Source organism: Hypanus sabinus, chromosome 8 (genome assembly GCF_030144855.1).
Source record: "Hypanus sabinus isolate sHypSab1 chromosome 8, sHypSab1.hap1, whole genome shotgun sequence".
NCBI lineage: Eukaryota > Metazoa > Chordata > Chondrichthyes > Myliobatiformes > Dasyatidae > Hypanus > Hypanus sabinus.
In genome coordinates, this window is record NC_082713.1 from 146,313,316 (window position 1) to 146,457,494 (window position 144,179).

The following is a 144,179-nucleotide window of genomic DNA, read 5'->3' on the forward strand; positions in this document are numbered from 1 at the left end:
CCAACAACACCAGGAGTTAAGGGCGCGCGCGCGCACACACACACACACACACACACACACAGAGTCAATCTGCGATTCTGCTATGAAAGAAATATTATCAAGTAAGCTGGCAATTGAAAAAAAACACAAAATTGAGCAAAACAGAGAAAATTGTTTCAGTATGTGCTTTCAACATTTTTGCACTGACAAGATACTTTGGTCTGGGAATCCGTTTTTGATATGTGTACTTGCATTTTCCCCTCTAAATCTAGTTAATGAGTTACTTATAATTAGAATTGAAGGTAACTCACAGCACAGGTTTAAACAGATTTGTTATACTCTAAATCTCCCTTTGACTGGGGGTCTTTCCCTGAAATGAATATTCACGACAGTCCTATTTTTCAACTTGTTGGTGACTACTGTCCCGAGAAGAAAGAGCGCAACTTTTTGTATCACTGCAGTTCTTGCTAGTAGCTGTCAATAACTCATTGGTCAGCAGTGATTTTGACATCAAGACTGATCTAACCAATTGTAGGTAGTTGTTGCAGTTCTAGAAGACTGCTGTGTGTTCACATATATAATTGGCACACGAGTAATAATCAAGCTGAATGAAGAACGAATCTCAGTGGACAGTTCGTGTGTTGTGTCAATAAATTAAAAGTAGTTTGCAATTAAATTTACTTTTTTTTAAATTTCAGCCAACAGAAGAAGTACTTTTCTGACGTGAGACTAAGGATGATTTCGCTGATCACTGTTCTACTTTCCATTGATGCTGCAGGTCAGTTTTAGTGAAGCAACTTGATAGTGCTCTTTACCAAACGTAGCGAAAGTTCAAGTTATGGTATCTTTAATTATAAGTTACAACCTGACTATTAAACAAGAAAGCTAATGACATTTGGTACTCAAATTCATTTAAAACCAAGCAGTCCACAATGTTAAAGATCTGACTCTGGTGATCTCAACTTGAGTTCTATCTCTTAGCTGAATAGCTTTGCTTGAAGCTGTTAGCCCCAGCATGAGTTACAGGTGGACTACCAATCAGAAAAAAAAAGAGAAAGAACTCATCACCAGACAGAAACTAACCCCACCTCTGAAATGTAGTTGCATTGAAATCAATAGAATGTAAAAAAAAAGCTACTGTAGATATTTAGCACTCATTGAATTTATACCAAATGAGTTCTGCTTTTCTATAATACCTTCCACATCCTTATGATGTTCCAAAACAGATTCGATTAAAAACAAGCACTTAGTAATATCACTGTTGTTATTTAGGAAGAGTGACAGTTTCCACAAATAGGTTTAATTGTTGGCCAGGACATCAGTTAAAAATCACCCTGCTGTTCTTTTGGTATTCTGGGATTGTTTACATGCACCTGAAAGGCTAGGTGCAGCTTCACTTTAAGGCAGCACTACTAACATTAGAGCATGTTCTTGAGACTGCATGGACCTGTTAACTTTGATATTCTCCTTAAGTATATGACATGGGACTTGAATCTGACATAGAGGGAAGAAACTCACTGTCAAAACATAGGTGTCATTGATGATTTGTGTGATAAACTTGGATTTTTTAAGTGGACAGTTTCCAGCAATTTTCAGAAGCAAAGTGTAGTATCTCAAATATATATGGTGCTTGGGGCTTGCTGACTGCTACAAAGGACCTTGGAGTTGGTGATCTTCACTGTATTAAATAAAATAAATATAGAATTGGGTTGTATGGGTAATAGCAACTATTATGAGTTGGAAATAAATGTTTAATTTAAAGGCTAATAGTATAATACCCTGCAACTTACTTAAGGAAGTGCTTCTTCAAAAAAAAAGATTTCTTTGCTGCATAACATTTTATCTCAAAATAAAATTTATTTTCTTGTGAATTTCTGCTAGTCACCTGCAATCTTCCATCACCTAAATCTTGTTCATACAAATATATATTTCTTTTTCTTCACCTCAAGCTGATTCCATTATTTTGATTTCTGATTCTACTATTGCAATATGCCAGAGGTAGTAAGCAAAGATAAATTAGATATAGCTCAAGAACTAAGTTATTAGATTGCTGAGAGTAAACAAACTTGGCAGATTTCATTTAGGATATGGATTAAGACAATTAAAGAAAATGTTAAGATAGTTAGAATGTCCTTTCTCTTCTTTCAAAGAATAGCAGTTGTTTGGAAGTGTCTTCCACTGGGAAACAATTCAGACAAAGCCATTGAGTTTGCGTACTTAAACAAGAGAATATCAGCAGATGCTGGACATCTGAGCAACACATACAAAAATGCTGGAGGAACGCAGCAGGGCAGGCAGCATTTTGTGTGTGCTGCTCAAGTTTGGGAACTCAAATGGCTGGCTCAATATGGGAATTGCCACAGTTGGGGCAGGAGGGGGCAAGGGGGCTGTTGGGTGGCAGTTTATGAGGTGGAGGTCCACTCCTGAGCTTGCAGTGCTTTCTGTCACTACATGATGCATTCAGGAACAATGATATGTCCCATTACCTTTCCATTTGAAATGTAAATGTAAAGGGAAAAGCCTTGAAATATCTCCGCTCTGTTCATATTCCCGGTGATGTTCAAATCGGAACATCTCTTGCCATAATAAATTTCTAATAGTGATTCACATGCATGATAAGCAGCTTCTCATTATTACTTTCTGCTCATTAATAATCCCATTTATGGAACATACAGACATTATTAAATTGCTTAATATTTTAAAGTATATTTTGTTTTTAAATTATATTAAATAAAAAGTGTATTATATTACTATTATTTGATTTGATACTAGTTTACTCAGTATTTACAAATGATTCATATAATTACTATTTTAACATCTTTTTTCTTCCAATTTAAACTATATAACTGTGTAATTTTTGAAGCATTCTGAAATGGAATATTGACATTAGCTTGAATTTAGCTTAAGTACAAAGACTGTTGCTTTTAGTAACAAAATGCTTCTGGGATTTCTGGTGATTTTTTTCAATTTGTTTATTTTATTTAACAGCAACTGTCAGTATTCACAATATAGCAAGTCAATTGAACGAGAAACAAGTGCCAAGTCGTCGTCCCCAATTACCCGACAACAAAGCTCAAGTGAAGTTGCGTCCTCGTGCTTCTCCTTTCCGTGAGAAATACAGCTTAATGAAACCTTATGCCTCTCCTGTCCTTCCACCTCAAAACAAGGCATTAGGGTCTTACTCCTATCCCACAGCTCTTTCCCACCGCCTTCACCCTTTTTATTCTCAGAACAAGCCAACCCTCAATGGAGATTTTGCCCATCCTCTGTTCGTACCATCAACTCAAAATCATCCAATGATCAGCAATCTACTCCCACCAGACACCAATCCACACCAGATCCCTTACTCTTTTCCTTTCCCTGCTTTCATTCCCAAGAACCACAAAAAGGCATCTTATCTTTTTCCTGAAGTGGAACTTTATCCCCCTTCAGAACACAAATCGGAAACGGAATTCTCTCATTCTTCAGATCATGTGACAGAAATGGATGTTTATCCTTCTCTAGAGGACGAGATAGAGAAAGAATTTGATTGTTCCGCAGGGGATGAAACAGAAAAAGCGAATTCTTCAGAGAACAAGACACCAAAGAAGTCTTCACATGATGCCCAGATCTTCCAAACACCTTGTTTAGTAGGGTGGGTTTATAACCGTGACTTATCTACCTGTTACAGATACTACCATACCAAAAAGAACTGGATTCAAGCTGAGGTAAGAGCCACGACTGCTCATTTGCTTCCTCTTTAAAAGAAAAGGCTCATCCGTTCACTCTAACGGGAAAATCGTATTTATGTCTGTATAGATAGCTCATGTCAAAAACACATGCAATATTATCTTGCCATTATGCTGATTATTAGAAACAAGGAAAATTTTGGAATTTGTATGGGCCTGAAACCCAACCCAATCCCCACACCCATAGAGAATAGAGACTGCAAGTCTAGTGGTAGGCTTTTCCACCAAGGGAAAGTAAAAAGACTGAACATGCTGTTAATACAAGGCTAAATAATGCTGATTGGCAAAGTTGAAGATTCAGTTCCCATTTTTAGGATGGGGTCCCCACAGTGGGGACAAGGGAGCGATGAGTCCAGTGGTAAATGTTGCTTGGGTCCATTGCAAAGAATAATTAGTGAAATTGGTGTACAGTGGACCATGAGGGAGATGCTTCCACCTACAGGAGAGGAAGGAACAGACAGGAGTGGCCACTGATAGAACAAATTAGCCATTGGTAAGGTCAGAGTTTGGGATCATTTAAAACAACAAAGAGTTTTGTTTTTGAAGTGGATTACACAATTCCTAAAAGCAAAGAAGTTATTCTTGAAAGGTATTATTAGCTGTTAACATGTTGAGGAACTTTTTTAATGAAGGGGCAGTGGATACTTGGAGACCGATATTACATGCAGTTAAAATACTGGTACTAAGTAAATTCATCTGAAAATTTAAGAAATACGCATCTACATGGAGAGAGATTATGTGGAAATTAGAACTTGGAATATGTTAAGACATGGCAAGCACCACAGATGCTTTCAAGAAAGGTTTTAGGTTAACCCCTGGGAGCAAAACAATGGCAGATGAACTCATAAGGGTGGAAGGAGACTTGAGTAAAGCATAGAGCACTACAACTCTTTGGCCTGGTATCTTGTCTTAATTTTTGTCCAGTAAGAAATTAAATATCAGGTCGTTGAACCAGAGGCACCTGCTGGCTGTCCCGGGAAGCTCTCTATCACAGAAGCTTGACAACACCAGGAAAAGGGCAGCAGCTGGTAGGGGACAGTGATCCATGAAAGCAGGAGCAGAATGAGGGGTCAGTGATGGCAGAGGGAGGGGGAGGGGAGTGCTTTAGGGTCATTCAGACAATTTCACTGTAATCCCAGTCACAGCCATCAATCCCTTCTGATGCTGAAGGGGAAATAAGGGGCAAGGTTAGTACAAAGTTTTCAGCAGCAAGACTAGTTGAAGGACAGAATGAAGGGTATAGTTGCCATCCATACGTACATTTCCATTAAGCAATTTTATTCCCGTGATTTTACTTTCATGAGAAGCCCTTTTTAAAGAAGTTATCTTTCTTGTATTACTGGTTTTGTCTTAGGTAGCACAAAGCACAGTAAATAATTGACGTTGCTTAACATAATGGAAAGGAAAGTTCTGAAACTATTTTCTTTTGACTTGAAGATATATTGTCAAAAGTATGCACCGGGTGGTCACCTTGCCTCCATACACTGGGAAGAACACAATCAGTTCATCCAAGATTTGATAAAACGTAACAACCCAGCACAGACCAGCACTTGGATTGGTCTAAGCGATTGCCACAAGGTAAAGGTGATTGTGTTATTGTAGCAAAATGGTCTCGTTTCAGTAGTAGTTCAGCGAATGTACTTTATTATCTAGAACATAGAACCTAGAAAACTACCACACATTACAGGCTCCTTAGCCCACAATGTTGTGCTGACCATGTAACCTACTCTAGAAACTGCCTAGAATTACCCTTTCGCATAGATCTCTATTTTTCTAAGTTCCATGTACCTATCTAAGAGTCTGTTAAAAGGCACTATTGCATCTGCCTCTTCCACTGTTGTTGGCAGTGCACTCCACACACCCACCACTCTCTGTGTGAAAACTTTCCCTGACTTTCCCCCCCTCCCGTACCTGCTTCCAAGCACGTTAAAACTATGCCCCCATTGTGTTTGCCATTTCAGCCCTGGGTAAAAGCCTCAGGCTATCCACTCAATCAATGCCTCTCAACATCTTGTACACCTCTATCAGGTCATGTCACATCTTCCTTTGCTCCAAGGAGAAAAGGCCGAGTTCACTCAACCTACTCTCATAAGGGAAATACTATCTTTGATGTTCAGTGAGCAAGGAAATGTTGAATGAAACAACTGAATTAATGATCTGAAATTTCACGTACTCACCCATCAAAAACCTCACCTGCCTGTCTCCATCTTGAAAGGACTTCCCATTCTTGCTGGCATAGAATAGGTCAAGGAGGAATAACGGGGGTAGGTCATAGAACAAAATGACAACTTGATAGGTGTGGAAGGACATTAATTCAAAAGTGATAACACAAGACAGTATACTCAAATCAAATAAGCGTTTTTCTTAAACTGGAATTCTGTTTGACAAAGTTATAGGCTTCTTTATCAATATAACTAGCAGAATAGAGAAGAGGAAAGCAGTAGATATTATATCTATATGTTCAAAAGACATTTGATCGGATACCATGTAAAACTTTCCTAGGTAAAATGCAGGATCACCGGATACTATCAAGCATAGAACTTTAGTTCAAAAACAGAAAACAGAATGGGAACAAATGGGCAATTTTCAAGTTGTCAGGATACTGCTTGCAATGCCATAGGGCTGGGATTTGTCCTTTGGTAGGACAACACCAACAGTAATCTGTATGATCTTGCCTTTGAATCTGTGTGGCAGAATTTCATTACTGTACTGAGGAGCCATTAAAGATTGGAATTTAGAATAAATGGGATCACTTTGAGACAAAGAAGACAGAGAGGTTGACAGGGAACATGCCAGGAGCCTCTGCTATTTAGCTGGAGCATGTAGAATCAGGGGTTCTCAACTTCAGGTGAAGATCAGCCATTTAGGATTGACTAAAAGAATTGGGTTCAAGGGTTGGGTTATCTCCCACTGGGAACTTTCAAGATTAAGCAATTTAGGCACGATTTGGAAAACGTGTAGGGAATGGGGATTCAAGGTTTAGGATCAGTCTTTATTGTAGCATGTGGCCAAGCTAGCTTGAGAGAATTTAAGATTTACTCCCTTAGTTTCTTATATGAATCATACCCAAATAATTTATGGCAACAGCTTATTTTCCCATCCAGTTGCTGCTGGACTTCTCATTCATCCATCCTTTGCCCTCTCATCTTCCTCTTCTGACTGGCCCGCTTGCTGATTCTCCCCAAATGTTTACTGACAGTGTCCAGTTGTACTGTACTCAACCACTGTACTGATCAATTGCTTGCCTGCAATCAGACCAGGGTGAGTCACAGTTGCTTTCTTTGAACTATCACCAATGAATGTAAATGTGACATAAGCTTTATCTAATAGCATGCACTTTGACTCTATGTTGACTCAGTTTTAGTTTGAACTTGTGGTTTTAAATGACACAAGATAGAAATGTACATGTGTTAGGATCTGTTCTACAATTCTATCTTCTCTACCAGAAAGATTATGCTCACGATCTTTCCTAAAACTATGCCCAATCTCACAGTATGTTCTTCAACCTCTGTCTAGCACCTTTAGCTCTGTCTACTTTGCCTCAAAATTGTCCTTCGCCCAGTTAAAATCCACACCTTGGGATTCCCTCCTTAAATACCTCCACCTCGGTCTTATAATAGTCACTGTAGGAGGATTCTCTACCCCTCCAAGTGGCTGACTGCCATCAATGATGCTGAGCATCCCACTTTAAATTCGACACAAATGGTATGCTAATGAAAATTTACATTATAATGATCCTTCTGTTTAATGAAGGAGGGTGTTTATCTCTGGACTGATGGATCGGCAACTGATTTCACAAAGTGGAAGCATGACCAACCTGAGGGTAAAGAAGAGAGGGAAAACTGTGTAATCACTAATTCTGAAGGTACGTTGCAGTCGTGATTTTTGTTGATGTGTGTATGGATACGCGAGTCCATACTGTTTTCCTCTGGATCAGTGAAGCACAGTCAACCAAAATGATATATTCTTTAGAATTTTCCCTGCAATGTCTTCGCAACTTCCAATTATTTATCCAGGACAAATGAGTATTGTTAGGGAGTTAGAATGCAAAATAATTATGTAATAGAATCTAGTAAAGATGACTCGTTGAACTTGGTAGAAAGTACATTCCATTCACCTATCAGAAACCTAGTATCAAATATCCTAATTTAGTATTTACTTACAACAGAAGACATCTGTATATGTAAATGGGAGATTGAAAAGCAACACATACACAAAGGAGTATCTGAGCCATGTTTGTGACAAAATGTTAAATTATTCTTTCAGGCATTGGAGGCACATGGGATGACAGAGTCTGTTCAGATGAACTCCCATTTGTTTGTGGCTACAAATTCCTTTGAAGTCAAAATACTCAGTGCATCATGAATCAGACTGATTTACCGCAATGCTCATAACGTAATTTGTAGCAATTAGAATTCACTTTCTCAGCACCAATTTAATAAAGAGAAATGCAAAATAAGTTGTTTTGTTTTAGTTTAATTTTCTGGCATACAGCTGCACCCAATTCCCTTTAAGCATTGAATCAGCAACAAAATGCCAGGCATACATTCAGACCTATTTGACACTTCCTATAAATTTGTAAAATAACGTAATTTTGATGTGCATGATTTTACAGGAAAACAGGAAAGGTGATTAAAACATCTTTGGTGTCATTTGTCCCATTAAAGGTAAATAGTTCAGGGCCCTGCCTGAGAAGTTGTTGCAAAGGCCGAACTCATGATGTTGCGAAAGCTCCAACTTTTCTGTACTATAAACAAGAAAAGGCAAGAACAAGCTTTAAAAATGGAGTTTATTTTTAAAGAAAATAATTAAGTCATTGGGTAAGAATGAATTGGATAATCAATTGACTGAAAGACCTCCTTCCTTGCAAGATTCTGTGAAGTCATGCCCAGAAAAGACTGGTGCAGTGGAGTGATTATAAATTTAGTTAAGTAAGATGACGTGGGAAATACTGTATTCATTATTTTGTATTGTTATACAAAGGTTGGATTGTATAGGTTGAACTAAACTTGATTGTAACAGTTTCCAATGTATGCTCACTATGAAACAAAAGAGCTGAACAATTAATTGCTGGTCTTGTCTTCTCAGAGCTTGCTGCTTGAGAGATTGAAGAAAAACATTTCAAACAGAAATACTTAATGCTGTAAATACCTGGCAGATCAGGCCATAATGGTGGAAAGAAAATGTTCGGGATCAGAGTCCTTGCAAAATGGAAATGGAGAAAAGGAAGCTTATAAACCTAGTAGGTCAAGTCTAATTATCAATCAGTTATCATACATGAATACAGCCAAAGAGAACAGCGTTCCCCTGGGGCTAAGGTGCAAAACACAGAGCCAACAGTCATACACAGCACAAGACACAAATAGCACATATAAGATAGCAAGTAAACATAGTCACACGAAGAAAATACTAAGTCCCTGAGTGATATGTCCATGTAAATGGATATTACATGAGTGTTATCGACAAGAATAAATAGTCCTCAGCAGTCTGCAGATGAATGTTCACATGTACGCAATCCAACTTATCTTCCACCAAGCAAACACTGGGTGGCAGCACTGATGTGAGGGGCCTACCCCCAACCTGGTACGGATCTGGGCCGTACCTTCCAAATGTGCGGGCCTGACTTGCACTACCTTACGTTCCCTTTTCTATTCTCTAATTATGATTTATAATTTAATTTTTTATTATATTTACTTCGATTTGTACTTCAGGGAGTGCGAAGCGCAGAATCAAATATCGCCGTGATGATTGTACGCTCTAGTATCAATTGTTTGGTGACAATAAAGTAAATGCCACGCCACACCACCTCAGGCATCACCTCTCCTGGGCGGCTGCAACAGGCAAGCCCACAGTTTGGGGCCTAGTCCGTGCTACAACTGAGGACACACGGTTCTCTCACCACCAGTCATTCCAATAAACAAGGGAAACAAACTTGCTGTATTTTGCATTACTAATGTCCAGGAAGGTCTTGTGATGGCAGAAGAAATGTCCAAGTGGCTGTTAGACTGCATACACCTTCGCACACTGACTCCAACGCCTTCCTGTAGCAGACAATGACACGGTCCACACCGAGTCCTGCTCCTCCGCCAACAAGCAGCTCACTGATGATCTAGACCTGCAGTATCTAAGTTCTTAATGTCCAGCATTATCTTGCAATCGTAAAAAAAAGGCAAAAGCACCTTTGGTTGAACCCTGAGAGGCTGTGCGTCTGAATGCTCGACCATCTTACTGGAAGTTTATGTGGTGGGGAGAGGGGGGTGTGTGGGGCTGGTGGGATGTAGCTGATAGGTTAACTCTGGGAATATGCTGTAAACAGGTTATCTGTTCGCTCAGTGAATGCAGAGGGTGAGAACTCAGACAAAAAGTGGGAATTGCAAAATGCAGGTCAGTTCCGGCTGGGCATCTCCTTTGCTCCTAGAGAAAGAAACAAAAAGGAAATACAGAACACATGGTGTGCTAACATTACAGATGGCTGACCAATACAGACAAAGTTATCTGAAGCTATAAAATTCTGTGCTGAGTCCAGAGGGCTGACCTGGTACACTCTGCTGTTGCCTCCAAGCAACACTGCCCCTCTTACGGCAATTTCCCTTGCAACGACAGTACATGGCTACCAGGAGAAACGAAGAATTTTGGAGTTGTTTACTCTGATAATAAATGAACCCTTGAACCTTTGGTGTTGTGCTAATCTGTTCACTGCTTCCCCTCCCACCATTCAGGGACTAAAATAATCTTTCCAGTTGAAACAGCAATTCACTTGCACTTCTAACCCACTGCACTTTACTCGTGTCCACAATGTACTGTCCTCTGTACTGGAGAAACCCAACACAGATCGGGTGATCACTTTGCAGACCACCTGTGGTAAGTCCACAGGGGTGACTCCCACTGACTTGCAATTTAATTCTCTAATCCACTCTCTCTCTCTCTCTCAGACATATTGGTCTGTCAACTCTCGTACAGCCACCTCATTTTCTGCCAAGTGAGTACCTCTCGGACTCATTGTCGAATTCTACTTTTTCAGGTAGTGTGATTTCTTGTTCGGTATCAGTCAGTAGTCTGTAATATTAGTTTTCTTCCCCCCACTCTGTGGGAGTAGGAGATGATCTGCACCTTGCAACTCCCACATTCCTTTGTCTATGTTCTCACCCTCTAACTACTCCCTTTCATTCAGTGACCAGATACTTTGCTTACAGCTTCCTCCCACAGTCACCCCATCCTTTTCTCAGCTTCACAAGCTTCTAGTGTCTCACTTTCATTTTTGACCGGGGTCTCTGACCTCAAGCATTGAGTCTGTTCCCCTTCTCATGGATGTGGTTTAACCACTAAGTATCTGCAGCATTTTCTCTTTTTCTTTTGTAGTAACACAGACCATGCAGATATTGTTACAATCCTAAGTCACAAACCGCATGGTAAACTGGTTTGCACCATTGCAACCAAAGGCACCTGAATCAAGACCCGAAGGAGGAACTGTGAATTGCAACATAATTATTTAGTCAAGCAGCTTACAATTACCAATTCATATTTTATGCCTGTAAACCTTATGCATTGAAAGATTAACTCCATAATATACAAGAACGTCGTACCCTGTTGATAATCAGTCAAATCAGCTGATGGTAATCCAAGAACGTTTTCCATTTTTTTTAATACTTTAATAAAGTAACAAATATTCAGAACCAAATTGAACTCTTTAAAAATATTTCACCAAGATGCGGTAAATGCACAGAACTCCACAGGTGACAGTAAAATCATAATGTCAAAATGTAAAATTGATACAAATACAGTCTCTTTATCAGCACCTTGACCCCATCAGATGGAGGAGAATATTTAGTACATTTTCACAGCCAGAAATACCAGTCAAATAATTTTCATTCCAAGACTTGTGAAGGAAATGATAATTGTGTTATAAAATAAAACCACTCCAATACACTGAACATGGTTACACATCAGTAAAAATTTCCAACAGCAAATATAAGCAATAAATCAAACAAACAAATGGGAAGTCACCTATGCCAATTTAAAAGTCATCCATAGTATTAAAGATTCTTTCTCCCCGAATCAAAACCAAACTGTCACCAAAGATAAATTATTCAACTTAATAACTCTTCGTTGCTCCCCAAAATAAGTTTTATCCTGTGAGAAAGATCAAAAGGTTTGACACTAATTAAAGGCACATTGCAGATAACAGAGTAAATCCAGCTACACAGGACATTGATGAACTTTAGTGCTCATGCACTTTACTAAAGGAAGTTTGGCTAAGAACAAAGTTGGACTTGAGTAAAACAAATGTGGGGCTGCCTTTTCTAGCTGGTGAGCCGTTCATTTGGTGAATGGTGGTGGAGAAAGGGGGTCGGGGAGGGGGCAGGTGGCATGGGTAGGAAATCAGAAAAGGGATTCATCTTTAGTTGCCAATAATAAACATGTAGGAATTTTGTTCAGATTCACTCACCCTCTGTTCAATTGTAGTCAGTGAAAGAGTATGTGAATAAGTATAATCACCAGCCATTACCCCAGCATTTGGAAGCTTTGGAACAGGTAGTTTCGGTAGTTTCTGATTTATGGCAGCAGTAACACAGGTTAATAAATAAGGTGCACAACAGTGCCAATTAACTACAACTGTGAAAATTAGAAAGCTTTGAATTCCTGTGATGAGAATGCCGGTCGCATCACATTTTTGAGAATTACCCTCTACTTCAGTCAGTTTGCAGAAACATTTGACTTTTACGTTAAATTACTATCAAATTCTATGACATATTCGGGATAAATCTGATATTTCTCAAATATAACAAAGATCGAGGGATCACTAATGTTATCAACACAACTGTCATAAAGGTTGAGCCTCGTACCATCCTTAGACGGCAGCTGATTACAAGCTCTGTGCCCTTGAGCAGACTCTCCTACCAGCACGCGTGCCAAAAACATGACGCTGTGCTCTGTCACAGATCCCGAGTACATGTCAAAGAAACAGCGAGATGCCTTCTCAGCAAAATGTATTCCTGCAGGTGAAAATAAATTAATAAATTTGTTGTTGAAGTCAAAGAACAGAAAGAAATGGATTTCCAAAGGGCTTTTGATGAGGTACTACAAAATGCCTGTAAGTAAATAAAGACTAATGAGGTTGGGAGATATGCATGATAACAAATTGGTTATACAACAGAATTACTTAAGGACACCATTCATCTTTCTGACTCTGTACCATCTCATAGTAGAGCAATCTAATCAATCTTTATTTTCCCTGTAGCCCTGCAACTTATTCTCTCTTGCGTGCCCATTTACTGTAATTGTTTTAACAAAAAACAGAGGAATGGAATATAAGCTTGTAACTTTCAAGTTGGCAGATGGTTACTTGTGGTATCCCAGTTATTCACGTCACATGACATATATGAAAAGACTGATGCCTTCATATCCAAGTTAGCTTGGTGTTCAAGTGAACCTCAAGTAAGAATTTGCAAAAGAAATATACACAGGTAGAAGTGAATGAATAAGGTGACAGAATACATAGTGGCAAAAATACAATTATTCACTTTGTATGGGGAATATTTATTTAAAAAGAATACATCTAGGTGCTGAGAATGTAGTGAGTGTGTGTGTATAGATGAAATTCTGCACACTGGATCAGAGACTGCAGAAAATAATCATAGGTATGTGACGAACTGTTAGGAAAGAACATGGTTTGTTGGCCTTTATCTCTGAGGGCTATGGGTGAGCAGTGATGTGGGATTACAGAAGGATTACAGAATCGTGCTGAAATTGTATGGGATTTTGGTTCGATCATACCATGAAGTTGTTGGCACAAGTGTACTTATCTTGAAGTAAGCACCAGGGACAGTGTGAGAACTTGAAAATGACTCATCTATTGCTTTTCTCAATATTCTGTTCTTTTACCAATCTCTTATCACACTTATCACACTTATCACACTGTAACAACCCAGACTCATTTGTCACTCACACTTTTATTTACAAACGTTTGTACTTGTGCACAAAGATAACAGTCCCACCTCTGTCACTAAGGTGTCTGATGTCTGAACAGGTCTGTCGTTTTACAAAGAAATTGACTTAGTAGATACAGATATTGACTGAATAGCAACTTTGTGCACTTCTGAATCCCATCATTTGCATATTTAAATAATAATCATAATACATATTTCAGGTTTTAATAACCAATTAACTCTACATGTTAAAGGCCAGTAATACTTGAGAATTAGTAAGATAACTAACTGTCCACTAGTAAGTGTTGCCCTAGGATCCTTCATTTGCAACTTTATCTTGTCTTGGTATGCTTGGTGACCCTGGTTCCCAGGTTTGGACGGAAAGGCTGTACAAAGGAGAGTTGGGCTTTCAAGTGCTGTGTTCAGCTGGGGCAGCTGTACTATTCTGCATACTGTCTCAGTCAGCTCATCACACAGAGAAGGTTGATCAAAGGGAAGTCCAGCTCTCAAAGGTTTGCTTCAGCTTGAGAGTGTACAGTGTCTGCACTCTGTTCTATCAGCACACCTTGCCTTGCTGCAACTTCCGCTACACAGGCTCCAGATCTGTTTGTTAATTTCCTGTGTTAAAGGACTGTGCTATCACGCTTGTTGGAGGTTTCCCAGTATACACGAGTTTGGAAGAGTGAAAGTTTGTTTCCTTGATATGTACACAATTCCAAGGGAATTTGGCAGGATTGTTGTTTTTTTGGGTGCTTAGAACTAAGGGAAAGAGGGTTGGCCACTGGGAGATGGGCTGACATTTCTGCGGAACCTAGTGAATATTTGTAATATTTTATTTCAGAGGGAAGTTGATGCTCAGTCACTGAAGTTCATTCCCCTTGCCCCACCCACCCAACTTCCTCCCAAACTGGTTTCACCTATTACCTGCCAGCTTCCCATCTCCGCCTTCTCACTCTTGCTTCTTGAGCCACCTTTTACAGTCCTGTTGAAGGGTTTTGGACCTCAAGTTTAGCTGCTTATACCTCTCCCCAGATGCTGCCTGACCTGCTGAGTTCCTCCAGCACTGTGTGTGTGTGCCCACCTGTAGTATCCCTTGTGGTTAGTCACTGAACTTATGTAGGATTGGGTGAAGACTTGAGAAGAAATGTAGCCTGCTACTGGAGTGAAAATAAATTAAATTTCCATGCTCCTACTCCCTTGAAGATTTTATTGTTCACATTTAATTCCTAAACCAATATTTAATTTCCTGAAAGGAAATCTGGCATAGCCACTTAAGATTACTGCAGGCAATAAAATGAAACTCCAGAATATGTCTATATGTCTATATATTATAGAAACACCAATAAAGAGTCTTTCTACCCTTCTATATCCGAGTGGCCAAGGACAGATAGAGATGGAGGACCTTCATTGCTGCCCTAAATACAAATGGCAGGATGGGTGAGGGGAGAGAGGAGAGAGAGGAGAGAGAGGAGAGAGAGGAGAGAGAGGAGAGAGAGGAGAGAGAGAGAGAGAGAGAGAGAGAGAGAGAGAGAGAGAGAGAGAGAGAGAGAGAGAGAGAGAGAGAGAGAGAGATTATATATATATATAAGATTATAATTATATTTTCTATAAAAGAATAGCTTCCAGCACAATTGAATCTGTCAAACACAGGGGCATTTGGAACCAGCATCATTTCATATCTGGAGTACTGCAGGAGATGCCAGATTCCTACTTCCTGCACCCTTGGTCACAGCTATGTTACAGTGTGGAGAGAGGTCAGCTCAGTACATTGGGATGGCTTCACTCTTCCTGCTCACAATTGTGTGATGACATCACTAAATACCCTTTCTGCTCACCTAGGAGTAAACGGTGGAGAATAGAGGTGTGGTGAACTGCATACCCCGGTATAAAGGCAATTGGAGGCACAGCCCCATCCTCAGTCTCCAGGATGTTGTGTGATGGTCGCTTGCTGCTTGTGCTTTCTTCCAGCCAATAAAAGCCTATATCTCGCCTCACGTCTCCGAGAGTTATTGATGGTGCATCAAGAGGGCATCATGCTTCTGGCACTGATTTCTCCCAGGTTAAGCAAAGCAGAAATAAATGCAAGCCATTCTAAAATTGCCTTGAGAAGAGCGCTTCCTATATAAACTGCCACATGATTGGAGGGCTTTGGCACCAGCTTGGAACTGTTTTGTCCGAAGACCCATGTTTGCAGTGATCTGGGTTGAGACACCCCATGTAATTTTATTCTAGATTTGACAGCAATATTATTAAATGGTGTCTGTGAATCATTGTCAAATCATGCAATTCTTCTAAAAGATACAGATTGTTATCAAAAACATTATCTAATGCTTTGCTTTATTTTGGACCTATCACATGGAAGCAGGCTCACTCCCAGTTATTTAGGTATGATATCATACCTAAATATTATTTAGATATGATCTTAACAGTAAGTGCCAATCAGAAATTTAAGCCTGGAAACACTGGAAATTAAAATTACTCCATCATTATTCTAGCTTCCATTAGTGACGTGGGGTGAGAATCAAGATTAAACTTTCCTTTCCTCAAGTCCTACAATGGCAATTGTAATTACAGTAGGGATTAACGAACCTATTGAAACTGATCAAGATCTAATCATATGTTCATTGGGAATGAGCATTGTCTTATGTCATTTATTATTAGCTTTGTGCAGTATCCTCTGCCTTTACTCTAAGATGATTCAAGAAAATCACAATGGTGAAGGTTAAATTACAATTTAGCCAGATCTATATATCTGACATATCCAGTATTATTTTGTAGGTTTAATTGTGAAATGTAACAATAAAGGAATGCTACAGTACCAACCTTTGCCATATAGAGATCCATCTTCTGCCATGGTTCCCCAATCAAAGTTCTGGGAGCAAATGGCATCAACAATTGCAGGAGTTGTGATCCCATGAAAAAGAAGGCGTTCGTTCACATTCCGAGCTCCATTCATTTTCCTCATCTGCTCCTTTTTCCTAAGAAGTCAAATACAAATTCAATGCAATAAAGTTCCTGAAGTTATTTCCAAGAAATTCATTTTGAGACTCTTAGTAAGAAGTATCAGATCTTTTGCAATCACACTGAACTTGACTTTCTCAGTGTTGGATTTGGAGTTGTTTTGATTACCACTGTGATATTAGGTTTTATAAAAACAAAGAAAAGCTAAGAAAGAAGGAGAAAACAAAAGTTGTGGTTGTCTTATACAAGTTAGACAGATAAAGCACATTCCATTGACAAGAGATAGACCATGAAATAGTCAAGTTCAGCGGAATGATACAGGCTACAGGGAAACTTCTAGCAAAATATGAAATCAGCTATACTACAATTACTGAAAGTTCTCTTTAAAATATACAATAAATGCACACATACAGATGATATAGATTAAATATAAGCAAGCACAGAAAAATGTAAAGTACAAGAAAAATGATGTTACACTAGTCTAACACCGAAGGCATGCTTGTATGTCTGCTGTAAATCACCCCATTATGAAGGAGAAATGGTAAGAGAAGAGGCATGTGAGAAAAAATTAATTATAGAGGGTTGCTCTGCTGGGAGCTAGCTTAGATCTGATGGGCTGAGTGGTCTCCTTCTTTGTGATAATTCTTTGTGGTAAGCAAGCACATTGGATATTATAGTGTAGAAATAGCAGGGGCTCTGACAGACATATTTCAAATGTCTTTAGAAACGGGGATGGTGCCGGAGGATTGGCGTATTGCTCATGTGGTTCCATTGTTTAAAAAGGGTTCTAAGAGTAAACCTAGCAATTATTGGCCTGTAAGTTTGACGTTGGTGGTGGGTAAATTAATGGAAAGTATTCTTGGAGATGCTATATATAATTATCTGGATAGACAAGGTCTGATTAGAAACAGTCAACATGGAAATGTGTGTGGAAGGTCACATTTGACAAATCTTATTGAATTTTTTGAAGAGGTTACTAGGAAATTTGACGAGGGTAAAGCAGTGGATGTTGTCTATATGGACTTCAGTAAGGCCTTTGACAAGGCTCCACATGGAAGGTTAGTTAGGAAGGTTCAATCGTCAGGAATTAATATTGAAGTAGTAAAACGGATTCAAAAGTGGCTGGATGGCAGATGCCAGAGAGTAGTGGTGGATAACTGTTTGTCAGGTTGGAGGCCGGTGACTAGTGCTGTGCCTCAGGTATCTGTACTGGGTCCAATGTTGTTTGTCAGTTACATTAATGATCTGGATGATGGGCTGGTGAATTGGATTAGTAAGTATGCAGATGATACTAAGATAGGTGGCATTGTGGATAATGAAGTAGGTTTTCAAAGCTTGCAGAGAGATTTAGGCCAGTTAGAAGAGTGGGTTGAAGGATGGCAGAAGGAGTTTAATGCTGATAAGTGTGAGGTGCTACATTTTGGTAGGACTAATCAAAATAGGACATACATGGTAAATGGTAGGGCATTGAGGAATGCAGTAGAACAGAGTGATCTAGGAAAAATGGTGCATAGTTCCCCGAAGGTGGAATCTCATGTGGATAGGGTGGTGAAGAAAGCTTTTGGTATGCTGGCCTTTATAAATCAGAGCACTGAGTATAGGAGTTGGGATGTAATGTTAAAATTGTATAAGGCATTGGTGAGGCTAAATTTGGAGTATTGTGTACAGTTCTGGTCACCGAATTATAGGAAAGATGTCAACAAAATAGAGAGAGAATAGAGGAGATTTACTAGAATGTTACCTGGGTTTCAGCACCTAAGTTACAGAGAAAGGTTGAACAAGTTAGATCTTTATTCTTTGGAGTGTAGAAGGTTGAGGGGGGACTTGATAGAGGTATTTAAAATTATGAGGGGGATAGATAGAGTTGACATGGATAGGCTTTTCCCATCGAGAGTAGCAGAGATTCAAACAAGAGGACATGAGTTGAGAGTTAAGGGGCAAAAGTTTAGGGGTAACACGAGGGGGAACTTCTTTACCAGAGAGTGGTAGCTGTGTGGAATGAGCTTCCGGTAGAAGTGGTAGAGGCAGGTTTGATTTTGTCACTTAAAGTAAAATTGGATAAGTATATGGACAGGAAAGGAATGGAGGGTTATGGGCTGAGTGCAGGCCAGTGGGGCTAGGTGAGAGTAAGCATTTGGCATGGACTAGAAGGGCCGAGATGGCCAGTTTCCATGCTGTAATTGTTATATAGTTATAAACAGAGGAACTATTGATCAGCAAATGAGCTACACAAGAATACTGGGCATAAGCTGCATCACAATGTTGCTTTCCTCAATGCAATTTGAAATCACAGCAAAATGTCAACAATTCTTGTTGTTTGGAAATCTCGCCGGTTCAGCATTTGGCTTGCTGTAACCTGTGTTCCTTTTTAACTTACTAGACCTACATTTCCCATGCTGCCTTTAGATTTACTAGGGCACTGCTTCCTGTGCTCCCTTGAAACTAACCGGTTCCTGTTTCCCACCGTCCCATTAGACCCACCAGGACCATTTCCCATGCTCTCCCATGGACATTCAGCAACTTGGAATTTCCAAATCTGTACTGTTTATTCTATTTAGCGTGATTGTAGTGCCCCACAACATGATGGAGAGTGTCCTCAGTGGACAGGCAGGTCTTTGCAACCATGAGAACTAATGATCACTTCCTCTGGAACTGTAGCACTACATTCTGTATGTAAAAGTGGTTGCTGTGACGTGTCTAGTGTGGTGATTAGTGCTTGCCGCTCACAGTTTCAGTTTCCATTGCTGGCTAGCAGTCTTGCAAAAAGGAGAGCTGAATGTGTAAGACTCTTCCTGTTGGTACATAGCCTCTCCAGCAGGAAGCCTCATGCCGTGCCTCCTCACAGAAACTGAACTCCTTTCAGATTCAGACTAAACTACAGAGGATGAGGAGGAGGTTTGGCTCCTACACACCGCCTAGCACGCAGGCCCAGCAGTGCGTGAACATGCCTTGCTGCTTGTGAACCAGATCTCCAGCTGTAGGTGAATAGCCCCACTGCCTAGTGGGCAGCCTCAGGAGAAACGAAGGCTGCGGGAGTAAACCCAGACAACAACTCCAGAGTGGAGCCCCCAAGGCAGCTGGACATCATCGAACATCCTTCCGGCAGCTCCTGCAGCCAAGCTGGTGCCAAACGTACTGCTTCATAAGCTTTTCTTTGGACTACACCGATGAGGCCAAGAGGGGAATCTTGACGACTGGGCATCTCAGGATCTCCATACTTTCCACCCAGGCTCATGATGATGGTCACCATTATCTATTATTCTTCGAGACAGACAGATGCCAACCACCATATTCTGTATTCTGTTATTGTTTTCCTTTTGCTCTACCTGGATGTGCTGATCTATGAAATCATCTATCGGGGTGGCAATCAAACAAAAGCTTGTCTCTTTGTCTCAGTCCATGTGACGATAATAAACCAGTGACTAATTAATGCTAGCATGATCAGATTCATTTGCTTGGGTAGATTGTAGATGAGAACGTCAAGTAGGTTTATCTACTTGCATTGGTTCACTTACTATTGAATCTGCAGAGCCCACCCAATTTAGTCAGTGGTAGTGCAACATTTTGTATCCTTATTACTTTCAGTCCCTTATCCAAGGGTTGTTCAGTCTGGAGGAGCACTGCTTCCTCAGCTGGGGGAGGCATTAATCAGATACATTGCCCATATACGACCTGGTGTATTCATTGCTGATGACACTGTGGGTTACATTCTCCCTATAGTGCTGCCACTTCCCAATTACACACGTGTGAACAATTAACCTACTAACCTGTACACCTTTTGAACGTGGGAGGTAACCAGAGCACTGAGAGGAAACCTACCTGTTCACTCGGAGAATCCTTATGAACAGTGTCAGAACTGAACCCAGGTTGGCGCTGCAATAGCACTATGTAATCGCTACACTCATATTTGTATGAGATTGGCTGAGGGTTTGTCAGGAATCATGCAGATCTTATTTTATTGTTTGTTTGTGGCTGCAAATGACCCTGAAGCTGTCAATTTTGCAGTTTCTGGTAGTGGCTCACCTAACTGGCTACCAGTACTAAAAACAGCTACGTTTCTACACACCAAAAATTGATAGGTTATATTAAAGATAAATTTAATAAGATCACACTTTGCAAAGAAAAGCATAATAAATAAAAAGCATTCAGGATAAATATATTCCAAAAGCTAACATGCAGGTGCTAAGCAACTGGGACTCTAGCGAATTCAGGAACAAAATTAAATTAAAAGGACATTTGACAAGTGGACATAGTGCACGGAGAAAGGAGGAAAGGTTCTCCGAGACACTTGAGAAAATGCAAACTAGCTTAAAATGTTAAGAGCAGAATAAGGTTGTAAGAAGATGAGGTAAAGAGTCACAGAAATAATATCACAGGAGCCATACTAGGTGATTCTTTGATTAAAACTGCTTAGATCAGAATAAAATCAGGCAAAGGTAGAAGGTAGTAGAGAGCTATCACTTAGCCAGTTGTTCCAAATACTGCAATGAAGCTAAAAAGGGTCATTTACCATTGCCCCACTTAATCTGGATGCAACTTATGCCTCTTTGATGAGTTCATTTTTTAATTATATGGCAGTGCAGAAACCTAATTATCGATATTGAAATCTGAAAATCATAATTGGATTAGATTTCAAACTGGGGATAAGCACAAAATAGGGAAAATTTTGGACAGCTACTTCCCAGAACTGAAATGGGAAGTCACAAACAACTCCAAGGGCCTCCAGCACAAGTTCATAAAAACTTAGTCATAGAAGTTTACATAAATATGAATGCAAGTTTATCATCTAGTTTGTAACTTGCTGAAATAGCCTTTTCCTATTCCAGATGTAAGCCACCCTGTGCTTTCCCAAAAATGATAGTTACAACCTACATATAGTTTGTATAGCAGCTCCAATGCTGAAACATTGGGCATTACAATTTATGTTAACATACTTAGTACAATTTTCTTTTCACACTTGCAATGATTTCTCTTCCACACAATGTGCTGATTTTTCCATTTACTCTGATCTTTAAAATCAGTAAAAATTTGATAAATATTTACCTTCATCACTGTGCTATGCTCAAGATATTTGTGAAAGCTTATGTTATTTCTGTCTTTCAACTCCTTTTATACCACATTTAAATATCTAATTCCCATTTTGCTACACTCTGTACTGTACATTTCTTATAAGAAATATATACTGTATAGGCAGACAGACACCACTGGGTAACATGACAACAATATACTAACCATTGAAATATTTCCCAAAGTCCAACGTTTTGGATTCTGTACATTTTCTGGATGTTGCTGGCTTGCATACTGCTCCGGAAGAGGGCCTGGATTTTCTTATACTCTTCAGATGTTGGTAAGAGTTGAATACGCTGCAAAAAGGAATCCGGATCATCAGAGAACATGTAATAACACCAAACTTAACAGTAAACTTCACTCTGCAATCTCACATCACCAGGAGGATTGACTGCAGACATACTGACAGCCTGTTAATTACAGTCAGTAAAGCCATGCCACTCCAGTAATACTGCATTTCTACTCCAGTCAGCCCGCCCATTGAGTCTACGCCAGTGATTCCCAAAGTGGGCAATTTCAGCCCCTCCTGGGGGTGGTGGGTGTTTCTAAGGGGGCAGTGAAAATAAATAGGGTGATGGGGGGCACTTGGTTGCAAATGGAGCAGCTGAAGGATTACAGGGTTAATTTAAGAAATGAGTTACTAATAATATGCATTTTATCCTTAGTGCCTCTTAATTGATTACAATGATCACATATTTACCTCATATGTTGCTAACCCACTGTTCTCATAGATTTGGTCAAACCACATTATAGTTGTTAAAATGCAATGTGACACTTTGGTGCTTGGCATGTAATGAGAAATCTGAGCTGAAGAGGTTGTGTTAATTCCACATAATTGCCATTCACTACTATAGTACAGTGTCAGCTAGTATGATTCCCACACTCTAATCACGCAGTGATGTAATTCCAGTGAATTAACATTCAATGGAGTAAAGTCTTGACCACATTTCTTTAACCAATTATCCAACTGAGATATCGCTGCCCCACTTCATGTCCTTCAGGCAGAGGGTCCAGTTTTACCTGAGCTATGATGGCATCATAACTTTTCTCTTTATTGATTGCAGTGCTTAAGTTGGATTTAACCAACAGGCAGTTGACCGTGGTTGTTAATCCATAACAAAAATGGCAGAAGCGAACCAAACAAAAAAGTATAGACAGTATAGTGTCGAGTATCTGAAATATGGATTTATAGCAGCGCCAGGCTACAAAGAGCAGCCATTCTGTTGGTTGTGTGAAAAAGTTATTTCAAATGAAGCAATGAAACCATCCAGGTTCCTTGAACATTTGAAGAGAATACAGTCTGATAAAGCAATAAAAACTTGGCTTAATTTCAGCCGATTTGTGAAAACCTTCAGAAACAGAAAACATTTCTTTGCACTTCATAACAGAACAGTGATGGTTTGTGCGCTTCATACAACATTTCATTGCTCATTGCTAAATCTGGAAAGCCCCATACAAGTAGAGAAGATCTGACACTGCCAGGAGTAAGGGAGGTTCTGAGTATGGTTTTGAATAACCCACCAGGCCAAATGATTAAATAAACTCCACTCAGCCACAAATAGATGAAATGTCTGAGAATGTGGAAGACACATTGTACAATGTACTTAGAACAGCAGAATCTGTTCTGCAGTTGGATGAGTCAATTTTGCCAAGCAATAAATCTTTGCTTCTTGCTTATGTACACTTCATAAAAGATGAAAGCATGGTTGAAGAGTTGTTAGTTGGAAACAGATTTGAAGGAAAAGTCAATATTTTGGGTTGCTGAACAATTTTTTTAAGAGAAGGACATCCCACTCACCAGCATTCTTGCTTGTGTAACCGATGGAGGACCATCAATGACAGGACACTACCTGTCATTGTTATTACTTTCTTGAAAGAAGTTGTAACTACCATTGATTGCATCACAATTAACATCTTGTTTCAAGAAACTTAAATGATCAGGACAATCATTAAATACTGTTATCACAGCAGCAAATAAAATCTAGTCCCATGCTTTCAATTCTCAACTATTGAAACTGTGATGAAATTCATTTAAGACTCAAGTACTTCATTGAGTAATCAACTCAAGAATATTATGCATGACAGAACTGTCAGAAATGTTTGCAAAGTTTAATCAAATCAATTTTCAATTACAAGGAAATGACGTGAACCTTATTAAAGTCAAATCAATCATCTCCACATTTCTGTCTAAGTTAACCTATTTAAGTGCAGCTTTGGCCATTGCAACCTTTTTCAATTTCTGCCACTTGGAAGAGGAAGAAAGAATACTAAATGATGATCTTCAAGTTTACTGTACCTACCTAGGTGAGCTGCATAAGGACACGCCAAAGTGATTTCAGGATCTTTTCCTGATCCAAATTTCAGATTAGGCAATAAAACCATTCCTGAACACTTGTAATGAGGAATTGACAGGAAGGATGGAGGAAGAACTGATCTTGCTACAAAATGACTTTGACCTGAAGCCGAGGTTCAAAAAATCATATCAAGACTTTTGCAAGCAGAAAGCAATCTCTGAATGATATCCTGCACTGTTGAAAAAGGTAAAGATGTTATTAATTGCCTTTCCAACATCATTTTTAGCGCAGCAGTTTCAGTGTAGTCGGCCAACTTCTAACAAAGCAATGAAACGTGGGGATCTGAGACCCGTTCTGAGTGACATTCAGTCTGATGTTGAGAAGCTGATATCACTGCACCAAGCCCATCCATCTCACTGAAAGGTGAAAAAGCAATGATGTAGTAAATAGTTGGACTACAAATATACACTCTGAAGTTGTAGAAGATAGTTTTTACTATAAGTAAATAATTATATTTGAAGCTTTAAATAGATATGAACAATCTTTGCAATTATTTGCCACTGCTTTGAATTTACAGCTCCTATTTTCTTCCACTGTGCATCATAAATCAAAATTCCTTCCAGTTTTTATGTAATGATCAGAAAAGGAGAGGGGCTGCTGGGGATGTAGTCTTGGAACAAAGGGGGTTCTAATCCAAAAAGGTTTGGAAACCACTGGTCTACATCATCTTTCACAGATTGTCATCCAGTTGTATTTTGCCGATTATTTCCCATGTCACATGCTAGTCAACTCCCGCCTGTTTTCCTGGCACGCATTATGTTCGGAGAGATTGTCTGTAGCTAAATAACCTAATTTTGGTGTGAGAAGAAAATGGAATACCTGGAGGAAACTCACATTGTCATCTGGAGAACTTGCAAAGCTCCACACAAATAGCATCCAAGGTCAGGATTGAACCAGCTCACCAAAACTGGAGAACCAAATCATGTGCTACATGCTGCCCAGCTATCTTACTGTCCATGAACAGGTCAAGCAAGTGACAGATCTGTATATTTCCCAATACTCAGGGAGAAGTTCCTTTACCTAGTGTCAGTAATTAGGAAATATGTTCCTCTGTTTAGATGTATTGAACACTCAAAGTTAGGTACCAGACTATAATGACAAAATAATCTTTGTGCATTTGACAAGGATAAGTGTAAAATAACCAACTGTCTGATAGGCAATACTTTATAATATATACTTATTCTCTGAATCACTGATTATTTAGTAAATAGTGAAATGATTTCACCCATCCCTTCAAATGTACAAACTCTAAATCGGTTACCATATCCTGCAGGGCAGCATCAGGCCTTTTCACTTCCCCACCAAGCATAATGCAGGGAAAGAACTGAAGCTCCAAGTGCACAGTCCTCCTGGTAGACAACCATGTAACAGCACAGCCATCTAATCAATAAATCAGGCAGTAATGCCTGCCTGCCATTTAACTGCAAACTCTGTATTGTCCTGAAGTGTTTCTTGAATTTTTCTCTTGGATATTATTTCTTCCTACTATCCATTTGGACAGAAGAATAAAAATTATATTTATTTTTTAAATAGATCAATAGTTCAAAATGACGTGGAGCAGGGGGATCTGGGGGTCCTTTCTTTCTTTTCTTTCTTTCTTCTTTTTCAATCTTTTTATTAAATTTCATATATAAAAAAAAACAACACATAATAATGAATAGATTACAGATTCAATAAACTTGAGATTACATTAGTAATAGGATAATAATATCCTATTAAAACATCCATCAACAAAAGGTACATAAATCAATCAAGTCTATATAAATATATATGAAAAAAAAACCAAAAATAATCATCGAAAAAAGAAAAAAAAATTGAAATTATATATGAGAAAAAATATATATTGAAAAAAAATACTAAACTAAAACTAACATGGGCAATAATAGCACTTTATAAATATATGAAGGTGTCAAGAAAAGAACTCCGGAACTCCATACCTGAACAAGGATAAGTAGAGAAAAGGATCTGAAATAGGCCAAATTAATTCATATGAAAGTGTCGAATAAATGGTCCCCAGGTTTCTTCAAATTTAATTGAAGAATCAAAGATAGTGCTTCTGATTTTTTCCAAACTCAAATAAGAAATAGTTTGGGAGAACCACTGAAATGTAGTAGGAGGATTTACTTCTTTCCAGTTTTGTAATATAGACCTTCTGGCAATTAATGTTACAAAGGCAATCATTCGTCTGATTGAAGGGGAAAGCTGATTGCCATCTTCATTTGGTATACCGAAAATTGCAGTAATAAAATGGGGTTGTAAATCGATATTCCATACTGAGGAAATGACATCAAAAATGTCCTTCCAATAGTTATGTAAAGTGGGACATGTCCAAAACATGTGAGTCAATGAAGCCACTTCTAAGTGACATCTGTCACATTGAGGATTAATATGCGAATAAAATCGGGCAAGCTTATCTTTAGACATATAAGCTCTATGTACAATTTTAAATTGTATTAAAGCATGTTTAGCACAGATAGAGGAGGAATTAACCATTTGTAAAATTTTTTCCCATTTATCTGTTGATATATTACATCGAAGTTCTTTTTCCCTTTCTTGTCTAATTCTATCCGATATTTCTGGCTGTATCTTCATAATCATGTTATAAATAAAAGCTACTAATCCCTTCTGACAAGGATTAAAAGTAAAAATCAAATCTGAAAAATCCGATGGAGTTGAGTTAGGAAAAGATGGAAGAATTTTATGTAAGAAATTTCTAATTTGTAAGTATCTAAAAAAATTAGATTTAGGTAATTCAAATTTGTTGGATAGTTGATCAAAAGACATCAAAGTACCTTCAAAAAAAAGATCACGAAAACATTTTATACCTTTCCTTTTCCATATACTAAAAGCTTGATCTGTCAATGAAGGTTTTAAAAAAAAATTACATAAAATAGGGCTGTCCAGAGCAAAGTTTTTCAGATTAAAGAATTTGCGAAATTGAAACCAAATTCGTAGTGTATGTTTAACAACAGGGTTAGATATCTGTTTATTGAATTTGGCTAAATCAATAGGAAGAAAAGAACCAAGAACGGAAAATATAGAATATCCCTTAACCTCACTACATTCCAAATTTACCCACTGTGGGCACACAGGTGAATCCAAATCTAGTTTCCGGTACATTAGGTTACGAATATTATTCGCCCAATAATAAAATCTAAAGTTAGGTAAAGCTAGACCACCATCTTTTTTAGACTTTTGTAATTGCCTTTTGCTTAACCTAGGATTTTTATTTTGCCACACAAATGAGGAAATTTTTGAATCAATATTATCAAAAAAAGATTTAGGAATAAAAATTGGTAAAGCTTGGAATAAATATAAAAATTTCGGTAAAATCATCATTTTAATAGCATTAATCCGACCAACTAATGATAAAAATAAGGGAGACCATCTAGTAGTAAGTTGCTGAATTTGATGAAGCATAGGTAAAAAATTCAGTCCAAATAAATCTTTATATTTCTTGGTGATTTTTATACCTAAATAGATAAAGTTATCAGTAACAACTTTAAATGGCATCCTATCACTCAATAAAGTTTGCGCGTTTAAAGGGAATAACTCACTCTTATCTAAGTTTAACTTATAACCAGAAAAGCTACCAAATTGAGCCAACAAGGATAAAATAGCAGGAATAGACCTACTAGGATTAGAAATATATAACAACAAATCATCAGCATAAAGCGATAATTTGTATAACTTCTCATTACAGGTAATACCAAAAATATTAGGAGACTCACGAATAGCAATAGCTAAAGGTTCTAATGCAATATTAAATAATAAAGGACTTAAAGGACAACCTTGTCTCGTACCACGAGATAATTGAAAAAAAGAGGATCTATAATTATTTGTAAGAACAGAAGCAACAGGTTTATAATATATTAATTTAATCCATGATATAAAATTAGGACTAAAATTAAAGTTTCTCAATGCATTAAATAAATATGTCCATTCAACTCTATCAAAGGCTTTTTCAGCATCTAATGAGATAACACATTCTGGGGTTGTAGGTGATGAAGTATAAATTATGTTAATCAATTTTCTAATATTAAAAAAGGAATACCGATTCCTAATAAAACCAGTTTGATCTTCTGAAATAATCTGTGGTAATACCTTTTCTAATCTAATGGCTAAAATTTTTGTAAGAATCTTAGAGTCTACATTTAATAATGATATAGGGCGATAAGATGCACATAAAGTAGGATCTTTATCTTTTTTAAGAATTAGAGAGATAGTAGCTTCATAAAACGATTGAGGTAGTCTCTTCTTAACAAACGCATCATTAAAGATTTCACATAGCCAAGGAGAAAGCAATAAAGAAAAAGTTTTAAAAAATTCTACAATAAAACCATCAGGACCAGGAGCTTTCCCTGAATTCATTGATGAGATAGCCTCTCTTATTTCATCCATAGAAATAGGAGCATCAAGCAAGCTACAATCTTCATCTATCAGTTTAGGAATATTCAAGTTATTAAAAAAATTATCCATCGTAAACCGGTCACCGTCAAATTCTGATTGATATAAAGATTTATAAAAATCTTGAAAAGTGTTATTGATTTCTTTATAATCAGTAGTTAAATTATCGTCTTGTTTACGAATTTTAATAATTTGTCGCTTAGTCGAAATAGCTTTTAATTGATTAGCTAACAATTTACCAGTTCGATCACTATGAATATAAAATTGAGCCCTAGTCTTAATTAATTGATTCTCAATTGAAGAAGATAATAATAAACTATGTTCCATTTGAAGCTCAACTCTCTTCTTATAAAGTTCTTTGGTAGGAGTAACGGAATAAATCTTATCAATTTCTTTAATTTTATCCACCAATAAAGCTATATCTGAATATCTTTGTTTTCTTTTACCAGCGGAATATGAAATAATTTGTCCACGAATAAAAGCCTTGAAAGAGTCCCAAAGTATTCCTTTATCAATCTCTTCATTATAGTTTGTTGAAAAAAATAAGTCAATTTGTTGTTTTATGAAGGTAATAAATTCTGGATCTTGAAGTAAAGTAGCATTAAGTCTCCAAGATCTAGTATTGATAGAAGAGTCCGGAATCTTGATAGATAACTTCAAAGGCGCATGATCCGAAATAGCAATAGAATCGTATTTACAATCAATAACATCTGTTAATAAACGATGATCAATAAGGAAATAATCAATTCTAGAATAACTATGATATACATGTGAAAAAAATGAAAATTCTTTATCTTTAGGGTTCAAAAACCGCCATATTTCAGTAATTCCAGAATCAACCATAAAAGAATTAATAAGTAAAGCTGATCTATTCGGAAGAGTTCGAATAGGTTTAGATCTATCCATCGAAGGATTCAAACAACAATTAAAGTCTCCACCCATAATCAACATATATTCATTCAAATTAGGAAGAGAAGTAAATAAACGTTTAAAAAATTCAGGACAATCAAAGTTTGGAGCATAAATATTAACTAAAACAACTTTCCGATTAAAAAGTGAACCAGTTATCAACAAAAATCTACCCTGTGGATCAGAAATAATTTCATAATGTGTAAACGAAATTGAGGCGTCTATAAAAATAGACACACCCCTAATTTTAGCGGTACAATTTGAGTGAAATTGTTGACCTTTCCAGAACCTAAAAAAACGTTGATTATCCTCCCTCCTAATATGGGTCTCCTGTGCAAAAATAATATTAGCGTTCAATCTATGGAATACTTTAAATATTTTTTTACGTTTAATCGGATGATTTAAACCATTAGTATTCCACGAGATAAAGTTAATAGATTTATCCATCATACCAATATTAATTGTGTGTATCATAAAAGGTTAAAAAGACACATAACCCACAATTTAGGAAGAAGGAAAATTGATTCAGGAGCAACCGGAGATCCTGACACCTCAACAATATTAACAATTTAAAGTCAGCCCATAAACTAAAAGCAAAAAAATAAAAAGCAAAAGCATGAAAAAAGATCCCTCCCCCCTCCCCCCACCCTTTGAAAGAAAGTCAAGCGGCAGGCGCATAAACTAATACTAATATTACCCCCATTTCAAGATGGCAGCTCCATAAGAAAATTTTTTTAAGAAAAAACTATATAACACCCTAATTAAAATATAGAGTTGCAAAAAAAAAAAAAAATATATATATATATATACCTACATATATATATATACATACACATACACACACATATCAGACAAATCAAAAAAAAAACTAAAATAGTAAAACCAGAAAAATCATTAATAAAAAAAAAATGAACATTAAAGTTTAAAAATGTAATACACCTTTAAAAAAGAAATTCCATATTCAGATACAAAGATGACGTTTCACAAGCCAAGACTTATGGGAAGAAGAAACGACATTTTGAGAAAGCCATATTACAAAATATGAATATAAATTCAGCAATCTAATAAGAAAATTTAGTAAAAAAAAAGTTATCAAAATAGAATTTTTTTTTTAAAAAAAAAGATTTAATAGACACTACAACATATATAAAAAAAAGACTAAAAAAAAAGAATTCAAAACCTTTGTTCCATTTCTAAATACAGGCAAGCAAATAAACGCTTATAAAAAGTAAAGACTTATGGGAAGAAGAAACGACATTTTGAAAAAATAATTCATTATTACAAAATACAAACGTGTATAAAAAAGGATATTATAAAAATTAAAACAGCATCTATAAGCAATAATAATAGTAGTAAAAAAAAGACCCAGACCCATAGTTCAAAATAAAAAGTTATAACCCAACTTCCAGGGTTAAAACTTAAAATGAAATGACATCCTCTCTCCAAAAAAAAAATCTTCAATGTAACTCATAGTTCAAGTTGCACTAGAGGATCGATATTCTTCAACAAATTTCTTCGCTTCTTCAGGAGTGTTAAAAAAGTGTAGACTGTTGTCGGGCAGCACAATTCTAAGCTTCGCTGGATACATTAAAGCTTGTTTAAATCCAATCGAATGAATCTCTGCCATCACTGGTTTAAAAGCGATCCTGGCTTTCATTACTTCATAAGAATAATCCTCAACAATTCGAAATGAGTAATTTTTGTAGGAGATCATACCTTTTTTACGAGCTAATCGAATTAGAAGCTCTTTCTCACGAGGATAATGAAGGCGAACAATCACCGCTCGTGGTTTATCAGGCACAGACGAAAGCCTCGCAACTCTATGAGCGCGGTCGATAACAGGTTCATTTTTCAAACCTTCACCACCGAAAATTTCCCACAGTAATTTAGAGAAAAATTCAGTTAAATCACCGGACTCAACTTTTTCGGGAATTCCGATGATGCGCAAATTCTGTCTGCGAGAACGATTTTCAAGATCAGTAATTTTAAACTTATACTGATCTAAAGTTTTAGCAGTCGACTCTATCTTCTTCTCTAACACTTCAATTGTACGTGCTTTTTCACAAATTGATTGTTCAAGAGTCGTGATCTTATTTCCAAGCTGCTGAACCACTAACGCCTGTGACTGAAACTTAGTTTCAAGCGATTTAACAACTCCTTCAAGATCGGATATTTTCGTAGTAATCCTCCTTTCCAAATTTAACAGTTTACTGTCCAATTTACCTTCTAGTCTGCCTTCCAGACCCGCAAATTTAGCATCCAGTTTATTGTCCAATTTACCTTCCATACCCGCAAATTTAACATCCAGTTTAATGTCCAAAAGACCAGAAATTGCGTCGATGGATACAGGATCCTTAGCCGATTTCTTACTTGTAGCCATTTTAGGTTTGACAAGATTAGATCAACTATTATTTTAGGAAAAAAGGGTCAATCAAAGGTAGCAACTCATATGATTAAGTTCGAAAAGATCTAATTAAAGGGTGATTATAGTTAAAAAAATAAAGAGCGCCTAAAAGGCAGATGCTTACGTCGCCATCTTGAAACTCCACCCCCCTGGGGGTCCTACCACATGGAATGCAAGTTAGCATGTTAGTACAAGTAATTGACAAGGCTAATCGATTTTTGCTTTAATTGCAAGAGGTATCAAGTATGGCAGGTTTCATGCAATTTTACAGTAACACCAAACCTGGAAAACTGTGTACAAATTTGGTCTCTATATTTAAGGAGGATATGCAGAGAAGCCTCATAAGCCTAAATCCTGGGAAGAATGAAGAAAAATTGAGGTTAGTTAGGCCTTTATTGATTAGAATTTGGAAGAATAGGAAGCAATCTGATGGAAACATGCAAGAAGCTGAAGATTAACAAGGTAGATGCCAAGAGCATGCTAAGTGAATGTATCTAAAGCATAAGGGCAAAGCTTCAAAACAAAGGGCTGCCCACTGCAGACAGTAAAGATACCTTTTTTTTTAATGTTTCAGAGGATTGTGAATTTTGGAACTTATGGTGATGTGGAAGCAGAATTGTTGAAAAAATTCAAAGAATAATCTGACATTTAAACTGCAAGGGAGTCATTGGATACGAGGAGAAAATTGGCAAGTGGTGCTGAGGCCAAGATGGAAGCAATCATGTTCTCATTTACAGTGCAGCAGACACCAGGGTTTAATAGTCCTACTCCTGTTTGTAGTTCCAATTTTCCCCCATAGGAACCTAAGTGATCTCCTTGAAGCTGAACTGAAGATCTAGACCAAAAGGCATACGAGCAGAATTAGACCATCTAGTCTTCTCCACCATTCCATCATGGCTGGTTTATTTCCCTCTCATCCCCATTCACCTGCATTCTCCCCGTAATCTTTAATTCCCTTACTAATCAAGAACTAACCATCTACCTATTGACTTGGCCTCCAGATCCATCTACGGCAATGAAGTCCACAGATTCACCACCCTCCGGTTAAAGAAATCCCTTGTCATTTCTGTTCTAAAAGAATGTCCTTGTATTCTGAGGCTGTGTCCCCTGGTCCTAGACTCTCCTACTATAAGAACCATCCTCTCCATATCCACTCTATCAAGCCTTTCAATATTCAATTGGCTTCAATGAGATCCTCCTTCATTCTTCTAAATTCCAGCATATACAGGCACGGAGCCATCACACAACTTGACTTTGCCTTCTGTAATTTATTCTTAAATGTGGAATATACTATTTTGTCTGTAACAGTGTGTACTTATGTTTTGTGATCCAACTGGACAGCAAAGTCGCGTATGCTGGTGCAAGCCTCAATCTGTAACATCAACCATCTGCTTGCTTCCCCAGATGCTGCTTGACTCAGTTGTTTCAGGTGTTTGTTGTTTTGTTTCCGATTCCAGCACCTGCAGTCTCTTGTCTCTCCAGGGTTGTATAATGAGCCTGTTTCTCCAACAACATAACAGTTCCTCAGGCATTCAGTAAGCCAAAGGTCTCAAATTGTAAATAGTGTGTTATCTTATAGCCAAAACAATTCCTTTCATGTCAATATTTGCTATGTCTCAATAGATACTGCAGACTTTAAAATTTCGGATTGGCGATATTTAAGGGTTTATAGGATATTGATGGCTCTTATTTGACACATTTTAGTTGAGTTTGCTGTATTGAAACTGAAGGATTTTTTTTGGCAATTTTCAGCAATTATTTACATGGAATTTTAATTGCTAAGTGTCTCACCATGCACTCGTGCACTCACAATAATGGAAAGACAGCATTTCATGATGGAGAGGACAGGGATCATTGCATGAGAGGGTGTAGCACTTCAATGTTGAAGCAGAAGGGGAACATTGCTGTTCTGGCAGATTATGATTGAGAGTAGTTCTATATATCTGAGCCTGAGCACCATTCAACTCTTATCAAAGCAGTGGAAGTATTCTTTAAAACAAAATCCTGGAAGTGAAATGCAAAACTAATAACACAAGACCACAAAAAATGTGAGATGTTAGTGATATTCTGGTTTAAGATGACCTTACTAAAGGTGGGTGACATCTTACTGGCCATTTTCAAAGCAGGAAATATGACTAAATACTCTATTAAAAACATTTCGATGTGGGAAAATTGTGATAAATGATCACTGCAAACAATGAAGAGGGGATCGAAGGTAAGGCTGATCCGAGGGTCGAGGCTTGTGGGTGCGAGACGGAGTTGGAGTATGATCGAAGTACGTTTGAGTTTCTAGTGCGAGGTCGAGACACGTTTGATAAGAAGTCGGAGTTGGACACAGTGCTGGAGAGAGTGGAGCGGAGGAAGATTGAAGCGGAGCTGCTTCGGAGCCCATCCAGCTAAACCAGGAGCAAAGTAGGATCCAACAAGCGTCAGACCAATTTGGAAACATCAAGTACGGGCCAGCCCACAGAGTAGCGCTGCAGTGGGGCCTGCGTCCTAGTGCGGGGGATGACCCAGTGCTGAGACAATTTAAGCGCCGAGCCAGATGGTCTGAAGGGACCCGAGCCAAGGATTGGGGGCCAGTTCTGCTCCACAATGCTTTTACTCCACTCTTCTCAGCTCTGAGACTGGGGTTGTGTCATGCTCCAGTTGCTCTGGGCTTAGTGCCTGCGAGCTTCATGGCAATTTGCCCTGCTGTGTGATGAATGAGGATAGGGGCCTGCTCCAACTGCTTTAGGCTTACAGGCTCTATTTTGTTCTAATTGCTGATGTTTGCTTTATTGTTTGCATGATTTTTTTTCTCTTTCTATGTGCATTGGATGTTGTTTTTTTTAGATTGGGTTCCTTGGGTTTCTTCCCTTGTAACTCCCTGTAAGCAGGCAAATCTCAAGGTTGTATAATTCATACTTACGTTGATATACTTTGAAAAAAATGTGATAATCCTGACAGACAATAGGCCAGAAGCAAATGGCTCACTAAAAAATCGCACTAGCAGCTAAGATGGAAAATGCTTTGTTCAAAGACGTTCTATAGAAACTTGGGAATTACTAAACCTGAAGCCTTTAGAAACAGCTGAAAACTGAATTGAGAAAAGGAGTTGGAAACAGGTGTGAATTTCAGAGTACATTGTTTCACTAAAGATTCATTCTTAAATGAAAAAATTCGTGACATTTTGGATCATAATTAATGTAAAAGGCTTGTGCTTGAAATGGTAAATTACAAATTTTAGTCAATGGTGATGAGCAATCAAAACTGGTCATCTGAATTTGCTATGTTGATGGAAACATCAAATTAAATGTTTGGAGAATTTCACCTGACCACAAAACAGTTGGATAGTTGCAGTCCACAGTCCAAGAACTACTGTAGAGACTAAGGCGGCAAAACTGAGTCCAGAGTACAGGTGAGATCACTTCAGTGAGTTGCAGTTGAAACAATGGCCATCATTCATCGATCTGTCATTAGATGAGGTGACAGCAGGGTTGAATATAGTTGCAAATAACCAACCATGTGTGCGCTTGTTGATGGAAGTAGTCCGCAGTGCCTGACCATCAACATGAAGAAATGACTCTAACAACTCCAAGAATTTCCAAGCCATAATGATTAATGCTTTGCAAAAGATGGACCATTGCTGCGTACACAAGATCATCTGTCAATTGCCAGAAGCACAGAAGGAGAAAATAGTCTCATTTTGGAACAAGTGTTTAGGAGATTCTGTGAGCAGAATGTGAAGTAGAAGAGAAATGTTTTGCAAGGAGAAATATATACAGCTGATGCTAATGTCCCACAGTGACTGAAGGGGAAAAAAAATCATCACTAAACGCTGAAAGCATAGCAGAGGGAAGATTGTTTCTTGGATGCTGGAGGCTTATAGATAATTCCTTCCACATCTTGCAATGGCGTTCAGATCACATTTTGATAGAGGGTGAGAAATGTATGTGGAGCCAGCAGCGACAAAGTGCATTTGCAGGAGAAGATTAGGAGGCAAAGCTTGTTTTGTTCACCTGAAGAACCTGCTGTGTTTATCTTTCACCCTAATAACAGCTCATAAGCTACTACTGGCATTTAAAGATCCCAAATCAATGATACAACTTCTACGTCTTTTTTACAATTGTAAGGCACTGCTGCACATTAAGAACATAACGTTCTGCAGGTCTACCCCACCAATGTGTTGCTCAGTAATGTAGGAGATGGATTTGGTGCACACTGTGTCACTGCTACAGAAAGGCATTGGAGTTTCTGTGCTAAATTGGTACACAGTCTAACGAAAGGAATGAGTGACTGCCTTTGACGTTTTTCTTGTGATCACAAGACCCTGTTAGAGCCTTTGACGTTTTTCTTGTGATCGCAAGACCCTGTTAGACATTGTAATGTCGAATGATATCCATGCTGGCTTGGGGGCAGGCCCCTCCCATCAGTGCTGCCCTTCAGTGTTTGTACAGTGAAAGACAAACTGGCTTTGTTCATCTGCAGCTGCACTAGTATATGATGATCAGAGTGCTGCGAGGTTGTTCTTGCTGACAACATCCCATGCACCATCAATCTACAGGACATAACAATCAGAGACTTGGTCCATATTATTATATTTTTCTGTGGCCGTATGTTTACAGCTATCATAATTAAATGTGTTATATGTGCTGTGTGCTGCTGGTAGTGTGTTTTGCACCTTGGCCCCGGAGGAGACTGTTTTGTTTGGTTGTGTACATGTATGATTGAGCACAATTAAACTTGAACTTGACAGTATTAATGATGCAAAGGTGGGCAATGGGCAATCCTATATCACAGCATTACTGTACAATAGACTATACTACACTGCTCAAACCCCATGGCAGACACTCTGTTGTAACTACTTCAAGAAAACACTGATGCTGGAAGAGAAAGTAAGTCTTATTCATCAAAAGTAGTTAATAACGACATATTGTGTGAAAACACAAAATGGCCCAGTCCTAAAATGACCCAGTGCTGAAAAGGATCTATGAATAGATGTTGAAAAGTTGGACAGAATATGACCAGTATCCATACAAGGAAGTACAATTCATCCAGTGAGACACAACTATTCATCAGACCATATTATTAATCAGAACAGATGTGGCCAGACCTGCTGGATGTTCCCAGCATTTTCTGCATTTAATTCAGATGTCTAGAATCAGCAGTATTTTGGTTTTTGGTTAGCTTTTTTACAGAAATTTCAAATGCAGTAAAGTAATAACCTTCTTCAGAATCAATGAACCCGACTACAATGTAGCAATTGAAAGCTTTTACCCTGAATCCCACGTCCACCAAAGCTGACTTGTCCCAATTTTCTGGAATGCTTCTCGATTTATAGTCATTGGTTTCTCCTTGTGCTGAAGAGGCTCTGCCAGACAAGTTAAAAATAAACAAAGCTCTTTTATATGATACAATAGAGAATAACTCAATATATTGCAACATTTGCATATTTGCCCAACTATGGAACAAATAGGTGAGATGAAGTGGTAAACATCTCATCTTTTTTACCATCACTTTCAATAAAAACTTTAAGGGATAGAGTGGCATTGTAGCATAACAATTAGAGTAATCATTTGACAGTGCCAGCAATCACCAATTGGGGCTCAATTCCTGCTGCTGTCTGTAAGGAATTTATACACTCTCCCAGTGACCACATGTGTTTCCTTCCACGTTCCAAAGGCATACAGTAAAGGTTAGTGATTTGTGGGCATGATACGTTGGCTCTGGATGAGTAGCGATATCACAGACTGCCCATCTCATTCCTTGCCGATTTGATTTGAGGCAAACAATGCATTTCACTGCATGTTTTGATACACGTGACAAATAACGCTAGCCTTTATCTGTCTTTAAAGAGTCAGATCCTCTGGACTGTACTATTACAAATATACAACCTGAAATGCTAACCATCCACAGAAGTTGCTTGATCTACTGAGTTCCTCCAGCAGTTTTGCTTCTTAGCTTATAATTCTATGATTATATTGTCTTTTATATCTCCAAATATCCCTGCTCATTTGCTGGTCACTGAGTGAATTACAGCAGCATTCTCAAAATAAGGATTATTAGATCATGCTAATCTGTGTGTAATCCCACACAGAGACACCATGGTTGAAATCAGCACTAATTCTGGGAAAACTGAGTGGATAGATGGCTTTGCCTGGTTTTATCCCTCCTCTACTCTGCTCTCTCCAAAAAAAAGGAAAGCTAAATATTGGTATTAAGCTGACGTCCTGCAAAATCATAACTTTAAAACTCCTTATGCCTCATTTTTCATAAAACTCATCCTTCCAACAAAAAGATGCCCAGAAAGGTCTTCTGGCCAGACATGTTAGAACATTGCACAATTACCTACCCATGATTTTCCAACAATTCAGTTAGAATAAAAATTGAAAAATCACATACTTTTGATTTTATTAATTGAAGGGTAAAAATGAAATTTACAGAATTATGGCATTTATAGAATTTTTCACGTCAAGCAGAAACAAACCACAACTCTCATCACAAGTAAACCATGTCAGGCAGTCAAAACAACTGACAGGCACAATGACTAAAGTAAAGTGTTTTGACTAGATGGTGTTGATTTTCAGCAGGCCGGTGGTTTATTAACAATGAGCTACCGACTTCCATTCTCTGTTTATTGTTACAATTTGTAACAGTGTTGTAACTTGAAACACTGACAATGTAAATACATTGAAGCAATAAAATGTTTCAAAATAAAGGTTATTTTTTTATTTTTATTATTATTTTATCATTTATTATTTAGAGAATTTATTGGGCGGCAGGGCAAAGATGCATGTCTACCAAAGGAGGTATAAGGCACTTCTTCCCTCCATTAGCCTGCAGGTCACCCTTAAGCAAGGTGTAATGTTTATTTAGTCCCCCAATCAGGATCACATGAAGTGATGGGAGCAGGTGGAGGATGGTTCTATGAGCAGTCGTGCATATCACATGTCCTGGTTATGCGACCACTGATGCCAGACAGAAAACCTCTGAAGAGTATTGATAATGGCTGGGGTCACCCGTCCTGTAAAGACACTGCCCAGAAGAAAGCAATGGAAAAATTTGCCAGGAGCAATCCTGGTAACCGAAAGACCATGATTGAACACGTCATACAACATGACGCATAATGACGACAATGAATTATATTCATTAACACAATTAATTACAGGCTATTTCAAAATTATATTAAGAGAGATTTCAAAATATATTAGCATAATTTAAAAATTATATGAACAGACTTTAAATTATATTAACATTATATGTTTTTAAAAACCCAGCTGTGCAGTGACAAAGGCTATACGCATAGGAGTATTTCAGTTACTGCATAACTGTGCACCCATACAATTTAGATGGAACAGAGTCTGGCACAGATATCACCAAACCAGAAAGAAGATGCAGAAAACTGGAGCATAATTCCCCATTTATTTCTAAAGAATTAGAGGGTACTAAGTCAGATACGTAAACAGAAAGATAAACTATAGATACTATTTTCAAAATTGCGTTGTAGAAATACTTTGTAGAAAATATACCCAAACTTTGAAAGCATGTAGAATCTGGAGAAATTTGGAATAAAATGCCATTTCCTCTACAGTAAAAGTAGCTAGCAGAAGATACAGCAGAAAATTAACAAGAATTTAATTCTCTTGGAGGCAGAAGAGACTGCAGATATGAGATATGTAGCAAAAATAACTAGCAGAGACTCAGTGGGTGGTGCAGCAGCTGTACTGTCAAAGGGATAGTCATCGTTTCAGGTGAGATCCTACATTGACTGAGAGTGTAGAGATATAGCAGGTGCAAAAAGGTGAGGTACAGACATGAGCTTTCCTTTTTGTTTCAAAGTCAAAGTTAAGGTTAAAGTAAATTGATTATCAAAGTACATATACATTACTATATACAACCCTGAGATTCGTATTTTGCAGCCATTCACAAAAACACAATAGAATTAGTGAAAGACTGTACCCAACAGGAAGGACAAACAACCAAAGTGGAAAGGCCAACAAATGGTGCAAACATAAAAGAGAAAAGAAATAAATTAATTAATAAACAAGTAAGCAAATATTATCTAGAACACAAGATGAAGAATTCTTGAAATTGAGTCCACACGTCGTGGGAACATTTCAGCAATGGGGCAAATGAAGTTGAGTGAAGTCATCCCTTTTCGTACAAAAGTCTGATGATTGAGGGGTAATAACCATTCTTGAACCTGGTGGTATGGGTCCTGAGGCTCCTGTACCTTTTCCGGAGGGCAGCAGAATGGCCTGGGTGGTGGGTGTTCTTGATTAATGCTCTGTGTAGTTGTGCTCTATGATTTCTGGGCTATATCCACGACTTTTTATAGGAATTTCCATTCAAGGGCATTGGTGTACTAGGCCATGATGCAACCAGTCAATAAACTCTCCACCACACATCTATAGAAGTTGGTCAAAGTTTTAGATGAAATGCCAAATCTTCACAAACATCTAAGGAAGAATTAGCTATCATCTATAAATTGATTGAAGTGACAAATTTCCTGTGATGAGTTTATCAGTTTATAATTGCTGTTGTTGAGGAAGAACAGGACAAAGTTCTTCCAGCATAGACTGTTAGATCATGAGATGCTTTGCTGATGTAGTGATATCTTTTAAAGGTAAAGAGGATAAGCATTGAGAGGAAATTGGCAATGCAAAGACATGGAAAATTAGAATTAGCTCTGTATTGGTTTAATGAAAGGCCTATGCTATAAATGGTTATTGTTGCATCTAGTCCACTGAAAGAGATCTCTTGTCAATTAATGCATAAGTAGTTAATTATCTTGCTCATGTAATTTAGATGGAGTTTTGCTCACCCTTTCTCATGGTTGGGTTGAAAGTACTTGCAATGAACTGCCTCAATATTAACTCATTAACTTAATGCTTAAGTTAATGAGTTTTGTTTTGTTCATAGGGCAAGCTAATTATTGACCAATTTCCTGTTGGAACTATCTGTTGGTAATTTTGAGAAACTTATCCCAGCAAATGATTTTAAAAGTGACTCTACTTCAGATGTTGCACTAATGAGGTGGGGTGTGGGTTGAGAGGACCATTGACTAAGCTGGAAAGGCTAAGATCATTGCAAAATTCCAGAGATTTCTAGTGATGGTAATGTCCCCATCTTAGAGACTGCTAACAAGACTGATGGTAGAACAGTGAAACTACCCTTAAAATTGGAGCATCGGAGTTAACTTCCCAGATCAAAAACTGTGAAGCCAGAGTTAATCCTATCAAAGCAGCTGAATTGTAGTTCATTTCATTAAATAATCTGGAAATAAAATTTGAAAATTGTAAAAATGAATAATGGGTACTGTGATAGTAGTACTGAATTGTAGCAAAAACCATTTCTGTGAGTCCAGTTCTACAGCATTAATGCACTCCTACCCCCTAATACGGCCTAGCAAAATTATCACTCTGCTAAATCAGAACACCTGCATGGTAGACTGAAGAGTTTCAAAAAATTAATGGTTCACAAGTCCTTTCTCATAGATAATTACTGATGTTTGACTTGTCAGTGACAGCCACATCCTAAAAAAAAATGAAGTCAAAGAGAAGACTAAAGGACACTTAATGGTGAGTGGCAGATGCTCCAGTAGTGAAGGGTTTGCATTTTCCATAAATATTACTCATAGGTAGAGCCTTGCTTCCCAGCACCATGTATGGGTAAAGTTAATTATTTGAGGAGGCACATTCTGCTGTTAGTTGATCTCCCTTGTGTGCCTTCTTGACTAAGATTTTCCTATCATGATTAAACTTCTGGGACCTGTTAAATTATCGGCAGCTGTCACAGGGCTCTATACTTCTAGTTACAGAGTTTATTGTTCCCAAGCCTCTGTTCAGAAAATCCATTTCAAACATGAGTGGGATTACATTGTAAACCGTTGTGATAAGATTATCTATTTCCATTGAGTATCAAATATGGCAATCAAATGAATGGCAAAGGCTTACATAGATGGCTTGCAGAGTATTAAAGGTACCTTAAGTGAGATACATGGGATCCTAGGTTTAGCTATTTGCTGCAAAAATAAAACAAAATACTGAAAATGCTCAGCAGGTCACATATAATCTGTACAGAGAGAAACAGGGTTATCATTTTCTATCAATGATTCTTCTACAGAATATGTTGTACCACTGATCTACAACAAGGTACCAAGCTGCTCATTTCAAGAAGGGATGTGTGTGAGAGACATTTTAGGCTCAAGGATAATAGAAGTGTGGGTTTAGCTCAAAACATTTTCAGTTCATAACTATTGCCCATCTTGGCTCCATTCCTTCAGTCAGTGTGTGTTACCTTTAGAACCTGAAGGCTGCACTTCATGGGTGCAAGCGAAGCTGTCTCTGCTGGATTCCAAAACCCAGAGGGCATCCAAGAAGCAAGAGCGTCTCAGCAATCAGAGTAGGGTTTTAGATCATCTGCCTTGATCACTGATGAAGCCCCAGAGGTAGCAGTGATAGAAGGAAGAATAATAAAGTTTGAAGAAGCATAGTGGGTGACACTACTAAATCTTCATTCATCATCACTATCATCACCATTATGTGGTATGCACCAGCTGCTCATACGACCATCCACCACCTGCTCCCATGGCTTCATGTGACCCTGATCCGGGGCTAAGCAGGTGCTACACCTTGCCCAAGGGTGACCTGCAGGGCAGTGGAAGGAAGGAGCATCTTACACCTCCTTTGGTAGAGTCATATCTCCACCCCTCCACCCAGTATTAAGCTAATAAATTTCAATGTTATTCTTGATCCATGTAAATGTAAATTAATTCCTTCATTTGTTCTTTTAACCCATTTTTGATCAGAGCTAGTAAGTGATTTTTTTAACTACTGATGAGACATAAATTGAACCAGCAATGGAGAGGAGGGCTCAAAAGAGATGTTCAGGTCTTTATAGAGGTGTTCCTAGTTGGGGGAAATGCAAGATTTTTTATAATATGAAAGTCAGAAGGGGACTGATTCAGTAAAAGACAGCCGGATCACTAATGTGCTCCAAGCTCAATGTGCAAAGTTCTGCAGAGGGCAGTTCATCACTACCCTCCTGGGGACCCTGGAGGCTGAAGGGAGCTTCCAAAACCTCTCAATATAATCCTGGGTATATCAGTGACTTAGCTGGTCATCATATGGCATTCAATGCATTGCTTCTGGTATATGCCTGAAGTTAATGACCCTGCAACCCAGGGAAACAATAGACCTCAGCTTAAAATAACAATTCACATACCTGGCAGCTCTGGCAAACACGCCAAAGACTACCCACCTCTTTTCTCGATTTGCAGCCAGTCAACTACAAGATGCTACAAATATCTCTGCAAAACACTGGAACAGATTCAGACACAAATAAGTTGGTTGTGTCTAAGCCTCTGATACACCTGCCTAGAAATTCAATAGTACCTTTAGTTGGTGTGTTAAACCCAGGCTGTGTAGAGCACTAAAGCTCACCAAGGTTCCCTGCAAACCAAGAGAGGCAGGGTGCTGCAGCTCCTCTCATTCTCATTTGTTGTTGAACAAGACCAGCACTGATACAAAGTAGAAATCTGGTATTCAACCTTCCAAAGCTGTCATGAGGCACGAGGACAAAGCCCTTCACATGGCCATTTGGGAAAGCTACTGGGAGGGGTTTGCTACTTAATGCTGCCTATCCCTGTCAGGTCTCAAGCCCCCTCAACTGGCCTTCTCGTCAGTAGCTCACTAACAATTTCTATTATGTCTAGAAAACCATGCAGTCACATTTAAGTTAAAAATAAATTAATCCACCTCCAAATGAATCGCTAATATATTAAAACTGACAACAGCCTCTCCAAAAACACTGCTTATGCACAGCCTAACACATAGCAATTAAAAGGAGAAGACAGTTTGGAATGAACATTTCAATGTGTTTGTGATTTCACAGGATTCAACTCCATTTCACTCTAAGTAATAAAGATCGTCCTTATGAAGTCAGAGCTCCAAATCATGCCTAACTTATGAAAGATGAAAGTGGGTCGATAAGCAACATCTCCAGGACTTGGCCTGGGGTTTACTGGGAAGTTGAAATGGCAAACAGTTTAAGGTAATTGCAGGAAAAGGATTTGTTTTAGTGGCCTGGCTTTCAAAAGAACAGATATGAGGTGGACAATGAGGAAGATAAGGTGAGGTCATCAGGAACTGATCAACTTTGCCGAAGAAATAAAAGAGATACACCAGCACAGTTAATATTATAGAGGATGACTTCTTTAAAAAGTTTTGGAGCCACTGTCATGAGGTGGAAGCCTGTTTCAAGAAATACAAATTTGGCTTAGTTGAAAAAAATGAGAACAACATTCTTTAAGACCCTGGATGCACAGATATACTTTTGAAGAAAGTGATACTGGGAATTGTTGCAAATATTGGACAAAGGCACGCTGTGGGGCAAAATACTCTAGGCTACCTGAAAACTCTCCCTGTAGCAGCTTCCTTGGGCATGTTTATCCCCAACACTAACTGAGTGACCTAGAAAGTGCAACATTTGTCTCTACTGTAATCATGCACCTTCATAAAGACTAATGCAAATTGAGGAAGCAGAAGTTAAATTGCCAGAAGCAGTAGCAAAGAAGAGTTCTTGTTGTTATTTAGGAGATAATTTATACGTCAATACCTCTGTATTATTTTCTCCACATCTTGCTTCGAGGCAAATCTCGGCCTTCTGCGGAAATTGTCTTCACTTTCAAAACGTATAAACTTCTGACACATTTCTGAAAGGAAAAAAGCTTTAGTACTTCAAAAATAATTAACGCATAACAAAGCACAACGTGGAAATTATTTAATGTCCAAAATGCATTGTAAAGAGGATGTAGCAGATAATCTGGGAACTCTTGGTTTCCAAACAAATATTCAGGACTTAAAATAACTTAACCAAGGGATTCTCTTTCCACCTAGCACCAGGCAACTACCAAGTAATTCAAATTTCCTTATCAAACAACATCCAGAGAGGAATATAGATGGCCTTTTATCTCATAGTTCCTTAACTTGGAATATAGGCGAGCAATGCTCAGATATGCACATACTTTTCTTTTAATATCTACTGATCTCCTTCAGGTTATTTTCTTATTGAAGGTATTCAAAGGAAACATTTTTCTCATTCCTTTATTTTCTATTTAAAATTTTTAAATGAACTTCTCGAAAGGTCTACTTGGTACTTAAGGATACGGTCAATAATTTTGGAAATAGAAGATTACCTATTCACCTTTTGCAGCTGGCAGATTTGGATTTTCTCACAAGACTCCTACATTAGAACTACAGTTAAATATTTTGCCCATTCCTAGCAGGAGCCAGCAATATGAGATTCTGGCCTAAAGATGCAGCTGAGGAATGGAGTCCGAGAGAAAATGAAGTGAGATGGGAAGATAAATTGATCTGGGCATGTGTTTCAGATGACGGAATTAGGAGAGACAATATCGGGGTGGAAGGAAACACTGCTGCTCCTCCTGACATGCAAACAACGCTAGAACTGCAAAGTAGAAGCTGGAGGAACTCTTCAGGTCAGGCAGTGTCTATGGAGGGAATTGGGCAGTCAACATTTTGGATCAAGACCTTTCATCTGGACTGATTTCTCTTGTACTTCATTCCCTTTGTTCACCTGAACTAACCCTTCAACTGGAACCAATCTGAATTCGCCTCTCTCTGCCTCAGTTTACCCAAGGCTTGAAAATAGGCGTGTAACAATTCAATGGGAAACAAAATTTTCAGTCACAGCTCTTACCCAGCTTATGTCTGCCCATGTATGTACAACCCATAGATATAAGCATTCATTTGGGAGACTGGTGAATGATTTGCCGGCTGCAGCAGGACTGCAGGCATCTCTTGTCATGTAGGAACTCAGTCTGCAGCTGAATTTCCCACTTGGGGACAGTTCAGGTCACAAATGGCTCACAGGATCAGAACTCTGCCTTAACCTAGGGAGGATCTGTATTAGAATAATTACTCCATTACTGACACACCTCTAGAGGAAAGAAAGGCACTGCTATTAAAACCAAGTGTTGGGAATGTTAGCCATAAGGTTTCTGCTCTCTTCTAATTCTCTTGATTATCAACAAACTTTAATTCTTCCACCTTCTTGTGTAGCACACAACTGACCAGTTCCATTGTGAAATCATCCACCTGTGACATTAATTCAGTTTTTCACTCTCCATAGATGCTACCTGACCTGTTGAATATTTTGTGCATTCTTTTTGTTTTATCTCAGATTCCCAGTAACTGTTGTGTTCTGCATCAAATTGTTCTAGCATTTTGTTCGCTCTCTCTTTTTATCCATCTGCCTCTAATAACACTCCACCTAACAGATCAGTTACAATCAACAAATATTCACCACTTTCACTAGCAGCATTATGTTACCTTCACACTCCTGGTCTCCACCCTATTGCAGTCACCCCCAATATTCTCTCTAACCTCTTCCTTCTCTACATCATAAAAACTTCCCAGTTCTGAAGGTGGATCAGCAACTTGCTACATTACGTCACTTTGTCTCACCTTAGATGCTGACTGTTCTGCTGAGTACCATCGACATTCTCTGTTTCTATTTCCGATTTCCAGCATCGGCTAGTTTTGCTTTTGATTGGTCACTTTTCTTACAGCCATCCAAGCCCTAAGATCTGCAATTATATTCCTAAACTTCCTGCTAAGGTAGTGCTGAAATCTGCCTCTTTGAGCTTCCAGTCTTCTGCCCTGGAAACTTGCTGCATGGCTCAGTATCTAACTAGTACTCATATAAAAGTTCACACAGGGGCACAGCTGGCAAGCTGCAGCCTTCCAGCTCCATTAACTTGGTTCAGTCCTGATGTCTAGTTCTGTCTGTGTCGTGTTTGCACTTTCTCCCTGAGATTACATAGGTTTCCCCCAGGTGCTCAGTTTTCCTGGCATATCCCAAAAATAGGAGAGAGATTTAAAATGTCTTTAGTCATGGATGAGATGCTGGAGGATTGGCGGATAGTTAATGTTGTTCTGTTGTTTAAGAAGAGCTCTAAGAATAAGCCAGGAAGTTATATGCCAGTGAAACTAATATCAGTAGCAGGTAAATTATTGGAAGGTATTCTAAGGGACCAGCTATATAAGTATTTGGATAAACAGGGATAATCAAAATGGTATTGTGTATAGTAGGGGTCATATTTCTAACTAATCTTAGCATCCCCCAAGGAAGTTTCCAGGAAAGTTGAGGAAGGTGAGGTAATGGATGTTGTTTTCAGGGACTTCAGCAAGGCCTTTGACAAAGTCCTGTGTGGGAGGGTGAGGTAGTAAATTGGATTAGACATTGGCTTTGCAGGAGGAGCCAGAGAGTGGTAGTAGATGGTTGTTCATTTGCAGGGATAGAGAAGTATGAACTTGGTGCACATGAACCGATTTCAGCTGAAGTCTGAGAAATTGGTTAAAGAAAGGAGTAAGCAGGAGGAAGGAGCCAATTTAACCAAGAACAAATAGGAGAAATGAAATAAACAATGCAGTGATTTTAAAGCAGCTATGAATGCAAAACAGAAATCTGTTCATGAGAAGGAATGCAATACTAGCATTCATACAAAGTGTTTAAAGCAGGTACAAAAGCTGCAGGACCAGCTTACTGCACAGAGGAATAATGTGTGCTTTTGGATCTGAAAGAGCAGAGGAGTATGAAAATAAAGTTGTGTATAGGCATGATTTTATAGGTAGTGCGATCGGAAATGGTCATAACGTGGAGATTCCACTCAAGGATACCCTGCCAACATCCAACCAGGATATAACGTGGGGAAATGCGGGTCAGGGCGGAAGCCAGCAGAGAAATTGTAGAATGGAAATAAAACAGCAATGTAGTGCACCTTTGCACAATCAGCTCACATCAGCTGTGGTTATATGGGTCATTATGCCTGGAACTATATAGCAAACAGTTCATGTAATTTAAGTCCTAACAAAGATCAGAGATTGGACCTATAGAAGGGCTAGAATATGTTGTAATTTTGGTTAATGGAGATTTCATGCTGTAAACTTGAATGTTGTAAGGGTGCACCTGGATGACAGACTTGAGTGGAGCACCAACACAGAACCTGTATAAATGACGGGCCAGAGTTGCCTCTGCTTCCTGAGGAGATTGAGGTCCTTTGAAGAATGCAGGCCTCTCCTTCACATGTTTTATCAGTCTATTGTCACTAGTACAATCTTCTATGCAGTGGTGTACTGAGGCAATGGCATCAACACAGGTGATGCCAACAGGTTCAATAAACTGAATAGAAAGGCTGGCTCTGTTATAGAAATCAAATTGGACACACTGGAGGCTGTGGACGCTATGGAAAACCCTGGCAATTCTACACAATGTTTCTCACCCTCCGCATGCTACCTTGGCTGAACAGGGGAGCACTTTTAGTAATAGACTATGACAACTGCACTGCCCCAGAGACCACTATATGAGGTAATTCTTACCCTCGGCCATTAGGCTCTATAATGAGTCAACCTACAGTCGGGAAAGTCATAACCAACACCCACCCCACACCCCCCCCCCCCCCCATCAGACTGTTTGTGGTAACTTAATTTTTATTATTTCTTCCTTCTAATATTTGTATATTTCTGCACTTCTAATGCTACTGTGACACTGTAATTTCCTTTGGGATCAACAAAGTGTCTCTATTTGTATGTGATGGATAACTTCCAACATTTCTTTGTTTTAAAGGCTTAAAGTAGAACATTTCCTTAATGTTATCGAATTGTAACTGGATATTTTGGTAATGTTTTAACTCTTAGGAAAAAGAGATTTCTAAAATGGTTTAAGGTGTAAATGGTTTGCATGTTTCAAGTGCGTAAAGTGTGGCTATATCTAAAAGAGATCGTGTGAGAGTGTGACTGAAAGAGAGAGCTGTTTAAAAGACCACACCTTTAAGAGTTTGCATTAATGTATTGATGTCCCTACGCAACAGTTATTTTCAATCTTCCTTGGTTCTTTGAAAAGCTTTTCATGGATGTCCCACAGTCTATGGATTTTTGTTTATCCTGTCTGTGTTTTTGGTTTGTGTTTCTTTATTCATTTTGTGTGGAATTAAATTTAGAGAAACTCAGATTCCACACTGGCCTGGTCAAATGTGGGTTGAGAATGAAATTTGTACAACTCTATTCCGGATATGAGATAATGAAGTTTTTATTCTGGATATGAGATAATAAAGTTTCTACTTTCCTTGCAGATAATTTTTATTGTACTAGAGAACTGTATGGGTGTCAGGATATGATAGCAAATGACCCCAAAGGACCATTTGTATTAAAATAATACAAATTATTAGGTAGAAGGAGATCAGAAAGCAATACCTGAGAAAAAGACACAAACAAAGGAAAAAGCCTATTTAATTTTTTTTTTTGTAGATGACTCCTCATCAGTACAGATGGGCAGGAGGAGAACTGGGCGTGATTATATATATGTAGAGGATGAACATGGCCAGAGAAGGTATGATATAGCTTTAAAGTTTACAGGTGCACAGACAGCAGAAGTGGCAGCTGTGGCATATGTGGTTAGCCACCAAGAATGATGTCTACCCAGGATCGGGCATACATTCTGATAGTATGTATGTTTGCAATAGCCTTACAAAACATATGCCTCTGAGGGAAGCAAGAGGCTTTATTTCTGCTGACGGAAAGCCCCTCCGCTATGCTACTCTATTGTGGTATATACAGTATTTGAAGAAGCCAAGGGGAAAGAATGCGGAGCCATAAAGGTGAAAGCCCAGTCCAAGTTATCCCAACGGGAATAAGAAGCCTGTTGAGTTAGTGAACCAAGGTGCTTTAAATGGGTAGGAGTGGCAGCCACAGATTGGGGAGAAGGGATGACAGAAGGAGCAATAGGTTAAGATTATGGATTTAACTGAGGGGTAGAAGGAAGATAGAGAATTAAAAAGGAATGTAAAGAAAGGAGCCCTCCGACATACCAGAACGGTGGAAGGTCCTTGGACTAATTTGCAGATAAATTATGTTGGCAATTTACCCCAGGAGGGTACAAATATATTCTTGTAGAGGTAGATCTTTTCTACAAGTGGGCGGATAGCTTTCCTAGCTAAGATAAATACAGCCAAAGCCACTGCAAAAATCCGATGGAAAGAGTCCTCATTCACTGGGGATTAACTCAGAATATAGAATTAGATTAAGGCATGTATTTTACAGCCCATAAGACAGAGGAGCAGAATTAGGCCATTCAGCTCATTGAGTCTGCTCTGCCTTTCCATCTTGGCTGATCCCAGATCCCACTCAACCCCATACACCTGCCTTCTCACGATATCCTTTGATGCCTTGACCAATCAGAAAATAATCAACTTCTGCTTTAAAAATACGCATGGACTTGGCCTCCACAGCAGTCTGTGACAGCGCATTCCACAGATTTATTACTCTCTGGCTAAATAAATTCCTCTTTACCTCTGCTCAAAAGGGTTGCCTCTCAATCTTGAGGCTGTGCCCTCTAGTTCTGTATACCCCCAGCATAGGAAACATTCTCTCCACATCCACCCTTTGTGGTCCTTTCAACATTTGGTAAATTTCAATGAAATAACCATGCATTCTTCCAAAATCTGGTGAGTACAGGCCCAAAGCTGCCAAATGCCGCTCAAATGTTAAGCCTTTCATTCCCGGAATCATCCTCGTGAACCTCCTCAGAGAATGCAAGATGACCTGAATCAAGCAGAGATTTCATATGCTCTATAGTCTAGTGGAATTGTGGAAAGAATGAACCCAATGCTAAAGAAAGTATGATTGCCAAAATGGTGGAACAACAGGACAGACGGTTTGGGCCTGTGTACTGATGAATACAAGGTATGCAGCAGCATCATCAACGGGTTACACCCCCTATAAACTCATGACTGGAAGAGACATGAGAAGTTTTGGGGAGTTGTTAGGATTAGACTTGTTAGAACCTGAAATCAATGGGATTGTGTCAATAAAGTGGGGTACAATAATTGAAGGAGGCCCATTATGTGGCAGCTCGTCAACTAAGAAAGAAAAGGAAACAGAGTGAAGCCTACTTTGACTCAAAAGTCAGTCCCATAGAATTAGGTCCAAGACAAAGAGTGATGATTCAAATACACTAACCCACCTCTTTTTTTAAATCCAAGATTTAGAGGGCCCTATGGACAAAGCAAGCCCCTCAGGAGTCAGGGCAGACGAAAGTGGATGGTACCATATCAACCAACTGAAACTGGTGGGGGAAAAACAGGAACGTTATCACCACTAGCATGTACCAATTGATGCACACGATAATCCTGAACTGGAAGATTTGGGGTTGGAAAAGCTGCTCCAAGCAGATATCAACATTTGACTGAGGAGGAATTTGCGTGTTCTCGGAGTGTGAAGGTCAGGGAAGTTTTGTCAAAAAAATTAAGAAAAGGGAAAACTTGTTGGTTTCTGCCTCCCATATCCTGAAATGAAATTGGGTGGAAAAAGATGGATGGTTTGAGTACAAAGACAATTGGGAGCATGGATTGGACAAGCTTGAAAGACAGATAGAAAATATGGACTGACAATGATTTATGATTGAAATTTGAAAGCAGAAATAAGAGCAGAAATTACATTTGTGTGTTACATGTTTAATTCAATATGATGAGAATAATGTAAAATCAACTACCCCATAACTTCAAATAGCCGGAACTACACTAGAACCTAAATGTAGTGAGACTCAATGTAACACAGATAGGGCAGGAATAGTGTCAGAGAATACGGGGGTAGTTTGCAGGTAACTTTTAAATCTAAATAAAATAATAGTGCTTGAATGGTGCTCCTCTACAACAAGAGAGTTATTTACTTATCTTCTTGGGAGACAACTAAGCAGTTTAAGTCAATTAAAAATGGGGAAAAAAGAGAGGACTATTGGAACTATTGGGAGCAGGTTATGCATAGCAGAATTAGGAAGCTAGATACATTCCCTTCAGCAGAAAATGTGGGATATTACTGGAGAAAATTATTGGGATCAGATACAGACTAATCAAATTGGTCAGAGTGTATCACAGGTAACTCTGGACTCACTTAAATTTTCTGAAGCCCCTTCAAGATACAAACAAATCTGAATATTGACCGCACAGACCTCATGTCTAAGGAAATGCATAAAGCTGAGATCTGTGCTACATATGTTAGTTTATTGTCCACCTTGACTGGTATGAATGCACTGCAACTTGATGCACATCTAGTAGCAAACTGGGGATCAGGGGGTTTGGGAAAGGTACCCTTGTCTCATATTAGAAGGCTTACTCTAACCATTAGAATACTGGGTACTGTGATCATGGTAAAGGGAGGTTTTAGTCCCATATTTCAGATTCCCAGACATGGAAATAATTTAACTTACCCTTTGAGAGAGTTCACAAGGTGGGCAAGTATCATAAGAAGACTTGGATATACTTAAGTAAACTGCAAACACAGGTTACGGTTCTGAATGGTATCAGGAAATCGATAGGATTATCAAGATGTCATCGACGGAGAAACCACTGGGCTCATCCAGAAGAGATTGCATGACAGAAACTTCTGAATTGTAGTGTCAGTACTTATGAGAATTCTACATTCTCCATTCTGATTGTATATAATGAGTTTTTAATCACAATATGCACTGGTGGGATAGACATATTATATAGCAACAGCAACAACGAGTTATACCAAGGGACGAAAATAGTGTCCTTGGCAAAGTCATACTGATGTAATTGGGAGCATGATTACTGATTTGATTAATAGAGAACAAGCTTCACCTCAGCTAGCAATAAATATGGTAACAAAAGAGAGCCTCACGATCCAACAAATTGATACAGATCGATGTCTGTAGGACTATGTTGATACCGAATTGCTGCCGATTCCTCATTTGACTACAGACTGGACACGAGTTGTGGCGGAAGCAAAGGAGATAATCCATCAATGGATTAAACATACAAAAGCTACCGAGACACAGTGATAAAGCAAATGAAAAAATGAGTAACTCAGACTCTTGGGTAAGTTCTGGAATTGGGGATCAAATGTACAAATACATCTATGGGTGAGGACAATATCACATGCTGCTGTAATACCAATTTTATGTACCTGGTAATTGTATTGTTTAATGTGTATCACCTTAGAAGGTGGAAGGCTGAACTAATGCAAAAAGAAGATGATGATGATGGTTCTGTAATACTGTGTGAACGTTTGTCTGTATACATAGTATATGAATTCAATAAGTAAATGGTACCTTTATCTTTGTATAAGTGCTGCACACCTGCTTGGGGTTCATGGCAGTCCTACGAACAGTCAACAGAATATAGGAGGATAGTGATCCTAAGATAAATACCTTTGGATCAAGAGGAGGGAGATGTTGGCCAGAAAGAACCTACAGTCTACAGACTAGTGAATTCCGATGAATCAAGGACAATAGAAGAAGACTGACCAATTGTCCTTGTTCTTGCCATAAGGAAGGAGATGAAGACAGCTGTTTTATGAAGAGATTCTTACTCTTCCATTTTGTGAGATTAAGTTGCTTGGCCTAATCAGTGTGATCTGCTGGTCTAGGGATCATTTCCAAATAAGAAGTTGCTTATGAGGTGTTCTTTGACTGTTCATGGAAGGTCAGAAAAACTTAGTAGGTGTGCACACAAGTATTCAGTTGTGCCAATTCACTGTTGAGACAATATAGTTACTGGTTGGTAATTACAGATTCTCTCTGCGCCTCCTGATCATTATTGCAAGGGATGATTCTTGTAACAACTCAATGGGCTAATATGGCTGCGTTTAGGCATTAGGAAGTATTGTCTATATTTAACCATCCCAGTTATCATGGGTATTAATAATACAGATAGCCAGAATGTGTACATTACCCTAACAGCTGAAATGTAGCTACTGCAGACAACATGAAATTAAGATGCAAGCCATACTTGTACACTAATGCACACAAAACGCTGGGGGACCTTAGCAGGTCAGACAGCATTTATGGAGACGAATAAAGAGTCGACACTTCTACCTAAGACCCTTCATCAGCACTCAAATCTGGACAAATTTGTCCTGGCAAAGTGCCTTGGCCCAAAGCATCAACTTTTTATGCCTTTCCTTAGATACTGCCTGACCTGTGGAGCTCCTCCAGCATTTGGTGTGTGTTGCTCTGGATTTGCATCATCGGCCGTATCTCTTGCATTTAGATTTGTATAATAGAAACAAAAAAACATAGAAACATAGAAAACCTACAGCAGAAAGCTGTGCCGAACATGTACTTACCTTAGAAATTACTTAGGGTTACCCTCAGCCCTCTATTTTTCTAAGCTCCATGTACCTATCCAGGAGTCTCTTAAAAGACCATCACCGGCAGCCCATTCCACACTCTCACCACTCATGGAATAAAAAAAACTTAACCCTGACATCTTCTCTGTACCTACTTCCAAGCACCTTAAAACTGTGCCCTCTCATGCTAGCCATATCAGCCCTGGGGAAAAAGCCTCTGACTATTCACACATCAATACCTCTCATCATCTTGTACACCTCTATCAGGTCACCTCTCATCCTCCGTTGCTCCAAGGAGAAAAGGCCGAGTTCACTCAACCTATTCTCATAAGGCATGCTCCCCAATCCAGGCAACATCCTTGTAAATCTTCTCTGCCCCCTTTCTATGGCTTCCACATCCTTCCTGTAGTGAGGCGACCAGAACTGAGCATAGTACTCCAAGTGGGGTCTGACCAGGGTCCTATATAGCTGCAACATTAGCTCTCGGCTCTTGAACTCAATACCACGGTTGAAGAAGGTCCATGCACTGTATGCTTTCTTAACCAAAGAGTCAACCTGCACAACAGCTTTGAGTGTCCTATGAACTTGGACCCCAAGATCCCTCTGATCCTCCACACTGCCAAGAATCTTACCATTAATGATATATTCTGCCATTATATTTGACCTACCAAAATGAACCACTTCACACTTATCTGGGTTGAACTCCATCTGCCACTTCTCAGCCCAGTTTTGCATCCTATCAATGTCCTACTGTAATCTCTGACAGCCCTCCACACTGTCCACAACACCCCCAACCTTTGTGTCATCAGCAAATTTACTAACCCATCCCTCCACTTCCTCATCCAGGTCATTTATAAAAATCACGAACAATAGGGGTCCCAGAACAGATCCCTGAGGTACAACACTGGTCACTGACCTCCATGCAGAATATGTCCCATCTACAACCATTCTTTGCCGTCTGTGGGCAAGACGGTTCTGGATCCACAAAACAATGTCCCCTTGGATCCCATGCCTCTTTACTTTCTCAATAAGCCTTGCATGAGGTACCTTATCAAATGCCTTGCTGAAATCCATATACACTACAACTACTGCTCTACCTTCATTAACATGCTTAAGTCACATCTTCAAAAAATTCAATCAGACTCATAAGGCACAAACTGGCTTTCACAAAGCCATGCTGACTATTCCTATTTGCCTCTCCAAATGTTCATAAATCTTGCCTCGCAGGATCTTCTCCATCAACTTACTAACCATTGAAGTAAGACTCACTGGTCTATAATTTCCTGGGCTATTTCTACTCCCTTTCTTGAATAAGGGAACAACATCTGCAACCCTGCAATCCTCTCCTGTCCTCATTGATGATGCAAAGATCATCGCCAGAGGCTCAGCAATCTCCTCCCTCACCTCCCACAGTAGCCTGGGGTACACCTCGTCTGGTCCCAGTGACTTATCCAACTTGATACTTTCCAAAAGCTCCAGCAAATCCTCTTCTTTAATATCTACAAGCTTTTCCATCTGCAGCAAGTCATCCCTACAATTGCCAAAATCCTTTTCCGTAGTTCTCCGTAATATTGTGTGTGAATTCTCTGGTGATAAAACAATACTAACAGATTTCCGTGAAATAACTATACCTTTGAAACTTTGTTTTGCACTGGATTCTGAAGACACTTCACTGATTTCAGCCAAGTACAGTTTCTCAAGGTCCGCTGAACACACTCGATCCTGTTAAATATATCGATCGGATCATTAGGCTCACTGGTTATTAAAGATTTGCACTACACTAAAAACATTAATTATCAACACATTGGACACCGATTTTAACAGAAATGAGCAAACATGACAACTTTGAAATCTAAGATTTAGATTATAGAAGATTAAAGAAACTTGGTTGGTTCCTTTGAAAAATTATGATCTGATATTTTCAAATGTATAAAGGATAGTCATGAGGATAATCTAAAAAAAAGTTCAATGTGTTCAAGAGTTCAGATACAAGGAATAAAAGTAAAAACTATAAGATATACAGAAACAGAGGCCTTTGTTTCACACAGGGTAGGAAAGGGACGTATTTTTTGGGCAAAGAGACTAAAACACACAGTATAGGAATCAAGCAGCTAGATATACCTCTGGAGGAAACACAAGCTGTGGTACACGTAGGGGTTCTTAAGAAGTAAGATCCATGTAGCTTGTATTTTCAGGTACATTTCCATGTACCAAACCTAACAGTATATACACAAATATACTGTATGCATGGAGATGGGGGGAGTGGGCGAGAGGGAGGGGGAGGGGGAGGGGGGAAATGAATGCTAGTGCATATATAGCCACATGACATGGGATATAATTATATAGAAGTGATTTGCCCCTTGACATTTAAAACATAAAAACTTATTGTCTAAAATTGAGATCAAGAAGTATGACTTAGCCAAAGGAAAATAGATTTCAGGCCAATTGGTTGGAATTCAGGACCAGCATATTCCTGTAAGGATAAAAGATAAGGATGGTAAGGTTTGAGAACCTTGGATGACAGGAGATATCGTAAGATTAGTGAAAGTTAAAAATGAAGCAAATGTAAGTTTAGGAAGCAGAAATTCAACAAGACCACTTAGGAATATATAGGAAAGAACAAACTAGAAATTAAGAGCGCTAGAAGGGGCCATGAAATGCCAGTTTAAGATGGAGCTAAGGAAGTCAAACAATAAGTTCAAAAGGAAAGGAATTCAACTCAACATTATTAACAACATTTTTGAGGTACATTGTGGTGGAATATCACCACAAACAATGAAGAGAGGAGTAAAGGCGAAACTCTCTTGAGCGATGCGCTGTGCTGGTGTGTTGCAAAGTCAGAGCTTAATGTGTTTGAGACGGCGTCGGAGTTGGAGCAATTGGTTCGGAGAGGAGTCAAGGCGGAGTTTTTGATACCTGTCCATCTAAACTGGGAATGAGTTTGGATCAGCACCAAGCCAGTTTGGTAAGGTTGAGAATGGCTTCGGGTTGGGAGGTGAGGTCTAGGCCCAGAGTGTGTCACTGCAGCAGGGTCCGGCTCTTAGTGCACAGCACGATCCAGCGTTTGGACAATTTAAATGCTGGCCCAGATAGACTGGAAAGGCAGAATGTTGGGACAGAGGTAATGGTTGGGCTGATTCCACTCACTCTTACGCTATGTTCACTTGTCTCTCCGCGTCACTAAGGCTTTGAGACTATTCTGGCTGCTATGCACTTTGTGTCTGCGAGCATCATGGCTATTTCCACGATATGATGAACTGAGGCTGAGGCTAACGGCCTACTCCAGCTGTTCTGGGGTATGGGACTATGGACTTAATTTGGTTCAGATTGCTGTTGCTTGCTTGTATAGTATGCATGATTTGTGTTTTTTTCTCTTCCTCAGCACATTGGGCATTTGTTTTTTTTTAAATTGGGTTCTTTTGATTTTCGTGCTTTATTGCTGCCTGTAAGCAGACAAACTTTGAGGCTGCATAAATAAATAAATGTACTTTGACTTGACTTTGAAATGCCCTTGACAAGTACAATGAAGGAGAATCTTAAAGAATTTAACACATATTTTAGAGCAATCAATATTTGTATGGAAGCTAACAATATAAATGGCAAGGGTACCAAAAAATGTAAAAGTTAAGTCAAAAAAGTTTACATTTTATTGTGAATGCAAAATTATTAATCATCAAATGTCATGCTCTTCACTGAAGTTCCAATACCATCATTATGCTCAGGTAGCAAGTTGAAAATCTACTCACAAGTTACAACTTCGATTATGTCTGAGTATACAACATTTTTGAATTGTTTAAACTGATCCAAGATCAAAAAAGTCAAAGGAAAAGGAAACTTACCTGACTCTCATATTCAGTCCATTTTCCAAAAGCATCCTTCGCATACCACAGCCATTCGGTGGTCAGGATGTAGTTCGGGGGTTTAGTTACAGAAGATGCAGTGGAGAGTCGCCTCACCTTGTAAGGCCCAAACATCATTGTCTCAAAATTAATGAGAGGAATCCCTGAACTGTTAAAATAATTTGGAAAAGTAAATGTTGAGGAGGCATGATCCAAACCTTTAAAATGCTAGTAGTTATATAGTTAAGACTAACCAATCTAAGATTAATCTAATGATTAGAATCTCCATTTCCTGGCAGTGCAATGTACATGTGGAACAGGGCACTAACAAGCCCATTTAACGTCTTGTAAGTAACACTACTGCAGCATGAAGGCCTGGTAACAAATTGGTTTACAATTCTAACCACTGTGGAGTCGGCAGGGATGAAAACTAACCATTTCCTTAAAGTCCCTATTGTGTTTTATCTGTGCCCACTGTTCAATGTTCTGTTTGACAATTTGACATAACTCCAGCATCTGTTGATGTGACAGAACTGGTAAGTACAAGAATAAATGATGAATGGCATTTACCAAATATTCCATATGCATGATTGTTGCATTCACATTGAGGGGGCAATATTGACACACTGTATAGTGCTGCCGGACTTGCACAATGAGGATTTCCTGATTTTTTAAAACTAATTTCAAATGTCCTGATGTACTTCCACTGAGTAAATCTGGATTGGACTGGATCGTGTGTGAACTGGGAAAGGAATAAGTAGCCTTGATGCACCATCAATAACTCTCAGAGACTGGAAGTGAACGATAGGCTTTTATTAGCAGCAAAAAGGGAGCACGATATCTCGGAGACTGAGGGAGGTGCAGTGCCTCCAATCACCTTTATACATGGGTCTGTGGGAGGAGCCACAGGAGCAGTCAGCAGGGGGCGTGTCCAGACAGGGTTACATAATTTACCACAAGCCTTTTCCCTCACTGTACATAGGTTAATTTAGTTTCAAAGGGCAGTATTGATCTAAACCAAACTTTCAGAACTTTTCACTTTGTAGATCATGAACTACAGAAAAACAAGGAACGACATACACTAATTAATTGAGATTAAGAGTACAGTTAATTCCATTTTAAAGTAATTGAAGTTACAATTTATTTTAATTACAAGTTAAATTATAAGGAAAAATCTACCTGGTGATGTTGTTTGGGTCACAGAAATCCATTTCAATTTCTTCCATGTTTGGCAAATCCTCCCATTCTTCTTTGTATATCTGCCACCTGTAGGGCAGGTGGAAGTGAGCTCGTATGCACCTTTCTGTAAAAAAGCAAAGGGATGAAATTGGATGCTGGTTCATTCTGTCATAATGTGTGATCTCTTGAATCCATTGATGTCAAGAAAACAGATTATTAGAGTCTGTAATCTGAAGACAAAAAGGCAGCAAAAATCATTCGCCATATACATTTACATGAATTAGGAAATTTTGTGGTGCATTGGCATGACATGCAACAAAAATTACATTCAACAATTATAAAGAATAAGGTAAAAGTAAAGTTAACCTACAGATATGGAATAAAATGTGCATAAATAAATACCAGCATGTATTTACAATATAAACATTATGTAAAGTGGATTAAAGTGTTTACAGTGCAGTGAGGAGATGGGACAGGGGGCTAATTAATGGTTAACCAGATTAGCTGCCAGGGTAATAGCATGAATCTTTTGTTTTAATAGCATATAGCAATTTCCAGAAGGGAGTGTTTGAAAATGGCAGTTTGCAGGGTGGTGTGCCCAGAAGGATTTTTCATGCCCTTTTCTTTGTCCTGCACACACAATGATCCAACAGTGATATTAGACTGCAGCCACTGACCTTTCCTGCTGACCTGACAGTTTGCTGTAGCTTTCATATATTGTGAGGAGATGCTGCACCAAACTGGACAATGACGGCTGGTGTGAGGATGTTCTCTATGCTGGCTGTGTAGAATTGCATCAGCGTGTTCTGGGGAATTTTACTGACTACCGCATGAAGTACGTATATCCACTGTCAAGGCTTTTTGTTAATGAAGGGGATGTGGTTCTCTCGTATGAGGTCCTGCAAAATAATGACGCTCAGGGACCTGAATGTTGGAACGGTGCTAACTATCGATAGGGTGACGATGAGCGGGTGGAGAGAAGGCCTACTTCTCCTGAAGTCTCATGTGCACCTCCACGATTTTGAGGGCATTCAGTTCCAAGTTAATGTGATCGCACCAGGACACTATTTGATTTACTTCCTGGTGATACTTAGATTCATCGCATATTTTGAAATATGCAAATTTATCCCAATGATCTGGGATCCACTGTACATTGTATGCTCATAGTCTGAAATCTTGTTAACATTCTGATAAATATGTACCACTTCCCTAAGGCCAATGCATGTTGATATGATTGTATTCTTTTCACAGTACAGTTTTATCTGCTTATCTAAGGAAATATGTATTTCTTATAGAGGGAGTCCCTGGTTCCAAAAACAGCAGGTTGCCTCTTGAGGAGAAACTAAATAAACTGGGGCTAGAATTTAGAGGAGACCTCATTGAACCATAACAACTTCTTAAAAAGCTTTTAAGGGTAGATGCAAAGCTTCAATAGCTGAGGAGCCTAGGGCAACGGAAACAATTTAAGGGCAGGATCAAGATGAGAAGAATTTTCTTCATTCAGTGGGTAGTGAAAATTTGGAATTCTCTATCCAGAGGGGTTATGGAAGCTCAACTGTCTGTTCATTCAAAACAGAATCAATATGTATCAGAATCAGATAAATCACTGGCATACGTTATGAAATTTGTTGCTTTGTGGCAGCAGCACATTGCAATACATAACAACAAAAATTTAAAAAACTATAAATTACAATAAGATATATTTGGGAAAAAATAGATCAGATTTTCCCAAGTATGGGCATGGGATGGCACAGTAAGCATTCTTGATGGTGGTATTATAGTGGTCAAGTGTGCTGACTCCTCTGGTTTCACAGGTCATATGTTGGTGGTAGTAGTTCAGAGACTTCTTCAAGGTTGAAATTGCCCACAATGATAGGAAAGACGTCAAGTGCACTGTTTCGTGACTGCAGATCACAGTGCTCAGCTCCTCCAGTGCCTGCCTGACATTGGCCTGAGCTGGAGTGTACACTGCTACCAGGATGGTGGCAGAAAACTCCCTCGGCAGATAAAATGGATGACATTTGACCACTAGACGTACATATATGAACATTAAGGGACTCATGGGATATGGGGAAAGTGCTGGAAAATGGGGCTGAGGCATTAGATCAGACAAAATCTTGGTGAATGGTGGAATAAGCTTCAAGAGATTGATAGAGTATTTTCGCTCCTATTATAAGATAGAGTGCAGTCCTCTCACCGCTCTCCTGCAGGTTTTAAAGATCTATTGATTAGATCCTTGAACTGCACACACAATTTTGGGGTTAACTCAGGGAGACTGGAATTAAAATTTTAACAAATATTGCAGGCACGAAATCGGAATTAAAAAGAGAAAATGTTATTTAAAAAAAACCCAACAAGCTGGGCAGCATCTGTGGAAGGGCAAGAAGTTAGTATTTCAAATATGGGACTGTTGATTACACATGAGAAAGAGAGAAATAAGTTAGTCTAGGTAGTAAAGGTAGTTATCTCAATAAGCAACCAATATCTGCTATTTCATTTGAAATATAAATTGGCCATCAATTCTGTGATGTGCAAATCTGATAACTACTTACGCAGCTATAACATTATGAGTTTACCTCATTCTACACAAACAAAATAAAACCAATGTGCAATTAAGATTAAACAGTTAATTGTCAAACCTACATGCCAAATTTGGGTAGGTATTCAGGTTCCTCAGGAAATCCCACGTCTCACTGAGATATCTGTCTCCAGCCTTTTTATCTTACGTAGCCCTTGTAATGCTCTGTCGAGTTCACAGAAATGCTTATATTTAAATTTTGAATTATAGTCTAAAGCTGTTAGACCTATATGAAAGTGTCCACATTGCATTTGTTACGTATCCCGTAACTGGATAACTTACCAGCAAAGATAGAGAGGTCCGTTGAAGTCTGATGTCACTATTTTCAAACGTTTTTATTGATAAAGGGACACAAAAGTGGGTTTAATACAAACATTCAGATAGTGCACATCATCAACACTCAATCTAAAGCGCGGGTATAGTAATAATCATCATTAAGAAGTGAGCTCTACTGTTGTCTAGGGGTTAATAGATTGTCTGTTGGAAATATAAAAGTCACTCAAAGTCTGCAGGCCTCAGCCCTTTGAAAATCGCTGGGTTTTCCGTGGGGCGACTGAGAGAGAGAGATTGGGGGAGAAGAGAAAAAAACTTGCCGAGTCTCGATGAATCTTCCGTGAAATCGGGGGAGCGTTGGTTCCCTCTCCCCGATGTTAGTTAAAGCGGTTTTCTGTGATTCCAGCCACAGATTCCAATCCCGGAATCTGACGCACGTGGCTTCCTTCAGAATGCCTTTCGCTGCTGCGGGATCACTCTCTCGTGTCTTCTGGGTGCGTCTGAGTGGCTGTCCCCCTGAGACTCTCCTTTATACTTCCTCACGGGGTCGCAGGTGTCAATCAGGTTGGGATGATGCAATCTCTCTCTCAACCAGCCCATCTTTCCCAAGGGCTTTTCACGTGGTCTCCATGAGACAATAGTTGCTGTTGTCTTTATTCTGTATCCCTGGTGGGACCTGCAATTTGGCACGTTTTTCTCTCTCTCTCTCTCCTACTGGGTCTACTGACCCCCACCCTTTTGACGGGTGTTCTTGCGATTCTCACAAAGGAGGGGGCTGGGATCATAACACCTCCCCTCTTAAAAAAAACGTTTTTACCAGCGGTTAAAACGGAGTGGTCCACAGTCTTACAGGAGTTTTGAATCTAACACAATACACAAGTTTTTCTTTTCACAAAATACTACCGTTATACATTCAAGTCAGTATCTAAATAGTTAACGATTACAGTGTCCCTTTCTTTAATATCTTAACATGGCGAACTGTACATCAGACTTCAATTCAATAACCACCTATTTATTTTTTTTCCCTAAGCAACAAAACTAAGGAGGTGTGACCTTAGCTTAGGTGCATTTACAAAAGTTTACGCGAATACTAATCGTTTCAGTCGTTTAACTTAACCGGCAGGTCTCCAAAGGGCTGTCTTTAGTATTCACAGGCTTTGGCGCAAACCCGTTCAACCTGTCTGGCTGTCTAACAATGGCATCTCCATTAACCGTTGCCTCTTTTTCGGCGAGCCCCCCCGTGGGGAACTTGAGTAATTTTTCGTGGTGAACTCCCGCCAGCCTCGTTCATCGGGGTTATTTTTGCAACACCATGCCCCAAACTTAGACCCTTTTCACCCAATTCTTCGATTTTACCCAGGTGGCTGGCCCTTTTATCAGTCCCCTTCAGTCTATTGGTGTTTGATTTAAACTCTTCGCTCAAGTAGCCTGTCGAAGGCAGCCTTTTCACACCCCATCCTGGCATAACAATAGAGTGGGGGGCCCCGCTATTCCCCGGCTCACTCTGTGAGCGATCTGCCAGGTTTAAGATTTCTTCCTTCGATTTGGAAACTACAGGCTTTTCGTTTCCTTCGCCAACAATCCTCACCCCCCCATTCTTAAATTCTGCATTAACTTTGAACACTCCTTCGAGTACAGACGCCGGGGAACTCACACTTTCCCCGGTTACCAAGGTTAACCCTTTTCCCACTGAACCGAGTCCATCTGACCCACAGGGACGGCCGCCCCGTTCCACTGGGTCAGATACCTCAGACTTCTTCTGAGCTCCGTTACTAGGTTCAGCCCCTCGGGCATCCCCATCTCGGACACACTCAAAGGGGACATTTGCCTCTTCCAGGCTTTCAACACCCGTACCTTTTTCAAATTCTAACTTCCCCCGATCCTCCCAGTCACTCTCTGGGCTGCTCCCACCCGGGGAAGGCGCAACCCTGCGAGCTGAAACAACCTCCTCGGCCTTTTCAGCAGACCCCTTCGAGGCAAGGGTATCCTTTTCATCTAGGACTGCCCTCCTCTCATTATCGGGAACACCTTTAGAACTCTCAAGTTCTTCAAACAATTCTGCCAAACCAGACAGATCATCCATGTCCAACTCTGGACCTTTTAACAGCTTTATCTGTTTCTCATCTTTATCTCCTACCTTTAGGACCTTTCTCTTCGCTAAAGGCAGATCTATCTCCTCTCCCTTACCCCCTTTCACTTTACTACTCTTCGTCTTACCACCCTCGAAACCCTCATGGCACAGGGTCAGCAAAGACGTCTCGGCCAAATCAAAATTGGCCAGATTTAAACTGCTCTCGTTCACAGCTCTCTCTCTCGACAGGCTGCGAGTGACCGCGCCGGCGAGATGGTCCTTGGGCGCTAGGGACGGGGCCACCGTACTCGCCGGTCGCCAGGTCGGCAGCATTGCTGACCAAACCTTACCCCCTGTTCCCCAGCAGGATGTCCTCGTCAGCTCTTGGGAATTCTGAGGGCACCCCTATTTCAACTGATCCATACACCAGCTCACAATCCAGAATGACCTTATATAAGGGCACCATTTCTATCCGTTTATTTATTCCTTCCACCTTTACCATGCCTGTTTCCCGACCAAATTCTAGTACCTTACGGCTAACCAGGGATAATTCAGCGCCCGTATCCCTCCAGATTCGTACGGAAACTGGTGTGTCTCCCTCCGTCACAGACACGGTTCCGTGTGACAGACAACTCCCAGAGCCCTCTCGTACTCCATCGACCCTCGGCTCTCTGGTCGATTTGCTGATTACCACGGCACACCCGATAGGGACTGTGGTTTTCCCTCTTCCTATCTCCTTCCTCGGAGCAAAGCATCGAGATGCAATGTGCCCCTCCTTTCCACAATTAAAACAGGTCAAACCCGGAGCCCTCTGGCCGTCTTGCCTTTCCCCCTCAACCTTACCGCTAGCTCCCGGTGGGACCTCTGCCTCACTCGTCGGACTTTCTCGATCATTCCCACAGTCTCTCTGGGGACCTTTATTCGAGGGAGTCTTTGTCTTGTGGGTTAGGGCATATTCGTCCGCCAACCTGGCAAATTCTGAAATGGACTTATCCGGCTTTTCATTCAAATACACCCGAATCTCCTCCGGAACACAACTTTTGAATTCCTCAATCAAAAATAACTCCCTGAGATGCCCATAATCCTCGCCCACTCTTTCCACGGTGCACCAACGGTCCAAGAGCACCCCCTTCTCATGGGCTAGCTCAGTATACGTTTGATTCCACCCTTTCCTTAAATTTCTAAACTTTTGTCTATAGGCCTCAGGTACCAATTCGTAAATCCGGAGAATTACCTTTTTTACCTCATCATAATTCTCCGCTTCTCCCTCCCCCAGGGACAAAGCCGTATATGCTCGTTGGGCTTTCCCCTTTAACACACTTTGTAACAACGCCACCCATTGCTCTTTTGGCCACTTCTGATTTACTGCCACCTTTTCAAAAAGCAAGAAATAGCTATCGACATCTGTCTCCTTGAACGGGGGCACCAATCTCAACTCCCTACTAACATTAAACCGCTCTGCTTGGTCTAACCCTTGATCTCTTCGTTCGTTCTTCATCTTCTCAATTTCCTGGTCATGTTGCCTCTGTTTCTCTTTCTCGGCCCATTCCCTCTCTTTCTCTTCTGCTTCTAGCTTCTTTAGGTTAATTTCATGCTGCCTTTGCCTTTCCCTCTCTCTCTCTCTCTCTCTCTCTCTCTCTCTCTCTCTCTCTCTGTCTCTCTCAGCCGCTTCCAGCTCTTTTAACTTAATTTCACGTTCCAACTTCAATTTCTCCACCTCTAACTGAACCGTCCCACTTGATGGTACCTCTTCAGGGATATCTCCCAATACCTCAGCTTCAAACACCTTCTTCCCAATGTAATACTGAGTTATGGCCCTTCGTACCTCCCGCTTTTTCATGGACGACCTCACTTCTGTGAGGTTCAACCCCTTTGCTAAATTTAACAAGTCTGATTTTGTGGCCGCCTCTAGCGCCCCCACCGTCGGGTTTTCCATAAATTCCCCCACGTCCATCTTTGCTGGTTTCCCGTCTGGCTACCCGCGTAACCAGATTCAAGTTTTTTTGATTTACAAGCCCGATTCACTGGCCTCCCAATTTGGTGTCAAATCCCGAATGCGAAACCCAACTGTTACGTATCCCGTAACTGGAGAACTTACCAGCAAAGATAGAGAGGTCCGTTGAAGTCTGATGTCACTATTTTCAAACGTTTTTATTGATAAAGGGACACAAAAGTGGGTTTAATACAAACATTCAGATAGTGCACATCATCAACACTCAATCTAAAGCGCGGGTATAGTAATAATCATCATTAAGAAGTGAGCTCTGCTGGTGTCTAGGGGTTAATAGATTGTCTGTTGGAAATATAAAAGTCACTCAAAGTCTGCAGGCCTCAGCCCTTTGAAAATCATTGGGTTTTCCGTGGGGCGACTGAGAGAGAGAGATTGGGGGAGAAGAGAAAAAAACTTGCCGAGTCTCGATGAATCTTCCGTGAAATCGGGGGAGCGTTGCTTTCCTCTCCCCGATGTTAGTTAAAAGCGGTTTTCTGTGATTCCAGCCACAGATTCCAATCCCGGAATCTGACGCACGTGGCTTCCTTCAGAATGGCTTCCCGCTGCTGCGGGATCACTCTCTCGTGTCTTCTTGGTGCGTCTAAGGGGCTGTCCCCCTGAGACCCTCCTTTATACTTCCTCACGGGGTCGCAGGTGTCAATCAGGTTGGGATGATGCAATCTCTCTCTCAACCAGCCCACCTTGCCCAAGGGCTTTTCACGTGGTCTCCATGAGACAATAGTTGCTGTTGTCTTTATTCTGTATCCCTGGTGGGACCTGCAATTTGGCACGTTTCTCTCTCTCTCTCTCCTACTGGGTCTACTGACCCCCCCCCCCCCTTTCGACAGGTGCTCTTGCGATTCTCACAAAGGAGGGGGCTGGGATCATAACACATTGCATAACAAGCTACCCATAAACACTCAGCATGTGAGTAACCACACATTCCTGAGTTTGAGGACAATTTGTTGTTTTTTTTTAATTTTTGATCCATCGCAATAGCCTGAAAAGGCAAACAGGGCAATTTGATTCAGTTTGTCTTGAATGAATCAGAAGTGATACGATATATTTTTCCAGAAGCACTATTTTCAATAACATCAATGCGCTGCCTGTTCCAGACTTTGAGGAAAACAGATCTCTGGCTACAGGCCCGAGCGCCATGGAAACAGTACTGTCTCAAGGTCCTGAACGCACTGCCCTCTTGCTGCTGCTCTCTTTGAAGAAAACATTAGATATGATATTGCAACACAAGTACAAAGCAATGTGATTTTTAAAAAAATCTTAAAGATTTAATTAAAAGTCAGAGGCAAAACATATCACTAAAACAGCCTTTACAGGTACCTTTGAAGCTGCAATGTTTTCTGATGAAGTAGAGACAGATCTCCTGAGCATCTGTGTTTCCTTTAGTACCTGCGCAAGCGAGTCCCGTGGCAGCATCTTTTCCTACAAAAAAAATCACAAACAGTCATAACTCTGGTACTTTCCTCTTGAAGAAATAACTATGGACAAATAACAGTTTGCTCAATTGAAATGAAACCTGTGCACGTGAAGGAACCAAAAAGCCCTATATTATTATGGTTGCATGTTAAATTGTGGTCTGAGATGTTTGGAAATAAATGAGTCACAGTGGAAGGACATCTTGGATAGCTATTTCAGGAGGGACTACTTGAGGTGGAAGTGATGCTGGTAGGTTAAATCAAGATTTGGTGAATACTAGGCTACAGTGAGGAGGAAAAACAGCACACCCAAAATGCTGGAGGAACTCAGGTGGCCAGTCAGCATCTATGGAGAGGAATACACAGTCGACATTTTGGGCCAAGACCCTTCATCAGGACTGAAAAGGAAGGGGGAATAAGGAGGTGAGGAGAGGGGACGGAATACAAGTTGACAAGTGATAGGAGAAACCAGGGAGGGGGAAAGGTGGGTAGGCCAGGGAGGATGGGGGAGGGGTGAAGTGAGAAGGGAGATAGGTGAAAGAGGTAAAGGGCTGAAGAAGGAGGTACGTAATAGGAGGAGAGGACAGTGGACATTGGGAAAAAGAGAAGGGTCACCCCAGCAACATGATAGGCAGGTGAGGAGTAGACAAGGGGTAAGAGGGCAGCCAGAATGGGGATTAGGAAAAGAGAGAAGTGGGAAGGGGAGAAATTACCAACAAGTTAAATGCTCAGACTACATGGATCTGAAGAGGCAGCTTGACTTTTTCAGGAGGATACAGGAGGCATAAAGTGATATGAGCTTTAGGGAAGTGGTTACACCAAAGTTTCAGCCACATAAGTGGGAACCTGCCAGGTGAGACAAGCAGGTAGCACAAGGATTTCCTTTGTCTGCTCCCCTCTCGAACAAGTGTACCGTTTTAGGTACTGTTTGGAGTTGTGGGGTTAGCCTCTTAGTGGGGAAAATGACAACAGCATGGCAGGGCAATATCCAGGTGACCAATAGTGATGGGAGTTCCTCATTCAATGGCACAGACAAGAGTAGTTGTGAGCAAGACTTTAATAGGATATGTTGTCTCCCTGGTGTGAGGGACCAGAATGTCTCTGAGTGGGCACAATTCATTCCAAAATAGGAAGACGAACAGCCAGAGGTCGTGGTCCATTTTGCTACTAATGATATAGGCAGGAAGAGGTAACCAGTTCCATGAAAAGTCTGTAGCTCCTTGAAAGAGGCAACTCGAGTAGGTAGGGCAGTAAAGAAGGTGAATGGCATGCTTGCTTTCATGCGTCAGAACACTGAATATGAGAATCTGGAAGACATACTACCTCTGTACAAAACTTTGGTTACGTTGCTTTTGAAGTATTGTGTGCAGTTATGATCACCCCACTACAGCAAGGACGTAGAGGCTTCAGAGAGGATGCAGAAGCTTTTACTGAATTAGGTAATTATAAACATGACTTCTGTAGATGCTGGAAATCCAGAGCTATACACACAAAGTGGTGGAGGAACTCAGCAGGTCAGGCAGGATCTATGGAAACCTCTCAGGTCAAGACCCTTCTTCAGGATTGGAAAGGAAAGGGGAAACTGCCAGAATGAAAAGGTTGGAGGGTGGGGATGAAGGAGAACTAACTAGAAGGTGGTAGGTGAAGCCAGGTGGGTGGGAAAGGTAATGGGCTAGAGAAGAAGGAATCTGTTAGGAGATGACAGTGGGTGATGGGAGAAAGGGAAGAAAGAAGGTCATCGGGGGAGGTGAAAGGTGGGTGGTGAGAAGAGTTAAAGGCCAAAGATGGGAATAGAAGAGGGAAGGAGGAGGGAAAAAATTATCTGAAGGAGAAATTGATGTTCCTGCCTTCAGGTTAGAGATTACCTAGATGGAATATGAAGTGTGACTCTGCCATCTTGAGTGTGGCGTCACTGACACAAAAGACGGCCAACATGTCAGAACTGGACTGGCGGTAGAAACGAAAAAAGCTGGCCTGCCAGAATTTCCACTTTTGGCAGATGGAGCAAACGTGTTGGATAAAACAATCTCCCAATTTACATCAGGTCTCACCAATGCAGAGAAGTTGGCCTCAGGAGCACTGAATATAATAGTGGACCCCAACAAATTCACAGGTGAAGTGTTGCTTCACTTGATAGGACTGTTCAGGGCCCTGAATGAAGGTAAGGGAGAAGGTGAATGGACAGATGTAGCATTTCCATTGTTTGCAGGATCATGTGCCAGGAAAGAGATTAGTAGGGAGGGACAACTGTGCAAGGAAATCACAGCGACAGTGATCCCTGCAGAAAATGGAGAGTTGGGGTGAGGGAAAGACATGTTTGTTGGTAGGATCCCGTTGAAGGTAACAGAAATTGAGGATGTGTCGGATGCGGAGGCTCATGGGGTGGTAGGTGAGGACAAGGGGAGCTCTATCCTTTTTAAGGCGGTGGAAAAATGGGATGAACACGGACATCCAGGAAATGGGGGAGTTGCGGGTGAGGGCAAAGGTCAAAGGTCCAATTTAATGTCAGAGAAATGTATACAACATCCATCGCAAACATCCACGAAAACAGAGAAGTGCCCCAAAGAATGAACAACAGTTACACGTGAGAACCCCAAAGTCCCCCTGGGCTCCCCCTCCCACATGTAAGCGGCAGCGAGCAACAATGGTGGAGGTAGGGAAGCCACATTGTTTGAAGGAGGAGGACAGATCTGATGTCCTGGAAAGGAAAACCTCATCCTGGGAACAGATACATTGGAGATGAAGGAGTTAAGAAAAGCAACAGCATTTGTACAGGAGACAGGCTCGGAAGAGGTATCATCAAGATAGCTGTGGGAATTGGCAGTTTTATAAAAGTTGGCGGTTGACAGTTTGCCTCCAGAGATGTATATAGAGAGATCACGAAAGGAGAGAGTGGCAGAAATGGACCAAGTGGATTTGAGGGCAGGGTGGAAGTTAGAGCTGGAGGCAAAGCTGATGAATTAACAAGCTCGGCATGGGTCAGTGAAGCAACACCAATGCGGTTGTCTATGTCAGGCAGGAAGAGTTGCGGAGCATTACCAGGGAAGGCTTGCCACACGGACTGTTCTACATAGGCAACTAAAAACCAGGCATAGCTGGGCCCTTTTGGGTGCCCACGGCTTCCCCCTGAGATTGGAGAAAGTGGGAGGAACCAAAAGAGAAATTGTTGAGGGTGAAGACCAGTTCTGCCAGACGGAGGAGGGTGGTGTGGAGAGGAACTAGTAGGGTCTTTTGTTGAGAAAGAAGCTGAAAGTATTCAGGCCTTCTTGATAGGGGATAGTTACATCAACTCAGTCCCAGGGGGCTGGCGTTGGACACGATGACAGACTCTCCACTCCTCTCTCTCCCTCATCAGTATGTTCAGTTCATCTACATCTACATCATCTACATTAGCTTCTAGGAGCGTGCTGACCATAGTCTTGTGAGGGCGCCCAGAGTGCATCCTCCCATGCTTGGGCTCCCATGTGATGACTGGGCTGGCAGGTAGCTCAGGGTGGCGTAGACAGTGCCCTGCTAGGTGCAGTCTTCTCGCCTCAGTTTTAGTGGTGAGTATCGGTAGGTCGTCATAGAGCTCGACGTTCGTCATGTGCTGTTGCCAACTCACGTCAAGAGCCATCCGGAGCATTCATATATAGCAACCTGTTAGCGACTTTCGCATGGTCTTGGTGAATGTCCACGTCTCGCATTCGTGTGTGAGAATAGACTCTATGACTGCTATGAAGATCCTCTTTTTGAGCCTCTGGTCAGGTTCGAACTCCAGATTTCCTTCATGTCATTCATAGCCCTCCACGCCAGCGCCTTCCGTATCTTTATGTTCTTCTCCAAACTCATCATTCTTGACCCGAGGATCATGGTGAAAATGAGGCGGCAGGGCCATGGAATTGAAAGTTGTTGAGGAGATCAAGAGCATGTGATGTAGGTGGGAAGGGACTAAACCAAGGGGAACAGAATGGTCATGAATGCAGACACGAGTTCAGTGGGGTAGTAGCAAGCAAAGACAATGGGCCTACCTGGACGTCAGCTTTGTGGATCTTGGGTAGGTGGTAAAAACAGGCAGTGCGGGTTAAGGGGAAACTATGTCATTGGTGGCAGTGGATGGGTGACCTCCAGAATTGATGAGGTTAGTGATGGTGTCAAAAGCAATTTTCTGGGGTCCTTTTCGATGTGTAAGAAAGAGAAGGTGCCCGAGAGTTGCTCCCTGGTCTCAGCAAGCTAGAGGTCAGCTGAGAGTTGCCGCCTTCTCCAGCCCTTTACCTTACCCAACCACATCTATTCACCCACCCTCTTCTAACTAGTCCTCCTTCCCCTCCTTTTTATTTTAGTGCCCTCCCCCTTCCTTTCCAGTCCTGAAGAGTCTTGGCCCAAAACCTCGACTGTTTATTCACTTCCATAGATGCTGCATGACCTGCTAAGTTAATATTTTATTTTGGGGGTGTTGCTCTGAACTATTTCATTGCTTGCATTACAAAAGCATTACCCAATAACAAAATATTGGCATTTGGGTGGGTTGACAAAGCAGAGGGAAAAGGTAGCAAATAAAGGAGACCGCAGTTCAGGAAAAGAAACGTATTATTTAAAATTACTATTCCCTTAGGGCAAGCCAAACTCTTTTCTCAAGAGCAAAGTAAACAGGTAACGTTAACAAGGCACACAGCCAGTGCCTCGCTCTCCACTGCTCAGAGCCTGCTCTGCCTTGAGTCATGGAAGGAGCAGTAAGCTGAGCAGTATTAGGATGATTTATCTTCTGTTTTCCTCATAGTGACGTGATTCAATGACAGTGGAGTTGTTGATAGTTCATCGCAATTAGTTTACAATGAACCAAGAACCGAGACAAAGGAAATTGCAATTGTAGAGAGCGGTGGGATTGACATGAAAATGACTCGTTGTATTTTCAAATCCAATATTACATATTTACAAACACTTTATAGCCATGTTGTGGTATAAGTAACCAGGCCACTTGAGTACAAAGATCAATAAACTGCAAATGCAGGAAATCTGAAAAGAAACAGAAAATGATGGGGACACCCAACAGGTCAGACAATATCTGCGGAAAGAGAAACAGAGTTGACATTCCACATCCATGATCATTCTTCAGAATTCTGTTTCTCTTTCCAGAGCTGCTGAGTGGTTTCTGATTCTATTTCAATCCTGTCATCAGCTGCCCCCTGCACTTCCATACTCATCAACAAGGAAGCGGAGAACAGCAAATCTGTCAACTGCTGCCCTGCAAACACAAGGAAATCTGCAGCTGCTGGAAATTCAAACAACACACACAAAGTGCTGGTGGAACACAGCAGGCCAGGCAGCATCTATAGGGAGAAGCGCTGCCGACGTTTCAGACCGAGACCCTTCGTCAGGACCGTGTTGCCCTGCTGCCCTGTCTAAGTTGAAACTGCCCGAACCTAGGGCTCAAACTGACATCACCAAAGACTGCAGGATGGTTTGGAAGCACAGAGATGTGCTCCAATGTACATGCAAAAAAGATTAGGAATGTCCCACACTTACCAACAGTGCTGTTAACCTGCTTAATGTAGTTCCTGTTCTGATATATCTTCAGCAGATTCTGCATCACGTGCTCATCCAAACATAATTTATTGAGTAGCGCACTAACGTCGTCATCATCGAAACTGTGAGAACGTCGACACTGATCCCCAAATTTACAATTTCCTGAGACGTAGTGAGAACAGATGTGGAGTTTATTACAGGCTTCTTTACGGGAACAGATACCATAGTGAAGGTTTCCACTTCCTTTATTGTAATGCAAGCAGATCTGGAAGAGTTCAAATTCAATATTAGCTTGAACTGTAGTGAAAGGTATTTTGCTGCTTTCAGACTTTTTACTCCCTGCAACTGAAAGGCAGAGCTTAGGAGGACGATGGTGCCTAACGGCGACTCCTTTGCTTGCATCTTCAGAAACAGTTCTATTTCCATCTTTAATACCTCTATTTTTCTATTTCAGGATTCTTTTGAAGTCCCTGACCTGGAGTTATGCACTGACTGGTTCTGTACAGGAATGGGACCAACTCTCGAGGTCTCACGGCTGGCGTTTTTTGAAACGCCAAGGACGTGGCCCAGGAAGACTAGCGCACCTCAGGGCGCTGGACTTCCATGGCTCTGGAGGCGGGTGGACCCAAGGTCAGTGCTGCCACCTGGTGCATCGTGGGAGACAGAAGATCGAAAGCAGCCAGTTGGCTGCTGTCAGAAAGTTGCTTTGTTATGTCTCCCCTCTCGCTGTGAAACGGAGACACCTTTTTTCCCCTTATTAGTGGGAGAGAGAGCCTGTGGTATGGTGAATTACCGGGTGAACGAGTAGTCTTTGGGGTCTTGTAGGTCTGTGTCTTTATTGATGCTTTGCTGCACGCTTGAGTGCTCGGCGGGGGGCACCGATGCTCTTTGAGGGGGGATCATTGCTTTGCTGCTGCTTATGCGTGGGTGGGGGAAACTGGGGGGGCTTTGGGTTTCTAACATTTAACCATCAGTCATTCTTTGGGGCATTCCTCCATTTTGGTGGATGTTTGCGAAGAAAAAGAATTTCAGGATGTATATTGTATACATTTCTCTGATATTAAATGTACCTTTGAAACCTATTGAAAGTTGCTGTAAGGGGAGAACAGTGGAACCACTGGTGCAGCTGATGTTCTATTGACTCCACAGCAGCTTGCAAGATCACTCTGAAAACCAGCATGTTCTTGGCGGCTCCCTCATTTCAAGTATTTGTAGTTTGGTAAATGAGTTGGTCACTGTGATTTGTTTCTCGTTTGTTGGTGAATGTTAGAGTCTAGGGGAATAGGTCACAGGACATATGAGTAGGGAATGATAGTGCTAAATGAGACAGCCAAGACTAGACACGTTGAAATGGCTTCTTTCTGCGTCATAAAGTAATGTGGAAAGAAGGAAATGCTTTATATTCAGGCTCCCTAAATTTTGTGCAGATTAGATTGATGGGGAACTTAGGATAAATTGACTGTATCTAGAAAGTAGTATCTATCAAACATCCCCCGCCAACTGCGTCATGCCCTCTTCTCACAGCTACTGACAGGGAGAAGTTACAGAAGCCTGAAGTCCCACAGCACCAGATTCTGAAACAGCTAATTCCTAGAATTAACTCTAAACCCTCACCCCAAATCAGCCACAAAACACTGCAAACTCTTAAACTACTATGAAGGAGACTTTGATTGCCCTTTTTTGCACTGTCTTGTGCTTGCAGTGTTTTTTTTTACACTGTATAGCTCAAGTTCATGTCTAATCTACATGCAATTTATATTATGTGTGTTTTCTGAGGTCATGTGCTGTAGGCATATACTGTAGCTGTCTGAATTTACTTCTGAATAGCTGGTTTCTAACCCATAAAAAGGACCAGGAAACAACACTTCATTTGGATGAGGTTAGATGACCTCATCCGGAATGGGAGGAGAGCCACCGCAATTGGCTTCAGCCTTCAAGATGGAAAAATATATTTGGCCACCAGTTATGACTGGAATGGATTACTATATATGCGTGTGGTTAAATAATTTCATCATACGCAAAATATCTGAGTTCTTATACCATTGCCAGTACAAATCCCCCTTGAGACAGTAGAGATCAGATAAAATAAATGGTGTGAATAATTTTATTGCAAACTAGATGCCAATTATATTTATATTAATGGTATAAATCTAGAATGTTAGAACAGTTCATTTATATTTTGTATTACTTTCTTGTGAGTTTATACTCATCATACATATTTTAATTAAAATCTTCACATCTTTTCAGTACCATCCCTCTTAGGAAGTAGATGAGTTTGAAATTAGCCTTTGCTGCCACAAGCTTCTATTTGCCAACTAACCATCGGAATTGTATGTGGAATCAATCAAAAACCTGCTCAATTGCCTCTAAATATCATTGACATTCAGAGGCATTTATAATCAACTGAAACAGATTGAAATGTAAAACAGAATATAAACATTCACTTTAAATAATTTCTTCAAACAAATTAATTAAGAACATTAATATTAATTAGCATTAAACAAGACTGAGAATTTCACTGACAATATCCATCCAGGGCGGTAACCCTTTCAAATGAATGAAAAAGCTGACATGGCTGGCCCAAAGTGGAGGGGAGAGGTATAAAGTGTACCAGGTCCGTCATCTTAGGGTGAACTGGTTCACATATGGAAGTTGTGAATGGGCTGATTCTTGTGCCGCAGATACTTACTTAGCAGTTAGCCTGAGCTCACCATCGGTGTGTAATTGTGGCTTTGTGCTCTCCTCGTAATATTTCCTCCTGTACTTCTTTGGTAAATCATACCGCAATAAATTCAGTCTCCTCATCCGGGTCATTAATGTGAAATGTGTCTAGTTGAAGTCCACGGTCTGTTCCCTGTGGCAGCTCATTAATTACAGCTTGCTCTCCTGAACATATCACATTTGCACTGATCTCTGTTTTCTGTTGCTGTATCTTTGTTAATTTATTATGCCAATGCCAAGAGCACATAATAATCTTACATGCGATACTTAACAGATGTTTTTTTAAGTATAAATGCACTTCATCCACTGGTTCTCCTTTATCCATCCTGCTTGTTATATATCCAGAGTTCTAACAAGTTTTTCAAATAAATTTCTCACGTCAACTGCTTGGTGGCATCAGGATTTTTTGAAAATCCTGCTATTACTTCCCTGATAATAGATTCCAGCTTTTTCCCAGTGACAAATGTTAAGCAAACTTGCCTGGTATATCTCACTTTTTACCTCCTGTTGTGAATAGAAGCTGCCCTTTTGTATATTTAATCCCGGTTCAATTTAGGAACCGGATCCATTACAAATATTGCTAGCAGTAGATATAAAACTGGATTAGGATGGGAACCATAACAGAAAGGGCCTGATGCAAGAGTCCACAGATGCTGAAAATCTGGAGCAACACACAAGGAGCTGGAGGAACTCAGTGTGTCAGGCAACGTCTGTGGAGGGAAATGGTCAGGCGATGTTTTAGGTCAAGTCTTTTCAATCAGGACTGGAAAAGAAGAGGGGGGATAGGTAATTTACCAGTCCTTGCATCACATGTGAATCCAATGAGGTTGTTTGCTGCATCCAGTGTATTTGGCACAGCCTTGCCTACATCACTGAGAGCGTGCACATGTTGGGGAAAATCATTTCACCAATTGCCTTCACTCTGTCTGCCTTACCAGCTAGGATCTCCCAGTGGTCAACCATTTTAATTCCATGGCCCATTCCCACACTGACACAGCCTCCATAGCCTCCTCTACTGCCAAATTGAGTCTAGTCACAGGTTAAAGGACCAGCACTTCATATTCCGCTTTTGTAGTCTCCAACCTGATGAACATTGATCTCTCTAACTTCCAGTAAATACTTTCCTCCTTTATTTTTCTCTCCAACTAGCCCCCACAATGCCACTTCTTTCCTCTCATGTTCTATCAATCTGTCCATCGACATGACACTTTTCCCACTGGATCCTCCCCCCACCTCCTTCCCTTTATTCCTTGTTCCATTGTTTCCTCCTATGAGAATCCGTTGTCACCTCCCAGCTGTGTACGTCATTCTGTCTCTGCCACCTCCCTTGCCTTCCTATCACCCCACTCACCTGGATCCACCTATCACCTGCCAGATCTTGCTCCACATCCTCCCCCTACATTATATATCAGCTTCTCCCCCTTTAATTCCAATCCTGATGAAGAGTCTCTACTGAAAACTTCAACATTTCCTTCTGCAGATACTGACTGGGAAATTCTAAAATGGAAACACAAGAGATTGTGTAGATGCTGGCAGTCTAGAGCAACCATACACAAAATGCTGATGGAATTCAGCAGGTCAGGCAGCATCTATGGATAGGAATTAACAGTCGACATTTCAGACCAAGAACTTTTATCGGGACTAAAATGTAAATCAGAACTTTTGCAAGGGATTGGAAATGAAAAGAAATAAAGGGATAAAGGTGGAGAGTGCTTACTGGAAGGTAGAGAAATCAAAGTTTATCTGGCTGGAGACTACAAAGGTGGAATAGGACGGTTTTGAGATAGGGGATGAAACATGATTCAAGTTCTCTAGTAATTACACAGGACAACTGCCAGTAGGAAACCTGACTGCTGTAGATCAAACAGTGGTTTGATCTACGCAATGTTCTTTTTCAATGGCAACAAGAAATCAATAACCTCTTGAAGCTCCATCAATGGCACTGAAAGCTGATCAGTAGATAAGAGATACACTCTCGAAGTCTTGCATGTGTCAGGCAAAGCTCCATGCCCAATACGGAGTTCAGTTATCAGCAACTTCACCTCAGAGAACAGAGCTCTATGTTGTGATCCAGGCTGTCAGAGAGGTACTACGTTGGTGGTAGAATAACCTCAAATCAAGTTCATTAGCCTTGTTTCAGAAAAGGTGTTAACCCCATATTTGAGTTTTAAAAAACTGCTGGGTCTGATGGGATCAAACTGAATCAGTATCTTAGAGATTCAATAAAGCTCAATTGTCTCACCTAATATTTATAGCTTATCAAACTAAGTTGTACTGATTATTGTCACTTCAGATATTCCATTGTCTGATACCATCATCTAATTTATCTCTCACCCTTAGCTCTACATGCAAAGATATTAAAATAGATAAACATTTGCATCCAATAGATATAGGACATAGAACAAAACCACACAGTAAGGGTCTTTCAGCCCATGATACTGTGCCAAACTTTTAAGTTACTATAAGATTAATCTAATCTGAAATTTTTTACATAAAGTTCTACCACCTTTCCCCAATTCAACTTCAATGGATTTCTCAGGTTTGATTTTTACCTTAAATCCTTGTCAGAAGGGATTAGAGGCTTTTATTTATAATATGATTATGAAGATACAACCAGAAATATCAGGTAGAATTAAACAAGAATGGGAAAAAGAACTTCAATATAATATATCAACAGAAAAATGGGAAAAAATTTACAAATGGTTCATTCTTCTTCTATATGTGCTAAACATGCTTTAATACAATTTAAAATTGTACATAGAGCTCATATGTCTAAAGATAAGCTTGCTCGATTCTATTCTCATATTAACCCTCAATGTGACAGATGTCATTCAGATGTGGCTTCATTGACCCATATGTTTTGGTCATGTCCCACTTTACATAACTATTGGAAGGACATATTTGCTGCCATTTCCTCAATTTGGAATATCGATTTACAACCTCATTTTATTACTGCAATTTTTGGTATACCAAATGAGGATGGTAATCAGTTTTCTCCTTCAATTAGACGAATGATTGCTTTTGTAACATTAATGGCCAGAAGGTCTATATTACAAAATTGGAAAGAAGTAAATCCTCCTACCACGTTTCAGTGGTTCTCTCAAACTATTTCTTATCTGAGCTTGGAAAAAATTAGAAGCACTATTTTTGACTCATCAATTAAATTTGAAGAAACTTGGGGACCGTTCATTCAACATTTTCATATGAATTAATTTGACCTCTTCCAGACCTTCTCTCTGCTTATTCTTGTTCTGGTATGGAGTTCCGGAGTTTTTGACACTCTCATATACATATAAACTGTTATTATTGCCCATGTTAGTTTAGTTTAGTGTTTTTTTTTCAATATATATTCTTTCTTGTATTTTTAATTTTTTTTTCTTCTTTTGATGATTATTTTTATTTTTTTCATATATAATTATTATAGACTTGATTGATTAATATACTATTTTTTTGTTGTTGATAGTTAATAGGATATTATCTTATTAATGTAATTTCAAGTCTATTGCACTTATAACCTATTCACTATTATGTTATGTTTTCTTTATATATGAAATTCAATAAAAAGATTGAAAAAGAAGATTAATCTAATCCTTCCTTCCTACATAACCCTCCATTTTTTTCTATCATTCGTGTACCTATCTAAGATTTTCATAAATCCCTATATCAGCCTCTACCACTACTCCTGGCAGGATGTCCTATGCACCCACTACGCTGTGAAAATAACTTTCTTCTGATCCCCTCTCTATACTTAACCCAATCACTTTAAAATGGTGCCAACCCCTCCGCCTCCTCATAATAACACAGAATATAGGCATTTAAAAAGACAGAAAACATTTCATCATATTTAGTAATTGGAATTTTTAGAAAGGCATGAATTGCTCAGTTGTCAAATGTAGATTGTAGCAAATTTTGAATATAGACCTCTGGTGGAGGAGTGGAGGAGGGAACACATTATTTAAAAAGTATATAGATAAACACTTGAAAAGCTAAGGCATAGACTGCCATACATGGTGGTTGGCGCAGATACAATGAGCTGAAGAACACACGTGGTTCTATGACTTTACCTCAGGTAGAAGCGATGGGTCATTCTGAAGCAGAAGAACGCGCAATTCATTCACACTCAGTTCCTGGAGGGAATTCTTGCTGATGACTTTCCAGTTGTGGAAATCATGGATGTCATGAGAATGTTTGCAAGAATTGCTGAAATAAATAAGGAACAATTAATAAAGGGAGAAAGAAAACTGGTCTACTCAATTACTTTTGTACCAAGAGATCATAGCCTAACTTTCATTCCTGGTGGGAAACCCACTCAGTCCAAGGAGGAGGTTTAGGAGAACGAGAGATGATTTCATTGGTTAAGACAGAGTGATGGCTGACCATTGGGTCCATGGGGCACTGCTTCCTAGACTGTGCTTTGCATTCTATAGCCTGCAGAGTGCAGCAGATGTGTGGAACGTACTGGAGGTTAGATGTGCCCAGAAGTTCCTGACAAGCCAGGGTTCCGTCCCTGCTTACCACTTAGCATTTTCACTCCAGCTCAGTTCAATGAACATTCGTAGGTGGGAACATCACCAGTAGCCTATTCTGGTCCAACCACATCAATGTCACGGCCAAGAAGGCTCACTAATCCCTCATAAACACATTTATTATATTCTCAAGATGCTGGAAATCCAGAGCAACACACACAAAATGCTGGAAGAACTCAGCAGGTCAGGTAGCATCTATGGAAATGAATAAGCAGTCAACCTATCAGGCTGAGACCCTTCATCAGAACTGGAAAGGAAGGGGGAGGGGAAGGAGTAGAAGCCAGAAGGTGATAGGTGAAGCCAGGTGGGTGGGGGAGGGGGTTTGAAGTAAGAAACTGAGAGGTGGTAGGTGGAAAAGGTAAAGGACTGAAGAAGGGGAAATCTGATAGGAGGGGGGAGTGAACCATGGAAGAAACAGAAGGAGGAGGAGGAGCACCAGTGGCAGGTGAGAAGAAGAGAAGGGCTAATGGGAGACAGAGTGTGGAATGGAAGAGGAAAGGGAAAAATTACCGAATGTTGGAGAAATTGATGCTCATGCCATCAGGTTGGAGGATATCCATAAGTTATATGAGGCATTGCTTCTCCAGCCTGAAAATAGCCTGATCATGGGGATGGGCATAGAAATTAAAATGGTTGGCCACTGGGAAATCCTGTATTTTTTATTTGTGTGGATAAAGCAAAGGTACTCAACATCAGAACATATCAGAGATGTCCTCTTCCTTCAATGAACAGGGATTCCCTCCCTCTACCTTCCTCCCCTCAACTGCATCTCCTCCACTTCCTGAACATTCAACAGGACCCTACTACCAAACTCATCATTACTTCCCCCCCAACCCACTCTCAGCTTTCTGCAGCCACTGCTCCCTTGTCCATTCATTGCTCCCCACTAATCTCCCTCCTGGCACATATCCCTGTAAGCAGAAGTACAATGCCTGCCTGTTAATGTCCCCCCTCACCTCTATTCAGGGTTTCAAACAGTTCCTCCAGATGAGGCAACACACCAGATGGGGTCATCCATTCTATCCAGTGCTCCTGATGTAGTATCCTCTACATTGGTGAGACCCGATGTAGATTGGGGGACCGCTCTGTCGAGCAGCACCACTCTATCTGCAAAAAGCGGAATTTTCCTGTAGCCACCCATTTTAATTCCAATTTGCATTCCCATGTTGACCTGTATGCCAATGGCCTCCTCTACAACAATGAGGAGGCCACTGTCAGGTTGGAGGAGCAAACACTTCATATGCCGTCAACTTAATAGCATGAACACCAATTTCTCCAACTTCAAGTAAAAAAAAATATATTATCACTGGCATATATCTTTAAATTTGTTAATTTTATGGCAGCAACACAATGAAATACAAAATAAATAAACATAGAAAAAAACTGAATTAAAGTGTATATGTGTCTATTAAATAGTTAAGTTAAAGTAAGTAGAGCAAAAAAAATTCCCTCTCTCTTCTTCTTCAATTCCTCACTCTGGCCCTCCATTAGCTCTTCTCCTCACCTGCCTATCACCTTCCCCTGGCAGACTTCCTCCTTCCCTTTCTCTGATGGTCCACTCTCCTCTACGATCACATTCCTTCTCCAACCCTTTACCTTTTCCAACATTCACCTCCCGGCTTCTTACTTCATTCCCCCCTCCCCCACTGCCTGGCTTCACCTATCACCTTCCAGTTTGAGCTCCTCCACCTCTCCCTATCTTCTGATTCTGGCTTCTTCCCCCACCCCCCAACCCCTTCCTTTCCAGTCCTGATGAAGGGTCTCAGTCTGAAATGTTGACTCTTTTCATTTCCATGATAGCAGCCTGACCTGCTCAGTTCTTTTAGAAGTTCATCAGTGGATGTACTTCTTCAAGAAGCTAGAGAAATTCGACATGTCTCCATCAACACTTACTAATTTTGACTGATGCACCACAAAAAGCATTCTGGTTGGATGCATAACAGCTTGATATCCCAACTGATCTCCACACGGCTGCTACGAACTGCAGAGTTGAGGACATCATAGGAGTCAGCCTCTCCCCTATGGAATCTGGTAAAACTCACTGCCTCAGTAATGCCGCCAGCACAAAAACCGCACCCACTCAGACATTCGCCTCTCCTCCCCCATCAGGTAGAAGATACAAAACCCCGAAAGCAGGTGCCAGAGGCTTCTATCCCACTGTTACTAGTGCCACACTGTTGCAGAACTGGCTTGCCCGCAGAAGGCAAAGAGTGGTTTAGACGGGTCAAATGCTCCATAGAGGTCAGTGACCAGTGGAGTGCCCCAGGGATCTGTTCTGGGACCCCTACTCTTCATGATTTTTGTAAATGACCTGGATGTGGAAGTGGAGGGATGGGTTAGTAAGTTTGCTGATGACACAAAAGTTGGGGGTGTTGTGGATAGTGTGGAGGGCTGTCAGAGGTTACAGTGGGACATCGATAGGATGAAAAACTGGGGTGAGAAGTGGCAGATGGAGTTCAACCCAGTTAAGTGTGAGGTGGTTCATTTTGGTAGGTCAAATATGATGGCAGAATAAAGTATTAATAGCAAGACTCTTGGCAGTGTGGAGAATCAGAGGGATCTTGGGGTCAGAGTCCATAGGACACTCAAAGCTGCTGCACAGGTTGACTCTGTGGTTAAGAAAGCATATGGTGCATTGGCCTTCACCAACCGTGGGACTGAGTTTTAGGAGCCGAGAGGTAAGGTTGCAGCTATATAGAACCCTGGTCAGACCCCACTTGGAGTACTGTGCTCAGTTCTGGTCATTGCACCACAGGAAGGATGTGGAAACCATAGAAAGGGTGCAGAGGAGATTTACAAGGATGTTGCTTGGATTAGGGAGCATGCTTTATGAGAATCCGTTGAGTGAACTCAGCCTTTTTCCTTGGAGCAAGGATGAGAGGTGACCTTATAGAGGAGTACAAGATGATGAGAGGCATTGATCATGTGGACAGTCAGAGGCTTTTTCCCAGGGCTGAAATGGCTAGCACCAGAGGGCACAGTTTTAAGGTGTTTGGAAGTAGGTACAGAGGAGATATCAGGGGTGAGTTTTTTTTTATGCAGAGTGATGAGTGTTGCCAGCGATGGTGGTGGAAACGACAGGGTCTTAGCAAAATACAGGGGTATGGGTAACCCTAGGTAATTTCTAACATAAGGACATGTTTGGCACAGCTTTGTGCTGTAGGTTTTCTGTTTCTGTGATTCTTGAATGGACCCCTTGTACAATAAAAATAGACCCTTGGCCTCACAATCTACCTCATTATAATCTTGCACTTGTCGTTTGCCTGCGCTGAATTTTTTTCGGTAGCTTTTTCCCTTTATTCCGCATTATTACTATTATACCTTATTCGAGTTCAATGCGCTTTTTTTAAAATTTACGGTTATAGCGCGGAATAGATCATTCCGACCCTTCGAACTGCAACCCCCGATTTAACCCTACCCTAATCGCAGGAAAATTTGTAATGACCAATTAACCCTCTAGCTGGTACGTCTTTGGACTGTGGAGAAAAACCGGAGGACCAAGAGAAAATTCAGTCTGTCCACAGGCAGGATGTACGGACTCCTTACAGATGACACCGGAACTCGGACGCCCCGAGCAGTAACACTATCGTGCCAATGGCTATGAGCGGTTACTGGAAGCCCCCAATAATGATTTCACCTGTATAAGCAGTTGGCAAGACAAACTTTTAACTGTATCGTGGTGTCACCACAATAAACCAGCGAACTAAACCAACATTATAGTGAAGTTGAAGCAAGTGCTTTAAAGAAAATACTTTACTTAGGGAAAACAAACCTTGCTGATACTTGCTAACTCTCTAAATAATGGAATGTCCAAAAGCTGCAAAGTTCTGCGAGTAGGTAGGGCAGATACAAGAACAGTATTTGTACGTGCAGAATGCTTCTTTTATAAAACTATAATAAAGGCAGTCACGTTGCTCATCAAATCAGAACTGGCCATTAATTTCCCATCGATACTAATCTGCACTAATCCTATTTGGCTCTCCCCACGTTCCCATAGATTCTACCACTAATCACTACACTAGTTGCAAATGGACAATTAACCTACGAACACACATCTTTAGAATGGGATGGGATGGGGGAGACGAAGCCCACAGCCGCGGAGGAAATGGCGAAGTCCTCCACACCCAGGAGTGAACCGGGGTCTCTGGATCGTCAAGCCGCAGTTTTACGAGAACTGTCACCGTGCTGTCCTCCGAATGGAATGCAAATGGAGGAACTTCCTATCACCTCGTTGGTTCATGGTGCAAATATAGTCACGGTATGTTAGTAGCTTGCTATTATTGTTGTTGGGCGTTGATACAGTCCTGTGCTGACGTACAGAATAGAGCCGGTGATTGTCACCCCCTGCAGTCACTGCTACTTGTCGCAGCAAACTATTTGCTAGTGAAGGTAATCTTGCTTCCTTACCTTCACTGCAGGGTCCAATCACCACTGGCTTCACAAAGAACTGAAAGATTTCCAGCTGATTCTACAGGTGAACATTTTACTTATAACTCACGCTGTAAGGAAGTCGATAATGCAGAACTATAATTATCGCTTATTACTATGATCGGTAACTTTGTTACTTTGTTTTAGATTACCTTAGTAACTCATATTGGTTCAATATCCGTACATTACTATCAACATAATTTACCTTTTTACTCCAAACTTGCAATTGCCAAATACAAAAAACCTGCAGAGGTGAAGCATTCCACAATCTTGGCATTCCTTGTTTGGATATTTTTTACACAGCCTTATGGAGGAAGTGGAAATTATTCGACTATCCAAGGTTATCCCAGATGGAGAAGGATCACTCCCTGTCCCTGGGCCGACGAGGAAAAGCTGGTGATCTGACAATACTGTATTCAGATCCAAATCAGACACTGTAGAGATGCCAGTCGTTATACGGAGGAGGTCCTCATAATCCAAAGACCCATTATTTGAACAGAGGACTTTGAAGATCATCTTGGAGAGTTTTGAGAGAGACATTGCTTTTCCTACTTGTAACTCAAAATAAAGGAAGTCCAATTTAGTCGGAAACGTGAGAAATGAAAGTGAAACTATTTCAGTGACGGAATAGTATAATTGATTAAGTAAATGGGAGTGACTATGCAGCCACCAGCTGAAGGTTAATTAAATCATTCATATTCATTCCAGGAGCACGTCTGTATGTAGCAGCGGTACATTGGGAGGTAATGATGAATACTTCTTATATTGAGTACTTGTAAATATAGGCGATGGGGATAGCTATTTAGTTGAGTATGAGTATATCTGGCCTGGTTTATATTGTTCTATCAGTTACTTACTGGCTGTAAAAGCTATGTGAATAATTACTGTCTCCCACACCATCACAGACCTTATTAACTCTGGGAATCTCCCATCCACTGCCACCCACCTCATAGTTCCCTTAACCTGTTCCCCCGTTTTACCTCCTACCCAAGACCCACAAATCCAATTATCCAGGTAGACCTATTGTTTTGGCTTGTTCCTGCCCCACTAAATTTATATGCATACTTCAAATCTACAAAGTTTGTACTTTATCCCCCAGCTCCAGTCCCATCCTACCTATATCTGTGACACTTCACGCACTCTTGATCTTTGGTCCTGATCATCTTATTTTCACTATGTTTGTTCAGTCCCTATACATCTCCATCCCCCACCAAAAAAGCCTCAAAGCTCCCGGTTTCTTTCAGGACACCAGACCTAATTAGTTCCCCACCACCACCACTCTCCTCCATCTGGTGGAACTAGTCCTCACTCTTAATAATTTCTCTTTTGGCTCCTCCCACTTCCTTCAAATAAAACATGTAGTCATAGGCACTCGTGTGGGTCCCAGCTATGCCTGCCTGTTTGTTGGCTAATGTGGAACAGTTTATGTTCCAAGACTACATTAGTATCATTTCCCCAACTTTTCCTACGCTACACTGATGACTGCATTGATGATGCCATGCAGAGCTTGTTAATTTCATCAACTTTGCCTCCAACTTCCACCCTGCCCTCAAATTTACCTGGTCCATTTTCAAAACTTCCCTCCCCTTTTTCAATCTCACTGTCTCCATCTCTGGAGACAGTTTATCTACTTGTGTCTATTATAAACCCACTGATTCTTACAGCTACCTGAACTGTACCTCTTCCCACACAGTTCAGTGTAAAAATTCCATCCCCTTCTCTTAATTCCTCCACCTCTGTCACATCTGCTTTCGGCATGAGGTGTTTCATTCGAGAACTAAGGAGACATTCTTTTTTTAAAAAAGGGGGTTCCCTTCCTCCATCAGCACTGCCCTCAACCACATTGCTTCCACTTCATACATGTCTATCCTCACTCCATCCTCCTGCTATCCCAAGGTTATGACTGCTCTTGACCTCGCCTATCACCCCACCACCCTCCACGTCCAACACATAATTCTCCATAACTTCTGTCATTTCCAGTGTGATCCCACCACCAAGCACATCTTTTCCTCTACCCACTTTCCGCTGGGGTCGCTCCCTACGCAACTCCCTTGTCCATTCGTCTCTCCCCACTGATCTCCCTCCTGGCACTTAATCTTGCAAATGGAACAAGTACTACACCTACCCCACTCCTCCTACCTCACTACCATTCAGAGCCCCAAACAGCCCTTCTAGGTGAGGTGGCACTTCACCTGTGAGTCTGTTGGGGTTATGTACTGTACCCGGGGCTCAAAGTGTGGCCTCCTGTCTATTGGTGAGACCCAACGCAGATAGGGAGTCCACTTAACCAAGCATGTACCCTCCATCCACCAGAAATAGCAGGATCTCCCAATGGCCACCCATTTTAATTCCATTTCCCATTCTGACATCAGCCAATGGCCTCCTCTGCTGTCACAAAGAGGACACACTCAAGTTGGAGGAGCAACACCTTGTATTCCGTCTGGGTAGCCTCCAACCTGAAGACATGAACATAGATTTCATGAACTTCCAGTAATTCACCCCTCCTCTTCACTGATCCCCATTCCCATTTCCCTCTCTCACCTTATCACCTCCCTCAGGCACTCCTCCCCATTTTGTTTCTTCCATGGCCTTCTGTCCTCACCTAATAGGTTCCCCCTTCTCCAGTTCCATATTTCTTTCAGCAAACAACTTCCCAGCTCTTTACTTCACCCCTCCCCACCTCCCAGTTTCACCTATCACCTTGTGTTTCTTCCCTCCCTCCCCCACTTTCTTTCTCTGACTGCCTTTTTTCCAGTCCTGATGAAGGGTCTCAGCCCGAAACGTTGACTATACTCCTTTCCATAGATGCTGCCAGGCCTGCTGAGTTCCTCCAGCATTTTGTGTGTGTTGTGCGAATAATTATATTTCTTTACCATATGAGCAGAAGTATTACAAAAGCTTTGCTCATTGGTGATAGTTTTCTTTAAATACCAACTGTAGCTTGATTTTCACATGCATGCATATAGATTTATAAGAAGTTATTTATAAACTTATAAGAAGTTTTTTTTTAAGTGGAAGTCAAACCAAAATGAACATAGCAAAGGGAAAATAATATAAAATTCTAGGTTTCCTTAAGGTAGCTCATAAGGAGAACAATGAGGGAATTGTTGAATGCATTCTACAACTGTGTAGGTACATCTTGGTTTAGAATTTACTTTGGAATTCCATCAGCACAAGACCGTGTGCTCAGCCCCCTGCTGTACTCACTTTATGCTTATGACTGTATAGTTAAGCACAACTGCAATGCCATATTCAAGTTTACTGATGACTCCGCTGTCTTATGCCGAATTAAAGGTGGTGATGAATCAGCATATTGAAGGGAGATTGAAAATCTGGCTGAGTGGTATCACAACAGCCTCTTACTCAATGTCAGCAAGACTAGGAAGCTGAGTATTGACTTCAGGAGAAGGAAACCAGAAGACAACGAGCCAGTCCTCATCAGAGGATCAGAGGTGGAGAGGGCTAGCAGCTTTCAATTTGTTATTACTTTGGAGGACCTGTCCCGGGCCCAGCACGCAAGTGCAATTACAAAGAAAGCACAGGAGTGCCTTTGCTTCCTTCAGAGTTTGCGATGACTCGGCATTTCATCTAAAACGCTGACAAATTTCTATAGATGCGTAGTGGAGAGTATATTGACTGCATCACAGCCTGGTATGGAAACACCAACGGAAAATCGAACAAAATTTAGAGGATACGGCCTAGTATATCATGGGTAAAGCTCTCCCCACCATTGGGTATATCTACTTGAATCACTGCTGCAGGGAAACAGCATCCATCATCAGGAACCCCCACCGCCCAGGACATGCTTGCTTCGCACTGCTGCCCTCAGGACTCAGGCCATCAGGTTCACTAACAGTTACTACCACCCAACCACCAGGCTCTTGAACTAAAGAGGATGATTTCACTCACTCCATCACTAAACTGTTTCCACAACCCATGGACTCACTTTCAAGGACTCTTCATCTCATGTTCTTGAAATTTATTGCTTATTTATTTATTATTTTTTTTCTTTTTGTATTTGCAGTTTGTTGTCTTTTGCACTCTGGTTGAATGCCCAAGTTGGGCTGTCTTTCATTGATTCTGTTATGATTATTATTTTATAGATTTATTGTACATGCCCACAAGAAAATGAATCTCGTTGTATATGGTGACATATATGCACTTTGATAGTACATTTTACCTTGATTCACTTTGAGAATTTCCCCATGAGGTGGTGAGATCACACACACAGGATAACCTGGATTTAGGGTTAATCTAACTGCAGTAAATATGACATAAAACACCATATATGACTGCCAGCTCTTGTGTGCAAGACACATGCATTTCTACTCCATCAAGTAACCTGACATGCGTAGCAAAATGATGACATGGTGACACAAGCAATCCACTGTGGGTTTTCAGAGATAGCTATCATCACAGTAACTTACAAGATCATTAAGTGTTTTTGTATTAATCTATTGAAAGATAATGGAGCTTGTTCCAAGGGTGCCTCCATGATAGCCAGCAATCATGTCTGCATACAGTAACAGCATGCTGCAAGGTAGTAGTGGATATGTGGTATCAAGTGAAAGTCGGTGAAGGAGATCGCTACTCACAGAGGATGAGGCAGGAGATACTATAAGAGTCTTGAAAGAATGTGCTAATTGGAGCTAATGGACCTGCATTCAGTATTATTACTATGATATCTAAAACCTTAACTAAGCTATGGAGAGAAAATACACAAAAAATTGGTGCAAAGGGACTTGGGAATAGTTGTGCAGAATTCCCTCAAGGTTAACTTGTAGATTGAGTCTGTTTCAAGGAAGGAAAATTCAATGTTAGCATTCATTTCAAGAGGACCAGACTATACATAAAAGGATGTAATGTTAAGCATTTTTTAAAGCACTAGGTGAGGCCTCACTTGGAGTATTGTGAGGAGTTTAGGCCCCTTATCTTAGAAGGGATGTGCTGAAATTGGAGAGGGTCCAAAGGAGGTTCATGAAAATGATTCCAGGATTGAACGGCTTGTCATATGAAGTGCATTTGATGGCTCTGGGCCTGTATTCATCAGAATTCAGGAGGAGGAGGAGTGACCTCATTGAAACCTATCAAATGGTGAAATGCATCGATAAAGTGGCTGTGGAAAGCACGTTTCCTAAGGTGGGCAAGTCCAGAGGACACAGCCTCAGAATAGAGGGGCATCCTTTTAGGATGGAGATGAGGAGGAACTTCTTTAGCCAAAGAGTGATGCATCTTCGGAATTTTTTGCCACAGGCAGCTGTGGAGGCCAAGCCTTTGTATATATTTAGGGCAGAGGTTGATAGATTCTTGATTGGTGAAGGCATGAAGGGATACAGGGAGAAGGCAGGAGAATGGGCTGAGAGGAAAATTGGATCAGCCATGATGAAACGGCGATGCAGACTCAATGGGCCAAAAGGCCAAATTCTGCTCCTTTTTTTAATGGTTTTATGGCAAGAACCTGCAAGGGGCAGTGATGTCAGATCATGTAGCCTCCTGTTTGGGTTAGTCAGTAGGTGATAACTGAATGAATATATGTACTTTAGTGAAGTGATAAAGCTTATTTCTAAATGTTCAGCAGTGGCAGACTTGATACAATTAAGAAAGCATATGGATCATTTATTTGAAATGAACAAAACAACTTTCTGCCCTGCTGCAGAATTACTATTGAAACATGTCTACTTGCATTGATGATCTATATGAAGGGAGGCTAAAGAGAAGTGCAGAAAATAGAAAGATGTAATATTCACCAAATAAAGGTAATCTACCAACCTGACTGCTGTTATACAACACCTCTCCCAGAACAAGTCACTGAAGAACACCAGGATCACTTCCCATATTTTGGAAGTTACTTTTCAATACTGATAGAGATCAATGATGAAATTCACCATCATTTTGACTGTGCTGAGACAAGTTTCGGCCCACTAAGAAAAAAAAGTTCAAACTTCAAAACCTGAACCAAATTCCTAGTATACCAGGCAGGAATAATCTTGTCTGCCTGTGTAGTTCAGAGTTGTGGAATGCCTGCATGAAATACAGTACCTCAAATGATTGGAGTGATAATAGTGACACTGCCTCTGCAAAATCCTCCAGATCACGTCTAACAAGATAAGCAAACTCATGTTCCCTCCAAGATCAACATTCTCAAATATACTCAGCCTTTTCACGTGGGCAGGATATTGTTTGCTTGCCCTTCTCTTTGAGAAAGGTGATATGCCCCTCCTGAATTTGGGAATGTGTACCTTATGACTGTTCACAACAGAGGAACATTTGGGATGACATTGAGAACTTTGTCCATTTGTATAGAGTACACTTAAGTTCTGCCAAAGTTCTACCAGCATGTCAACTTCACAACCAGATGAGAAAAAGTATTTGACCTTGTCTATACCAACATTCATGAAGCCTGCAAGGCTGCCCCCCTGCCCTCATCTCAGATATTCTGACCACATATCCAGTTTGCTAATCTCTGCATACAGACCATTGGTTAAGTGAATCAAACCAGTTTGCAGGAAGACCAGGACCTGGCCAGAAGGTGGCTACCTACGACCATCACATCAACATTGATGAAAATGCAGGTTTGGGAACTGACTACTGTACACAGTAAAATGCATTGAGGATGTGGCTGTGATTAAGCACTACACTGCTAGGGCAAACCAGAAACTCTGGTTGACCGTAGAGGCTTGTGTACTGCTTCAGGATTGGGATGCTGCCTTCAGATTGGGGAACAGAATGACTCTAAGGTCAGCAAAAGTTGTACTCTTATGTGCCATCAAGACGGTAAAGAGAGAGCACTCACAGAAAATTCAGGCACTTTTGTGACACCAGGGTTGAGGCATATGTGGCAAGATATACAAACCATAACTGATTACAAATCCACCCTACGCAATAACAACAGTAATACCTCCCATCCTGACAGGCAGAATGCCTTTAACACATGATTTGATGCAATGAGTGATGTCACACCTGAGGAAAACCTCCTCTCTCCTTGAGGAGCAGCCAAGGTGAGGAGGATCTTAGCCAGAGTAAACCCACGCAAAGTTGCGGGGCTAGACAACATACCTGGTTGGGTGTTGAGAGAATATGTGGCTCAGCTAAATCAGGTCTTAACTAACAGACATCTTTAATATCTCTTTGCAACAGTCCACTGTCCCTGCAGGCTTCAACACAGTCAGCATCATTCCAGTGGCCAAGAGAATGATGATAACTGGCCTAAACAATTACCTCCTAGAGACACTGACCTCAGCAATCAGGAAGTGCTTTGAGTGGTTGGTAATGGATCATATGACATCCCACCTTCCAGCTACATTGGACTCTTTCCAATTTGCCCACCACTCAACCTAGCACACTGATGATGCCCTCCGCTCCATCTTATCTTTCTCCCTCCTATTTCTGCCATTTACTGGGAGTGTTGTGTACAAAGGGCCTGAAGCATTTTCAAGGATCCCTATCACCCATCCCGCAATCTCTTTGGCCCACTACCATCAGGAAGGAGGTACACGAATATCAGGACTAGGATGGCCAGACTCCTTTCCTCAAACACTGCTGCATCTGATGTCTCGTTAAAAGGAAAGCAACCTATTACTACTTACCTATGTTTTGCACTACCTGCACTTTGAATTATATTTTATTAACTTATGTGGTAGTATTTTGTTTTATGTGCAGTTAGTGATACATGTTTTGTGTGTGCATTGTGGTCTTGGGGGACAGTCTTTTGTTTGATTGCACACATGTACTCACATGACAATAAACTTGAACTTGAAATTTCATGAAAATGGCAAAAGTAGGACACTACCTTTTAAACTATCTACCCATTCACCCCACAGGGCACCTGGTGCCCAAATTATGCCAGTTACCACAATGGTCTCAATTAATTCAGAACTTCAGTGTAAACGAGTCACCCTCAAAACCTACAAATTGCTAAGAGGTGGAGGAATATAAAGCCTCACTCTACAAAACCACTGGTGCACTCTCATCACTAGATGGCACTGCTGTACTTTTAAGTCATCTCTTCCTGATCCATTCATCCGGTATTTTAACCCATGTCCCTTGCCTAATGTTGCAGGAAAACCATAATACCAACAGAAATGTGAGTATTTTTCTTCTGAAGAGAGTTTCCAACACTCCTGCAAAGGGCTGAGATAGTAGAGCTTTTGAATATTTTTCAGACAGAAGTTGGTACAACTCATCATTTAACATCATTCTCCTCTCAATACTAATCAACAAGCTTTAAATCCCAGGCCTCTATACCTTTCTCTGCAACTGGATCTCAGACTTCCTCATCAGCAGATCCCTGTCAGTGCAGATTGTTATGAACATTTCCTCCTCGTTGACATAAACCTCAAGGATGTATGCTTAGCCTACTATACCCGGACCGGACCAGACCGACATGAGATGACGAGTCCTTGAGAGTGAGTCCATCAGTTGTGGAGACATTTCAGTGATGGGGCAAATTGAATTGAGTAAAATTATCCCCTCTGGTTCAAGAGTCAGATGATTGAAGGGCCATAATTTTGCCTGAACCTGATAGTCTTAGAGGTCCTGTACCTTGAGGTTCCTGATGGCAGCAGCAAGTAAAGAGCATTGCCTAGTGTGTCACACTTATGATGGATGCTGCTTTCCTGAGACCATGCTCTGTGTAGATGTGCTCACTGGTGGGGAGGGCTTTACCTGTGATGAACTGGGCTGTATCCACAATTTTATAGGATTTTCCATACAATGGCATTGGTGTTCCCATACAGGGCTGTGATGCAGCCAGTCCATATACTCTCCACCAGAATTTATAGAACTTCTTTCAAGTTTTGGGTGTCATGTTGAATCTTTGCAAACTTCTAGGTACGTAGACGTGCTGCTGTGCTTTGTTTTGAATTTTACTCAAGTGCTGCACCCCAGGATACATCTGCTGAAATTATAACACTAAGGGATTTAAAGTTGCTGACCCTCTCCACCTCTAATGAGGACTGGGTCATGAACCTTCTGTCTCATCCTCCAGAGGTCAATAATCAGCCCCTTAGTCTTGCTGACATTGAGGTTACTGCTGTGGCACCACTCACCCAGACTTTCAGTCTCCCTCCTATATGCTGATTTGTCACCACCTTTGATTCACCCTATGACAGTGGTGTCACAGCAAACTGGAAGACGGCATTGGAGCTGTTACAAGTGTAAAGAGAGTAGAATAGGGCTAAGCACACAGCCTTGTGGAGCACCTATGCTGTAGGAGATTTTGTTGCCAATCTGACTGTCTGAGGTATGAAAATGAGATAAAAATATGAGACATGCTAACTGTCTCCCAGTCACTGAACCTCCAGGGAATGTAGCAAGTCTGGGATAGATACCTTGGCTTAGAAATCAACAATAGTCGATTGCTATTGGAGCAGCCATATTCCTAGAAACTACATGGGAGCAATTCTCTATGGTATTGTGTTAGCGTTGCCACTACTGTTATCTCTCATTTGTTTCTACACTGACACTTGTACAAACATTAAATTATCAGTCACATGGGATATGGCGCAGGAGTTCAGCTCATTATTGAGGCATTAGTAACCTGAAGAGGGGGAGGGTGGAGAGGTTGAAGGAAAGGATGAAGGGGAGGGATAATGTTCGGGTTGGCGTCCAGTCTGAAATACATGATCTTCTAACTAATCAATGCTCATTATCTATGATTTGTTAGCTATTCTCGTTTTCTTTCAGGTATTTAAAAGCTTTATTATGTTTATTAAATGCATTAATGCTTTAATACATGGTTGATTCAAAATAGGACATGGTGGTATCTGTAACTATTATTATCTATACAGTACATCAACTTTAAAAAGTAATGAAATCACCCTTCCTGCTGTTCAAGCCAATATTCCCAGCCTTCCTCCCTTGAAGAGGGAGAGAAACAAACTCGGAGGGGAGACATGAGAGCAAAGCAACGTCCACTGGTGAGGAGGCAAAGATAATGCAATACAGGAGGAAAAGAATTAAAGTGTGCCTGTACTTCCTGATGACAGCTGGGTGACTTTGATACTGCTGTGTGGATTGAGCTCATTTCACAGAGCCTGGATTTCAACTGTGTTATGAGTCAGTGAGCTGAAAAGCATTTTTTTTAAAAAAAAACACCACCTCTGTATGCATTGTTAAAATGAGAAATTGTATAAAGACTTTAGTTAGAAGTTATATTGCTTTTGCTGAAGCAGAACATTTGCTACTTCTCACTGAATACATCACAGGATAATAGTTACATGTTGCTGTATTAATATAGTTGCTTCAACATAGCCAAACTTATTAAATATTAATAAACATTTTAAATATTTGCATTGTTTTTGAGTTATATGAATGATAGCCAATTTACTCCAGATCAAAATTGAAATATTTTATTCAGAGCCTAATGTCACGTTTACCAAAGGAAATACAATTAATATTTTCAGTGACTAATGTCAGCAGCACACGTAACAAAGTATGATCAAATCAGAATTCTGATCAAATCAGAATTCAGATCAAATGTAATAAATCGGAGTTGTAAATGCTAGTCCTGACCCCAGTTTGATCCACTGTAAAATGGCTGCCTGGGCCCAGCCTCAATTAGTCAGGTTGAGCTTCCCTTAACCTCCACATCCACTGACTTAAAATCCCATTCTTGGCAATAAACAGGAACTAGCTGTCGATTCTCTGAATGGTCACTCTATAAATTAAGAGTTCACAGCTATAAAATAATTGGGTCGTGTATAGTTTTCAAACAATAATGAGAAACCTCTTTTAAGAATTAAGAGTTGTACAGCATAGCACAGGCCCTTCAGTCCACCATTTTCATACTAGCTGTCAATCTCATAGTTCCCTTACCCCCACACGGTTTATTTCTACCTCCTAACCAAGATCTATAAACCTGAATGGATAGGTTCATTGTCTCTCCCTACACCTACTTCGCTGAACTTGTGTCCACTTACTTTCTGCCCCTTGGTTTAGTCCCTTCCTGCCTACATCCATGACACTTCACATACTCTCAATCTCAACAACTTTCAATTCCCTGACCCAAACTGCCTTTTCTCCCCTTCATCGACGTCCAGTCCTTATACACTTCTGTCCCCCATTAAGTAGGCCTTAAAGCTCTTTGCTTCTTTCTCAGCAGAAGACTTAACTAGGTAACCTCCATCACCACCCTCCTCCATGTGGTAGAAATGGTTCTCACTCTCAACAATGTCTCCTTCAGCTCCTCCTCACTTCCTCCAAACAAAGGGTAGCCATGGGTACCTGCATGGCCCCCATCTAAGCCTGTCTTTTCATTGGCTATGTAGAACAGTCTATGTACCAAGCCTTCCATGGCAATGCTCCCTAATTCTCTTTGCACTATATTGACTTCACGCACCCATGTTGAGCTTGTCAATTTCATCAACTTTCACCCTGCCCCTTAAATTCACTTACTCCATTTTTGACACCTCTCTCCCCTTTCTTGATCTGTCTCCATGGTTATCTTGTCTATAACTCTTCCCACCATGTCTCCTGTAACAATGCCATTCCTTTTTATCCCCCCAGTTCCTTCATCCCAGGTTGAGGCTTTCCTTTTCAGGATATCAGAAATGCCCCCTTTCTTCAAAGATCGGGGCTTCCATTCCTCCATCTTTGATGCTGCTCTCACCCACATCTCATCCATTTCCCGACATCTGTACTTGATCCATCTTTCTGCCACCTTAACAGGGATAAAGTTCCTCTTGTAGTCAACTACAGCCCCATGAGCCTCCGCATCCAACACATCAGCCTCCATAACTTTCAGCATCTTCAATGGGATCTTACCACCAAACTCAACTTTACCTACCCCACCCCCACTCTCTGCTTTCCACAGGGATCACTCTCTCCATGATTCCCTTGTCCATTCATCTTTCCCCACCAATCTCCCCCCATCAACTATTCCTGCAGCAATAGAAATGCTAAACCTGTCCACTCACCTCCATCATGGCCCCAAACAGTCCTTCCAGGTGAGGCAACACCTTACCTACAAATTGTTTGGGTTCATCTATTGTATCCGGTGCTTGCAATGCAGCCTCCTCTGCAATGGTGAAACCTGATATAAAATGGGGAACTGCTCTGTTGAGCACCCCCATTTTATTTGCCAAAAGTGCCATGTCCTGGTGGCTAATGGTTTATATTCTGACATGTCAGTCCATGGCCTCCTCTTTTACCACAATGAGGCCACTCTCAGGATGGCTCATATTCCATCTAGGTAGCTTCCAACTTTATGGCATGAACATTAATTTCTCCTTTTGGCAATTCTTCCCTTGCCTCTTCTATTCCTTACTCTGGCTTACCTCTTCTCTTCACATGCCTACCACCTCGCCCGGTGCCCCTCCTTCCCTTTCTCCTATGGTCCACTCTCCTCTCCCATCAGATTCCTTCTTCTCCAGCCCTTTACCTTTCTCACCCACCTGGCTTCACCCATCACCTTCTAGCTAGTCCTCCTTCCTTCTTTTTATTCTGGTATCTTCTCCCTTCCCTTCCAGTCCTGAAGAAGGATCTCAGCCCGAAACATCAACTGTTTAAATTTTCTTATATACCCCAGTGTTTTGTGTGTGTTCCTCTCATTTTCCAGCACTTGGCCCATAACCCTCATTGACCTGGTGTTTTAAGCACTCAACTACATAATTTTTCAAAGTTGTGAGAGTATCTGCCTCCACCATTCCCTCAGGCTAATGGTTCCAGATTCCAAACATAATGGAATCTTCTGAAAAATGGAGATGAATCTTCATTACAACCTTGTTACCTAAAATGTAGCTTTTCTAATAAAGTATCTGGCATCTGCAAACTCATTTTAGATGCATATTCAAAGCATTTACAATCCTCATGTAAAGCCAATAAAGCTCCATGATCACAAAGCATCTCATAGCAAATAGCTATGTAAATAGCTTCCCCATCCCACTTTTTTTTTTAAAAAGAGGGAAACTGAAGTTGATATTTCACTCACATCCATCTGATGATAGAAACCTGCCAGATTTGTGGTTGATAGCATTCCCAATGAAGTCTGAATCTCACAGATTCAAGTCCCAATGAGATCAGAGAACAAAAATTAGGGTGGTGCTCATTCTCATGATATTGATGTACAACACTAATAGTCTAACAGAATCAAGTATTGAAGATTTTCGATCTGCATTATCTTTGGAGTCATCCTCACCAACTGCTTCCAATTAAAGGCACACAAATGGTAAGTAGACTAAAGCTGAAGTATATTTTAATATAGTGCTATACATTCACAGCATGTTGTAACAGGCCCACTTAAAACTGGGGCTCTTTTACAAGTGCATAATGTGGCTCAAACAAAAATATCAGTGTGGCAAGAATACATCACTTCTGACAAGATTTACTACAGAACTTTTAATTAGAAAATATATTAGGCACATCTATTCAGATTTACAGAGTACAAAATTAACAGAAGACAGTGAGAAATTTACATTCCTTCACATATACCTATTATTTTAAAAGTACATTTTTAATAACCTTGACAGCAGTTTTCTTTTTAAGTCCAAATTGTCCGTTGTCTCTCAACTCCCATCAGTAAAGAACACACAATCTTCACAGGTGTTTTATGCAACAACTGAACAAAGATCTCTACATTTCTTATCTAAATGTATAAAATATTAAAAATACTCAACAGACCTAAACAAATTTCTTCTGGAACGTTAGGGATCCAACAAGTCCTTTCTCTGCAGATACTGACTGACCTGACTGCTTCTGGTAATGTTTTTATTTCAGATTTCCAGCATCTGCAGTATTTAGCTTTAGAACATTATCACTGGTTAATACAACAATTCTGAATCCAGAGTTTTAAGCAGATTAACAAAAGTTCTTCAAAACTTTATATTTAAGTGCATAACAGATCGATCAAGAGCCTAATTTCCACCATGTTCCTGGCAGGCCAGTGGCAATATAGATGTTTCCCCACTTCAGTCTCTTTCATCAAATGCCATTTGCACTTTGATTATGTTTAACACAAATTAAAACTGATGCATTTCAGCAAGCATATAATATTTTAGAACCTGTTGAGCAAATTTATCACCACTAATCATTCTGTAACAAGTGCATATAAAGAGTGGAGGCAAGAGTGAAAGAGGGCCAATTATCACACGAATACATTGATAATTAGTATTTATTTTAAATATCAAATTTTTCTTAACTCATTAATAACCCAAGACAAATTAAAGTCTGCCATAATAAACCTAATCAAGATCTTGATATCCAAGAACCAAAGCAGTCTCCACGCTGGACAAAGGCTGAAGATTTACAGCTTTCTCAACAAAGAAGTCATTACAAAGCAATAGCACAGACTGGTGCATCAATTCTAAATGTTTCTGCTTCATCTAGCATAAACTGCATCTATTAGTACTGGACAGAAACACTTTACAAAGTCACAGAATTATTTACTGACCTCAGCTTCTTGGATTTATTTAATAACACATTTTACAGTTCAGAATAAAGCAACTTAAAATAATATATTAACTGTTTAGTATTATACAGTTTTAGGAATGTTTTATTAAAGATGTTGATGTCTACATCATACCATATCTGGAAAAGAATTATGGTATTATCTCATAGAATTAGATTTCTTTGCTTATCTCTTAGGCAGTGCCTGAGGCAGATTCAGTATTATTGCAGATGCACAATGGTTGGGCATAATGATACATCTGGGCAGTGTAATGAGATGGAAAGACATCTATAAATGCAGAAAAAGGACACTGACATCCATAGACAAACCAAAGAGAAGTGCAACAAAAAGATTTAAAATGAAAAAGAATTTACAAACAATCTTCATGCCCAAATCAAGTCTTATCTTATAAATCTCCTGTATATCTTTGATCTAAATTTAGGGTGAATATCACTGAAAATAAAAAACCTGAGTAGATGATGAGAACTTGTGTCTGCTTTGCAAGGACAGATTTTTGGAAGGTTAAATGCAACATCACACTTACTCCAACTGAATTGTCGCACTTCAGGCTTAACTTGCACTCTCTCACTCCCTCACATCACTGATTATATTTACATGTTAGTTATTACTGCTTAATAGCATGATTTTGACATCAAAAAGTGTTGGCTCATGTTAAAACAATGGAGTGATAAAGAATTAATGCTTTGCTTTTACTGATATTAGCATTAAAAAAATATAGCCAGCTGTCGAAGTAATTTTTAAATAAGGCAGCAAAGTAGCTAATTTGGTTGCTGAACTGAATTGATAGACGTAAACATCGCCACTGGTATCATTTAAAAAAGCACATGCAATGCTTATCTATAGCTCCCAAAACTAATTTAACAGAACAGACCCACAGTTAAACCATGCCACCACAGCACAGATGGATAAAACTTTCAGTGTCTATTCTCTCTCATGTGAGAGGCAGCAGGATACACAAGTTTAACTAAATATTTCCAAAAGTTATCTTCAGACCTAGCGAAACAGGCCAACCATGAATTAAGCAAAATCATAAGGATTACAAGGATTAAATGCACAAGTAGGTGTCAAGTCCTGCAGTCATTTCAAAGTGCAGCTCAGCAATGTTCAATGTACTATCAGTTCGGCATTAAGTAACGTCCTCCCACTTTTACTATTGCACACTTAAAAATGCATCAGGTGTGGCTCACCATTGGAACATATCTGTAATGGACTTATATCTTTATTTTATAGTATGTTTATCTCAACATAACCTTGATTGCACACCTGAAGTAAAATTTCACTTTAAAAAACAAACAATTATTGGATAATAGAAACAATTCTAAATATGGAAAATGTGAAGCTTGCACTCAATAGATAAAAAAAAACTGCTATACACTATACAACATCAATGGTAAATTGTTAAAATTATGTTTTTATACAAGGTCAGCAGCATATGTAGTAGTGCAGGTTTATATTTTCTGAACCTTTAGGTGGTGTTAACATCCTTCAGTAAAAGTAACCAATACAAAAATCAGTTAAAAAATCCGAAAGACTAATTTAATTTTGAGCAGTTATGGGGAATGTAAATTAATACTTTAGGTATGAACTTAAATTATACAAATACCTTTGATAAATCTATTGCACTTTACTATATTGACAGTCTCACACTGACGGACAAAAAGGTGGTTGATAACCACACAAGAAATACTCATTTTACATTTTCACTAATACATTTCCCATAATCCATCGTGTATTGCTTCAATAACAATAAAATTAATGAAAGTGATCAAATTCTTTAATTGAGCTCCATCTGAAGGTTCAATTCTTTTCTAAGCTGTTACCATACTGCTTTGTATATCTGGAAAATTTAATCACTGCAGTAGCTTTTACCAATGTCCTTGCTAAAACTATTCACACCAAAGAAAACTATTCTCATGTCAGTTGTTTATCCACTACATCCAATTTATTTGACAAATTTATTCATTTCTACTGTATTTTCTATTCTCACTCTGAACGTTTCTGATTATTTGTATTATTAGCAACTGCCTGCAGACACTTCTGTGATGATCTTAAACTGATTTATTAATAAACACTATCACTTAATTTTAAGTACTTTTATCAGACTTTCTTTTGCACTTTTTTGCTTCCCGGTGGGAGGGGAAAATAATTTCTTGAGTCTCATAATTAATCTCTGATTCCTGATATTATTTTTGTGAATCTTTCTAACACATTATCAATTTGTTTATTGGTTTTAAAATTAGGTAACCAGTAACTAGGCTGTAATCTGACTGGACAAGAAATAATTTTAAGCTATTCTGGCTTTTAATCTAATTGGCCTATAATTTACCTTGTTTAATTTGGAGTTCCACTAATGTTTCTTAGTACTTGCTGAAGTGAAGTTGTCTCCTCAACCATCAGTTCCAATTTTCATGTTTTCATTCTTACAAAAATACACTGAGGAGAGATGAGCGCACACACACAATTGACATCCGGCATTTTCCATCACACCTTATTTAATTTCCTGACCTAAGGCTTCATCATTCCTTCAATTGCTATAAAATCATTTATAATTTAGCTTTGTTACTTGGTCACATTTATTACTCATCCAATAAACAATGTCAAAGCAGCAAAAAATTGCAAACAACTCTACCATAAGAAGGATAACTTCTAGCACAATACTGAACATGCCTTCATACTAAATGAACAAAGATGCTAATACTAGTTTAAAAAAATGAATCTTATTACTTGCTTTCCTAATGGCCTTAAAAGTAATACTGAGAAACATTTTCCAACTTGATCAATTAAGTGAACCTTTTGCCAACATGCTCCAATATTACCTTGCAGCTTCTATTCAATAATAAATTACAAAATTTAACCAGACCTATAAACCAATTACTAAACAAATGTTTAATAACAACTGGACTGTGACACCAAATGTCTTCCGTTCTTTATCTCTGAAATGGTGATTCAAATCTCATTCAGAACAATAATTTGTAATGCTTTGAAATGTGGTAATTGGTGTAATTTACCTGCACGTAACATTATAAAGTTACCTGCAACAGGTGAAGTAATGATAACAAAACTAGAGGCTATATTCAGGGTCAATTTAAAAGTCTGATGGTACAATATTTAAAATGGAAGCTCAATGAAATTATTTCTTTCTTAATTATCATGCTACAGTGCACCTCATTATTTAGTGGTCAAAATCTTCACTTTAAAAATGAGTGGGCGTTTGCCAATACCATGTAACTAGTCAACACAGCTCAGTGGTGGCCATATGAAATCAAACTAAACACTTTCCAAAAAGTAGAATCCAATCTTGGCTGAAGAGCAATACAAAAAGGCATCTCCCTGCAATTCAGTGGAAAAGTACGGTGTCTCTGTGCACTGGAAATGGATTTCTGTAAGTGCGTGAAAGTCCACATGTGCATATACCATATAACTGCTACTGTACAAGTCACAAAATGGCAAACAAAAAAATCACATTAGCCTTTGTCAACAGAAGGCAATAATCAAGAACACTTGCTATATTAAAAAACTCCTTCAAATGAGCTTTTCTTGCAGTGAAGCCATCCTGATTTATCCTATAGATTAATTCTTCAAAGTCTTTAAGTATTTTGACAATGGAAAAGGGAGAAAGCTAGTGGTTTGTGAACTGACCTGGGCACAGCTCAAGAAATTGTTGTGTGCCATGGTACAATTGCACTTGGTTTCTATATATTTTTTCAAATGTTACATATCAATTCAATTAGTATCTTGGACCCGTCCAGTTTGTACAGCAGTTCACAAGTCCTGGATCATGGACAACAGGGATTGTCAATAACCAGCATTACATCAATCCCATAAACCTCAAGCAGGTCCATCAAGAAGATGCGATCCCCCTGGGGGTCCAGCCCCATACTCCTTACATGGTCAGCTGTTAGCGTTTTATCTTGGCATGCTGAAACTTCCAACAACATTTGAAAAATGCGATTATTCTGTTCCATGAAGAACCTGCAAGAAATTATCAAAAATAAAATGGTTTAACTTGCTCATCAAATGACTTAAAGGCAACAAATGTGTGCAAGTCCTTACACAAACAAGAGAAAATCTGCAGGTGCTGGAAATCCAAGCAACACATACAAAATGCTGGAGGAACTCAGCAGGCCAAGCAGCAAAGTACACAACAGTAAAAAAAAAACAGTAGAGTTAACATTTTGGCCCAAGACCGTTCGGCAGGACTGAATGAAAAATGATGAGGAGTAGATTTTAAAAGTGGGGGGTAGGGAGAGAGAAACACAAGGTGATAGGTGAATCCAGGAGAGGGAGGAATGAAGTTAAGAGCTGGGAGTTTGATTGGAGAAAAAGATACAGAGCTGGAGAAGGAGGAGCCTTATAGGAGAGGACCAAAGGCCATGGAAGAAAGGTAGGGAAGAGCACCAGAGGGAGGCGATAGGCAGGCAAGGAGATAAGATGAGAGAGGGAAAAGAGGATGAGGAATGGTGAAGGAGTGGGAGGCATTACCGGAAGTTAAAAAAATTGATGCTCATGCCATCAGGTTAGAGGTTACCCAGACAGAATACAAGGTGTTTGTCCAAACTGAGTGTGGCTTCGACAATACAGGAGGCCATGTGCAAGTGCTTAAGCAACATCTCACTGACAAAAAATCTGGTTCACCAGAAAATCCCAGCAACATAGGGAAGGATTAATTCTCAGAAAATCTTGAAAGAGGAGCTCTGCTTCACTCCAAGATATTTATATTATTTACCTTTCAACCTTACAGGCAATATTCTGATCTACCTATATTCTCCATTATTGAAAGTTCATATTGGTTCCAATAACCTTTTATTTACTTTCTGCAAAATAACATAATTAAACTCAATTCTGCATTACTAATTGTCTTACAAAGCTGTGCCATAAAACATGAAGTGCCATGCCATTTTTTAAAAATAAAATGGCACTGATCAAATTTATTTGAGCCTGTATGTTTTGTGAGAATTAATTTATGCTAACTTTCCTGAATTGCATAGATCATAGAGAAGTACAGCACAGACAGGCCCTTTGCCCCATCCAGTCCATGCCGATCCATTTAAACAGCCTACTCCCAACAACCTGTACCTGGACATACCCCTATCTCTACTATCCATGTACCTATCCAAACTTCTCTTAAAATGTTAAAATCAAGTCCACATGCACTACTTATGCTGGCAGCTCATTCCACACTCTCATGGCCCTCTGAGTAAGTTTCCCTCTCATGTTCCGCTTAAACTTTTCAGGTTTCACCCTTAACCCATGACTCTAGTTGTAGTCCCACCCAAGCTCAGTTGAAAAACCAAACTTGCATTTACCCTATCAATACTCCTCATAATTTTATATACCTCTCAAATCTCTTCTCAATCTTCTGCATTCTAAAGAATAGCCCTAACCTAAGCAACCTTTCCTCCAAACCTGGCAACATCCTTGTAAATTTTCTCTACACTCTTTCAAATCTTGTTTACATCTGTCCTATAGGTAGGTAACACAATACTCCAAATCAGGCTTCACCAACATCTTATATAATTTCAACATAACATCCCATCTTCTGTACTCAATACATTGATTTATGAAGGTCATTCAGCCAAAAGCTTTCTTTATGACGATGTCTACCTGTGATGCCATTTTCAATGAATTATGTACCTATATTCCCAGATCCCATTGTTCTACCACACTCCTCAGCGCCCTAACATTCATTGTGTAAGATCAACCATGGTTGGTTCTACCAAAGTGCAAAACCTTGCGCTTACAGTGGCATGCAGAAGTTTGGGCACCCCATGTCAAAATTTCTGATATTGTGAATAGCTAAGCGAGTAAAAGATGACCTGATTTCCAAAAGGCATAAAGTTAAAGATGACATATTTATTTAATATTTTAAGCAAAATTATTTTTTTATTTTCATCTTTTACAGTTTCAAAATAACAAAAAAGGAAAAGGGCCCAAAGCAAAAGTTTGGGCACCCTGCATGGTCAGTACTTAGTAACACCCCCTTCAGCAAGTATCACAGCTTGTAAGTTGCTTCTGTAACCAGCTAAGATTCTTTCAGCTTTTGTTTGGGGGATTTTCGCTCATTCTTCCTTGCAAAAGGCTTCTAGTTTTGTGAAATTCTTGAGCCGTCTTCCATGCACTGCTCTCGAGGTCTATCCACAGATTTTCGATGATATTTAGGTCGGGGATTGTGAGCGCCATGGCAAAACCTTCAGCTTGTGCCTCTTGAGGTAGTCCATTGTGGATTTTGAGGTGTGTTTAGGATCATCATCCTGTTGTAGAAGCCATCCTCTTTTCATCTTCAGCTTTTTGTTTGTTTTTTTTTACAGACGATGTGATGTTTGCTTCCAGAATTTGCTGTTATTTAATTGAATTCATTTTTCCCTCTATCTGTGAAATGTTCCCTGTGCCACTGGCTGCAACACAAGACCAAAAGAATAATCAATACAGCCCCATGCTTAACAGTTGGAGAGGTGTTCTTTTCATGAAATTCTGCACCCTTTTTTCTCCAAACATACCTTTGCTCATTGCGGCCAAAAAGTTCAATTTTAACTTCATCAGTCCACAGGACTTGTTTCCAAAATATATCAGGCTTGTTTAGATGTTCCTTTGCAAACTTCTGATGCTGAATTTTGTGGTGAGGATACAGGAAAGGTTTTCTTCTGATGACTCTTCCATGAAGGTCATATTTGTGCAGGTGTCGCTGCACAGTAGATTAGTGCACCACCACTCCAGAGTCTGCCAAATCTTCCTGAAGGTCTTTTGCAGTCAAACAGGGGTTTTGATTTGCCTTTCTAGCAATCCTACAAGCAGTTCTTTCCAAAAGTTTTCTTGGTCTTCCAGACCTCAACTTGACCTCCACCGTTCTTGTTAACTGCCGTTTCTTAATTACATTACGAACTGAGGAAATGGCTACCTGAAAACACTTTGCTATCTTCTTATAGACTTCTCATGCTTTGTGGGCATCATTTATTTTAATTTTCAGAGTGCTAGGCAGCTGCTTGGAGGAGCCCATGGCTGCTGATTGTTGGGACAAGGTTTGAGGAGTCAGAGTATTTATAAAGCTTTGAAATTTGCACCACCTGGCCTTTCCCAACAATGACTGTGAACAAGCCATAGCCCTAACAAGCTAATTAAGGTCTGAGACCTTGGTAAAAGTTTTCTGAGAGCTCAAAGCTCTTGGGATTCCCAAACTTTTGCATGCCACTGTACCTACATTAAATTCCATCTGCCATTTTTCACCTATTTTTCCCTCAGCAAGCCATGATAGCCTTCTTCAGTGTTTAGTACAACCCTAACCTTGGTGTCATCAGTAAATCTGCTGATCCAGTTAATCACATTATCATCCAGATCACTGATATAGATAACAAGCAACAATGGACAAAGCACTGATCCCTGCAGCACACCACTAGTCACAGGCCTCCAGTCAGAGAGTCAACCCTCCACTATCACTCTCTGGCTTTGTCCACAAAACCAATAGCTAATCCAAGTTACTACCTCATCCCAAATGCCGAGCGAACAAACTTTCCTGACCAGCCTCCCATGTGGGACTTTGTCAAATATCCAAGAAGACATCATCCACTGCCTTGGCCTCATCCACTTTCCAGGTAATTTTCTCAAAAAACTATTAGTTAGACATGACCTGCCATGCACTAAGTCATGCTGACTATCCTTATTCGGTCCGTGAATATCCAAATACTCATATATCAGAAATACTCAGAGCAGAAGTAAAGTGGATTTTTTTTTAAACCACAATCTGTGGAATGCTCTGCCACAGACTACAGTGGAGGCCAAGTTCCTGGATATATTTAAGGCAGAAGTTGATAAGTTTCCTGACTGGCTAGGGCAGGCATGGGCAAACTACAGCCCGGGGGCCATATGCGGCCCGTTAAGCTTTTTAATCCTGCCCGCAGAACTTGATGAAATTATATTAATAAACCTTGTTAAAGTTTTTTCCCCGCAATTCTGGCGTTTTCCCAATAGATGACGCACGCTATATACATTGACCTTTGTTGAGGTGCAGCGTATTACTCCACATTTGCGCTTTACTCTTTGTTCGGCTCGACCTATTTGTGTGAACAGGCGTTCAGCGTCATGAACATCAACAAAGCCAGCCACAGATCTAAGTTAACTGACCAACACCTCAGATCCATCCTGAGAATCGCCGCAACAAACTAAATCCAGACTTTGATGCGCCGGCTAAAAAGGGAGACCGACAACACTGTTCCCACTGAAATTAAAAATAAGTTTCTTTGTTGTGTTATGTAAAAAATGCATTTGAAAATATTTTTTTCAATAAGCCTTACATGTTACATGTCACTTCTGTTAAGTGTTGGACATGAGTAGTGCGCAGGTGCACGTACGTTCTCAAAATAAAAAATGCGCTCCAGATCAAATAACGCACTCCGCATACTGGCGCGCTGTCACTGTTCTGTCCTTGTGCTGGTCGTTGTTGAGTTTTGGCACAGGGGACAATTGAATAAGAAGGAGCAGGACAAGTAGACCTGCATCTCCTACCGTTTTTGAAATAAAGACAGTCAGGAGGAGAGTGATGATGATAATATCTTGAAAGATAACAGAATTTTCAGTGCTTTAAAATAATAACTGTTACTATTAAAAAAAGCTGTATTTTATTCATTTAATTTTCAGTGTTTTAAAAGTCATTTCAATAAATAGCTAAATACCATGGGACTCCAAAGACAGATATTTTGTTGTAATGCATTTGTTCATTTTCAATTGAAATTAAAGCACATGTTTTCTACATATCCCATGATATTTTATTTTCTCTTATGAGGTGTATTACCAAAACACTCCGTCCATCTGCTCCTGGTCTGCCCCCCCGTCAAATTTTAGAACCCTTTGTGGCCCACAAGTCAAAAAGTTTGCCCACCCCTGGGCTAGGATATCAAAGGATATGGCAAGAGGGCAGGTGTATGGGCTTGAGTGGGATCTGGGATCAGCCATGATGGAATGGTGGAACAAACTCCATGGGCTGTATTGCCTAATTCTGCTCCTATATTTCATGGTCTTAAATCCGGTCCTTTAGAATACTTTCCAATAACTTTCCCTCAACTGATATCGGACTCCCTGGCCCATAATTTCCTGGTTTATGTTTAGAGTCTTTTTTAAACAGCAGAAAATTATTGGCTATCCCTGTCCTGTTGCTAGGGTCCCAGCAATTTCTGCATTTGCCTCCTGAATAGAGCCCAAGAGAACACCTTGTCAGGCCCTGGGGATTTATCTACCCAATTCCTCAGGACAGCAAGCACCTCCTCCTCAGTAATCTCTGTAAGGTCCATGAACTTGATGCCACTTTACCTCACTTCTACAGACCCTGTATCAGTCTCCTGAGTAAATACAGATGCAAAGAATGCATTTACCATCTCCCCCATCTGTTTTGGCTCCACATATGGAAAGCCATTCTTTTTGTCATTTTGCTCTTAACATACCTGTAGAATTCCTTAAGATTTTCCTTCACTTTGTCTGCTAAAACAACCTCATTCCTTCTTTTAGTCTTCCTGATTTCTTTCTTAAATGTTCTCTTGCATTTCTAGTACTCCATAAGCAATTCATTTGTTCCTGCTTGCCTATATGAGCTATGCACCTCCTTTTTACTCTTAACTAGGGTATCAATACCTCTAGAAAACTAAGGTTCCCTGTTTTTACTATCTTTGCTTTTTATTCTGACAGGGACATACAATCTTTGTACTCAAAATTTCGTTCTGAAGGCCTCTCACTTTCCAAGTACACCTTTGCTGGATCATTTTCTAATACCATCAAAATTGGCTATTCTCCAATTTAGAATCTCAACCCATGGACCAGACCTATCTCTTTGCATATTTAGTCTGAAACTAATGGCATTGTGGTCACTGGATGCAAAATGTTCCCTTACACAAACTTCTGACACCTGCCCTAACTCATTCCCTAATTGCAGATCCAGTATCGCATGTTCACTCATTGGAACTTCTACATGCTGATTAAGGAAACTTTCCTACACATCTGACAAACTTTATCCCATCTAATCCTTTTACAGTGTGGGATTTTCAGTCAATATGTGGAAAGTTAAAATCACCTGCAATATCAACCTTATGTTTCTTGCAAGTCATTGACCTCTTTACAAATTTATTTTTCTAAATCCTTAGGACTGCTGGGTGGTCTGTAATATAAGCCCATTAATGTGGTCATGCCTTTCTTATTTCTCAGTTCTACCCATGATGCCTCACTAGTTGAGTTCATCTGCCTTTCCTATGATACTTATTGCATTAAAATATAATCAGCTCAGGACACTAGTCACACCATGGTTAACCTTTTGATTTCTGACTTTGTTGGAGGTCTTACCAACCTTTGCCTTACCTCTCCACTAACTGATCCAGCCATCCCTCTGTTTAAACTCCACCATGCAGTATTAAAAGACCTTCCTCCAGTTCAGGTTCAAACCATCTTTTCTGTACAGGCCCTACCTTCCCTGGAAGAGAGCCCAATGATCCAAAAATCTTATGGCCTCGCTCCTACACCAATTCCTGAGCCACATATTAAACGTATTAATCTTCCTAGTTCTGGCCTCACTAGCACGTGGCACTGGTATCAATCCTGAGATCACAATCATATAACCATATAACAATTACAGCATGGAAACAGGCCATCTTGGCCCTTCTAGTCTGTGCCGGATGCTTACTCTCACCTAGTCCCACTGGCCTGTACTCAGCCCATAACCCTCCATTCCTTTCCTGTCCAAATACCTATCCAATTTTACTTTAAATGACAATACCAAACCTGCCTCTACCACTTCTACTGGAAGCTTGTTCCACATAGCTACCACTCTCTGAGTAAATAAATTCCCCCTCGTGTTACCCCTAAACTTTTGCCCCCTAACTCTCAACTCATATCCTCTTGTTTGAATCTCCCCTACTCTCAATGAAAAAAGCCTATCCACGTCAACTCCATCTATCCCCCTCATAATTCTAAATACCTCTATCAAGTCCCCTCTCAACCTTCTACGCTCCAAAGAATAAAGACCTAACTTGTTCAACCTTTCCCTGCAACTTAGGTGCTGGAACCCAGGTTAACATTCTAGTAAATCTTCTCTGTACTCTCTTTATTTTGTTGACATCTTTCCTATAATTCGGTGACCAGAACTGTACACAATACTCCAAATTCGGCCTTACCAATGCCTTGTACAATTTTAACATTACATCCCAACTCCTATACTCAATGCTCTGATTTATAAAGGCCAGCATACAACACCCTATCCACATGAGATTCCACCTTCAGGGAACTATGCAGCAGTAATCCTAGATCACTCTGTTCTACTGCATTCTTCAATGCCCTACCATTTACCATGTATGTCCTATTTTGATTAGTCCTACCAAAATGTAGCACCTCACACTTATCAGCATTAAACTCCCATCTGCCATCTTTCAGCTCACTCTTCTAACTGGCCTAAGTCTCTCTGCAAGCTTTGAAAACGTACTTCATTATCCACAATGCCACCTACCTTAGTATCATTCGCATACTTACTAATCCAATTTACCAGCCCATCATCCAGATCATTAATATATATGACAAACAACATTGGACCCTGTGCTGCCTTTATGGCAGTTGTTTAGTTATAATATTTTCGTTTAGTAATTCATTTGTTAGCATTCTAGTTAAAGTTAGGATTGTTTAAAGTTGTCTGCGAGAGATCGCGGCATGCGATGACGTCACATCCGGTTTCGCCGCGTCCTGTGGGAAAATACCGGTTTGGAAAAAACGGAAAGGTGGGGGGAAAATACATGTGCGAGCAAGCAGCAGCAAAGTTTTCTGTCTACGCACCAGAAACATTGTGAAAGCAATGCTGTGAGTTATGAGATAATTGATATGTTGAATTAAAATGTTAACGCTGATCCCATTAAAAGTAACGACGGCCGATAATGTTTATGTTTTCGTTAGTTAAAGAGTTGCGGATAGTTTGCATTGAAGTGTATTTAAAGCAGTCAATGGCGTAGGTAGATTCTGACTGGATGCTGCACTTTAATGTAATGTAATTGTTGTAGTTTTACTTTTGCAAGTATTTACGATGTATTTGTAATATCAAGAAGGAAACAAATGCTGTACAAATCTTGTATTGTTTTGTCAACAGTTTTCACCATACGTCAATGTGGAAGAGTGAACAGTAAATGGTTAATCTTACTGTGATCCTGTCGTTATTGATAAAGGTTTATCTCGGTGTTTAATTCCGCGTTAACTTACATGCCGAACGAGAACACTACAGACCCAGTACAGATCCCTGAGGCACAACACTAGTCACCGGCCTTCAACCTGACAAACAGTTATCCACAACTACTCTCTGGCATCTCCCATCCAGCCACTTCGATCCAGTCAATCCCAGAGATCCTGCCCTTTAACTTAACACTTAACTCCCTGAACTCTTCGTCAATCGTCCTACCCACGTCATTGGTACCTAAGTGGACCACAATCTATGGTTGTTCACCCTGCCACTTAAGAATGGTCAGGACTCGATCCGAGATGTCCCAGACCCAGGCAGCTGGGAGGCAACATGCCATCAGGAAATTTTGTTCTTATCCACAGAACCTCCCACCACCCTAACATATCCCCTATCACCAAAGTGTGCCTCTTCTTCTGCCGCCCCACCATCTCTTCTGAGTCACAGAGCCAGACCCAGCGCCAGAGAACTGACAACTGTGACTTTCCTGTCAGATCAAACCCACCAACATTATCCAAAGTGATAGACCTGTTGTTGTGGGGGATGACCACAGGGATACTCTGTACTGGTTCCTTAACCCCTTTCCTTCCTGTGTCTGGCACGTTGAGTGTAACTACCTCTCTTTATGTCCTATCTATCACCCTTTCTCCCTCTAAGTAGTCCGGAGTTCAAGTACTTCCAGCTCTAACTTCTTAACATATTTATTATTAGAAGCTGCAGCTGGGTGCACTTCTTGCAGTTTGAGTGGTCAGGAGGTCTTCCTGCCTTTCCACATCCTACAAGAGGAGCATTCCACTATCTTGGCTGGACTCTCTACTGTCATAGCTGAGCAGTAATAAAGAAGGGAAGGAAGAAAACCTAGATACTTTTGTTTCTTTGATTTCTCTGACTGAAGCCCCTCTTTGCTGTAGCCTCGAAGAGAAAAAGCCCTCAAGTTCACCACTCGGACTCTATCCACTCAGATGATGGCCACTGCAGTTGCCCTGCCTTCCTTTAATTTGCTGTTGCTAATCAATCTCAAATGCGGATTGGTTGCTGGTCAAAGATCAATTTCACTGCGGCGACACGCTGCTCCCTTTATCTATTCGGACAGCGTAGCTGAAATCATCTCCTCTCAAACTTCTAATGTCCAGATTGGTTGCTGGTCAAAGCTCTATTAGGTCTAAAATTTCTTTACTCTCCCCTAGTGCAAAGATAATTACTTACATAATGAACAGGTCCTCTTCATTGGTGCTGCAATCTCCCCCCACCTCCTGAGAATAAAGCAGCATTTGTCTGTTGGAAAGATTTAAAATGGCTTATAGCTACCACAATTCACTTAGCAGACACGCACATGCAAAATCTAATTTGGCAGGATAAACTTCAACAAGATTTCAAATGGAAAAGTTCATTTATTGCATAAATTACAGCATCATCTTTAGTCATAGGAATAGTGGATATCAGCCCAGTCCTAAATACCACCATCACCCAACCTTCAGCTAATTCAGTTCACTTAATATGACATTTATAAACAGCTACAACAAAAACATCTACTAAAATTTTTAAAAATCTAGAAAAAAGGACAATGATTTCATCCAATTACTGTTCAATCCACCTACCATCTGTCATCAAGGGGAAGGGGTCACCGACAATGCTATTAAATGGCACACAAGAATAACATCATGACAATTCGTGTCCAGACTTCAGTGTAGCTTTAATTACGATGTGGACAAAGATGGAATTCAACCCAGATAAGTGTGAGGTGGTTCATTCCGATTGATCAAATATGATGTCAGAATATAGTATTCTCTCTAGTTATGGTAACTTCACACACTTCATCCTCCCTGACACCTGGAGCTTCCACCATACTGCCAGTGTCTTCCACAGTGAAGACTGATGCAAATGATATGAAGATAGGTGGAGGGACAGGTAGTTTTGATGAGGTAGAGGCACTACAGAAGACTGACACTGTCCACCTTGTGGATATAGGGTGTCCAATCTCTGGATGCCCTACTGCAATTCTCAAAGGTTTCTCTGCCAATAACCAAAATGCAAGACTCCAGCTAGAAGGATGGAACAGCATACCCAACATTGTTCCCTTGTGTTTTCCTCCAGATACATGATCCCGTCATGGAGGTGCTTGTTCTTCATTGTTGCCGAGCATACCTTTGGTGTATCTTCACCACAAAGATTTTAGCCATTCAAAAAAACAGTTAATCACAACTTTGTCCAATGAGGGAAGTACCCATTAACAGTATCCATATAAACCTCCTGCTTTCACTTGGGCAGCAATACAGTTCTAAAATTTCCCAATGCATCAGATTTAAGGAAAGGAAGACATGAAGATGGTGTTGCAAAAGTACTGAGTTTACCTCTGGTCATTGAGCTTCCGGTATTTGTCCTTATCAGCATTGTTAACTTTCAGCAGTTGCTGTAGATGCTCATGGTCAGTTTTCACATTTTGGTTATCAATATAAACATCATACAAATCCTTTTTTTCTTCAAATATCTTTTCCGTTGTGCCTTAAAACATGAAAACACAAGTGACTTATATAAAGTGGTGTCCTTTTAGAACAAGATATTTAAATTCTTCATCAAATTCAGTTTCTGATCAAACAAAGCAAAATAAATGTTATTATATGCAAGAAAATAGGAGCAGAAGCCACTTGGCCCCTCAAGCCTGCTCCACCATTCAAATCTGATCATGGTTGATTTGTTCCAGACCTCACCTGCTCTTCTGTGCCAGTTCCACATAGCTCTCAGTTCCTAATAGATCCATAGAACATTACAGCACAGAAACAGGCCCATCAGCCCTTCTTGGTTGTGCTGAACCATTTTTCTGCCTAGTCCCACTGACTTGCACCTGGGCCATATCGCTCCATACCCCTCTCATCCATGTACCTGTCCAAGTTTTTCTTAAATGTTAAAAGTGAGCCTGCATTTACCACTTCATCTGGCAGCTCACTCCACACTCCCACCACTCTGTGTGAAGAAGCCCCCCCCAATGTTCCCTTTAAACTTTTCCCCCTTCACCTTTAATCCATGTCCTGTTTTTTTTTCTCCCCTAGCCTCAGTGGAAAAAGCCTGCTTGCGTTCACAATTAATATGTGATTAATTCAGATATTAATTCAGTAGATAATTTCAGAGTCACCACACTCTGAGAAGAAATTTCCAAGTACATTAATTTTAAAAGATTACACAACATCTAACCTGCTGAAACCTACTTAGGATCTTGTATGCCTTTCAAAAATACGGCACAAAAATTCAACCTTCTCATCCTACAAATTAACCTAGAATTTCTTCTGACTGCTAGAATATTCTTTCTTAAATCAGCAGACACAACCCTACCAACATTTATACAATTGCAATAATGATTAGCAATTTTTAAGATTCAATCCCTAATTACAAAGGTCAATAAGCTAAATGCTTTCTTAATTACCTGCTTTGTCTGCATGTGTTTTATTTTATGCACAGTAGCATCCAAGTCTCCTTTTCCACATTTGTCCCATCCCTTCAACTTCAAAACTTTTGACACTTGTTTTCATGTTGTTAATCTTCTTCAATACCTCCATCCTATCCAGTGACTCACCCATGGTCTATCCCACATGCCATCGGAAGGTTCTCTTTAAATGTATGGACACGTATTAAACCATTCTGCTTATATGCCCCTGACTGGATATCTTCTCAACCAAACGATCCAACCCCATTCTATGATAAATGCCCATATGATTAACAATAGCTCGAAGCATTGCAATTCCTTCATCTAGTGTGCTAACGTGTACCCTGCTATCCCCAGTCTACCACAAAGGGATCAACCCTCATTGAAACATAGAATACAGGCCCTTTGGCCCACAATGCCATGCTGAATATGTACTTACTTCAGAAATTACCAGATAGACAGACCGACATACTTTATTTATTCCTGAGGGAAATTGGGTTTCATTACAGTAGCACCAACCAAGAATAGTGAAGAAATGTAGCAATATAAAACCATAAATAATTAAATAATAAGTTAATCATGCCAAGTGGAAATAAGTCCAGGACCAGCCTATTGGCTCAGGGTGTCTGACACTCTGAGGGAGGAGCTGTAAAGTTTGATGGCCACAGGTAGGAATAACTTCCTATGAGGCTCAGTGTTACATCTTGGTGGAATGAGTCTCTGGCTGAATGTGCCTAACCAGTACATTATGAAATGGATGGGAGACATTGTCCAAGATGGCATGCAACTTGGACAGCATCCTCTTTTCAGACACTACCGTCAGAGAGTCCAGTTCCACCCCCACAACATCACTGGCCTTGCGAATGAGTTTGTTGATTCTGTTGGTGTCTGCTACCCTCAGCCTGCTGCCCCAGCACACAACAGGAAACATGATAGCACTGGCTACCACAGCCTCGTAGAACATCCTCAGCATCTTCCGGCAGATGTTAAAGGACCTCAGTCTCCTCAGGAAATAGAGACGGCTCTGACCCTTCTTGTAGTCAGCCTCAGTGTTCTTTGGCCAGTCCAGTTTATTGTCAATTCGTATCCCCAGGTATCTGTAATCTTCCACTATGTCCACACTGACCCCTTGGATGGAAACAGCGGTCACCGGTGCCTTAGCCCTCCTCAGGTCCACCACCAGCTCCTTAGTCTTTTTCACATTAAGCTACAGATGATTCTGCTCCCACCATGTGACAAAGTTTCCCACTGTAGCCCTGCACTCAGCCTCATCTCCTTTGCTGATGCATCCAACTATGGCAGAGTCATCAGAAAATTTCTGAAGATGGCTTCTGTGTTGTAGTTGAAGTCCGATGTATAGATGGTGACCTGTGGAGCCCCAGTGCTGCTGACCACTCTGTCTGACACACTGTGTTGCAAGTGCATGTTCAAGGATTACCCATAGCCCTCTATTTTACTAAGCTCCATGTACCTATCCAGGAGTCTCTTAAAAGACCCTATCGTATCCGCCTCCACCACCGTCGCCAGCAGCCCATTCCACATGCTCACCACTCTGCGTAAAAAACTTACCCCTCACATCCCCTTATACCTACTTCCAAGCCCTCTCATGCTAGCCACTTCAGCCCTGGGAAAAAGCCTGACTATCCATACGATCAATGCCTCTCATCATCTTATGCACCTTTATCAGGTTACCTCTCATCTTTCATTGCTCCAAGAAGAAAAGGCCGAATTCACTCAACCTATTCTCATATGACATGCTCCCCAATCCAGGCAACATCCTTGTAAATCTCCTCTGCACCGTTTCTATGGTTTCCACATCCTTCCTATAGTGAGGTGACCTGAACTGAGTACAGTACTCCAAGTGGGGTCTGACCAGGGTTCTATACAGCTGTAACAATTCCTCTCGGCTCTTGAACTCAATCCCATGGTTGATGAAGGCCTATGTACCGTATGCCTTCTTAAAAACACAGTCAACCTGCGCAGCAGCTTTGAGTGTCCTATGTACACAGACCCCCAAGATCCCTCTGATCCTCCACACTGCCAAGAGTCTTACCATTAATATTATATTCCACCATCATATTTGACCTACCAAAATGAACCACTTCACACTTATCTGGGTTGAACTCCATCATCAACACAAGTTGAACGCACAAGAACAAATCTGTAAGGTCATCATTATTGTTCTGCATTTTATTACTAATTACACTTTCTGTTGAGAAAGGGGCCAAATGCACCATGCCAGCAACTGAGCTAACCAAGCAGCAAAATTTTCTTCCATTCTTCATTCCTTTACACATACTTATCTAACGTGGATCCCTTTTCCACACTTCCCTGCCCTAGTTACTATTTCCTCCTGTAACATCCTACCACCTCCTAGCACTGTTGTGATCCTATGATTATGAACTGTTACTGGGAGTTCATACTTTTGGGTTCTCACATATAAGGTTCTGCTCATACCTTGGTGGGAGATCACCATACTGACTGTTGACACAATACCATACATCATCATCCCAGCTGTCGAGAACCCACCATTAAAAGCCTCACTTTGATGGGATCCAGGACGCGATCCAACATCTTTGCCCAATCTTCCTGCTGTGCTTCAAGCTGTTTACATGTTAGGGTGGTTTGCTGGGTTTCAGCTTTGTCAGTTCATTTGTCGGCAGATTTAAATGATTCAGTTAAGATGACATTCTGCAGTTTTAGAATTCCCATTTCCTCATTAAGGGTAGACTCTCTTTTGCTCTGAAGCCCAATACCTGTCAAATACCATTTCCAAAGCACACAGCAAGATTCAACAAGCCATAGCCTTGCTCTCCTCACATTCTGGAAATCCTATCTTAATTAGTACAGTGGCTACCATGACCACAACTGTTTTCCATCTCAGCCTTCCAACAAGTGGGAGGGTAACGTGGACAATATGCTGTACTGGCCACTGCCTCAAAACTATACCCGTTCATGCCTATGGGTACATCATATTGTTTGTGAAACAGAGTACCCATTGTGGTGAATCCTGCCAACAAATCCAAATCTAGAACGAAAATTATTTTAAAATCTGTTCTGTGTTCTTCCCTGATTCAGCAACAGGCACCTGCATATGCATTTGCAAACAAAGCAGACACTGTACACGTGTTAAATTACAAGATATCACTGTATTAGAATTATATAAAACATGCAATATAAAAAGGAAAACAAATAATTAATAAACAGGACAAAAAAGTAACTAATAATTATTATCCACTGAATGAGCAGACCTGCAGAATGCTGACAAATGTTCACACAGCCTTTTCTCTCTCTCTCGACATACTCTTACCCTCTTGACATATTTGTCCCTACCTTCTCCAACTTTAGCTCTAGTCTAGAGAGGATTCTTCCTCACCCTCCTCTTTTCTCTCTCACAAAGGAATCACTCCTTTTTATACCCTTCAAAACCCCTTACGTAGTACTTTCCAATGCATTTGGTAACAGCACCGACACAATGATCTCACCTTCGCCAAACACACTTCTCATCATTATCCACTATTGTGGTGCAGACGTTTATTCCCTTAACTTTCTCAAAACATTATTGTGGACTGGTTCTCTTGCATTGCTCAAAACAATCCCACTCTAAGCCTATACCATTTTGTCTTAAAGATTACCATTTTATTTTAGTATATACCAAGGAGGAATCACATTTAATTCTTTCCTTACAATTCGCTATTGAGGTAATTGTCCATCTTTTTATTCCTCCTTCCAAAGTGCATGATATCATTTTCCTATACAGAACTTCACATGCCAAGTTCTTGAGCACTCATTAAATAACATGGTCCATAGTGCAAATACTCTGTTCACAGCATGCCATCCACCTAGTTTCATTTCATCATGAACATTTGAATACCTTACACTCTTTCACCGCCACAAGTTATTAACAATGACAGCAAGTAATTTCCAATCAAGAGCAGATAAAATCATGAGGGGCACAGATAGGGTTAATGACCTTGTCTTTTTTTCCCTCTGGGGAATCAGGAACTAGAGGGCATAAGCTGAAGGTAAGAGGGTAATAGGAACCTAAGGGGCACCCATTTTTACCCCAAAGGGTGCTCAATATGGAACAAGCTGTCAGAGGAAGTGGTTGAGACAAGTACAAAAGGCATTTGGACAAGTCTAATGGATTAGAAAAGTTTAGAGGGGTAAGGGCCAAACACAAGAAAATGTGACCAGTACAGATGGGAACCTTGGTCAAAAGGGACCAGTTAGGCCAAAGGACCTGTTTCTCTGCTTTATGACTCTACAACTCTGTAACAGATATTTAGGCACTCCAGTCCAACAAAGACGCTTTTCCAAATACAGCACATCTACTAGTTCTGCTCTGTCAGCTCTGTTTGTAATATCCTCACAAGAACTCTAGCAATTTTGGCAAACACAATTTCTCTTTCATAAAATTATGTTGACTTGGTTTGATATCATTAAACTTTTCTAAACTGACTAGCTATTTTACTGCAGCATCTTCCCTACAACAGCTAACTGGCATATATATGAGAGTGGGTGAAAACTTGGTAAATCAAGTTTAATGTGGAAAAAGTGAGGATATGAATTTCAGCAAAAGAATCTACCATAAGGCATAACATCTACAGATCAAAGTATAGAGTAACCTGGGTTCTTGCACACAAATTCCAAATTAGGCGTAGTGAGTTATTAAGAAGGCAAATAACATATTGGATTTTCTTGAAGGTAAGAGTTGAAAAATAGGTTAATATATCAATGGTAGAGTATAGTCTGATATTCTGGGATGAAGGGATTGCCTTATATATATTTGTTTAGAAGAATGACGGTGATCTTACTGAAACAAAGGATCCCTATGGGGCACAATATGGAATATTTTAAAATGTTTTTACTAATAGAATCTCAAATGAGAGGATAAAATTACAGGATAATTTATTTAAAACCAAGATGCATAAAAATTCCTTGAGCAGAAAGTATGCAAAATATCTCAGAGATTTGTGCAGGCTAGATCGTCAGAACTATTTACAATAGATGTACATAGTTTTCTGAAAGACTAGGGAACTGGGAGGACTTGACAACTGAAGCATACAAGTCATGATTAAACTGAATGATGGAACAGGTTTGAGAAGTTGGGTAGCTTAAACTTGGTCCTTTTGTTCTTTTCATTTCCCATTTATTGCTTTGTCCTTTCTTGTTCATTGTGTTTTGCAATTCACTGCTACCCTCTTAGAGCTCGATGTGTTTTGGAAAATTTCAAATCAATGGGCCTTCCATTAATTCTTTGGATGCGAGCCATTTGGTGTTGGAAACTAGTTTCCTCCTCTTTCAATATTTTGTCCCTTACCACGGGGATTATTACAATTTGAAAATAGCCCAGCAATTATCATTGCAATATCTAAAAAAAATTCTATACTGTGATCCAAATTATTAGTGTAAATTATCTGCCATTTCCCATCATTAATCTTCCCAGTCGCACACTTGTGTGAACTACCCCCTTCTTTTTAAATTTCCGTTGAAGATCTTGCCATTATTCAAATGTACTTTATTAATTTCTTCAATCTTATTAACTTCTTGGTCCAAAAAAAAATGCTGGTTCAAATAAGAATATCCCAATCCTCTGATCTACTACTAGCCCTTGCCACTTTATATATTTAGGATTTAGATTTAACAGTTTCCTTGACCTACTCTGCTATCTGTAGATAGTTATAAGACCATAAGATACAGGAGCAGAATTAGGTCATTTGGCTTTGAGTCTGCTCCCCAATTTCATCATAGTTGATCCATTTTTTCCCTTCAGCCCCAATCTCCTGCTTCCCCCCCAATATCCCTTCACGCCCTGACCAATCAAGCCTATCAACCTCCGCCTTAAATATGTTTAAAGATTTGACCTCCACAGCTGCCTGTGGCAACAAATTCCACATATTCACTACTCTCCAGTTAAAGAAATCACTCCTTATCTCTGTTCTAAAAGGACATCTCTCTATTCTGCAGCTGTCTCCTCTGGTGTTAGACACTCCTACTATAAGAAACATCCTCTCCACATCCACTCTATCAAGGGCTTTCACCATTCATCAAGTTTCAATGAGGTCACCATCCATTCTTCTGAATTCCAGTAAGTACAGGCCCCGAGCCATTAAGTGCTCTTCATATGACAAGCCCTTTAATCCTGGAATCATTTTCGTGAAATCTCCTTTGAACCCTCTCCAGATTCAGTACATCCATTCTAAGAGGCCCAAAACTGCTCACAATACTCCAAGTGAGACCTCACCAGTGAGTTATAAAATCTCAATATTATATCCTTGCTTTTACATTCTAGTCCTCTTGAAATGAATGCTAACATCACACTTCCCTTCTTCACCACAGATTTAACCTGCAAATTAATCTTTAGGGAATCCTGCACAAGGACTTCCAAATCCCTTTGCACTTCAGATTTTTGTACTTTCTCTCCACTAGAAAATAGTCAACCCTTTCACTTCTTCTACCAAAGTGCATAACCATACACTTCCCAAGACTGTAGTCCATCTGCCCATTCTCCTAATTTGTCCAAGTCATTCTGTAGCCTACTTCCTTAAAACTACCTTCCCCTCTGCCTATCTTCATGTCAGCTGCAAACTTTGCAAAAAAGCCAACAATTCATTATCTTTCTCATCAAGTCCTTTCTGATTGTGATAAATTCCTGCTAAACTTTGAAATGTTGAACAGAAATCTATCACAAACAGCTCTTCCAATATCTGCCACTGATCCAGACCTTTCTTTTAACTATTTTCCTAGTCCACTCTGATTTATAAAGACAATTTCAGTGATACAAAGGAACTCTTCCTGAAATTGTCTTTATAAATTGAAAACGCTTATTGAGGACCCAAGGTGTTCAGCTTCAAACTCTATTTGGAATAAAAGTGTTATGTTTGTTAATTCCTGGAAGAATCTTAAGTATACAATCTATTAATCCTACCTCATCACATACAAAAAATTCTAAAATACCCTGTGTCCTGATGAGCCCTGCAATTTATCACTCCAAAAAAAAAGCATAATACACCCTATAAATTCCTCTTCCAGCTCCTACATTAGTTTAATAAATCCAATTCATATGTAGATTAAAAACCACCGATATTAACTGCGGTTACCTTCTTTCTCACCTTTCATACTTCCCCGCCCACTGATCATTACGATCTCTTCTTTCCCTTATTCGTCCTTATTTATACCCAAAAAGAGTTCACATCATGATCCATTGTATCTGGTCACCACTTTTTAAATTAAGAACCAAACCCCCTCTCTTTACTCTTCCTGCTTTTTTCATTTGGAATGTCCAAGAACCTTATATACTGAGTTTGTGCCCAGTCATCTCTCTATAACAGCTATTAGCTCAACTTACTCATTTGATTTGTCCAAACAATTCATCTATCTTGTTACAAATGTACTCTAAGTTAAGGCCTGAAGTTTAAGATTCTTTCTCTAGTTCCTGTTCCTACTACAATCTTCTGCTTATATATCTCCTCTTACGCATCATGCTTTGACCTTCAGTCACTTGTATTACTGTTCATACACTTCTTTTTAATTATTAACCTTCCCATTCTCTTTGCAGTTGCTTAAAAACACAAACTATTGCCCTAGTTTTGTGATTCACCAAGACATTGGTGACGACATGATGCAAATACAGCCCATTCTAATAGAACTGTTCTCTCCTCTCCTAGTACTGGCACCAATGCCCAATAAAAAAAAAATCAGAATCCATTTCTCCTTACAAAATCTTAGCACCAACATTTCTATAATCTTAATTACCTTTTGCCAATTTACACTTGGCTAAATTATTGACCCAGGGTTCATCATATTTGCTTTGTAATTTTGCCCTAAGTGTTCATAATCCCTCAACAAAAACTCATTGCCAGTCCTACCCATATCATTAGTGCTTATGTGGATCACCACAACTGGATCCTTCTTCCCCATTCCCAAGTTCTTCGCAAGCCTGCAAAAGATGTCCTAAACTGGGCAGTGTGCTAGGGACAAAATATTTGGTAATTTTACTTCGCAGCAGAGGAAAGAGCACCTAGCCCTAACTATACTATCGCCTATAACATTTCTCTTTTCTCCCCCAACTTCAATCACAACATCACTCCCCAAAACAGTCTGCACATCCCTCCCGCAGTCTTGGTCAAACAAGACTGCAAAAACATCAAACTTCATGTAAGGACAAGGTGTAAAGCTTCTTCAGAACTATATGCCAATTTCTTCGATTTACTTCTTTTACAGTCACACATTTCTTTTCCTGGCCAATGATCATATTCAACATAATTCACCCAAAAGGACACCTTTGCCCTTGATATATCACTGTGAATGAAGTTTGGATTCCAGCTTAAGAACTCTGAAACAAATTTCCCCAGGCAGCCAACAGTTGCTGCAGATATGGTCATCATAAATCACGACAGATTCCATTAGCTTTCATGTGCTGCAGCTACAACACATCACTTCTCAGCTACCTCTGCTCTATTTGTTAATTTATTACCATTTTACAATTACAGCATGGAAACAGGCCATCTTGGCCCTTCTAGTCCATGCTGAACGCTTACTCTCACCTAGTCCCACTGGCCCGCACTCAGCCCATAGCCCTCCATTCCTTTCCTGTCCATACACCTATTCAATTTTACTTTAAATGACAATACCGAACCTGCCTCCACCACTTCTACTGGAAGCTCGTTCCACACAGCTACCACTCTCTTGAGTAAATAAATTCCCCCTCGTGTTACCCTTAAACTTTTGCCCCAACTCTCAACTCATGTCCTCTTGTTTGAATCTCCCCTATTCTCAATGGAAAAAGCCTATCCATTGTCAACTCTATCTATCCCCCTCATAATTTTAAATACCTCTTATCAAGTCCCCCCTCAACCTTCTACGCTCCAAAGAATAAAGACCTAACTTGTTCAACCTTTCCCTGTAACTTAGGTGCTGGAACCCAGGTAACATTCTAGTAAATCTTCTCCGTACTCTCTCTATTTTGTTGACAACTTTCCTATAATTCGGTCACCAGAACTGTACACAATACTCCAAATTTGGCCTTACCAAATTACATCCCAACTCCTATACTCAATGCTCTGATTTATAAAGACTAGCATACCAAAAGCTTTCTTCACCCTGTCCACATGAGATTCCACCTTCAGGGAACTATGCACCATCATTCCTAGATCACTCTGTTCTACTGCATTCTTCAATGCCCTACCATTTACCATGTATGTCCTATTTGGATTATTCCTACCAAAATGTAGTACCTCACACTTAACAGCATTAAACTCCATCTGCCATCGTTCAGCCCACTCTTCTATCTGGCCTAAATCTCTCTGCAAGCTTTGAAAACCTACTTCATTATCCACAACGCCACCTACCTTAGTATCATCTGCATACTTACTAATCCAATTTATCAGCCCATCATCCAGATCATTAATGTATATGATAAACAACATTGGACCCAGTACAGATCCCTGAAGCACACCATTCAGTATGGAATTATTCTAAACATGCACTCCTTAGCTAGACTGACATTCCATTTTAAATTACTTAGGCAGTAAGGTGGTCCAGGAAGAAATATCCACAAAATTAATTTTAAAAAGCTGCAGATGCTGGAATCTGACATTAAAAATTGCTAGAAACAACCAACTGATCAGACCCAAGACTCGTCACCAGAACTATTTTAGTGACGGTTCTTAGTCCTGAAAGCGGAACTCGGTTTCTCTTTTCAAATGCTGCTTGCCCTGCTGAGTGTTTCTAGCATATTACATTTTATTTGGCATTGAGTCAGGAACAGGTTGAGATCAGGCCCATCACTTATTTCTCCCTGCCTCCTGCTCTTTACAGCTCCTCGACGACCACTCACTTGTTATACAATATTATAGCCTGTCGACAGATACGAATATTTGTTAATACTTACAGGCTACATAGGACATCTCATTCTCCAGGGTTTCTATGTCTGCTACACTGATATAAAAGTAAGGTTTGGATTCAGGAACTCCACCAATCCCAGGTAGTGAAACATTCGCCAGACAACAACAACAGTAAACTAGAATGGAATTTTGGGAGAAAACAAATACAGAATTATGAGACAACTTGGTTAAGTTAGTTAAAACAGATTAAGAACGGATGGTTATAAAACATTGCAGCATACATTTTGAAAGGTAATCAGTGATAAAAGGGGACACTAAAAGGCCATCAAAAACATGAAATTTCAGCTCCCTGATGGTTCTGAGCAGCTGTGAGCTTAGATGTGAGACAATATCCAAGCATTTTAGTTTAATGAAAATCAGGACCAGGAATTACATTTGCACCAATGACTCAATTTAGCTGCATAAAACTGACAGCCTTACTTAAACATGACATACTTAAGTTTGCCAAGTTTCTGCCAAATTAAGTTGTCAGGTACCTTGTAGTAATTATGTGTCTTCCTGTCAATAAACGGCATTAGAGAAACATTGACCAAACAACAGTAAAATGGTCTGTGTTTAATCTGTTCATAGATACTGTATTGCTGAAGAAAAATGAAATATAAGTTATATTAAAAGACAAACTTATTTAAAACTCACACCTCTATAGCAGACAACTCCAACTGGAGGTGGCGAAAAAATCAAGATCCGCTTCCTTAAAAGTGCAAACTTCCAAAGGACCATTATCTGCTCCCCAAAAAACTTGATGAACTGTGACATGCATCCTGCAGGGTGTGTGATCTGTTTGAAGACAAGAATTTCAGCAGTGTTACTTGATATTTTATGAAATGAGTAAAACTTATAGATAACGTGGATAGACTAGGAGTGTTCCAAGTAGGAACCTGTGTTTATACTCAAAAGTTGAAGTAGAAATTCCCTCTCCAGATTGCAATTGATTCCAAATACAATCAATTTGCTAAACATTATGGGCCACATTCCACGGCTCTGGAGAACACTGCCTGGTAAAACCACCCATGATTTATTTCCCCATGCCAGCATTTCTTAATCTAGAAGTGGTGGCCAACCTGGCAGCACTGGAAAGTTTAACACCCGAATGGCAACAGGCTCTTGAGTGGTAATACGAGTAGAATGAGCTGTAAAACTCACATGAAAATTCTTATAACTTGAAAAGTCATGCTTCAAATCACCGAGTGAGTCGAGAGTGATTTTTGAAGGCTTTTTCCCCCTCTGACATTAAGGTACATGTAAAAACTTTTAAATAATTAGAGTTTAACATGCTTTCACTAAAACACTGAACATTACAGGCAGTCCCCAGGTTATGTACAAGTTCCGTTCCTGAGTCCGTCTTTAAGTCGGATTTGTACGGAAGTCAGCACAAGTACATCCAGTATTATTTAGCGTCAGTCAAACATTTGTCTTAGTATATAGTATATATTTTACCTTTCTATGCATATAAAACACTTAAGAAACATATGTATTCCAATAATTAAACCACTGCGTTCGTTAGTACAAGTTGTCTGTAAGTCGGACGTTCGTAACTCGGGGACTACCTGTATAATGCAAACTATTAAACTAATCAACCATGGTTATCAGATCATGTCCAATTATCTCTATTTTTGCTATTAACTCCTTTCTTATTATGAATGTTTTATTTATAACTTCAGGTTTGTCTTTTTTTTTTGTTCAATTCCAGGAGACTCCAGATTGATCTGGAAAGGCTGGAATGCCTATTCATATCCATTATAGATTGTCACAGATGACATAAACAAATATTTTAATATTAATAGCTTTAAACGTGGGGAATTTTCAGATTTGATCTCTTCTTGTTTTATTTCCTCTCAAGTGTCCAGACCTCATCTCCATGTCAGAATGTTGCTTTAAACTCACTTGTAATTAACCTCCAGTAGGATTAGATTTATCCTTTTAATATGGCTCTGATACATCTTTTTTCTTTATTCTAAGACCTCATTTAACGAAAAGTATATAAAGGAGAATAAATCTGCTGCCTATGAGAGATGCAATTTAATGTTTATATTAAAGAAAAACATGGTTATATTAAAGCAAAACCCAAAGGCTGCATTTTTGTGCTAAATTTATCTGTCACCTTAAATGGCCAAGTTACAATATTCTTTAAACCATTCAAACCCTTTCCTCGCAAACACTGAGAAAGAATATAAATTCTCCACAATTTTTTTTTGGGATAAATCAGTTTTAGTATGAACTAGTATAGGAAGTCTTTTATTGATGGAATAGAAATGTAACACACTTGGGTCAGTGTTGGCTTAAATTTCAAATGATTAAAGTGTCATTCCTCTATGTGCACCAGCATGATAAATAATGTCTCACATAAGGAGTTGGTATATTAGCAGGTTTGTTTTGTTTAAATGTTTCAAGCCATTTACTTTTCCATCACCTTGGAATAACCTATCTAAATGTTTGAAATAGCTATATATTTTGTTACCTTCATCTCTGGATACATGTACTTGTTAACTGATGGCAACCAGTGAAGGGGCTGAATGGATGTAGGGGTTCCTTTGCTGCTCAATCCAACAGGTAAAATACCTTTCTTGTCCTCATAAAAAGCTTCTAATTGTGCATAATGTCCAGGAATTTCAAGTTGATGTCTGTAAAAGTTACAATATATTCCATGAGTATTTCAAGATTCTATCATTTTGTGAAATTTGCCTGTTGGCTCAGACTATTTAAAAAAATTCTGTCTCTTTTGCCAGTAAAAAAAAATTACTCAATTCGTTTCAGAGTTCCAACTGAGAAATTTTATAAATGGGTCCAGATTTTAACCAAAAATCACAGGGAAAAAAGGCTTATAATGCTCCTTTCTTAGATAAAGGTTTTAGAGCTTGGATTTTGCAAACAACTCTCATCGGAATGAGATCACAGCAAAACATCTGACTCATTCATGGTCATATGTTCCTCTAATATTTGATGAAAATCTATTCTCTCTGCACAAGTATTAAATTTCAGGATTTTGGTTGTGTTATTCTCTGTTTTCTAATTAATGTAATCCATAGCCATTAAACAGTAGGCTGACTAATTCTGCAAACATGAGAATCAACATTAACAATCACTCAGCACAGCAGAATAGGCATATACATGTTGTGAATTGAATGTCAACAGGACAACTTTTTTGGCACCAAGATTAAGATTAAACCATGAACTGAAGACAATACAAATAAAAAGATATTTACTTTTCTTTACTCTAGTAAGGCCAAGAAACACAGAAATCTTCAGATATATCAGTAGCAGTACCAAAAGTATTCAGGCATTCCCGAACCAGAAGCCATGGATGAACAACGAAGAATAAACCTGCTCAGAGTTTGTGACGCTACTTACAAATCCGGTGATGCCAAAGCATCAGATTAAATCATAACAGAGACATCAAGACTGCCAAGTGCAGACATAAAGTAGATTGAGACATATTCCTGTAATGCCACCGATCCTGTGTTTGGGGAAGATATCAGATCCATTTCAGATTACAACGGAAAGCTTTCTTGTTCTGCTCATGGTGACATCAAACTATCTAAAGAGCAAAACAACTTCTTTGCTCACTTTGATAAAGACAACAAGGAACCAGTGATGAAAGCCTTAAGATTGGACGGAGGAACATACACGAGGTGAGGCATCTAGTCCGTAAAGTCAGCACACACAGAGCAGCTGCACCAGGGAGCACAGACAGATGGGTCCTCGGGGACTGCACTGACCAGTTGGTGGAAGTTCAGACTGGTATTCACAAGCCTTTGATGTGCCAGGCTATGGTTCCGGCATGCTTCAAAGCATCAATCTTCATACCAATCCCCAAGATGTCAACTGCAACATGTCTTAATGATTACAGATCCATGGTTGCCAAGTGCTTAGAAGGAATGATTAAGTCCCACATCAAAGAGGTAATCTGGGGAACCTCGACCCTGCACTAGTTTTTTTTGCAAATAGAAATGGCATCTTCAGTTAATCTATCACCTTTCATACTGCCTTGGAACACCTGCAGCACAAAGACACCTACTTCAAGATGCTTCTCATTGATTACAGCTCAGCCTTTAACGCCATACTACCAAACAAGTTGACTATCAAGCTCCACAATCTAGGTCTCGGCACAACAACCTGTAATTGGATCTTGGACCTCTCACTACTTGTACACAGACAGTGAAACTAGGCAAGACCTGGAGAAAATCAACAATTTTCAATGCCTACAGCACACTCCTAACATCATTAAAGACCCATACCATCTTGGACAACATCTGTTCAATCTCTTACCATCTGGTAGGAGATACAGAAACATCTTAGCCAAGACAATAAGACTGAAAAACAGCTTCTTCCTGAAGGCTGTTGTGCAGCTGAATAATACTACACCCTAATGTGCCCATGGCCTTTGAGTGTTAATGGACTATCGAAGTCACTTGTTGCACATAAAAGTGATTTTTTTAAAAAATTAAGCCTGACTGCATGCATTGTAAATATCTGTTTTGCACGGACTGGAGTAGCATTGCAAACTTGTCATCTTGAGCAATGGCAATAACTTGCTGCACGTTATGCCGCTGGGGTTTAGGAGCGCAATAAAGGTCCCCTAAAATGATGAGAGCTTGGCAAGGTTGCTCTCTGTCGTGCACCAGCATTCTGACTCGTACAAGAGTTGGACAGAACACAGCTCTGGAACAGCTTCACCTTGGTTGATCCCCATATGTTGCTCATTGATCTGAAGACATTTCTAGCTTTGTTGAGTCTTCACTGGATGTCATCCTTGGTCCCACCATCCTGCCAAATGATGCTGCCCAGGTTGATGCTGGGTAAGTCAATGGCATATGCCTTGACAGGAGGAGAACTCTACATTTAGAGGGTTATGGTCTCAGGCTAACTCTGGCTAACTCTTGAGTCCAACCTGTCCACCAAAGGTACACAGGCACTGAGTTTTTTCTTGTATGTGCTGGTGTTTATGAGACAGTAATGCAAGGCCATCTGCAAAGTCAAAGTCTTCTAAAGTAGAGAATAGTCCACCTAATGCCTCTTTGCTTATCTTTCGTTGTTTGCCTCATAACCCAGTCAATAGGTTAAACAATATCGTTGTCGTGATGCAGCCTTTGCCCGACTCCTGTCTTGACTTCAAAGCGCAAACTGCAGTCCCCAACTGTGCAGGTGAAATTAGCATTGAAACTCTGAATAAGCTAGACAATTTTGGAAGGTATCCTGTATGATTTGCAAATTCACCAGAGACTCTCCCTATGGTATCAAGCCTTTTCAAAGTCCACGAAATTCACATAGAGTTGTCTCTGCCACTCTGAATTGTTCTACAATGTTAAATGACAATAAAATTCTATTCTATTGATAGCACCGTCATTCAACACATGGAGGGAAAAGTTTAATCTTTCATGGCCAAAAATGATACTGCTCAAAATCTTTAAAGATATGAAATGAATGGGAACAGGGCTCACTCACTTTGCAAAGAATATGAAATGCCAGGAGTTGTAAAATAAAAATGTGCAACTCCTGGCATTTCATAGTTTTGCTAAGTGAGTGACCACTGTTTACATTCATTTCTGCCTGTCACAAATGGTTCTCAATCCATTAGCCGTACATTATAGTTCATTAAAATATTTCTACCAGTGAGAGATTTGATCTATGTTTACAATTTTACAATTTACAATCCTTATGTTTACAATTTGAGGCAACCGTTTACAATGTACTGGTGTCAATGTTAAACAAAGGTCTACTATGTGATTTAAAGGAGGGCTCATTTATTTCAGTTAGCTTGGATCCCTTAAACAATACCGAAAGCTGTTCTCCCTTTTGCTACATTATTTTCTTCAATTGGTTGGGAAATCATCCGCATGAAGTGATTGCTATCAGGGCAGACAATACCAAAACAAATTTGCTGGTGTTAAAAGGAGTTGAAGAAAACACACAGTGATAATCACTGGGCAAACCACGGAGAGAAACATTTGTTACTTATTTTGCTACTTATATGGTTCATAAATCAAGGGCTGCACAGTAGAGTAGCAGCTAGCATTGCACTATTATAGCATCAGTGATCAGGTTCGATTCCACTGCTGTCTGTAAGGAGTTAGTACAACTGCCTTGTAACCATGTGGGTTTCCTCTGATTTCTCCCGTTGCCTCCTACATTCCGAAGTCATGGTGGTTAGTAGGTTAATTGGTCATATGGGCGCAATTGGGTGGCACAGGGCTGAAAGACCATAGTTGCCATGCTGTATCTCTAAATTAAATAAAATTCACAGCTCACTGTCTTCCATTCAATGCCAATTCCATTCTCTACTAAAACAGACTATAAATGTTCCACTATAATACTATTTGTGTAGAAGGCCTAAAAAATTCTGGCTGTTCTGTGAGCCTTGAGCATTCTTAATAGCTAAAACATTGAGTTCCTTTCTCTTGGACTAGCCCTAGAGAGAATTTTGATGATTTTTAGGACAGTGCAGATGCACAGAGAGTGGTGCAATCGTGGCACAGGGAATTCAGCTGTCTCACTGCTCCAACAGCTCAGGTTTGATTCTGACCTTGTGTGCTGCCGGTATGAAGTCAGCACATTCTCTCTGTGACCAATGTTCCTCTTGCACCCTGGGGTTGAGGGAGGGGCCAGTGAAAGATTGATGATTATTGTTAATTAGGCATAATAAATTGTCCCCAGTTTTGTCCCCAGAACAGGGATGTTCACGCAAGACAGAAGAGATTACAGGGAAATAGATGGGGGGCCGGATGTTTTAGGAACAATGAGAGAATATTTTCCATTACAAGGGAAGTACTCAAAACTTTTGAAAAAAAATCCTTATAGATTCTTGAACCTGCTTGTGGTTTGCTTTTCTTGTAACCAAACAGCTTCTATTCAGAAGAGAAACTATTGAGAAAGCTGAATTGTCAGTGTCTGAAGTTGCGCCATACATCTGTGACATTTGAGGAAGCTTAGCACAGAGACTTGGGAGAAATATTTACTACATTAGACACAAATATACCCCTGTGGTATTAAGTGATGGTCTGTTAATTAGAAAGGAGGAATATAGAAACTGATTCCATGTAAACTAGCCTTTGAATGCACAGAACAGCTCTTGTTGAAAAACATGCCCAAGTAGAATGATGTTTAAAATAGCTTTGCTACTTACCAACAAGTTATCATCCAAAGATTAACAGACAAGAATGATCTTTTTAATGAATGGGCAAACATAAAACTAATGTCTGACTGTAACACACAGAAAATACTACTTTCTGAAAGGTGCAATGGTTTTCAGATGGGTAGAAATGCCGTGGAGCACTCAAATCTTGTATCTGCCTGGCAGCCCAGTCTCTATTAAACAAGCCTTTTCAATCCGGTCACCTGAAAGATAATTTCTTTGCAATTCTACAATGGAGACCATTTTGTTCGATGGTTAATTTTGACTTAACTGCACACCATTTTGTGGTATAATGGTGAAACATAATACTGATCTTACAAAAGACTGTTATAAGTACAATCCACAGAAAGTATTGCACAACAGTCAGCATTTTAGCAAGGAGCTAAGGCCTTTGAAGGAGAAATAGATGCTCAGTTGTAAGCACTGCCATGTTTGTTTTTCCCTCATATACTAAGGCAGTATGAAAATGGTTGCCTTCACCCTACAGGATAAGCCACAATCAGTCATAAAAGTAACTAACTGGTGAAAAGACAAGATGAACAGAACCAGGCACCCAAAATCATAAGCAAATGGTACAAGGGCAAAGTAAAATGAAAACCCAATAACCGTCATTAGAGAGCAACATCAGCACAAATCAGGCAACAACAGCTTTTAATCTTTCTCTATAAAATCAAATGTATTGGTGTTGATTTGAACAACAATTACACCGAGAAGTACAAGTTAAAGAACATTGGGTTCCTGAGATGAATTATGAACACACGTGGCACTTTTAAGAATCAGTAAGAGATCTTTAATACCTATTACCAGAGGAAATCTAATAAAAAAAATTGCACTTTCACCCTTTAAGTGTTAAGTTGATTCATCACATATTAAGAGAAACTAGCATAAGAGCTCTCACCTGACCTGATTCTCCAGAAAATGCATGTATCTGTACAGAAGTGTATACGATGGGGAAAGAATTCCAACAGACTTCATTCGAGCACCTCGTTCCAGTTCACTCTCGACAGGCATGTTGGCAAAACATGCCATACCAAAGTAGTTACCTTTCCGAAAGTAGCTAGAAACATGAAATGATAGCTATTTGATTAGGAATACATAGGAACAGAAGTAATATTTTACTTGTAAGCAGTACTCAGGGCTAGTCTATAGATAACAAAAATATACAATAAGGATAATAACCAGAGTTTATTTCAGGCTTCATTGACACAACTGACAGCTTCAATTCTGAAGCAGTTCAGTATTTGTAAACCAAGTACACCGTTGGCTAGACCACAATTGAAGCGGGCTTTCCCAAGAGGCCATATTGACTAAAATACAATAGTAGATAATAAGCATGAGTGCCATTTGTCACTGATCAGTCTATGCTCAAATATCCGTCTTGCTGCACATAGATATAGATTGCTACATTTTCTGAGAAACTGCAGTTAGAATTCAACATTACACAATCAAAGTCAATTATACTCAGCGTTAATCTTATGATTGAAGGAAGGATATTGACAAAGCAAGTTTTAAATGACAAAAATCTCCCAAAAAATTTTACTTTGATAAACGCACAATATCCACCATTTTGTTGCTTTCCTTTCGATGTCAATGTGTAGTATTTTTTACAAGGCACTCCATGTTGGGATTTCACCATTCTATCCAAGGTTGGACCAAGGAACAAATGAGGCCTGGGCAGAGCGATCGCCAGAAAGTTCACCAGAACACAGATGAACAGATACTGCTTTAAAAACATGCATTTTTCTAACAATTGAGAATAGACTGTAATGAAGCAGCTTGTAGAGAGGAATTGCAGATTACGAATGAATGCAATAGGACTGGCTGTCTTAGCTGCACCTACTGCATTCTTATTTTGCAGTTTAGAACATGTAGTTCTGCGCTACCACTCCACCAAGTTGACACTCCATTTTAGATATATTCTTGGCATGACCTTCATTGAACTATGGTTGGTACCCTATCTTGATCAGGAGGGCAAAAGAAATAACAGACCAAAAGGTTATAGTGGAAAAGAAATCAGAGCTGATAGCACATTGCACCTCCTGAATGCTCAGCTTTGCTGCTAGATCTGAGGCTATCCCATTTAGCCCAACAGTAATGCCAGAGATGATGCAGGGCACCTTGGGTAAAAACTGGACTTCGTTTCCACAAGAACAGAAATACTGGAACTCGGCCAGTAAAGCAGCATATGTGGAAAGAAATTAAGTTACCAGTAGCATTACTACTGTCTCTACAAGGATTACTGTCAATGAAGAATCCAAAAATGAGATCAAATATGTTTACCCATTGTTATGGTTTCCTTCCCACCAACCTTTTAGCTCAGCAAAGGGGGAGCAAAGAAACAGCGGATGAACTTAATGAGTACTTTGTGTCAGTGTTCACCTTGGAAGACACCAGCAGTATGCCAGAAATTTGATAGTATAAGGGGGCAGAAGTAATTGTCGTTGCTATTACTAAGGAGAATGTGCTTGGGAAACTTAAGGTCTGAAGGTAGATAAGTCACTTGGACCAGATGGACTACACCCTAGGGTTCTGAAGGAGGTAGCTGAAGAAATAATGGATGCACTAGTAATGATCTTTCAAGTATAACTAGATACTGAAATGGTTCCGGGGCATGGAACATGCAAAAGTAAGAACTGAAATAGATAATATCAAGAACAAAGTCAGGCCAGAAAAAAGATAAAGGGTGGGCAACAAGATAAGAGGAATATTAAAATTACAAAATTAAATGTAATAGAAGTAATACTTTGATTACCTTAACCTTAACCTACATGTGGGATGCATGAATAAAATTTCCTGTAATAAAGAGGAAAATGAATTCATGGAACATATCTAAGGTGTTTTTCGAGATCAATATATATATATAGACAAAAAAATCTTGGGAAATGGCTACTTTGCATCTTGTTTTATGTATTGAAAAAGGGTTGATTAATGATCTTGTGCTGAAGGGCTTCTGAGAAAGAACAGCCACAACATGAGAGAAGTTTACTTTGTTTGAAAGTTCAATGCAAAACTAAGGTTTTATATCAAAAGGTCATCATCATAGCATGTCACACCAGACAGCCAGCCACTCTAGTGTTGTTTGGTTGATGTTGAGCAGGTCAGTGTCAGCTAAATCAGGTGAGAGTGAGCAGTAATGCAGAACATGTTCAATGTTCTGCACCCTTTCGCCACACTCACAGGATTTGCTGGTCTTTAAACGCCACTTCACCATATCGTCTCCCGTCCTCACTCTGTTGCGAGTGCACCACTTCCATCTGTCAAGCAGTGCCCCATCTGGCAACATTTCTGTGCAGTCTTGCACTGTATTGTTTGGTGGGGTTCTGGCTTCTGCTTGTTGCCAGAGGTCAATCCTGTATGTTTGGGGGGGATGTTCCGTACGGTAGTTCCTCCACTGTAGCAAAGCTTTTCCTCGATTTTAGGTGGTTGGAAACTGGCACATGATGATGTAGTGGGTGCCGTAGATCCAAGTTCTGTTTACCTTTTTCAATTTTTGTTGTAGTGTGTCTTCAGATCTCTGGGGAAGCAAGTCTGCCTGCAAGTCTGTAAATGATGTTAAAGGGTGTGCGGCGCAGTGTGCCCGTAATTGTTCAGCAGGCTTTGTTAAACAACAGGTCTATTTTCTTTGCATGGGGTGATCTGCCCCACACAGGTGCACGGTATTCTGCAAGTGTATAGCAGAGTGCTAGGGTAAAAGGATATCAAAAGAACCACGAAGGAACAAGGCTAGAAATGGAAGTACAGTACATTCTGAATAACTGGGCCATTGGTTAATCAGGACAGCTGTCTATTTGGGACAACTCTTAAAGAACAAAAACTAATCCAGAAAATAGTTGAGATTCCCTTTGTTTACTTGGGACACTATACCACTTAATTGGGACAGGAGACTGTTGACGAAGTTTCTATCTAGTGTCAGTTGCATGCCCTTGTGCGCCCATTAGAATACACCATGCTTGAGGAGAACGGTTTTTAAATAGTCAGTTGCATATGTTGGTGTTCAAAAAGTAATGATTTTGTCACTGATGGTTAGCAAGAAATAAGCAGTAAGATAATTCAGAACTGTTTTGCTCACTGCAGCTTCAAGCATTCAGGTTTGGAAATGCCAGAAATGGCCGGAAGTGAAATTGAAACAATTTCACTCCTTCGACAAGTTAAAGAACTACAAAGAATTTAAATGTATACAATTTTCTTGAATGTTACAACAAAAATGAAGATTTGGAGAATGCAAAGAGGAGAGATTGAGAATATTGAACTATGTTCTCCAGCAGTTAGAAGAAAGAGATCTCAAAAAAAAAACAAAATTTTAAAGGGTTTTACTGGCTAGTTGCAAAAAGCACAAAAAGCACATTTCTCCTGACTCAAGAACCTAGGACCGGGGCAGTTTGAGAAAAAGAGGTAAACCACTTAAGACAGAAAGCAAAGGAAATGTCCACTGCAGAAGTCTGTGGAGACTCAGTCGTTCGTTCAAGATAGTTCAAAGGAACTAAGAGAAATTGTGATACTGCTAGAAAAGTGGCATGAAGAAAATAGACCAGCAATTATTTTGAAGATTGGCAGAGAAGGCTTAGAGAAGCAGAACACATCCTGCTGTAATTCCATATGCCAACAGTGGTACTACCTAGTCATTCTCATGATGAAAACTGAAGTTACTCACTAACAATAAATCTTACGCCCTCATTTCCTGCTCTTCCAAGTCTTAACGAACACATAAGCATAAAACCATATCAAAGGTGAATCCCACCAAATGAGTCACCTTAAGCCGTTCCCACCATCAATGTCAGATTTTATTTGCTCAAGAACTAGCTATTTCAGGCAGATGTTAACTGGGTGGGTTTGGAGGAATGTCCCCAACAAGTATGGTAAAAATAGCCATTTCTGTACCAAATAGCACATTACTCAAATAACTATGTGATTACAAAAGCAGCTTGCTTATAATCTGGCATTTCGTTATTTTTAATAATGTCAGGTCTTTATTTACAGATTGAACTGAAATTCTCGAACTGCCATGTTTGATTTAAAGTCATGTTTGTTGAACTATTGCTAGAGGCCTCTGGATTACATACTAATAATGTTACCACAGTGCATTACATTACCAACCAGAAAACAAGTTTATAAACAAAATGGAAACCTGAAGTTCTTCCTACTGTTTTAATTCAAACTGGCACAATGTAAACATTTCACAAAGCCACCATTATGATTTACTGACTCCAAATGATGCATTTCATGTTATAAACCATGTTTACACAAGTTTACATCAGAAAATAAGAATCAGAAATCTCCTTACACAAAATCAGAGTTAATTCTGTGAGATCCACTCGCCATGGATTTAAATTCCACTCCTTCCAAGTCCACTTCTTGTGGCAAACGCCATTCAACAATGTTACCTGTGGAGAAAAATATTAACTATCAAGACAGTAGATTGAATTAATCACCTTACATCACAAATTTTGTCTTTTCCTTTCCAGCCTACAGAAAAACTTGAATTCATGGAAGGCAGATACTTATTAATGACTTGTAAGCTCAATAATTACACTCATCTCCTTTAGTGCATCTTTGAGAGTAATTGTTCACACTGTGTTGGGAGTTAAAACACCTGAGAATGCCGCAGTTACAACAGCAGAGGTTTGACAACAATATTCATGTATCACTCTCCTTCTGCAAATAGGGTTAAAAATAAGAGCAGAAAAGGGCTAAAGCCTGTTAACAGAGTTCTTCAAATGTGTTATATTACATTATAACCATCACACTTTCCAGAAATTAAAACAGTACATATCATAGTTTGACAGTTATTGTGTAAATAAAAACTAGCAGCTAAAGGCATCTACAAACTACTTTATCTGTTAATATTATCGTATTAATTTTACTTTAGGCCTGTATGTAATATATGTACAGTTTTTCACCTTAGTCTCTGAGGAAAATTGTTTTATTCACCTGTATAATTGAATGACAAACTTGAACATGAAGGGCAATTCTCTTCAAAAGGATACATTTATGTAATCTTGACTGTACTGACAGCTATGGAGTTCTCTTAATCTAATTTACTACAGATCATAGAAACATAGAAAACCTTACAACACAATACAGGCCCTGAGGCCCACAGAGCTGTGCCGATCATGTCCCTACCTTAGAACTACCTATGCTTACCCATAGCCCTCTATTTTTCTAAACTCCATGTATCTATCCAGGAGTCTCTTAAAAGACCCTATTGTTTCCACTTCCACCACCACTGCGAGCAGCCTATGCCACACATTCAGCACTCTCTGCATAAAAAAAAACTTACCCCTGATATTTACTCTATACCTACTTCCAAGCACCTTAAAACTATGCCCTCTCGTGCTAACCATTTCAGCCCTGGGAAAAAGCTGCTGACTATCCACACGATCAATGCCTCTCATCATCTTGTATACCTCTATCAGGTCACCTCTCATCCTCCGTTGCTCCAAGGAGAAAAGGCCAAGTTCATTCAACCTATTCTCATAAGGCATGCTCCCCAATACAGGCAACATCCTTGTAAATCTCCACTGCACCCTTTCTATGGTTTCCCTGTCCTTCCTGTATTGAGACGACCAAAACTGAGCACAGTACTCCAAGTGGGGCCTGACCAGGGTCCTATATAGCTGCAACATTAGCTCTCTGCACTTAAACTCAATCCCACAATTGATTAAGGCTAATACACCGTATGCCTTCTTAGCACAGAGTCAACCTGCGTAGCAGCTTTAAGTGTCCTCTGGACTCGGACCCCAAGATCCCTCTGATCCTCCACACTGTAGATTGTACAGAAAAGATACACGAGGATGTTGCTGGGACTGGAGGGTTCGAGTTACAAGGAGAGCCTGGATACACTTGAGGCCTTTTTCATGGGAGCAAAAGAGGCTGAGTCCTGACCTTATCGAATTTTATAAAATCACAATGGAGCACAGAAGAGATAAATTGTTGCAGTCTTTTTCCCAGGGTAGGGGAGTCTAAAACTAGAGGAAAGCAATTTAAAGAGGACCCTAGGAACAAGTTTATATGCAAGGAATTGCAAGGGAAGTGGTAGAGGCAAGTGCAATTACAATATTTAAAATACACTTGGACAGGTTCGAGTTATTGAAAAGGGTTAGAATGATATAGGCAAAATGTATGTAAATAGGCCAAACTCAGGAAGGCAGCTTGATCAGTACAGACGAGTCAGAGAGCACATTTTTGTGCACTATGACTCCATAAGTAGTATCAACACAGCTCTCTACTTTTATAAATTTACATTTCTATTATGCTGGCAGGGGTACATCCAGAGAATACTTCCTGGCTTTATTGCTTTAATTGGCATAGAATTATCTTAAAACCTATTTGATATGTTCACAAATTCCTCCTACTTGAATCTGTAATTTGATTGAATTTGCATTTATATTGTACTTTCAATGCAAAATACATGGTAATACCTCACAATGAGCAAGCAACAAAACTCAGTAGAATGGTGGAAACACGAGTATGTCAGAACAATCTGAAGGAATCTAGCTAAAGCAGGAAACACATTGGCCAAGTTGATCTCCTCATTACTGAAGAACAGTGATGAAGTTAGTAAAAGGACATAATAGGTAGATACATAGATACTTCATTGATCCCAAAAGAAATTACAGTGTCACAGCAGTATTGCAAGCGCACAGATATAAATATTACAAGAAGAATAAAAAAATATAAGTTACCACAAACAGTCTTACGTGAGGGGGTCATCACTTCCCCGGCTGTAGGTTGACTCATTATAGAACTCAATGGCCAAAGGTAAGAATAACCTCATATTGTGCTCTTTGGAGCAGTGCATTTGTCCTAGTCTATTACTGAAAGTGCTCCTGTGTTCAGCCAAGGGGGCATGCAGAGGGTGAGAAACATTGTCCAGAACTGCCAGGACTTTTCATAGGGTCTTTTGTTCTACCACAGCCGCCAGTGTGTTCAGTTTGACTCCTACAACAATGCCAGTCTTTCTAATCAGTGTATTGAGCCTGTTGGCATCGCCCGCGCTGATGCCATTGCCCCAGTACACCATCCCAGAGAAGACTGTACTGGTGACAACAGACTGGTAGAACATGTGAAGAAGAGGCCTGCATAGTCTAAAGAACCGCAGTCTCCTCAGGGAGTAGAGGCAGCTCTGGCCCTTCTTGTACACAGCCTCTGTGTTGCTGTTCCACTCAAGTCTGTCATCCAGGTGCACCCCCAGGTATTTGTAGGTCCTCACCACATCCACATCCTCACCATCAATAGTAACAGGGAGCAGTGTGGGCTTAGCCTTCCTAAAGTCCATCACCATCTCCTTTATCTTATTAATGTTGAGCTGCAGATGATTCAGCTTGCACCATTTGACGAAGTCTCCACCAGGGCCGTGTATTCATCCTCCCGTCCTCCCTTTATACACCCGACTATTGCTGAGTCATCAGAGAATTTCTGCAGATGACACGACTCAGTGTTCTATCTAAAATCCAAGGTATACAGGATGAACAGGAAGGGAGCCATACAGTCCCCTGTGGGGCCCCTGTGCTGCTTATAGCCATGTCTGACACACATCTCTGAAACCACACATACTGTGGTCTGCCAGTCAGGTAGTCCATTATCCAGGATACAATGGAAGTGCCAATCTGTATGGAATGGAGCATTTCCCCCAGCAATGAGGGCTTTATGTTATTGAAGGCACTTGAGAAATTATATGTCAGTTGGAAATCTGGGGGGAGAAATAGCCGATTGAGTTCAATTTGGATAACAGATGAATTTTGCAAATCAAGTGCAAGAGAAAAATATACAACAAGTTGCAAGATCTTTAGGAACACTGGTGTACAGCGATCCTGATGTTAAAAGCCACAATTCTGTAAAAGTGGCAGTGGTAAAGAAGATATGCACCACACTTGTCTTCTTCACTCAGAGCAGAGGAACAAAGTTGGGAAGTCATTTTTCAGCTGTACATAACTTTATTTTGGTCACATTTGTAGGAACGTATGCAGTTCTGGTCACTATACTATAGGGAGGCTTTGGAGAGGAAGCTAGAGGTTCAACTGTCGATCCACTTTATTAGCTAGGAAAAATTGGACAAACTACTCGTTTTTTCTCTCTCTCTGCACACTGGGTATTTGACAGTCTGTTATTAATGGGTTCAACTGGGGTTCCTTTTTTTGCAGCTGTCTGTAAGGAAGGAGTCAAATCTCAAGGTTGTATAAAGTATACATACTTTGATAATAAATTTACTTTGAATTTTGACTGTAAATTTGTTCCCACATTCCCTCTCAGTATTCCATGCCTCTGGAGCTGATGTACAATAAATCACATATTCAATAATTTTGATTATTAGGGAGTTATAAACTTCATCCCTGAGCTCCAAAGTGGGTAAATGGATTAAATTCAAGCAACAGAGGAAGAAAAAATTCCAAGCACAATACTAAATCAATAATTAAGCCTGATCTCACAGTGGTCAAGGATACAAATAGAAAGCTAGTGGTGCAATAACCTCAATTAATTGCAGCTGTCCTTCAGGTTTGCCTCCGTGCGTCATATTACATGAAACAAATACAATTATTAGATTGAGGCCAAGGAGAAAAATAGGGACAAGATTCAGCAATTAAATATCATAGCAAGATATTTCAGCCTGAAACATTTACTCTTTATTCCTCTCCATAGATGCTGCCTGATGTGCCTCATCTGCTTAGTTCCTCCAGCATTTTGTGTGTGTTCTTTAATGAAGTTGTTGAAGTTCTATTACAAAATTAAATCCAAAACTAAATCTAAGTGAAAGAAGAAAACAGACGGAGTAATAGTCTCAAATGAGAAAATGTGCAGATGCTAGAAATCCGAGCAACACACACAAAATGCTGGAGAATTTCAGCATGCCAGGCAACATCTATAGAAAAAGAGTATAGTCAAAGTTTTGGGTTGAGACTTTCATACTTTCCCATTGAACTCCAGTCTGATTCATTAAATTAAGAACAAACAAAGCAATTGCTGCTACCAAGCACAGGAGTGGATCCAAGCCAAATCCAACTGGTGACATGCGGTATTTTCTTTTGGCAAAGGAAGATCACACACCCAATCAGCAGTATGACCATATCATAATATTGCACAATGCCACAGGACACAGTAACCCTGCATCCTGTTACTCAATTCTTACGCCTAACAAGCAACGCTTCCCTTGAACACCATCCGTGCCTGTGCCAACACATATGTCTTTACTTCCCTATCAGAAATACCCTCTTCATTCCTTCTCAGAAGAAGAAAATGGTGAGGTAGGGTGGGAAACAAAAACTGCAAAGAGACAGAGGATTTCAGGTTGGCGTGTAGTGAAGACATTAGATACCCAGACACCGGATTAGGATTCTCAGGATGGATCTACCCAGAAGGACGTGCAAAATTGATTCCCTAAGTTGATTCCTAATGTGTCATGCATCGAGAGGTTATGATCAGATAACAAACTGACACAATCTGGCGCAAAAGACAGATCTGCAGCTTTCAACATTTTTCGATAAGGGCAATCCAGCGAGACTGACAACCCAATTTTTCACAGGCTTGTTCATGTGAAGATGGAAGTGCTATATAGTCATACTTACAACTTTAAAAAATCCTCCTATCACATCCAAGGCTCGAATCCTCTCCCCATATGCACAATACATCCCAGTGCATCCCTTCAGATGCCAACCCTCCGGCACATCCCGCTCCCAAGCCTGCTTCCTCTCCACCTGAAAGCAGGTATCCCCTACAGGTGTTCCGCAAATTTCCCCTCCTTTCCACACGCCCCCGACCCTTTCGCGGCCATCTTCCTGCTGCTTTGATGCAGCCATTTTAACGCCAAGACCCGGGCGAAGGGCGGCCTCACCTGCTCTGGTGTCGAAAGTGACCACGAACACGGCGACCACCTGCTCCTCCTCTTCGCGCTCCGGGCCTCGGTGAGCCGCCCGTGGACCGCCCGGTACCGGGCTCCATCCCTCGCCCCTACCAGTGATGCTGCGCGGTCCAGGTACCGCTTCTGATCCGCTGCCCAGACCCGGGCCGGCAGGGAAAGCGACGGCAGGACTTTCCTCGAATTCTAGGAGAGGGGCGCGGTCCGTCATCTCGGCTCGCCGCCGCGTCTCCCAGTCGCTCCGACCGAAGACTCGCCGCCTGCTGGGTTGCACCCGGAAACTGCCGCGGCGAACCGGACATGACGACAGGCCAAAGGCACCTGCACGATACCATCTTGGGAAGGTCTCAGACTTACCTGCTCCAGCTCAGTTGGCTCAAATGGTATGATCAAAAAGGGTGATTTGGCTTCTGAGGAGGCAAGGTAAACACAGAGTTCTTCAACATCATCCATGCTTTAAAAAAATAGAAAAGGGTAGAAATACCCAGCGATATTTCCATATGTAGAAAGCAAAATAACCTTTATCTATGGACCAGGGAGTCCCAGAGGGAAGAACATGCTGAAAGGGGAAGATGTGTCTGGTATCTCAACCTGCTTTAATGTGGTAGAAGTTGCAAAGAATGATCTGTTGAATGCTGAGACCCATGGGATTGAAGCTAAGGACTGCGAAACACCATCCTTGTTATTCAAGTTTGTTGTCAAGGATATACATACCCTGGGTATAAATGCCATGGAAAATTAGCTTTTTGTAGCAGACCTGCTCTCCCCTGTAACACTAGTGCCTGACGTCATTCTTCAGTGAGAGTTGCTGCGTGTGAAATTGTACTCCTTTGGAATACCTGCACAGATCTGTTTCTCAGTGAGCCAGTACCATTGCCTAGTGAATTAGCATAATGCATTTCAATGCAGGTGACCTGGGTTCAGTTCCCACCATTGTCTGTAGGGAGCTCGTATGTTTTTCCTGTGACCATTCTTCTGGGTGCTCTGATCTCTCCCCCCACATTCCAAAAGCATAAAGGTGAGGGTTGGTTAGTTGTGGGCATGCTATGTTGGTGCCAGAAGCATGGTAACACTTGTGGACGTCCCTCAGCAAATCCTTGGTCTGTGTTGGTTTTTAATGCAAACGATGCATTTCATTGTATGTCTCAATGTAAATGTGACAAATAAAGCTAATCTTTATCAGTTACATCATAGTGTGAAAAACCTAAATCACATGAATGTAGATTTATCTAAATTATACATCTTACACAACAAAATAAACATGAACATAATGGTGCAAGTTCTCCAAAGCAGAATTAGAGTATTTCAGGTCAGTTCAAAAACCTGATGGCAGTAGGCAACAAGTTTGCTTTATTTTAATTAAGTGCAATTGTGAACAATAGCCAGATCAGAAATGCTGATCAAGTCAACTGGTTCTCAAAGAGAATGCTGATAGGCCATTCAGATGGTTCACTGCTGCTCAGCGACAGAACACAAAAGAATCACGTTTACAATTGTGGAATATTAAAGAATAGTAGAAATACTGGAGTCATGATGATCGTGATGAGGTCTGCTGGAGAGAGAGATTTATACACGTGCTGTCCTCCGTAATTCAAAGAGATCGAAGGATAAGGTTGTAGGGTGACAAAACATGGCAGGAGCACTTGGAACTAAAATCTAATCCCTACCGGGAGAAAACAACACCTATTCTTTCCACACTGTTCTCCAGCAGTTTAAGGACTAAGTCCAGCAGGAGCATAACTCACATGCTCATCAAAGTCAGGTATTAACCCTACCTGTCAACAACCAAGCATTGCCATCCTGGTCCCCTTCAGTGTAAGAAGGTGGGGGGGGGGGGTGTTGGAGGGGAGGAAGGAAG

The 144,179-nt window shown here is 40.2% G+C and overlaps 3 protein-coding genes across 7 annotated transcripts; 1 reads left to right on the plus strand and 2 right to left on the minus strand.

The window, feature by feature from the left end:
* The first annotated feature begins 345 nt into the window (after positions 1 to 345).
* Positions 346 to 8,131, plus strand: LOC132397817 (C-type lectin BPL-like). 4 transcript variants are annotated; one of them, XM_059976570.1, is made up of 6 exons: positions 346 to 510; positions 678 to 757; positions 2,968 to 3,686; positions 5,145 to 5,285; positions 7,461 to 7,572; positions 7,974 to 8,131. In XM_059976570.1, exons 2-6 carry the CDS (start codon positions 715 to 717, stop codon positions 8,045 to 8,047), a joined length of 1,089 nt encoding a protein of 362 aa, XP_059832553.1. In that variant the 5' UTR covers positions 346 to 510; positions 678 to 714; the 3' UTR covers positions 8,048 to 8,131. The 4 variants fall into 4 exon arrangements, with proteins under 4 accessions (XP_059832553.1, XP_059832554.1, XP_059832555.1 ...); XM_059976571.1 differs by lacking the exon at positions 346 to 510 and having other exon boundaries at positions 569 to 757; positions 2,968 to 3,087; positions 3,448 to 3,686; XM_059976572.1 differs by lacking the exon at positions 346 to 510 and having other exon boundaries at positions 569 to 757; positions 2,968 to 3,087; positions 3,520 to 3,686.
* A 3,050-nt stretch (positions 8,132 to 11,181) lies between these two features.
* On the minus strand, positions 11,182 to 85,049 carry LOC132398548 (protein mono-ADP-ribosyltransferase PARP12-like). The gene is made up of 12 exons (XM_059978168.1): positions 84,635 to 85,049; positions 79,540 to 79,675; positions 72,755 to 73,019; positions 67,155 to 67,256; positions 58,905 to 59,028; positions 57,726 to 57,894; positions 55,518 to 55,608; positions 44,336 to 44,432; positions 36,995 to 37,088; positions 21,827 to 21,957; positions 16,457 to 16,611; positions 11,182 to 12,700 (listed from the first exon to the last, which is right to left on the minus strand). The coding sequence occupies exons 1-12, from the start codon at positions 84,967 to 84,969 to the stop codon at positions 12,426 to 12,428; spliced, it is 1,974 nt and encodes a 657-aa protein (XP_059834151.1). The 5' UTR covers positions 84,970 to 85,049; the 3' UTR covers positions 11,182 to 12,425.
* Positions 85,050 to 97,749: 12,700 nt separating this feature from the next.
* Positions 97,750 to 143,548, minus strand: dennd11 (DENN domain containing 11). Of its 2 annotated transcripts, XM_059978169.1 has the most exons (9): positions 142,298 to 143,478; positions 136,754 to 136,853; positions 132,371 to 132,529; positions 126,802 to 126,964; positions 124,982 to 125,120; positions 124,331 to 124,459; positions 113,369 to 113,519; positions 112,224 to 112,292; positions 97,750 to 102,805 (listed from the first exon to the last, which is right to left on the minus strand). In XM_059978169.1, exons 1-9 carry the CDS (start codon positions 142,530 to 142,532, stop codon positions 102,610 to 102,612), a joined length of 1,341 nt encoding a protein of 446 aa, XP_059834152.1. In that variant the 5' UTR covers positions 142,533 to 143,478; the 3' UTR covers positions 97,750 to 102,609. The 2 variants fall into 2 exon arrangements, with proteins under 2 accessions (XP_059834152.1, XP_059834153.1); XM_059978170.1 differs by lacking the exon at positions 124,331 to 124,459 and having other exon boundaries at positions 142,298 to 143,548.
* Between the last annotated feature and the right edge of the window lie 631 nt (positions 143,549 to 144,179).

Coding starts and splice junctions, on each gene's coding strand:
- LOC132397817 (XM_059976570.1), top strand. CDS start 715: ATGATTTCGCTGATCACTGTTCTACTTTCCATTGATGCTGCAG. Junction 758..2,967: donor ACTTTCCATTGATGCTGCAG/GTCAGTTTTAGT, acceptor TTTATTTAACAG/CAACTGTCAGTATTCACAAT. Junction 5,286..7,460: donor GTCTAAGCGATTGCCACAAG/GTAAAGGTGATT, acceptor TGTTTAATGAAG/GAGGGTGTTTATCTCTGGAC.
- LOC132398548 (XM_059978168.1), bottom strand. CDS start 84,969: ATGTCTCTCTCAAAACTCTCCAAGATGATCTTCAAAGTCCTCTGTTCA. Junction 73,020..79,539: donor ACCCATCGCTTCTACCTGAG/GTAAAGTCATAG, acceptor GAACTCTTCCAG/ATCTGCTTGCATTACAATAA. Junction 57,895..58,904: donor GACCCAAACAACATCACCAG/GTAGATTTTTCC, acceptor TTATTTTAACAG/TTCAGGGATTCCTCTCATTA.
- dennd11 (XM_059978169.1), bottom strand. CDS start 142,532: ATGACGGACCGCGCCCCTCTCCTAGAATTCGAGGAAAGTCCTGCCGTC. Junction 126,965..132,370: donor TTTCTGGAGAATCAGGTCAG/GTGAGAGCTCTT, acceptor TAACTTTTACAG/ACATCAACTTGAAATTCCTG. Junction 125,121..126,801: donor ACATGTATCCAGAGATGAAG/GTAACAAAATAT, acceptor GTCTTCAAACAG/ATCACACACCCTGCAGGATG.